The sequence below is a fragment of the Arachis hypogaea genome, chromosome 8 (genome assembly GCF_003086295.3).
Source record: "Arachis hypogaea cultivar Tifrunner chromosome 8, arahy.Tifrunner.gnm2.J5K5, whole genome shotgun sequence".
Taxonomy (NCBI): Eukaryota; Viridiplantae; Streptophyta; class Magnoliopsida; order Fabales; family Fabaceae; genus Arachis; species Arachis hypogaea.
Genome location: NC_092043.1, coordinates 38,500,501 through 38,644,679, shown reverse-complemented (window position 1 = coordinate 38,644,679; position 144,179 = coordinate 38,500,501). Strand labels below are relative to the sequence as shown.

The 144,179-nt window shown below is 30.9% G+C and overlaps 7 protein-coding genes and 1 long non-coding RNA gene across 10 annotated transcripts; 4 read left to right on the top strand and 4 right to left on the bottom strand.

The window, feature by feature from the left end:
• Positions 1-40,467: 40,467 nt before the first annotated feature.
• LOC112707362 (3',5'-bisphosphate nucleotidase AHL) lies at positions 40,468-43,671 on the bottom strand. Its single transcript, XM_025759068.3, has 3 exons — positions 43,148-43,671; positions 41,641-42,331; positions 40,468-41,060 (listed from the first exon to the last, which is right to left on the bottom strand). The coding sequence occupies exons 1-3, from the start codon at positions 43,299-43,301 to the stop codon at positions 40,757-40,759; spliced, it is 1,149 nt and encodes a 382-aa protein (XP_025614853.1). The 5' UTR covers positions 43,302-43,671; the 3' UTR covers positions 40,468-40,756.
• Positions 43,672-68,089: 24,418 nt separating this feature from the next.
• Positions 68,090-68,573, bottom strand: LOC112708433 (uncharacterized). Its single transcript, XR_003156333.3, has 2 exons — positions 68,392-68,573; positions 68,090-68,261 (listed from the first exon to the last, which is right to left on the bottom strand). It is a non-coding gene; the product is annotated as an uncharacterized lncRNA (long non-coding RNA).
• A 13,954-nt stretch (positions 68,574-82,527) lies between these two features.
• LOC112707361 (pentatricopeptide repeat-containing protein At3g62890) lies at positions 82,528-84,525 on the top strand. The gene has a single exon (XM_025759067.2). The coding sequence runs from the start codon at positions 82,528-82,530 to the stop codon at positions 84,523-84,525; it is 1,998 nt and encodes a 665-aa protein (XP_025614852.2).
• Positions 84,526-85,806: 1,281 nt separating this feature from the next.
• On the top strand, positions 85,807-87,983 carry LOC112707360 (uncharacterized). Its single transcript, XM_025759066.3, has one exon. It carries the CDS (start codon positions 86,212-86,214, stop codon positions 87,802-87,804), a length of 1,593 nt encoding a protein of 530 aa, XP_025614851.1. The 5' UTR covers positions 85,807-86,211; the 3' UTR covers positions 87,805-87,983.
• Positions 87,984-90,413: 2,430 nt separating this feature from the next.
• LOC112705354 (uncharacterized) lies at positions 90,414-92,430 on the bottom strand. The gene is made up of 2 exons (XM_025756188.2): positions 91,144-92,430; positions 90,414-90,482 (listed from the first exon to the last, which is right to left on the bottom strand). Exons 1-2 carry the CDS (start codon positions 92,428-92,430, stop codon positions 90,414-90,416), a joined length of 1,356 nt encoding a protein of 451 aa, XP_025611973.2.
• An 8,896-nt stretch (positions 92,431-101,326) lies between these two features.
• Positions 101,327-102,646, bottom strand: LOC112705353 (uncharacterized). The gene has a single exon (XM_025756187.1). The coding sequence runs from the start codon at positions 102,644-102,646 to the stop codon at positions 101,327-101,329; it is 1,320 nt and encodes a 439-aa protein (XP_025611972.1).
• A 5,185-nt stretch (positions 102,647-107,831) lies between these two features.
• Positions 107,832-108,531, top strand: LOC112707359 (uncharacterized). The gene has a single exon (XM_025759065.3). It carries the CDS (start codon positions 108,055-108,057, stop codon positions 108,259-108,261), a length of 207 nt encoding a protein of 68 aa, XP_025614850.1. The 5' UTR covers positions 107,832-108,054; the 3' UTR covers positions 108,262-108,531.
• Positions 108,532-136,389: 27,858 nt separating this feature from the next.
• Positions 136,390-139,835, top strand: LOC112707358 (receptor-like protein kinase THESEUS 1). 3 transcript variants are annotated; one of them, XM_072201270.1, is made up of 4 exons: positions 136,390-136,481; positions 136,636-136,704; positions 136,795-136,838; positions 137,016-139,835. In XM_072201270.1, the coding sequence occupies exon 4, from the start codon at positions 137,087-137,089 to the stop codon at positions 139,646-139,648; it is 2,562 nt and encodes an 853-aa protein (XP_072057371.1). In that variant the 5' UTR covers positions 136,390-136,481; positions 136,636-136,704; positions 136,795-136,838; positions 137,016-137,086; the 3' UTR covers positions 139,649-139,835. The 3 variants fall into 3 exon arrangements, with proteins under 3 accessions (XP_072057371.1, XP_072057372.1, XP_025614849.1); XM_072201271.1 differs by having other exon boundaries at positions 136,421-136,481; positions 137,684-139,835; XM_025759064.3 differs by lacking the exon at positions 136,390-136,481 and having other exon boundaries at positions 136,635-136,704.
• Positions 139,836-144,179: the final 4,344 nt, after the last annotated feature.

Genomic DNA, 144,179 nt, shown 5'->3' with positions numbered 1-144,179 from the left:
ATTATTATTGAGTGATAATATATAAACTTTTATATATTTTTTATGAAAAAACTATTTTATATTGTAAATACATTTATAAGAAACTAATGAATAAATTTATCATTACTTTTGATACTAATGAATGTTACTGAATATGCATTTGATGATGATGATTGTATGAGTATATCTACATACAATTTTATACCGTACATATACATGTATATAATCAACATTGAGACCACTTCTTAATGAAAGATATATTTAACTTGGAGTTAGAGAATACTCGATATAACAAAATGAAACGTACAAATAACAAAACATGAAACTAAACAAATCACAATAATATGCTTTTAATTTATGAGAATATGAGATTCTGTAGATCTCTTTTGGTTGGATTTGCAATTATGTATGTAGTGAGGATGGTTTAATAATACTTTTTTAAAAAATACCATATTAAAAATTAAATAGGTTTAATTTAATCTTAAAATTTAATTTAATTATAATATCTACTAATATTATTTTTCTAATAAATACTTGAAGAATTTAGTGAGTCATGCCGAAAAATGAATGGGACTATTATGCCTGATGAAAAAATGTTAGGATTGATCTGTGTATTAATTTTTTTGGAGACTAAAATATCCGTTTTTTAAATTCTTGGAGATTGATTTGAGTAATTACTCCGCTATAAAATAAACTAAAAACTGATATGTCAGAATAAAATCTTAAAGATGTTTTTTTATATATTAATTTTTTTTGGAATTAAAATGTCCATTTTTAGAATTTTTGAGAAACTAATTTAGATAATTACTCTAAAAAAAACACACAAGCTAATCTTTTTAAAGATGGATAAAAATGATGTATTATCTACTGATATAAATAAATTGAGTGATCTTCTTAATGTGGAGATGAAAAATCTAAAAGTTTTAAGTTTTATGCTAGAATTTTATGGGTACACAAATCTGACCCAACCCACAAATTTATAATTTTAAAATAATAAAAAAATGTTAAATATAAATCTGATTTTAAGATTTTTTATTTAAAAAAATAAAAAAATAAACACAAATCAACATTTTCATATTTTTTTAACTCAAATCTGAACTTCGGATTTTTTCTATTTGTTTTTTAAATTTTGTGATATACTCCTCGTCTCCATAATATAGCAAAATACTTACTCTTCTCCAATATTAAAAATAATTCACAAAAAATAAATTTAAAGAACAATTAAAAAAATCAATAATAAATAATCAACTAATATATTTTGGACATGTAAGTTTTAAATTATTTTTAATGTAAAAATTTTAAAATGTATAATTTTTTTTGAGAATTATTGATTAATTTTTATTCTTCTATACAAATCGTAAAAGTTACAAAATAGAATATATTTCTTTAATAAGTAAAAGAAAAACAATTGAAGTCAAAGCCTGAGTTTAGAGGTCTTTTGTTTATTTTAGTAGCTAGTATAGACTTTTTCCTGTGTATGCATGTAAACATTTGAAAAAGTAATAAAAAGCACCGTCAATACAAAATCAACAGAAGTGTTTGAAAATATATATATAGGCACAACTAATAATCAATAATTCAATAGGAAAAATGAGTAATTTCATAATTATTACAGAGAATATCATACAGTAGATGTGGGTAAAACACTAATACCTTGATTTCTAAATAAAAATGATGGGACGTTTCATAGACTGAGTTGTTAGATTTATTAAATGAAATAAAAAATGGTTTTTTTTCTTGTCTGAGACAATTATCTAGTTATGAATAACCATGTTATTATTAGAAGTGTTTATCTTGATCACAAATATCTCAAAACTTATATGATAGAGATAAAGATATAACTGGATTTATTTCTGGTAGGGGAAAAATATATCTATAATAAGCTAATACATACTATAAATATTTTACATAAATAACATTATATTAATATTAATGTCACTAAAAGTATATCTATAAAGTATAAACAATACTACTTGAATAATCATTTTGAACACAAATTCCACCACAATTATTTCGTTTTTAAAAAGATAAACCAACTAAATCTATACATCTTATTATTTTCTTAACGTTATACTCCTCAATATAATCAAATTAAATAAAATAAATAAATATTAAATAGATATTTAAAAGATTTTGACGTTCATAAAATAGTATTTATTAATTTTATTATTGACAAAATAATTTTTAAAAAATTTTAAAATTTGGTAAAATCATCCAACAGTAAAGAATGACATCACAGTGAATAAAAAGCGTTGATGTGGCCGTCAGAAAAAAGCTTCGATAATGACAGAAAACTCCAGCAACCTCCTTCTTTTTCTTCATCTTTGCTGCTTGTTCTTCTTCAACACGCCGCTGCCATGCCAGCTGAAGAAGAAGACCGTCATGGCACGTTGCTGCACTTCGTTACGTTCATCATGTTTGCCGCTTCTTTTTATTCAACATGCTGCTGCGTTCCCTTCTGCTAGACCGTCATGGCACGTTGCTGCATCCCCTTTCGCTATGGCAACATCTCGTCACGTTCTTGTATTCGCCACTTCCTCTTCTTTCAACACGCCATTGCGTCCCTTCCGCACCCCCTCCGCTGCGTTCTCTTTTGTCATGGCAAAGAAGAACACCGAAAACGTCGCGGAAATTGTCTGCCATCATTGGAGTTCTCTTCTGACGGCCATATCAGCATATCTTTTTATGATTGGGTGATTTCGTCAAATTTTAAAATTTTTTAAAAACTATTTTGTCAATAATAAAAATCAGATACTATTTTGTCAACACTAAAATTTTTCGAATACCAATTTAATATTTATTTCTAAATAAAAGATACCCCAATTTTATTTGATTATTGCTGGTGGTGCCAACACAATTCCGAGAATGTTTTATTTGGTCTTATCGTATAGGTAGGTAGCAGATTTTGAACAAGTTTGAAGCAAGCTAAGTGAAATGCTACCAATAATACAAATAAAATAAAAGAAAGAAAATCTCACGGTTCATAGAACCATTTCAAATTGTCAAAATACAGGACTCGGTTATTTTTCTTCCTCAATACTCTGCGTAGAGGAATGGGTATGTCCAACTTTGTGTACATCTTAGAAATTTTCAATAACTATTAAAGATATAGATTCATGAGATTCTTCTTTTTCAGAAATTAAAGAATATGACAACATACATTATATTATTCAACGAGTGAATTAATTAATGCAATAATATACTATCCACAAAAAATGTTCTTATCATACTTATATTCTCACAAAATCTTCTCATCCTTTTTTAATGGGTTTTTTTATTTGACCATTTAATTAGAAAGAGGAAAAAGTTTTTTTTTTCGGTAATAAATGTATTATTTGATATGTTTTTTATGTGATATTATAAGAAATTTATAAAAATAAAAATATACAAGCTTGATTCTTATGGTAACTAACTTAAATTAATCGAATATTAAATAAATAAATATTAAATTTTATTATATATAAAATAATTTATTAATGAACAATGAATTTTTAAATAGATTTAAATATATAATAGATTAATCTTGGACTATCGAAATTACTGTGAGAATTATAAAAAAAAAACCTTGATTCTTAGGATACGCATAAATGTTCCTCCCTGCTTGTTGTCGGTGATGAGTTTCTAATAATTTTGTCAAACACGTTAAGTTCAAAAATAGGAATTAACCCTTGCATGCAAGTGCACCATAATGTTTCTTGATGTTATTTCTTCTTTTTTTTTTAAAACTTCTTGATGTTATATTTATATACATATGGAGTTAATTAATATGAACGGCATAGTCTAAATAAATCCAATATTAACTTAGTCTTTAAGGTTTTTTAAATCCTCTAGAAGAAAGTAAAACATACATGACATTATTATGTGTACAAGCGCATATATATTTTAAGCTTTAAAAGTGATGATACTTACATATAACCTTCTTTGATTAAAAAAAAAAAATTATTACCTATTATCTAATCTTTAAGACAGTTTATCAACATATAGTACTTGTTTGAATGAGGTTCTAAAAAAATTTTCTTTTTTGAGTTATTTTTTTAAAAAAAATCTTTTAAAAAAATAAAAATAATTTTATATTTGAATATTTCATATAAAAATATTTTTTTATTTATTAATTATGTTTGAATATAACAATATAAAAATAATTTTTTGTTTATTTATTATATGAAAAATATTTTTTTTTAAAAAAATTTTAAAAAAAATATAAATTACAGTTTCTCAAAAAAATTTTTTAATGCTTTTATTTTTACTACTAAAAATTTGTCAAAAACACTAAAAAATAAAAAAATATTTTTAATAAAAAAAATATTTTTTTATCAAAATAATAACGCCTAAACAAACACATAATTCAACTAAGAATTGACTATTGTATAGTACCATAAGTGCTAGTACCATGTAGGAAAGGGTGTACATGATTAATTTGAAGATTTGGTATGAATTCGAACACTTTGAAAAATTAATTTACCGTAATTTTATTGGATTTAATTAAGGTTAGATAAGGATCTTAAAAATAGACTCAATCATTATTTAGAGTTAGATCTGGATCAAGACGAATTTGATTTTATTCGACTCAAGTATATTTTAAGAAGGCTAAAAAATGTATATATGTTTTAAATTGATTTTAATATTATATTATATTAATTATAAGTTTATTGTTGTATTTTTAATTAATCACACTTGATGAATTATAAAATAAATAAAAAAGTATAAAATTAAAATTTACAGACAAATTTAAATTTAAATATAGATATCAATTTCATATTAATAAATATATTTTTTAATAAATAAATATATCATAATTTTTTGACATACAATTTATCGACACCTAAATTTTACTGGTCTAGATTCAATTTTAATAACTCAAAAATAATGTAATTTTACTGAATTTAAAATTAAATAAAAATTTCAAAATTAAATTTGATCATTATTTAAAGTCGAGTCTAAATCAAGAAAAACTCGATTTTACTGACTATGTACACCCCTACATGCATGTATATATAATGAAAAAGTATAAAAAATTAATACATGTGCTGTACAATATGTATGTATATAATAGAATTAATTTATGTGATCAACTTTAAATATTTTAAATTAGATATTCGATTTAGTAGGATATGTTTATTATTCTTTGTATCTGAATAATTAGTTTAGATAGTATAAATATATTGCCAAATAAATAATTTATTATACATATTATAAAGATAGTTCATTGATTCCTGAGTAGAATTTGTATATAAAACAAAACAGGTGAAAGCGAAACACACTCTCACCAAATATTAGTAACCGCAAATCATGCACTTTAGAAACACTGAAACACCGACGACGGCACATTTTGGATGAGAAAAAAAAAATTCAATACATTCATTGGATTCTTGACCCCGCATCACACTCCCAAATAGCAAAGTAATTATTATTATGTACACCAAAAAAAAATTATTATTATTATTATTATTATTATTATTATTATTTACGATACTTTTTAATTTATTATAGATTTAAACTTTATTTAAGAGTTTATTGTTATTGGCCATTGAATTATTATATGTATAAAAAAAATTCGAACTTTTAATACTTATTTAAATAGACAAATAAATTAATTACTCGATCAATTCAAATTAATTATATTATTATTATTATTATTATTATTACACGAAAAGTTTAGCTTCTATAAAAAATCAAATGATGTTCAATGTGTTAGACTTAATATAATTTTTAATATACATTATGAATGTGTGTGGTTCAAGTATTACTTTGTTATAAAGATTCCATTCTCATGAGAATTAAAGATATCCAAGAAGAAGGTGGGAATTGAAATGATGGTAGTCTGATTCCCTTAAATCAAACTTGTTTAAAAATAACTTTTTAAACTTTGAACTAAACATGGAAATATGATATTTTCATCTTAAAATTTTTAAGAATTATTTATAATTCCTCCAACCACACACACCCTATAAAATTATTATTCACATGAAAGATTTTGAAATTTATGACTATTATAAATAAAATGAGAAGAGTTACTAATTTTGATCCATGATGATAATAATATTATAAAAAATTCACTTTATCTATTCTTTTGCCTTCTTAATTATTTCTTCAATTAAGTTGTTGATGGTGAATGAAAAAGAAAAACTTCATCGATAGAAAAAGAAGACTGAATTTTGATTTCTTTTTCATAAAAACCAACTTCCATCAAGTTGGTTACATTTCAAAATAATCATGTAACTTCTTTTATTTATTATTTTAATTAAATATTTTATTAAACTAATAAAATAAGATACATCACACACATGAGACATCATATAATAATATAATTTTTTACATTCTCCTACTTGGTTCATGTCTCGTTATTTCAATTGATGAATTAAGAAAATATTTATCATAATGCATATTTCTAAGCAATTACTTGCATAACTTAATTTATCATGATAAGAATAAAACTAACATGAGTCATAGCGGTTGTATGTCACCTAATCGACATAGTCCCTTCTATATACTACAAAGTTAGCCACATTTTAAATATGAGCCATAAATAAAAAGTATATACTATATAATATAATTAGTCCAACAATAATGTCTTCCTTGCAAAACAATACTTGATTATTCTAATTCTATTATGTATACAACAAATTGAAAATCAGATAATATATAAACATTAATTTATTTGAGCTCAAAATGTCAATATTCATACAACACAAACTTCATTAAACATACATTGACCCTTTAAACTCATAATACCATCATTTCAACATAACTAGTAAATATTTTGGGTGATAACCCTTTGGTCAAAGGATTAGCAACCATAATATTGGTGCTAATGTGCTCTATTGACACTCTTTGTTTTTGAACTTCTTTAACAGCAAAGTATTTCAATTCCATATGTTTAACACCTTTGAAATACTTGTCGTTTTTAGAAAAGAAAACTGCTGTAGAGTTATCACAATAAATTTTCAGCGGCCTAGTAATACTGTCAACAATTTCAAGTCTTGAAAAGAAGTTCTGCAACTACTTAGCCTAAATCATGGCCTCAAAGTACGCCACAAATTCAACTTCCATTGTAGAAGTAGCAATTATTGACTGCTTTGCACTCTTCCATGATATTGCTCCTCCAGCTAAGAGATACAAATAACCAAAAGTGAATTTTTTTTGTATCTACACAACCGACAAAATCTAAATCTGAATATCCAATCACTTCAAGGTGATTAGATCTCCTATAAGTAAGCATGTGTTCTTTTGTCCCTTGTAGATATCTTAAAACTTTCTTTGCAGCTTTTCATGATCCAATCATGGGTTACTTTGGTATCTATCAAGCATACCAACTGCAAAGCTGATATCTGACCATGTGCAAGTCTGAGCATACATCAAACTCCCAACAACATATGCATATGGAATTTCTTCCATATGTTTCTGTTCCAAATTATTCTTTGGATATTGCATGAGACTAAACTTGTCTCCTTTTTCAATTGGAATGGATGATGCTGAGTATTATGCCATTCTGAATCTCTCTAATATTTTATTAATATATGATTTCTGATATCTATCTCAGAATATTTCTATTCCAATCACATAACTTGCCTCACCCATATCTTTCATTTCAAAGTTATTAGAGAGATATTTTTTAGTCTCGTTTAATAGACCAAGATCATTAGATGCAAGTAAAATATCATTAACATATAGAACTAAAACAATGAATTTACTCCAACTGACCTTCAAGTATATACACCGATCAACGGTATTTTTCTTAAATCCAAAGGACAGAATGGTATCATTAAATTTGATAAACCATTGACGGAATGCTTGTTTAAGTCCATATAGTGATTTCTTAAGTTTACACACTATTTGTTCTTTTCCTTCAACCAAAAATTTTGTTGGTTAATCCATGTAAACATCTTCCTCTAAATTCCCATTAAAAAAGGTAATTTTTACATCTATTTGATGTAACTCTAAGTCATAATGAGCCACCAAAATTAAGATAATCTTTAAAGAGTCTTTTCTAGAAATTGGTGAAAAAATCTCTTTGTAATCAACACCATCATTTTGAGTAAAACTTTTGGCAACAAGACGAGCCTTGCAACGTTCAAGGTTGCCATGAGAGTCTCGCTTAGTCTTAAAGACCCATTTACACTCAATTTCCTTGCATCCTTTAGGTAATTCCACAAGGTTCCATACTTTATTTTGTTCTATTGATTTAAGCTTATCTTTCATGGCATCTAGCCATTTATCAGTATTATCATCATTAATGGCTTATGAGAAAGAAATTGGATCATTGGCAACACTCAAATCATTCTCTAACTCTTGTAAATACACCACATAATCATCAGAAATAACAAATCTTCTTTCTCTTTGAGACTTTCTTAATGTCATTTCTTGTGATTGTTCTATTATCAGCTCCTCATTAACCATGGGATTAACAAGTTCTTGTTCCTCTTGATTGTTATTTAGTCCAACAACAATAGGATCAATAATTTGTTGTTCCTGTTGATTGTGATTAGGCTCAAAATAGCATTTGAAATAACAACTCTAGAAGTAAAAGTACAAGTTGAAGGAACTTGAATTCTTACTTCTTTAATCTCCACATTTTGTGAAGCTGTACTCCCACTAGTCTCACCATTCTCAATGAATCGTGCATTTTCAGTTTCAATTATTCTTGTACTATGAATAGGACAATAAAATTTATACCCCTTTAATTTTTCTAGATAACCAATAAAATATTCACTGATTGTTCTTGCATTCAGTTTCTTTTCTTGCAAATTATAAACTCTTATTTCTGCTTGACATCTCCAAACATATAGATGTATTAAACTAGGTTTCCTCCCAATTCATAACTCAAAAAGAGTTTTAAGAACTGTTTTAATAGGAATCCTATTTAACAAATACATAGAAATTTTTAAAGCATACATCCACAATGATATAAGTAAAAATGCATTACTCATCATTGTCCTAACTATTTCTATTAAAGTATGATTTTGCTTTTCTGATACACCATTTTATTGAGGTATACCTGGCATAGTGTATTGAGCACATATACCACGTTTTTTTTAAAATTTAGCAAATAAACTTGGATTTTGCCCTCTTTCATCGTATCTTCCATAATATTCACCACCTCTATCAGATCTAACGATTTTTGCCTTTTTGTCTAACTATCTTTCTATTTCATTTATATAAATTTTTAAAGTATTAACTGCTTGAGATTTATCATAAAGTAGATAGACATAACTATAACGTGAATAATCATCAATAAAAGTGATAAAATATTTTTTATTGAAAGAGTTTACATTAAAAGGTCCACATATGTCAGCGTATAATTTTAAGAAGTTGGATACTTTCTGTGATTCCTTTTTTGTGTGTGTTTTGTTTACTTTTCTTTAATACAATCTATATAAATATTGAGATAAGTGAAATTCAAATTTGGAAGGATGTCATTTTTTATCAATCTGTCCATTCTTTCTTTGAAAATGTGACCTAAATATTTATCCCACAAGTAAGCAGAACGTTCATTTACTAAACTACATTTAGTGCTAACTTTATGATGCAAAGTCATAAGTGATTCAGCATATAAATCATCAAGATTAAATTTATATAAATTATCAGAAAGTATGTCAGATCCAATCATATAGTTGTGCTTAAACAAACTGAAACAACTATTAGCGAAATTAAAAGAGTATCCAGTAACATCAAGTTTAGATAAAAAAACTAAATTTCTATAAATACTTGGTAGATAAAAAGTATCTAGCAAATCTAAATAATGTTCAGTGTCGAGAATCAACCAATAAGTCCCAACAGCTTCTACTAGAGTTTTATCTTTATTTTTCATGTAGACAAACTTTTTATTTGGTCTTATGATTTTAGCTATAAAGAATCCCTGTATCGATTTAGAAACATGAGTCGTATCTCCAGAATCAATCCACCATGTATTACGAGAAACTTTAACTAAGTTTGATTCAATACATACATAAATATAATTAAATTTATTACTTTTCTTTTCAAACCAAGCATTTCTCTTTGGACAATCATTTTAGAAGTGTCCAGATTTCTTGTAGAAATGACACTTATCTTTCTTCTAAATTTTAGAAAAGGACTCAACAGTCTTTAATGGTCCCTTTTTCTTTTCCTTTCCATGCTTCTTTCCAATTTTCTTTCCAACTCCTTGATGTTCAGGTAATGGATGGAATGATTTTCTTGATTCTTAAGCTTGGTTTCCTCTTGAATTGACATACTATGCAACTCATGCACATTCCATTTATCCTTCATAGTATTATAGTTTATTTGGAAAGGACTATACTTAGACAGAAACGAGTTTAAAATAAATTGCACAAGAACATTTTCATACACTTCTATTTTCAATGACTTAAGTCTTGCTGCAATATTTGTCATTTCAATGATATGTTTATGCATGGTACGAGAACCAACAAATTTTATGGTGGTCAAAGTACCCATTAATATCTCAGCAAGAGACTTATCAGCAGTTTGGGAGCACTCTTCCACAAGTAGGACTGTCAAACGGATTAGTCCGACCCGTTAAGCTCGCGGGTTAAACGGGGTGGCTTATTTAAGCCCGTTTTATTCGCGGGTCAGAATTTTCTAATCCAGACCGTTTATGGTAAGTTCGATGGGTTAAACAGGTTAGCCCGTTTATCATTTTATTTTTAAAAAAATATTTTGACAAAAATACCACATTTAGGTCAAAAAAACATTAAAAAAATAATATTTTTTTAGTTGATGGGTTGGATTTTCTGGTTGGATCGAAAGAAATATTAGCTGAAAGTGCTACTTTTTTTAATATAAAAAAAAATAAACGGGCCACCCGTTTAGCCCGCGAGTTAGCCCGTTTAACCCGTCATTTTTTTCGGGTTAATCAGGCTCAACCCGTTTAGCCCGAAATTTAAACGGACTTAATTTTAGAGGCAAAACTCACCCATTTAAACGGGTAAACGGGCTGACCCGATGGGTTTAACCCATTTTGACGGCCCTATCCACAAGCTTCATAAATTATTTAGCATTATCAGACTTGGGAAGAGCTGACTTAATACTGTTTGCTATGCTCATCCACATAAATATAAGACTAAGTCTGTTTGACCTTTTCCAAGATTTATAATGAGCTTTTTTTTCATTGCTACTAAGAACATTAATAGCAGTAGGTTTCTGAATTTAAAGTGCCAAATCAAGATCCAAGACACCAAGGTGAAATTGGACTTGTTCAGATCAATCAGAAAAATTCAGCCCATTAAACATTAGAACAGACATAACATGCGAATGCAATGCAACAGAAAAAATTATTACAATTATCACATACTTAATATTAACACTTTGAGTTATAAGATAATATATCATTTAGATTCAAAGAGCATTTATAGAAACATTCAAAAATATATTTTTAATATTTTTTTTGAGTGATATATCAATATACAATAGCACAATAATGCTAATAAATTTAACTTTATTTAGTAAAAATACATGCACTAATTAAAAATATTTAATATCTTTAAATATTTAAATACTAATAACAGTACATATATATGCTAACAATTATGTATTAATTATAAGATTAACTAATCAATCTTTGGATAATTCTTAAATATCTCATAATAATAAACTTCAATTAACATATAAATAATTATCATTTAGCATTTTTTTTATATGTAATTAATACAAAATAATAAACAGAATTAACTAAAATTTTTAAATTTGATTGGTGATTAACAAATCTCAAAATTTTAGTACAAAATTTTTTTTACTGTTCCCAAAAACTAAGCAAATTAAAGGAATAGGATAATTTCATCACACAAGTAACACAGCACACGAGTAACACATGGCTTTTAATTCTTACAGTGTCAATATATGTTTTTAAAAACAAAATCAATTATTCCTAATTGTCAATTATGTATGCGAATAGGATAAACAATCATGATAGTTTAATATAATTTCACGAAACATTTAAGCCATGCTATAATCATTTAATTCATATAACATTCATCATATATATACTGCAAATATTGTAATACATTACAATATATATATATATATATATATATATATATATATATACCTTGTAAATTGTAATAAACAATCATGCATGGCAACATATAAACTAAAAATGTAGTTAATAAGTTTGCACAACTATAAATTTCATGTTATATAATTTTGCAGTAAAAATTTTATTTTCATGGATAATTATAAATTTCACAACCTAAAACTCTGATATCACATGTTAGACTTAATATAATTTTTAATATACATTATAAAATTATCATTCAAATGTATAAAAGATCTTAAAATTTATGACTATTACAAATAAAATGAGAAGAGTTACTAACTTTAATCCATGATAAAAATAATATTATAAAGAGTTCACTTTGTCTATTCCTTTGCTTTCTTAATTATTTCCTCAATTAAGTTATTAATGGTGAGTAATAAAGAAACTTCATAGATAAAAAGACAGGACTGAATTCTGATTTATTTTTTATAAAAACCAACTTTTATCAAATTAGTTACATTTTAAAATAATAATGTAATTTTTTGTATTTATTATTTTAATTAAATATTTTATTAAACCAATAAAATAAAATACATCACACATATAAGATATCATATAATAATATAATTTCTTACACAATGTATATTAAAAATAATTTATGTATATTTATACATATTAATTTACATACTTTTTAATTAAATAATCAGCTACTCAAATCTGTTATATATATAATAGAACCATCAATTATACAATCGACGAATAATATAATAAATATTTTATGAGATATTTAATATTATTTCTATCCACAATAATTATATTTGATAACTATTTTTTCTTTCTTTCAAATGATTAAGAAACATATATATGTACGTTTTAGTTAAGCATCTCATATTCAAATTTCGAGGGTGGAAAGAATTCTGCACAAAGACCTAAGGGAAAAGAAAATCATCTAAGATTAAATTATATATATATATATATATATATATATATATATATATATATATATATATATATATATATATATATATATAATAGCACTCGATTCCCGTTTTTCTAAAAGAAAAAAGAAAACCTTCATCATGTATGATAATTAATTGAGAACAGAAAAAATATATATTTATATATAAATTTATTTACATATTTCTATTAAAAGATTAAACTTTATCATCAGTACTATATATGAAACTTCATAAAAAAAATTTAAGATTTTAAGTATTAAGAAATGGTTAGGAAGATTGTTTAAAAACATTTATCATGCATCTTCCTACAAAATATTCTTTCTACCATCACACTCAGTTCCAATCTAATAACCCTTTCATATGCTGAATACTCATAATAAGCATCAATGTAGGCACGCACATCCTAAAACAATTGAGTTTAAAAATACTCAATTTCTTGTGATAACTAAAATCCCCTCTCTTATGAGTTTAATCCCCAAACATGCCACTGCCGTCGCCGGCATTAGGTCACCAACAACTGCGCTTCACTTTATATTATAAATAAATAAATAAATTAAATAATAGGAAATAGGGAGTATCGATCTAAGTAAATTATTATTATTGGTCCCTAAGATATGTCTGGCCTTAGTCCATGGTCCATGTACTTTACATGTCAACGCGCTTCTTACTTTAATTAATTGGTTAGTTAATTAAATCAAAACCTCTATCTACTAATTTAGTGGTCCATTGTCAATGAAATTTATTCACTCATTTAATAATTAATACCCATAGTATTTAAATATATACTCTAAATGGACACAATATTGAGGAATATTATGCATCAATAATTTTTATCAATACTAGTTCATATTTAGTCAATATTTTTTTATATTATTAGAATTTAAAAGTTACAATTTTATAGTTTAGAATTTAGTATTTAGTATTTAGAATATATTAAATGTCTATAAAAAAATAATAAATTTTGTTAATCACTATAAAGAAGAGTGTATTTTTCGATGCTAAAAATCGACGGTTATCTCTTCTGTCGATATTTTTCGACGGCTTGCTGTTGATATTATTAAAAAAATAATTAAAAATAAAATATTAAAATCGACAACAAAGTCGTCGATTTTTTTGGTAATCCATTAACCTTTCTCTTATTATCGACACATTGTCGACGGATTGTGAGGGGAAAATACTTTTATTTTAAAATCGACAAACGTAGTGTCTATTTTATTATTTAAAATATCGACACGTTTTGTCGTTGATAAATTTAAACGATCTTGATCACTTTTTAAAATTAAATGGATGGTACAGATTTAATGTATAAAACCGACGCCTAAGACGTCGTTTTTTTAAAATTAAAATCGACGGGTATGTTGTCGATTTTTATCAATAAAATAAATTCCCCCTCTCACTCCCCGCGTTTCCTTTATTTCCCCAAATTCACCATTTCAATTTTCACCAACCCTTATTTTACCCCTGAATATACCTCGCATACTTCAACCGTCCTTCTCTATCGCTGCTGCGCCGCCGTCGCTCTGTTGTCGCCGTCGCTCTGCTGCTGCCGTCGCACCCCTGCTGCCATCACTTCGTCTCTCCTCCAATGATCTCCACAAAGAATCAGGTTTTCCTTCTCTTTTTCTTTATCTCTTTATCAATTTCAAATATTAAATTCACTTCAACTTTTTCTCTGTCTCACGTTTTGGAATTTGTAAATAGAGGAGTTTCGGACATTGATTCCTAAAGGCTTTGAAGTAATTGGAGTGCTTGTTTACGGAGCCGGCGCTGACGTTCAAGTGACAGTTCATGCTGCTCGTAGACTAAGGAAGCTTCTATACGGTGAAGAGGAAGGGGATAATCGACCGGTGATCGGAGCAATCGCCGCCGCCGGTTCCGGCGAGCTGAAATTTTTTGAGCTGAATTTTTTTTTTAATTATATATTTTATACATAAATATATTATTTCATTATACCCGATTTAATTTTGGTTAAACTTTTAAATTTTTAAATCTTTTGTTCTATTTATTTGATCGCCGGTCTAATTTTCAAAACTTTGATTAGCCATAATATTAATTTAAAGTTTTTCACTATAATTATCTCATTATTATTATATTATATGTGTCTAACAAATATTTGCCTTTTAGAAACTTATCTTATAAATCACGAGTAAATTTTTATAATAGTCCATGAAATTTGTATAAATACTCGATGTATTTCCCAATCATCACCGGAGCGCTTATGTGGCATTAATTTGCCACGCCGGATGGGTCCAAAATATCGTCGTTTTGGTTTGGCGTCCCTGTGTGCAAAGAATAACGCCGTTTAGATGAAATTTAGCATGAAAAATAGTTTTGTCTTCAATACAAATACTTCACTCGTTTCTTCTTCTTCCACCATCTCACTTCATTTTTGTCTCTTCATCAATGACATTGCTGTAGGGTTTTGTTTGCTAGGTTGAAGCAGTTGAGAGAAGAAATAATTCGACTAAAGATCCTTTTAGTTATTCCCCTCGTCCACCGAAAGCACGAGGTTCTGAAATTGTGATCAGACTCAAGCTAACTTGGTTTCCAACAATTTTTTATTAGATAAATTAGTCTCAAATAAAAATTTTTAATTAAAAGCTAATGTAAATATCTATACAAAAATTATTAAGAACTGATCTGCTGGGTGTCAACAACGAACTACTTTAATTATTCTTTGTCATGGTGTTGTATTATTAGATTGCCGGCATTATCCAGTGTAAGTGTTTACTCGGTAATAGTTATAGTAGTTATTTAACACACACACAGACTATATATATATATATATATATATATATATATATATATATATATATATATATATATATATATATATATATATATAAAAGACAGCTAACCCGTTATGTCATCTTTCACATACTGGAGATATCGCAAAATTTGTTATTTTCGTTGGGCAAATTAAACCAATGGGTTAAATTTTGTCCACTTCTTGGCACTTATAGTATTTGAATTTTGAAAGCAATTTGTTTACTCACTTAAACTATTTTATGATTCTGTTGAGTTATTATATATGTATGATCATGAAAAACCATTCTCTCATAACACCTTGTTTTGTTTTGTTTAACGAGTTTGTAGTCAACCTTTTTAAAAATATTTATATAATACAATATAATAATATTTATTATGTGGAAAGTTTGATTCTTTGCACATTCTTCTCCAATATCGTCCGATAGGGCTTTTGGAATATCATTCAAACTAAGACTTTATTGTATAGAGACTTATTGGTTTAACATTTCCTTCATAAAGTAAAAGGTTATGATATATATATATATATATATATATATATATAATGTGTTAAACTGGCATACAATAATAATATTTATAAACAACCGGAATACATTATATGTTTATAAAGTAAAGAGAAAAGTGTATGTATATGTTAATGTTTATACTATATTTTTTATGGAATATCTTTTTTAGTTAACTTATGAAATTTTTAAAAAATTGTTTATAAAAAACATTATTAATTTATTAGTGATTGTATTATAAAGTTAACTACAAAATAAAAGTGTATAAAAAGAACATAATTTTTTTTTTATCGAAAATAGAGAACTTGAATCGGCAACTTCTTAGATGAATATGAAAAAATTATGCTATTTGAACTATTCTCATTTCATGAAAAATATAAAATTTTAGGCGAACTCTATACCCAAATAACTAGAGACTAATAAAAGATTAACTATAAAAAAAAAAGGGAAATTGATGGTGGGTATGAAAGGAATGAAGAGTGTGTTGAAGAAAGTGGAGAAACCGAGAAACTTGGGTGGATGCAAGGAAGTAATGAGGGAGGAAAACGCGGAAATGAGAGGAAAAACCATAAAAAGGGCGAATTGGAATTGCGCGTCCATTCAGGCGCGCAGAGGATGCCTATGGCCGGCACCAAAACGAGTATACTTGAATTTTTGTGCTATTTCACTCTATTCTCTTTTGCTTTATAATAATAGTCTATATGGAATTTATTTTGCTCCTATTTATAAGTAATAAAAATTTGGATAAAATATATTTTTTATTTCTAAAATTTATTAAAAAATTTTAAAATATTTTTAAATTTTATTTTATTTTAATTTTGTTTTAGAAATTTTCGATTTGTATTAAATATTTTTGACAATTAAATTCTAAAAAATTTATGACTAATTCAACACTAATACATTATAAATATGTTTAATTTGTTTAAATTAAAAGTTATTTTTGTGAATTTATTTTTGAATTGATCATAATTTTTTTGAAAAATTAGTCGTTAGCGGTAAATTGGATTCGAATAAAAAATTCTTAGAACAAAATTAAAATAAAATAAAACTTAAAAATATTTTTAAAATTTTTAATAAATTTCACAAACAAAAAATATACTTTATTCTAAAAATTTATATTCTAACTCGTCCATGTTCTTACTTGTTCTGTTTTTATTAATTTTTATTAATTATTAAAATTTAATAAATAAAATTACATTTTAAAATTTATATAACCATGATTATATACATAATATAAATTAAATAAAAAATTTAAAAATATGCAATATCAAATCATATTATTATTAATTTTTTTAAGTTTTATATATATATTAAATGTATTATATATTATATATTTATTATATTATATATATACTGGGACAGAAATTTTCTAAATCTAATTTTACCCCACCAAAAAATTATTTCGCATCGAATCAAATAATTATTTGTCTCGACTAAGGTAGAGAAAATTGAGATTTTACGTAAAATTAAAAAAATAAATTAAAAACATAAAATATAAAATTTTAATAAAATTTATATCATAAAATTATCATACTTAGTATAAATTTTATAAAATTAATAAATTCATTTAAAATTGTAATATTAAAAAATTTTAAAAGTTAAATCAAAATTAAAACTATTATGGTTCCGACTGAATAAGAAAGAACAGATACATGTAGAATTGAATCATTTTGTCACTCCTATTGCTACCCTCTCTCTCACCGACTCTTCTCTCCTTGCAACAAAGAACACTCACCCCCAGAAATTCAACTAAGGTTTGACAAAATTTTTATTTTTAAAAATAGTTTATAAATTAATTTATGTTAGTATAGTGATTAATTTATTAATAATTTAAATAAATATAAAAATTTAAATTTTATTTTGTATATATAATAATTTATTGGTCAATGATAAATTTTTAATAATTTAATTAGTTTAAATAAGTATTTTTATAATATTTATTATTAAAAAAATTTTACATCTAAATTTTACCAATTTAATGTAATAATAATATAGAATATTTTATATAATTATTTAATTAAATTTATTTTTTAAGATAACTATTATAATTTTATTTTTGACGTATTATATATAACATATTTTATATAGGTACATATTAGTATATTTATGGTTATGATATTTTAAAAAGTATTGTTAAATTTAAAATAATATTTTTAATTATTTTATAATACCTATTAAAAAATATTATAAACATATAAAAAATATGACTTTAATTTAAAAATATTTATATAGTCATTATAAATACCACAATTATCATTTAAAAAATAATATAATTAAATTACTGTATAAAATAATTTATACTGTTAATACATAAAAATTAAACTCAATTAAAAGTGATGAGTTTGAAAAACTCTAAATTAAATTGATGATGATCAAACATTATTAACAGCAAAATTATTAATTTATTTTTTATTAAAGTATGATTTTTTGCTGTGCAGATTCCTTAATGGGCTGAAAATAAGATTCTGATGCAAGCCCAATAATATTCAGCCTTGGTTTGATGCTAGAATGTATGATGAGTATGGCTGAATTATTTAATATGCTAAATTGGGCCAGATTAAGTTATTATTACTACAAGCCCAAAGAAAGCTTTCCTATTTGTTCAATGCTTGATCCAAAAATTTATCAGAAAAGCAAATGTTATTATTGGGCCAGAATTCAAATAGTATAATAAGCCCAATTTGTTTTGCATGCCTGGTCCGAAAGAAAAAAATGGAATTGGGACACAATGGTTAAAATAATGAAAAACCCAATTCATTGAATCTTGGTTACATGCTTCCAACGGACTTCACACTTTAACTTGCGAAGGAATTCAAATTTTATCAAGTAAAGTTAATGCAGTCCTTGGAAATATGAAAGAGAAAAGGTCAAAGTGATATGATGGCAATTAATGGTAGCTTACACGCTACTACACAAAGCATGGAGAAATATACCTAATTAATTTATCTATCATAACACTCATTGCTTTGCTTTTATTTTCTCTTTTTTCTCTCTCTATTTGCTTCTCTTCTTCTCGGTCATTACCCAGGAAACAATGGGAGCTAGGTTCAGCAACCAAAAGAAAGAAGAAGATGCATGCTTCAAGACCATCGAACTAATGATGGCAAGAAAACATAACAAAAGAAAAGTATGATGTGGCTGAGATTATCACCAAAAGTGGTAAGATTTGGTGAGGTAATCTCGGATCCTTCATACTCAAAAAGAAAGAAGGAGATTCGGCCAGTAAGGAGGAGATTCTTGGAGGCATGGCTTGTCTCTGATTCTGCTCAACCACCACAGGAAGTAGCTAGAGTGGCGAAGTGATGGAAGAGGCAGAGATTGGAGCAGATGAAGCCTTCATCATCATGAAGCATCAAGGGCAAGAAATCCATCTTGGAGAGCAAGCCAAGGATGGAGCGCTCGGATTGATGAAGAGTGATGACCAAGGAAGAACTAGAGGTATTTGCATGTTGGGTTTTGCATGAGTTACCTATTCTCTCTCTGTGGCCGAACCGGTTCTGTTTTGAAGGAAAGGAAGTTAAGCTTGGTTTTGTTTCAACTGTGAAGGCTTCTCTTCTCTATAAAAGGAGTGAACAGTCACGGTTTGATTTAAGGGAAGAAAGTGAGAGTGCAAGGCACAGAAGTCTCATAGCTACCTAAGCTTACAGATTTTCTTTTCCTTCAATGTATTCTGTTTAGTATTTTTCTGTTTAATTTTATCATGTCTTGAGTCTCATGAAAAAAGGCAAACAGTGAGGTTTGTATGAAAAAGCCATAGAGCGAAAAAAGGCAGAGAGTGCAAAATTAAAAGAAAAAGTCATAGATGTCTTAGAGTTCCTTTGTTCATCTATGTTGTGTTTCATGATTCTATGGGAATCTCCTTGTAAGTTGGATTAGCACTTTACTGTTTGTAATCTAGATGATTATAGTGAAATTCCATCATTGTTGTGATGGAGACTGGATGTAGGCTGCATTGCACTTAGCAGCTGAACCAGGATATATCTGGGTGTAATCTTCTTTCTCTACTACTCCATTTCTGTTTCTGCTGTACAGGAGCTAAAATAAAAAATATCTCGTGTCAAGTGACGAGACAAAAACAAAAAGTCTCGTGGCTAGGGACGAGACAAAAACAGAAAAGTCTCCTCAAAGACCAGAAAGTGTATTAAAAAAAAGGGGCTAAGATTCAACTCCCCTTCTCTTAGCCACTGAAACCATCAATTGGTATCAGAGCTTGGTCTCAAAGAGATCAAGCTTTGCAGCTTGGAGAAAAGATCCTCATGGCAGAAAGCAGTGGCTCAAATCTGGTATCGTACAATCTCACAGAAGGACAGTCAAGCAACAGACCGCCTCTTTTCAATGGGAAAAACTATACCTATTGGAAGGAGAGAATGAAGATCTTTGTGCAAGCAGTAGACTACAGGCTTTGGAAGATCATCATAGAAGGACCACAGTTTCCTACTAACACTAGCGCTGAAGGAGTAGTCACTCTTAAACTAGAAGCAAGCTGGACAGAGGAAGATAAGAAGAAAGTGGAGCTAAATGCCAAGGCCATAAATCTACTCAACTGTGCTATCAGCTTCGAGGAGTACCGACGGGTATCACGATGCACAACAACAAAGGAAATCTGGGATAAATTACAAATCACTCATGAAGGAACCACCATTGTAAAGAAGACTCGAATAGACATGTTAAATAGGGAGTATGAAATGTTTACAATGAAGGAAGGAGAATCCATTGATGAACTGTTCGAACGGTTCAACACCATCACTGTTGGCTTGGATGCTATGGGAGTAACACATTCTGATTCTGTGCTTGTGAGAAGAGTACTGAGATGTCTCACTAAAGAGTGGGAAACAAAAGCTTTAATTATTTCTGAGAGCAGTAATCTTGATTCTATGACACTTGATGATTTGAGAGGAAACCTTCTTGCTTTTGAAAACACTTATTTAAAAAAGGAGTCAAAAAAGAAAGGAATTGCATTTTTTTCTGTAACTAACCTTCTGGATGATGAATCCAGTGATAACTCATCTGAAAATGAATTTGTGTTGTTTGCCAAAAAATTCAGGAAAATGATGAAGTTCAAAGGCAAAGGCGGCAGCTCAAGGAAAATGAAGAAAGACCTTAGCAAAGTGACTTGTTTCAATTGCAAGGAAATAGGGCATTACAAATCTGATTGTCCCAAGTTAAAAAGGGAGGAGAAGAAAAAAGGAGGAAAGAAGAAGGGTCTGATGGCATCATGGGAAGACTTAGAAAATGACTCGGACAGTGATGAAGAATCTAAGACTAAGTCACAGCCTTGTCTCATGGCAAATCATGTAGATCAGGTATTTTTTCAAAACCCTGACACTGAAGACCTTCATCTTATGATAGATCACCTTTCTGAAAAAATAAGATGTTTTCTGACTGATAATCAAGATCTTGAACAACAAATTTTCATTCTTAAAGCTGAAAATGATTTTCTCAAAGAAAAGCTAAGGGAGGCCGAAACTGCCTGTGATCTTGTGAAAGAAAATAAGCAGTTGAAAGTTCAACTTAGAAGTTGTGAAAGTGATCACTCGGTAGTTGCATATGTAAACTGTTTTAAAGAAAATGAAGAGTTGCTGAAAAAGGTTAAAAATCTTGAAAATGACTTAGCTAAATTTACTCAAAGTTCTGAAAATCTAAATCAAATTTTGGCTAGTCAAAAACCACTCTTTGATAAAGCTGGTTTGGGATTTTATAAATCTGATAAGAAACATTCCTTTAAAGATAAAGCTTCTTCATCCAATGACACAAGGTTTCAAGATCCCACCTACTTTAACAAAACAGTAACTCCAAGGTTTTGTAGATTGTGTAACCGAAGTGGTCATTTTCCCGTCCAATGTTTCTTTGGTGAAAGAATGATTGGTGATAAAGTTTACAAGGTTGTTTTTTATTACAATGATTTGGGACATAAGAGATGGTTTACCGTGAAAGGATCCAAGAAAATTTGGATACCTAAGGTCACTTGAGCTTATTTTCTAGGTATGCCTAGCATCCAAAAGGAAGGAAAATATGTGGTATATGGACAGCGGATGCTCTAGGCATATGACCAGAAAGACAACCTTTTTCATAAAGCTTGATGAATATGATGGAGGACTTGTCACTTTCGGTGATGATGGAAAAGGAAAGATAGTGGCTGTTGAAAAAGTTGGTAAAAACTTTTCATCTTGTATAAATGATGTTCTTCTTGTCAATGGTTTGAAGCATAATTTACTTAGTGTAAGTCAATTGTGTGATTTAGGATTTGAAGTAATTTTTAGAAAATTTGTGTGCTTGGTTGTTTGTGAAAAAACTGGGGATATTCTTTTTGAAGCTAAGAGATGCAACAATGTGTATGGATTAACTCTTGAGGACTTGAAAGAACAAAATGTAATATGTTTTACATCTCTTGAATCTGGAAAATGGCTATGGCATAGAAAGTTGGATCATGCTAGCATGTACCAAATTTCTAAGCTAGTGAAGAAAAATCTGGTTAGAGGAATTCCTAAAATTAAATTTGATAAGGATCTTACTTGTGATGCTTGTCAATTAGGCAAACAAGTCAAATCCTCTTTTAAACCAAAAGATGGAATTTCAACCAAAAGGCCATTAGAGATGTTACACATTGATCTTTTTGGTCCAACTAGAACACAAAGTCTAGGAGGTAAACACTATGGTTTGGTAGTGGTAGATGATTACTCTAGATTTGATTGGGTACTTTTTCTTGCTCATAAAAATGATGCTTTCCATGCTTTCTCAACCATTTGCAAGAAAATTCAAAATGAAAAAGATTTAAAAGTAGCTCATTTGAGAAGTGATCACGGAAAAGAATTTGAAAACCAAGACTTTGAAAAATTCTGTGATGACTTTGGAATTTCTCATAATTTTTCATGCCCTAGAACACCTCAACAAAATGGGGTTGTTGAAAGAAGGAATAAAAGCCTTCAAGAAATGACTAGGGCTATGTTATGTGAGAATGAAGTTCCTAAATTTCTATGGGCTGAAGTTGTAAATACAGCATGTTATATTTTGAATAGAACAATAATTAGAAAAGTGTTGAAAAGAACTCCTTATGAGCTATGGAAAGGAACCCCTCCAAATCTTAAGTACTTTCATGTTTTTGGATGCAAATGTTTTGTGCTTAACAACAAAGAAAATCTTGGTAAGTTTGATCCAAAATCTTATGAAGGAATGTTTGTTGGATATTCCACCACTAGCAAAGCCTATAGAATTTACCTTAAAGAACATAGAACCATAGAGGAATCCATACATGTTACTTTTTGTGATTCTAACTTAATTCCCAATACTGTGATAGAGAGTGATTCAGATTGTGAAGGAGCTGGAACAAGCAAAGAAAATTCCAAGTCTGCCCAAATTGAAGAATCTGCCAGTCCAGAATTGTCTCGTCAGATTGGAGGAGACATTTTCATTTTGTCTCCTGAGCCAGCACGAGAAACTGAAACAGTGAGACCAACAGAAACTCATCAAAGCTCAACACCACAAAGGAAGCCTAGAGAATGGAAGTCTATGAGGGGTTATCCTCATGACTTCATAATCGGTGATCCCTCCCAAGGAATAACAACAAGATCCTCAACCAAAAGACAATCTGAACCAAGTAACTTTGCATTTTTGTCACAAATGGAGCCCAATAATGTGAAAGAAGCTCTTGAAGACCCATCATGGGTCAAGGCCATGGAAGAAGAGCTTGCTCAATTCGACAAGAATGAGGTTTGGACTTTAGTACCTCATCCGGATGGTAAGAAAGTTACGGGTACTAAGTGGGTGTTTAAAAATAAACTTGGTGAGGATGGACAAGTTGTTCGTAACAAGGCTAGATTAGTGGCCCAAGGTTACGATTAAGAAGAGGGAATAGATTTTGATGAGTCTTTTGCTCCGGTAGCTAGAATGGAAGCAATTAGGTTGCTTCTTGCCTATGCTGTCCACAAGGGTTTCAAAATGTTTCAAATGGATGTCAAATGTGCTTTCCTTAATGGCTTTATTGATAAAGAAGTGTATGTGGCCCAACCCCCTGATTTTGAACATAAAGATTTTCCAAATCATGTTTTCAAACTTTCAAAGGCTCTTTATGGCCTTAGGCAAGCTCCAAGAGCTTGGTATGAAAGGCTTAGTGCCTTCCTATTAGAAAATAAATTTCAAAGGGGTACCACGGACAAGACTTTATTTATTAAAGCATCTAATGATGATATTCTTCTAGTTCAAGTTTATGTGGATGACATTGTGTTTGGTTCGGCCAATGAGTCCTTGTGTGAAGAGTTTGGAAAACTCATGACTAGTGAGTTTGAGATGAGTTTAATGGGAGAGCTTACTTTCTTTCTTGGCCTCCAAATTAAACAAACTCCAAGTGGTACTTTTATTCACCAAGGAAAGTATGTAAAAGAACTTATCAAAAAGTTTGGCCTAGAAAATTCTAAACCAATGGGAACACCAATGCATCCAAACAATAAACTTGAAAAAGATGATGCTGGCAAAGATGTCGATGAAATACGGTATAGGGGAATGATTGGTTCACTAATGTATCTTACATCCTCTAGACCGGATATTGTTCAAAGTGTGGGTGTATGTTCAAGATTTCAATCTCACCCAAAAGAATCACATCTTTCGGCTGTTAAGCGTATCATTAGATACATTAAGGGAACATGTGATTATGGCTTATGGTATCCAAAATCTGATAATTTTTGTGCAGTAGGATTTTGTGTTGCAGATTATGCGGGAGATAGGGTGGATAGAAGGAGCACCTCCGGCATGTGTTGCTTCCTTGGAAGCTCACTTAACATGTGGTCAAGCAAAAAATAAGACACAGTGGCTCTATCCACAGCTTAAGCTGAATATATTTCTGCACCCGCTTGTTGTTCACAATTAATTTGGTTGAAAACTCAATTGGAATATTACAAATTAAAAATTAATAGTATACCCCTATTTTGTGACAATATGACTGCTATAAATATTTCTAAAAATCCTGTTTTACACTTAAGAACTAAGCACATTAAGATCAAATATCATTTTATTAGAGAACATGTGCAAAAGGGTACTATTGATATTCAATTTGTAAAATCTGAAGATCAACTTGCAGATATTTTTACAAAACCCCCTCTGTGAAGACAGATTCTGTTCTCTAAGAAAAAGCTTGGAAATGTTTGATTTAAGTTCTGTTGAATATCTGTGAAATTCTAACTCTGCTCGGTTTTATCTCGTAGGAATGGACGAGATAAATTTCAAACATGTTGGAGATGATGTAATTAAGGGGGAGGCTGCGCAGACTTTGTTTCTCATGGGCCCCACAAAATCTTGATTAACCCCACCTTGAATTTTTGATTGATCCCTCATTTTATGATGATCAAATCTTTTTGTTGTCATATCAAATCCTAGTGGAAGTGGTTATTGTCAAATCAAATCCCTCTCTCCATCTAATCCCTTGATTTTAGGAAACCACTTTTTCAAAACCCTCTGGTTAATAACCGCGCCCATAATGGTCATTAACTTCCTCCACTATCTCTCTCCAATCAGCATTTAATGCCTCTCTAACCTCCCTCCACTCACTACACTCTCGGGCATCACTTTATCTTCCAACCCCATTCTTTCCCTTCACTATGAAAAAGAAAACGGCACCTAGAAGAAGTGGCCGAACCTCTATTCCAAAAAGTCCTCCTTTTTCATCACGTCAAACTCACACCCATATCCATCTTCACTCTACATCCTCCTCAACTCATACACCACCCTCCAAAAAGACCGAAACTATGCGCCGGAAAGTTATTGTTCGAAAAACTTCAGGGAGAGAAAAGACAGAAAAGAACAAGCAACCGAGTGTTGAAGAAGATGAAGAGGAATCACACACCTCACCCCTCCATCACCACACAAAAAATCCACCCCACATGCATCTGGAAAAGGTTCTCAGAGGACGAAAAGTTTTGTGTTGCATGATACTAGAGAACCTGCCAATTTGGATTCACTAGAATTCAAAAACAAATTTCACAAAACTCACTCACATTTTGATCCCTCTCGGTTCTACTCTTGTGCTTTCTACGAATTCCACAAAGAGGTTTTGCTGAAACGTCATCTCTGCCCATCATACTTGGTAAATCTTGAAAATCTTGCCACCAAAGGGATCAACTTTTCTTCACTGTTCAATGCCCTGAAGTGGACTCCATTGGTTCACATTCAAAAATTTGTTTACCCGGGGTTGGTTCGGGAATTTTACGCAAACATGCGTTTGATTGATGGCTCAATTCATTCTTACGTCAAGCGTGTTTACATGACTCTCAATCCTCAAACCATAAGTGCTGCTCTTGGGTATGAGGATGAAGGACCAAAAGTTTACATGACTGATAAATGGGATGATCAGGTTGGAGTCACACAGCAAACTGTCTTGCAACACATATGTGCAAATCTTTCTGGATTAGATGGATTAATTCCAACACATTGAGCACTCGGTCCTGAGAACTCACTTCTGCACCGGATCATCACTCACATTCTCACTCCTCAAAGTGGGTCTCATCACAGAGTAACAGTTTCTGACTCCATTATTCTCTTTGCCCTTGTTACTTCTTCTCCAATTTCATTTGCTTATATTATGATACGTCATATGTGGGAAGCAGTTAAAAGTACAAAAAAGGCTAATCTTCCTTATGAAATGTTTCTCACATGTATCTTTGAGTATTTTAAGGTTGATTTATCTAATGAAACTGTTGAGAACAAAACTTCAATGATTAAAGGAGGAGGAGTTTCGGGTAAGAAAAATAAGCGCTCAATGCCCTCCGAGCCATCAATCAGCGATCCTGAGAGTCGACCCCCTGAACCTTCTAAAGTGACTGCATCAATCAGAGAAGTTCTTAATGAATTCCTTAACATGTCAAAGTTAATGGTTCAATCCCATAAGACTGCCCGGAAGTTAGCATATGAAAATGAAAAGGCCTGGAGGAAATGTCATGAAAGGGTGGGCTTCATGGTTCAAAGCTTTGAGGCTGAGATGGGGACAGAGGATAAAGAAGAAGATTCTGACTCAGAGTTCAATCTTTCTGATGATTGATGATTGCTTCTTTGTTTTCTTTGATATTGGCACTTTTAGGCTCAATTTGATACTCTGTTTTGTTAGGTTGGATACTGCTAGTACCATAACCTTGTGATACTTTGACATTTTTTTGGGTTATATTTGGTATGTTCTATTTCCTTTGTCAAGTTTTGTTTTGTAGGTGAACCCTTTGATGACAAAAGGGGGAGAATAAGGATAAAAAAAATTAAAACTGGAACAGGAAATTTGAGAACAGGGAACAGGGGATGAAATTTTCATCTTGTGAAAATTCATGATCACCTCTGTTGATTGATTGAGAATGCATTTGGATTATCTTGATTACTATCAATTTTTTATATTTATCTTGGTAAAATGTGTTTACTACTTACCTTGATAAAATGATTTTTGTTGGATTTATTTTTGGCAGTTCTCTTAATTCTTAATGGAAATAGTTGCTGTGTTTGGAAAGATTATATCTTGCTTGAAAAATATTTTTCCTACTATAACTATGATTGTTCTGATTTGTTGAAAAATATTTTTTAACCAATTTGAACAGCAAAAATTATTTCTGTTTGATTATGTTGTGTGCATTGAGCAGAAAATAAGTTTATGATGTCAAATAAGTTTTGATTATCAATTTAAACTGCTTATAGATCAAGCATTTAGCATCACATAATATGCTAAATAACATTGTTACTTGAAGCTTAACTTAAATGTTACAGGTTAGTGCTTCCCTTAGTAAAATAGCATACATCAAGGGGGAGCCATGTGATAATTTGAAAGAGAGAGAAATTCAATCTTCAAAGGGAGTACTCGTACTCAAATCTTTAAATTTCTTTCCATTTCAATTTTAATAATGTTTTTCATCAAGGGGGAGATTGATGAGTTTGGAAAACTCTAAATTAAATTGATGATGATCAAACATTATTAACAGCAAAATTATTAATTTATTCTTGATTAAAGTATGATTTTTTGCTGTGCAGATTCCTTAATGGGATGAAAATAAGATTCTGATGCAAGCCCAACAATATTCAGCCTTGGTTTGATGCTAGAATGTATGATGAGTATGGCTGAATTATTTAATGTGCTAAATTGGGCCAGATTAAGTTATTATTACTACAAGCCCAAACAAAGCTTTCCTATTTGTTCAATGCTTGATCCAAAAATTCATCAGGAAAGCAAATGTTATTATTGGGCCAGAATTCAAATAGTATAATAAGCCCAATTTGTTTTGCATGCTTGGTCCGAAAGAAAAAATGGAATTGGGACACAATGGTTAAAATAATGAAAAACCCAATTCATTGAATCTTGGTTGCATGCTTCCAACGGACTTCACACTTTAACTTGTGGAGGAATTCAAATTTTATCAAGTAAAGTTAATGCAGTCCTTGGAAATATGAAAGAGAAAAGGTCAAAGTGATATGATGGCAATTAATGGTAGCTTACACGCTACTACACAAAGCATGGAGAAATGCACCTAATTAATTTATCTATCATAACACTCATTGCTTTGCTTTTATTTTCTCTTTCTTCTCTCTCTATTTGCTTCTCTTCTTCTCGGTCATTACCCAGGAAACAATGGGAGCTAGGTTCAGCAACCAAAAGAAAGAAGAAGATGCATGCTTCAAGACCATCGAACTAATGATGGCAAGAAAACATAACAAAAGAAAAGTATGTTGTGGCTGAGATTATCACCAAAAGTGGTAAGATTTGGTGAGGTAATCTCGGATCCTTCATACTCAAAAAGAAAGAAGGAGATTCGGCCAGCAAGGAGGAGATTCTTGGAGGCATGGCTTGTCTCTGATTCTGCTCAACCACCACAGGAAGTAGCTAGAGTGGCGAAGTGATGGAAGAGGCAGAGATTGGAGCAGATGAAGCCTTCATCATCATGAAGCATCAAGGGCCAAAAATCCATCTTGGAGAGCAAGCCAAGGATGGAGCGCTCGGATTGATGAAGAGTGATGACCAAGGAAGAACTAGAGGTATTTGCATGTTGGGTTTTGCATGAGTTACATCTTCTCTCTCTGTGGCCGAACCGGTTCTGTTTTGAAGGAAAGGAAGTTAAGCTTGGTTTTGTTTCAACTGTGAAGGCTTCTCTTCTCTATAAAAGGAGTGAACAGTCACAGTTTGATTTAAGGGAAGAAAGTGAGAGTGCAAGGCACAGAAGTCTCATAGCTACCTAAGCTTACAGATTTTCTTCTCCTTCAATGTATTCTGTTTAGTATTTTTCTGTTTAATTTTATCATGTCTTGAGTCTCATGAAAAAAGGCAAACAGTGAGGTTTGTATGAAAAAGCCATAGAGCGAAAAAAGGCAGAGAGTGCAAAATTAAAAGAAAAAGCCATAGATGTCTTAGAGTTCCTTTGTTCATCTATGTTGTGTTTCATGATTCTATGGGAATCCCCTTGTAAGTTGGGTTAGCACTTTACTGTTTGTAATCTAGATGATTATAGTGAAATTCCATCATTGTTGTGATGGAGACTGGATGTAGGCTGCATTGCACTTAGCAGCTGAACCAGGATATATCTGGGTGTAATCTTCTTTCTCTACTACTCCATTTCTGTTTCTGCTGTACAGGAGCTAAAATAAAAAATATCTCGTGTCAAGTGACGAGACAAAAACAAAAAGTCTCGTGGCTAGGGACGAGACAAAAACAAAAAAGTCTCCTCAAAGACCAGAAAGTGTATTAAAAAAAAAGGGACTAAGATTCAACTCCCATTCTCTTAGCCACTGAAACCATAAAAAAGAATACAAAATTAAGTTAACATAACAATATATAATTTTACATTTAATTCTACACTTAATTAGGTTAACATGAGTTAGAGCGTAATAGACACTAGACACAATTTTTATATTGACAATTGACATCATATCAAACTTTCTCGAATTACTATTTTATCTTTCCATAATTGACAAATTAAACCCACTTAAAGAAATGACATTTCACCAAAATCAGAATCGTTATCCACAAACACTGTGAGTACTTGCAACAAATCCAAATAGTTATGCTTGTAATGACATCACCATATAAATCTATTCACCTAATTAGTTGTATTATTTGTTTAATCCTTCAATCATTTGCTGCTGCCTACTGACTATAATATATTTAGCACTAAGGTAGTTAGGGTGCACGTACGATCCAAAGGTATAAACTAAATTTTTGGGTAAAGTAGCTTTTAATCTTTTTCTCTCTAACATCTAGTAAATTAAACATTTGGTTTTAATTTTGTTCATAATATTTAAAAAAAATTATAATTTTATATTTTTTTATAAATTTAAAAATTATAATTTTATATTTTTTTATAAATTTTAATTTTTATCTTTTATAGATACTAATATTCCATGTTCTTAATGAATCGATGTATATTTCATTCATTTACTGGAGATCAAGTTCAACCAAAACTGGATGATGAGTTATATAAAAAAAGGAGCTTATTCAAACAATAACAGTACACCAATATTATTCTAGAATACTTGAAAAAATTTTATATTTAATTAATTAATTAAGTTGATTTTTACTTTTTAGTCATAATGAGAAATTTTTGGTACATAGCCATATGAAAGGTTTTCTTTGTTAGTCAGTCATACCGAATTTAGTTCCAAACACTAGTGTAGTCATTTCATGAACTAATGGAAGACGAATATTGTTAATATCTCATATCCCACTATAACTTTGTTCACAGAAATATTCCCACTATAAGTTATCGATAAATATACAAATACCAGTATTCTTGTTATTAATCACTTCTATATTTCTTTAAATAAAAAAGCCACAAAGAAATTTTTTTCTGTTTACTGTTGACTCTTGAGTTAGTTGAGTACAATTACTATATGATTTGAGTTTTGTGCATGTTGAATTCTCTGATTTGAAATCTGGAATCTAGATTAGATTATTATTCTTGTGACTATATTTAATTTCTGCATTAAAGATATTATCCCAATGCAAACTATAAAGTAAGCAATGGTTAGATTACTAATAATGTGCTTAGTTAGGAAAGCTCATTCTTATGTTGATAAATTGGTTAATCATATGGTCATGCATCACCTTCAATTTGGAGCAGTCTCTGTTTAATTTATCATTGATTAATTCCATGAGTATTATATTTTTGGACAGAATAAAATGCGTTTATTTTTGTGAACATGATAAGATAAAAGAATAAAAATAAGACACAAAAAATATAAATATAAAAAATAGTATTCTTATATTAGTAATAATTAATTAGAATAAATTATGAAAATTTAATATATTTATTTTTTTCTATAAAAAAATTAGAAATAAAAATATAATAATAAAAATTATAATTATGAAAGTTTGATAAAAAATAATGAAAGAAAAACAAAATAAATTATGTCTCTTATCAGTGTTTCTGTATTTTTTTTTTCAAGAATGATATAGAATATACTAATTCTTTGTCTCAGGCATCTTCCTTAAAAAAAAACATTTTATCCAACCCTCTCTAAATAAAAAATAAATTACTTTTTATAACATGTCTTATTATTATTAGATGAAATACATTGATTTATCATGATTAAATTATTAATCTAACTTAAATTTTCTTAACCTAATCAATTAACTACGGTATAACCTTTTTTATAAATTATAAAAATTACTAGAGAAGTTTTATTTTTATTTTTTGTTTCAAAAAGAAAGCAAGAGAGAAAATTTTGAAAATTTTAAATTTTTGGTGGCTTTTGAATTATTTTTTTTGTCTTTTGAGATTTTTTTTATTTTGTGATTGAATTTGATTAATAAATGTATAATTTGAAAAAAAAAATTAACCTTTTTAATCACTTTTATAATTTGTAAAATATTTAGGGTTAAGTACTTTTTTCATCCTTAAAGTTTGGGGTCAAAATCAAATTCGTCATCGACCTTTTTTCGTTATTAATATCATCTCCAACGTTACAAAACATTATAAAATCATACTTTTATCATTTTTTTTACTAAAATACCCTTAACCTCAATTTCTTTTTCATCTTCAGAAACCCTTCACAATTTCACCAAAGCCTCCCTGCATTTCCCTTTCCACAGCAACCACAGCTCGCTCTCTCACCACGCCACCCACCTCTGTCCCCTAGTCGCCATCGCCGTGTCGGAGAATATTGAGGAGCTCAGCATCAAGATCTTCGGTCTCACCTACCCCCCTCTCTCTCTCTCTCTTTTATTTTCTGAACTCGTCGCTGCCGCCAAGGTCTGTCAATTCCGTCGTGCTTGTTGTCGTCACTGAAGACTGCAGCCTCTGATGGTACAGTTTCAATAACGTCTCGAAGAAAGCCAAAACTCAGATTCTCTCTCTCTCTCTCTCTCTCTCTCTCTCTCTCTCTCTCTCTCTCTCTCTCTCTCTCTCTCTCTCTCTCTCTCTCTCTCTCTCTCCTTCCTTTTGTGTTTTGGTTCTCTCTGTTCTACTTTTTTGAAGGCACACGCATTAAGCATCAGATCCTGTTGCTTCTAAAAGGTCTTCGACAAGAGTAAAATCATCAACTTTAATGCTCCATGCTTGAGGAGAAGTGGATGTTGGGTATTCTAGGATTTGTTTTGAGGAGAAGTGCTCCATCAGCTTCTAGTGACTTTTGTGTTTTGTTGTTGCAAAGAAAAATATTGTGTTTTTGGTTTGTCTTGGTACAAAATACAGAAAAAATATTATATTTTGTGGTTTGTTGTTGTTGCAGTAACTCTGTATTTTGTTATTTCTTGAATTTTAGCCAAATTTCTATTCTATTTTTTCTTCCTTTTACTTGTTTCATGTATTTCAATTTTTTCTTCATTCTTTCTTCGGCATCATTTTCTTTGGATTTAATTTTTCTTTGTCTCTGTTGTTGTTATTGATTTTAGATAGAATTAAGGTTGTAATGATTTTGTTGCAATAAGAGAAGAAAGGGTCAAGACAATAGAGGTGTGATGGTTAGACTTGTGATTGTTGTTGTTGTTGGATTTTTTATTTATTTTATAATTGTTGTTGTTGCTGGATTGTTGATCTGGTTAGAGGTCAGTGACGAGGGAGAGCAGGAGACTAGGAGAAAGAGAAAGAGAAAGAGGCTCAATGATGATGAAGAATGGGGGTTGGGGGTTAGTGGTGACTGGTGAGGGAAAGTTTTTTTAAGGGCAAAATAGTCTAAAAAATATTGTTTATGGATAAAATGATGATTTTATAACATTTTGTAACATTGAGGATGATTTTAATAAAAAAAAAAAAGGTCGGAGACGATTTTAATTTTGACCCAAGATATTAGGGACAAAAAAAAATATTTAACCAAAAAATTTACATCATGATTAATTGATTATATTAACAAAACTTAAATTAGATTAAAAATTAAAGTTAACCATGATAAGTCAATTCATTTTATTTTATTTAATAATAAAAAATATATCATAAAAGATAATTTATTCTTTAATTTAGAGAGAATTAGATAGAATTCGCTAAAAAAACACTTCTTATAGTTCTATACAAAATTTATACCAAAAATAACCAACTTAATGACCAAAATAAGGAATTAATTAAGATATTTCTTTAAATGTTTGATATTTGTAAACTTGTAGTAGTGTAATTTTTTTTAATTAAATAGTTATTATTCATGAAAATTGAATCATATTGATTTTTTTATATATCTCTTTTATTTAATTTTATTTTAAGATATTTCTTCAAAATCTCTCTTTACACCCCAAATTATAGAAGTACCTCATCATGGATCATACTATACTTCTCGAAATGTGTTCATTATTTTATGAAAATTTACATGAAATAATTTATAAATCAATTAATATCATTTAACTCCTTTTTTATATTGATTTCTTACTCCCATTATTTATTTGGAGGGTTTAGGATAGTCAACGACAACGATCGTCAAAGTATGCATGTTCAAAGATGGTTGGTGCTGAGAGGTGAAGTTGTGATGGCATTAAAAATAATATTAGAAAAAAAAGAAATAATGCTGTAAATATAATGAATTTTATTTTCAAATAAATATTTACTGAAATTGGCTAAACATTAAAAGATATAGTTTTCTTGTTAAACTCTATTTATTTCAAAGCGCGCGTTCATTTATTAGAACAAATCTAAATTAATGAAACTTTGACATAATGGTGTGTATATTGTATAATTAAACTCTAGACAATTTTTTTTTTTTTTTTATTGAAGCACCACCGATCGTTTTCTCAATACCATTTTTGTCATTTTCTTCAAGATTTCTCTACTCCATCGAAGGCATGTTGGGAAAAAAAAATACATGACAGAGTATAACATAATGCACAAGCCAACATTATAGACCCACGTTGATCCACTAATTTGGGAGTTGGGACTATAAATGAGCACCGTTTTTTTGGTTTATTATATGTTAAGACAAATATTGGACCATATACACCATAATTATTCACATTTTCATTTTGATGATAAAGAAAAAAAATAATAAATAAAAAGATAAGAATTGAAATAAAAAAACCGAAATAAAAAATAAAAAATAAATAGAATAAATTAAAAAATTAAATATAAAAAGAATTATTTTATTTTATATCTAATTTTTTGATGTAATAAAAAAGAGATCGGACTTGCTCAATTTAATTTATCTATACTATAATTTAAAAATTAAATAAAATAAAATTATTCAATTTTTTATCTAATTTTTTTATATAATAAAAGAAAGATTCACTCAATTTTACTTGTTCATACTATAATTTTATTATGAAACTAATATTTTTCTATTATAACTACAATAATTTAAAAAATATTTATAATTTCATATAAAATTAAAATAAAAAACTCTAAATTCGCTAATATAAAATTTAATCTACTAACTAAATAAATAAAATTAAATTAAATATTTTAATATTTAAAAATATAAATTAATTATTATTAAATAAATAATATTTAAATTCTTTATGTTAGTTATGAATATTTAAAACAGGTATCATTTGATTTAAAGATTTCCCAAGCTTTAATTTGATAATGATTATATCATAGCCATAAACATGTAGGTTCTCTATAGGTTTGGCCTCACTTTTGCAAGAAGCATTGCAACGTGCAATAATTGCCATAATGGGATCGTATGGTCCCATACATTAATTTATTAATTATGCACTTCATTTCACTAGTGACTAGCTACACATGTTACGACAAAGGCTCACATCTACTACTAATATATGCTACTATTATTATTTATATTATTTTTTGTTATTTAAAAAAAATTAAGCTAGATGTATTACTAATTATTCTACTACCGTTAGATATATGTCCGAATATTATATGAATAGGAAAAAAAATGCTTTTTTAGTACTAGACTCCTATCTCATTTTTTTTCCATGTAATCTTTATTTAGTCAAATCAAATTTGTCAAATTTCTGGTGATAATATATAAGATCTAGATACCCGTGGTTATGTTAGATGAAAAAAAAAGTGTTAAAATGTATTTTTAAACTTTTAATTTTGAATGCTTAAAAATATATTTATAGATCACCTACTAAAATGGCTTTTTTATATCAATAGTAATTAAGAATCAAATTAATTTTAAGATTTCAATTCCCTAAAAAGTAGGTATTTGTTAATAAGAACATATAAAAGTAATTTATTTTTAACAAAAATGATGAAAATTTAAAATTTTCAATAATATTAAAGATATAAGCATTTTTCATTATTTTCTATATAAAATTATTTTATATTTTTAACAAAGTGTATATATGTTCTAAGAAGAAATTAAAACCCTTCTTATAAACTACTTATTCCTTAACAATTATGTGCGAACCATATTTTAATAAAGAGAGAATAGAAAAATGGTTTGTTCTTATTGTTTCCTTGTCACATTTTCCTTTTGTACTACATATATTGGAGATAGTACTCATCAACCAAGTGTTATTACTACACTGATACAAGTGCATGTTGAAGGAATCTTGCTACTTCACCAAGAATAATCAAAACCATTCTTTATCGCTTTTAAAAATTCCTTCCAATTGCTTTGGCCTTTCTTAGATTCAGCATTAATTCCGCCATAGACGAAGCTTTGTTTCCACAGCTTCATGTTGAATCAATTAGCAGCGAATCGTACTTATTATATTAATTAATTTATTCAAGCCTATGTCGGAACTCAAATCCAGCTATCTATATATTATGCCAATGACCAAAAGAAACGTGACAACTAACATGTAATAATACGTATTCTGTTTTCTTTTTTTTTTTCAAAAAAAAATTAAAAATATTGCTAGTTGAATATATATAAAAAGGAAAAGTATTGGAAGCCAGCAACTTTGCTAGATTCTGACCAGCATGTAACCAGTAAAGAAAAGAGCCATTGGATAAAATTTCACATCAATCTCACACTATTAAAATCATCCTTAATAGCTATTTGATGGCTACAAATCACAAAAATTATTGACTCTCTAGTATTTCTCGTATAAAAATGGTATTACAAGCAAGGTTGAGTTGCGGTGTGCACTGAATTAGAAGTGCATCGAAAATTGTATTTGAAGTTATTCTATATAAACATATCATATGCCATATGGTATGTATTTCTAGTTTACTTGTGGGTTGGAAACACTAGCTATATAATTTAGAGGAAGTATAGAAACCAATGAAATATTTGTACAGTAAAAATATAGGGATGTTCAATTCAGTATTAGAGATATAATTAGTATTGTATTATTTTTTTTTATCAGCTAAAATTTTTAGAATGAATGATATCATGAGCTCTCGCTCTAGTTCATTATTATATGTCATTATTTGTTTCAAACACATTTGGCTTCTGAATTGAAATATAATAATATAGTATACTCTGTTTCTTTATATATATGTTGAGATTTGAGAAAATAATATTTTTTTTTATATATGAGATGCTTAAATGATATTTTTTATTTATAAAATATATACTATTTTTATAAGATTAAAATAATTTGCACTTTAGTTTATTCGGTCAAAATATATCCTTTTAATAATCACTATAATTATTATATATAAATTTGTGATAATTATTAAATTAATTTAAATAATAATAATATATTTATTATTATTGTAATAGACTTTATTTATCCTTAATATTTTATCATTCGTCGTGAAATATATAAAAGTTTTTAAGTTAACTATTTTTGTAACAAGTTCGACAATTTTATATTATGTGATAAAATATTATATAAATAAATTCATTACATTAATAAATATATATTTTATATTATTATTTGAATCAGCCAAATAATTATCACTAATTTACATGCACATATAATCATAATGATTACGAAGGATATTTTGATCAAATGGATTGAAATATATGTTATTTTAATCTTAAAAAATAGATATTTATAAAAAAATATAAAAGTGTCATTTAAAATTTTCACAAAAGAATAATGTTATTTTCTTTTATATATCTAACTCTAGGATAAATTACAGATTTATCTAAATAATAATTATGTTAAGTATATATTAAAAATAAATTATTAAATTAATCAGTTAATAAAAAATATATATTAAAATATAAAATACACATTAAAAATAAGTTAATACTATATATGTATTTATATTTCATATAAATACTTAATGACTTATTCTTGTGTATGGTATTCATAATATTTTTGCTAAATAATATGATGAACTGGAGAAGTGGAATTAGAAGGAATAGTTAGTTAATATTATTTATGCTGAGTCAGCATTTGGCACCGGTAGTTAGTTTTCCGTTATCATCACTGTTTGATGCTATATATAGCATAACTGCAATAACTAATTCAACCCCTAACATTTCATTTTATCGGCAACAAACTCTATGTAAAACTTCCAAATTAAAAATCACATTATTAAGATGAGAGCGAGAATATCCACTATCAAAGTTATGATTATTATTTCTACAATAGTGTTTAGTGCCTCATTACAAAATACAATAATATTGAATGTATTGTTCTTAAATTCCAAAAGAGATCCATATATGTTTTTTAAAAAATAAATAGCAACTGAGTTGAATTTCATCAAACTTCAGAAAAAACAAGTGTAACTGGCCCTTAATTTATGAGTAAGGTTACGTATATACCAAAATCAGTCACTAAAATCAGGTATCAGTATAAAATATATGTTGGAATATAAATATATATTAAAAACAAATTAAATTATATATGTATTTATATACAAATACATTGATGACTGATTTTAGTAATTAATTTTAGTGTATAAATAATAATTTTATTAATTTATATATTAATTAATGTTGTCTTTGCTATCAACCGAAGAGTTGACTTGTCAAAATATAGAATTAATAAAATAATAGAACTCCGTGATTAGTTTGAATAAAAATATCTCCTAATTTGAGTAAATAATATACCGTACCAACTCATCCATTTTGAAATATAAAATAAAAACAAGAATGGACACTATAAATGAATAGGGAGATTTTTGACTGCATGGCACAATGATAATAAAGATGACAAGGATCCAAGTGTGTGGAATTTGGAATGGTTAATGGAAGCAGAACGATTAGTCAAAATCAAAGGGGGAATTGAAGCTGAGGATAAGAGTGTAAAACGTGCATGCATGATAACTCGTAGAGTCATAGACCATAGCTATATTTTATTAAAGCGACCCTATGTATATATTATTATTATTATATATATGCCTAAGCCAAAATAATAAATGGAGATATATATGAGTGTTGATTGGATGAGAATAATGTGGCCAAACCTATTGACTTGTGTTTCATACACACTCCAAATTTGAATGATTTAAAGTTTCTCATGCCTAAACCTTTTCCATAAACAATCCATTAGTGAGTTAATTAAGTAGACTTTTATTTTCCTCAACCTATGAGATTGAATCGATGTGCGACTTTGTCATCATGATATTTAGTGAACTAGCACCACAAACATTAAAACAACCCCATTTTTCTTTAAGTATGTGAACGTCCAAAAAATTCTTCAAAATGGCAATAGTCACTTTCGTGGATTGCTTGTTTATTTATTAGGGTAGGAATCTTTAGCCATATTATGATATTCATAAATTAGGTTTGGTTGGATATGTATCCACTTGATGATTTAATGAAGCTTTTCGGCCTAAGTTTTGGTCAGTGGCAAACTATATATGACTGCAGTCCCTAGTTTAATTTTATTAATTTAAATAATAATTTATAGTCTCCCTAAATTTGGTGTTCTTACACCCAAAAACAGCTATCATATATTATTTATTTGATTATTTCAATAGATTTAACTTTTAAGGCATATCTCATTGTATTTGATCAATACTTCAAGTAGTTGTTAGTCAATAAAATAATGTTTAAAAGCGTACGAGAAAATCAGTAAGAGATTCTGGATAATCATGCATTTTAATTGTATCAAAGTCTAAATTATCAACCAATAATGCTTGGTTAGTTTAAATTATTTATAATATTTAGAATGCTAAGTTTAAGTCTTGAAAGTAGAATATTTAGAATTGAGAAAATTTTACTCCTTATAGTACACTAAAGTGATAGTAAAGTTGAATGAATTTTAATCTTGTATTAGCTTACTATATAGGGATGGCAGCAGTACAATACTGTTAAATATATATAATATTTCTCAAGATATAATTCTTCAAAACTTTTTGTTTTTTCTTTCTAGAATATCATGGCTGTAGCTAATTTTTGTTTGTTGCAGTTATTCTCTCTTTTAAGAACCAACAACTAGTCACATAATGCTTTATAATTTCTATACTGACATTGATAAAGAAAAAGATTTTATCACTTTCAAAATTGATAATGCCATTCATCTTTTTTGTATGATTTTTTTTAATTATTCATCATTTACGTTCTATTCTTTTTTATAAAACTTTTTATTAAAGATAATTTGGAAATAACATACAGTAAAGGAGTGTGGCAAAATCACTCATGAAAAGAACTCTCCATTAATTTTTTTTTTTTTGGTCTTGAACTCTCCATTAAGTTGTTTTTGTCTTTTTTTTTTCAATTGTTTTTGGATATTCTTTTGTTTAATTTATTTATTTTGGGCATATGACATTCATTTATTTGTTTATTTTTCAACTTTGGGCGCAGCACTAATAAACCAAGATTCTTTTGGGCCTAAGGCCTGTTTCAATACCAAACAAAACTGAGTTTTTTGGGCCTTTGTAATGTTAATTAAAATAATAAAGAAACTTGAAAAAGAAAGGGATGACATTTGTGGCAATATGGCATTATGGCAATGGTTGGCTTCTTATGATAGAGTCTCATTATCCATCATTGAAAAAATAAAACTAAAAAGTACCATAGAGCTATTTTATAGCCATATAGGCATGTCCTTTTGACAGATCTTCACAATCCAGTTTGAAATTCATTTTACAACTACTACTGAAAATAAATATTTCATTCCAGTAAACAACACTAGTTATTATTGAATTTGTCCAAACATATCTTGTTCAAATAAATTCTCATTAGAAATATTATCTCCATCTCCTTTCACTATCTGATACCAAAATTCCCCTAAAGGTAATATTGCTTCCCACAATGTCATATGTATCCTTCCACTATCAGTTTATTTACTACAAAAAGATAGTAAGTAATTCCTGAATTACACATAATTTTGGAGAAAAATGAGAGATAATGTACCCTTTTGGCTCTACCAAAATTTTTGCAAGAGAAAAAGAGAAGCCTCACAGATTTGAGGAGTCCCAACTGGCATAAACAGCAGCAATCAATTTCTCATGCAATGTGATCCCGGAGCACGCGATTATGCCTCGGTCGAGGCATTCTAAGTACATTCCCTTCGAGAAGTCTAAAGGGCGTCCCCCGGCATCCGTTACCACACCACCGGCCTCTTCCACAATCACAACACCAGCAGCATGATCCCATATCTTCTCCTTGTACCCGGATCTTGCGAACTTCATGAATATCTCGGCATCTCCCCGTGCTATTGCTGCATATTTTACCATGCTGTGGACACGCAACGGCTGTTTTCTGCACCAGGTTTTGAAAGAAGAAAATGAGACATTCCTAAATATATACATCCTAGCATTTCTTCCATTACTTCAATTAGTACGGAGAATTTCGTAACTAAAGAAACACTTCCAAATCCAACAGTATTTTTTCTACATTAAACAACAAGTACAAGTGTAAAGGGACTACACATATATAATCACTAACAAGAATACAGACTAAATAACAACAATTTAACGAAATGACTAACTCAATATATACACTAAACTACTCTAATCATTAACTTACATATCAAATTGTTTGTGAACTCTTTACCCTGAATTCTGATCTAACTATCAAGAATTAAAAACTTTTCCGGCTCAAATAATTAATCTTCTTTCTAATAATATTCTACAATAGTTGATAACTAATTAATCCTAACATTTTCCTCTTTTAATGGCTTCTAACCTGCCTAATTTCAAAACCTTTAAACACCATCCCTATGTGCTAATGGATTCTCCATTAGTGCTTAAAAGGAGATATTTCCGGTCAATAAGAGTCATTGAAATAGGCTAAAGTGTTGGATATTTGATAGAAATAGACATAGTAGAAAAGTTTGTACCTAAGTCCCACACTGTGAGCAAGTCCAGCGGTGAAGGAATGGTTTGAGTTGGCCCTTTCCACTGGTTCACAAAGAGTTGCCAATGCCGGATCATCAACGGATGAAACGCGAATAAGTTGAGCATAATTTGGCCATTCTAGTACCTTATCTCTGGAAATTAATGGTTGCAACCATGCCTCACCACTGCCTTTCCTTGCATACAAGATACAACCTTTTTCGGATGTGTCACAAACCAGTGAAGATGATTCTGACATGGTTTCATGATGATGCTGGTAATTATAATTGAGCGATTCTGCCTTCAGCGGATAATTAGGACACCCAAGAACCCCAAGAAGAGCATTTCCATCTTCAATTAAGGCCAGAGCAACGGCATACTGATCCCCGCGTACAAATCCTAATGTGCCATCAACAGGGTCAAGTATCCAATGTCTTCCTCTAAGTCCTCCAGTTGAGTTGCAGCGCCTAATGGCCTCAAGAACTTCTGAATTCCCAAGAGTTGACTCTGGACTTTGAAGACCGTAGTTGGATGCTAAGGCCAAGGACTCGTTGACAGTGTTCACGACAGCTGCCAGCAGATTTGCTGAATCATCCTTCGATATAGTTTGTATATCTTCTTCGGCGACAATGGAAACATTTTCAACTCCAAAAGTTGATGAAAGTAACCAACTGACTGTTGCTTGTACACTAAAATCTTCTCATGCAGGGATATCAAATGAAATACACAGTTAGTTAAATTTGATCAATATTTGCACCAAAAACAAAATAAAATTTGGCCATTCACACAATAACCCTTTTAGAAGTTCACAACTCGCAACAACTGATTGGTTCAGTTGACACTCAAGGCATATATATACAAAATAAAAATGCGAAACCCCCTGGACATTGATCAAGCTGATTTCATATTTGATGAGCTAAGAAGAAACAAAGTATTGAGATTTCAAATTTTCCTGCACTGTAAAAATATGATTTCCATCTAGAAAATGAGCATTACAAAAGAAACAAACTCTACCAGAAAAAGGACATATCACCATTTCAAGTGAGTAACAAAGTCATATCCCCTGTCATAGACTCATACCTTGTTCTAGAGCAGAGATTCAACCACTAACTTTGAAATATACACATGTATGTAAATTTACAAAATGCGACTTTGGCTACTTCAAAGTACAGAGATGATTTACCATACAGTGATTCTAGTGTTTACAACTTACAAAATACTAAACAGCTGAGTTTCTCATCAATGATTGAGATTGAACCAAAATTGCCACTGCACTTTATTTACTATTCTAACAGAGTCAAAGTTTCATTCTTGCGACACAAATTGTGAAACCACACACATAGCGTTGATAACATAAACAATGTCATACAACCTCTAAACCGTTGATATTATACCAAGATTTGCAAATCCTATATTAAATTTGGAGCTGCATTATCTACTTTAACATTTCGAAAATCCCATCTAGCAATTACAAAATTCACAAAAGGGGGATTGTAATCTCCATTGAAATACCTGCAACAGTTACAGGGGAATCATCATCCTTGGAGAGAACGTGGTCACTGTCGTTAGAAAAGAGTTTCTCTTGCACCCTCCTGCATAGGGCGCATGCCACGTGGACCACTCTGACGGCCACCTCCAATTCCTTGGCGTAGCGGTCATTCTCCATTGAAAGCCGCAAACTTTTGAGAAACCCACCTTCAGAATCAGGTGAAACTCATTGGGAACGAAGTTTCCGAGCAAATGAGAAGGAAGGAAGTGAAAACAAGAAAATGGGGTTCGTGAAACATAATAAAGAGAGCAATGTTATGTCATGCAATTCAAGAAGTGAAGAATTGTTCGTGAGAAGCGTGAGTGAAGAGGAAAAGAATCAGAGATGAATGGATTCAATGGCGGAAGAGAAGAGAAGGAAAGGAACATCGGCATTGGTCTCCAATTCCATCACGGTCCTCCACTTTTTCTCCCATTCTTGGCGATGAGAGCTCCTCCACTGCCACATGAATCTGCCACGTCATTTTCACAATTTCACTTTTTTATTTATTTTATCTCTTTGCCAATTTTTTTAAACAAAAGTCTAGACGGGTTTGGCAACAACAGGATAATTTTTTTTTAGAAATTAAATTAATAAACGAGTTTAGTATATAAATACAGATATATAACTTTTAATTTGTTAAATTAAAACTAATGTGTTAATTATATAAATAATAATTTTTAAATATATAAATACGGATATAATTATTTGATCAATAAAAAATGATAACATGATACTTATGAATATATGATGGTTGAATTTAATATTTATTGTTTACTTTTAATAATCTATTTTTAAAAAATATTAATCCAAATTTGATTATTTATAATCAATATCACACTCTGTTTTATTAATATTTTTAGCTCTTCTGAATCAATATAATAATTTTTGTGACTAATACTACACCAATTTTTTATTATAAAATAAAAAAAACATTATTTTCCTAAAAAATTATCTCAACTTTAAATTTCGGAATACGTTTATTTTATTTTTTTGGAATTGAGGCAAATATTTTGTACCCCGACAAACTTTATTATAAAATTTGCCATATTTTCTGGTGAATTTGTAAAATATATAGAGTTCGTCATACCGAATAAACTTGATATTAAGTCCCCAAGTATAACAGAGCATAAAGGACCATTTGGGATTTTAAATTTTTATTTCACCTTTACCTTTCTCACTTTATTCACTCTCATCCTCTCTTCTGTGGTTAAAGTTATTTCTTTGAGCATTGTTAAAATTTTTGGTCTTTCCAGTTGATTCAAGTAATTATGTTGTTCTATTTTCTTTTTTTAATCGCTTTGTAGTTATGTTTTTCACATTTCACATTTCCGTTTCACATGTTAAATTTTTTTCGCTCTCTTCGTTGAAGTTATTGATTTTTTGAGTTTGTCAGCTTCAGATAATTTTGTTGTTATATATATCTTTTCTGTTTGATTTGTTGTTGTTTATTATTTGAATATGTTTGTTTATCAAGTTAGATTAAGTTATTAGTTATGTTAATTAGTTTGATAAGTCGACGATACACTTATTTTACATGATTATGTATGTGCTGTTAGTTTAAAATATGTAAAATGATGATGTGGTTATGAATAGATGTTAGGGAAGAGAAAATTTTATTTTGATTATTGTTTTGTTTAAACTAATTAGAATTAGTTTAGGTAATTTTGTTATACTGTTTTTCGTTTATTTTATTATTATCAAATATAGTCCGTAATATAATATAGTTAATCTTAAATTAAGTTATTTTATCTAAATTATGGTTTAGATTCATTTGATCTTTTTTGTTAGATTTACTTTGAATGTAGGTGATAAAAACTTAGTTAATTTGAAATAATTTAGTTAATTTAGGTAATTTAGTCAATGTGAAATAATTTAGGTAATTTGGTAAATTTAGTTTATTCATTTAATTTTAAATGAAGTTATTCTAATTTGTTTTGTTAAAGTTTTGTCATGGAGTCAGAATTGTTGGGCTACGACAATACCCTGTATAGATTGGATCATGTCGACCACATTGCATGCAGACATGACCGAATGGTACACTTTGTAACTCATGTCGTTTATATATTTGAAATTTGAGTTTGTGTTGTAACTTGTTGATTCTTTTTTGTTTTACTGATTTATTTTATTTGATAGGTGCCTCAGGTCTTACGTACCAAGAGGAATTTGTTGGGACATCCGTCCGAGTAGATTAGGCCACATCTCAGACGAGCAGAATTCGAGCATGGTGCTTACATGGTGGAGTGGGAGCATGACTGGCCGTTGGTCTCAACTCTGATGGAGAGATGGCGACTCGAGTCCCATACGTTTCACTTGCCATGTGGGGAGATTACCATCACACTGCATGATGTGGCGTACCAACTGGGACTCGTCATTGATTAAGATCTAGTCAGTGGATGCATGGGTGGGGTGGGAGTAGTTCTATCAAGGACGGCCCAATGAGGAGTTGTGTCAGCAATTATTGGAAGCCGTTCTAGACCTCGATGACAGATAGCCACAGACAAATTGGATTGTCAAGCTAAGCTGGTTTCTAGACACTGTGCACGGAGAGTTAGAGGAGCACCTGACTATGGAGCGCCTACTACGTTGTACTAGGGTTTATATCATGCAGCTGATTGAAGGCATGCTGTTTCCGAATACCTCTGACTCTAGGGTGCACATTAGATGGTTGCTTCTTTTGGAGGACTTGGATCGGTGTGGCAGGTTATCATGGGCTTAGCAGTGTTGGCCTGACTTTATCGCTAGATGTGCCGGGCCACGTATTACCGGCAGCAAAAAATCTGGGTGGATGCGGCAATTTATTACTTTCATGGACATACCACTGTTGAGGCCGGAGGGATATGTCATGCGCCGTTTTCCTTTTTTGAGAGGTATAAGTTTATTGTAGCATCTTTATCGTAAGTTACTTACATAGTTTTGTGGTGTCTTAACTATCGTGAGATTATAGGTGGGCAGGGTTACGGCCAGATAATGACATGGGCAAGAATAGGCTTTGTACTTATAGACGTCTCCTCAATGGACTAGGGGTCCTTAATGTAACTGATAATCGTAGTCATTATGAATTATGTAATTATTATATTCATGTGTTAATTAAATTTCAAACTTCTTTATCATAATTGTTTGTGTTTGTGAACAGGTTGACTGGACGCCATATGCTAACCCTGAGATCCAGCCTATCATTCCACCAGGGATCGCTGAGGCTGAAGCCTCTACTGTAGTTGTATGCCTTCTGCTGTGCTTTGCCATAGTTCAGTGGCATCAGGTGTGTCAATTTGGTGGTCTCCAGCACATACCGACCAGACTGTTGAACATTGATGTGATGCATGCCCATGATGGGAAGTTTGGCCAAAGCAAGTGGTATCCTGAATTCCTGGGAGGATGACATGAGTTGTGGGATGTTTGCAGAGACCACATGACCTGGTATTTTTTATGGGAGCACATAGAGCTTGTTGGTCTGAGCGACCAACGTTTACGGGCGGGTTAGTGCTAGATGACCTCCCGATTAACCACCCAGCAGGCCTCCACCAGCCAGAGGATGGTCGGCTTCCACAGGTGTGGCCTCAGGATAGGAGAAGGAGAGGGAGAGGGAGAGATAGGGGGAGAGGTAGACGAGGTAGAGGGAGAGGGAGGCGGGATGTTGTAGACGTCGGCCGCAATAGAGATTTTATGAGTCCACCTCCTGTTAGAAACGGTGTACAGATGCCCAAGGATGGCAGGCAAGTGGTTGGGGTGCTGTTAGGGACCGTCCTTGGAAACTTTTTTAGTCTTGGACCTCCAAAGACTTCACTTCTATCAAAGGCCGGATCCAGTCATCAAGGGCAGGTGGATGGGGCAGGGACCATCGGGCATACTGATTTGGAGTTTGAATTGCAGTTCATTCTGTCCGATTTTTGGGCCATTGGGCATCGCCGACTGTATCAGCGCAATTTGTGTGTCACCGTAGAAGTTCATCTCTTCCTCCTCCTCATCCTTATCAGGAATTTCTGTCGGTTCAGTATCAACATCTTTACCATCATCGGGATTGACTTGATAGGGATCCGTCATCGGGTCCCTAATCGCGGAACTCTTATGACTTCCAACATCAGGTTGCATCATGCCATCATTAGAATGTTCAGTATTTGATCCCTTCTGACTACCTTCAGGTGGCATATTTAGGTCAACCATCGTCTTTCTAATATTTTTTCTAATTGCGCCACTTAAAGGGTTATTATCAACAGTATCTGCAGATGATCCTTGCCCACCTAACTTAACTAGGTAAACAAATAATTCCAACAGATAGACATTTGTCCAATGGTTATGTCACACCCTTATAAGTCGTATGTTCTCATCATCATGTAGCTGATACCTATATAAAAAAACACAAAATATTTTCAATACCTCGACTATATTACCAAAAATAAAAAAAAGAAGAATCACAACATCGACAAATACCTTTGTAAAACAAAACATTATCTACTTCGGTCGAATATTGGTAGTAAATTTTCTTCACTCTTTACGTGTGTTGTTGTCCAATGGAGTGTAATATTAAATTCTTCAACGCTGTTGAACTGTTGATTTTGACTGTCATATATGTAATCACTGGTTGAGCGTACCTAAATATGATAGAATTTTTTTCATTATACAATATTTCACTATCATAATGAATGGATAACAACAGAATTTCAAACATTGTGAAGAGTTAATCAAGATGAGAAATATCAAAGAGAAGAATGAGCAACTTATATTGAGATTGTCTGGGTATTTATGGAGGGAGTAACTTGAAGCTTATCAAGGGTACAACAAACTTTATATATTTTATAGAATTCGTTGAGGGATGCGGACTGCGGCGAACCATAGTATCCCGGCGAACCATAATATCCCGGTGAATTTGACTCAAATTTCCAAAAAAAATATATTCCAAAATTTAAAGTTAGGATAATTTTTTTGGAGAAATTATATTTTTTATGTTACAGTAAAAAAAATTTACTAATTTTATCTTTATATCTATTTATATAGTTTTTTCCCGTAAAAGAAAGGTATAAATATCATTCTTCTCTAATTGCACCCATTTACTCTAAAATGTCTCGTCTAAACATCAATTATTAGTACAACTTTTTAAAAATGGGTTGCGGCAATAGACTTTTTAATTAAATAAACGAATATATTGTGACAAAATACATTGCAATGTTTCAAAAGTTAAGATGTTTTAGATAGCGAACACTCATATGCAGTTATTTTTATACGAAATTAATATTTAAAAATTATTAGATAATAATTTAGATTCAGTTTGGATAAATAATTTAATTAAGCTTTTTTCTAAAAAATAGTTTAAATAATAAATACCTATATTAAAAGTAGTTTATAAATAAGTTAATTTTGTATTTAGTTTTTTAGTCTTAAAAGTACTTATTTTTAAAAAAGAATGATAAATTTTTTTTATTAAAAGAAAAATATTTTTTTTAAATTTTTCCATAAGTATTTAAATAGCTTTTTAAAAAATTATAATTTGATTTTGAAATTTACACAAAATATTAATACTATAATTTTTTATAAGTTAAAAATAAAAAAATACTTTTAAATTTATCTAAACATACTCTTAATCAAATATATCAAATCATTTAACGATTTCATATAAAACAACAACACGTGAGTTTATATCATTCTAGATATGTTGCAAATTGCCAATAACTTGCAATGACGTCTGTAAGAAGTTTGTCATGAATTAGCTACACAATATTTGCAAGCTAATTTGTATGGTCTCCCACATTATTAAAGTCTCAAATCATGTTTATAAATAAGAGATATATTATATTCCTTATAAAGAGTGAATTATTACACTGAGTATAAATAAGAGATACATTATTAAGACAGTTTTAGATATTTATTTCTAGAAGTTTAGTTTTTAGAATTAAGTTAGTTGTCAAGATAAATCAATGATCCAAGATAATAAGTTCATCAGTTTATTACACTGAGTGAAGTTAAAATCCACCAAAATTGTTTAAAGAAAATGAAAATGAGACTCCTTAATTTTCCACACATATCAACACAATTTTAAATAATGGAAATGAACATATTTCACAGATAATATCTTTTTCCTTTTATTTATAACATTACAATAGTTGTTCAATGTGTACTATTCAAATCTTGCATGGCATAATTTAATGGGGGCATTTCATCAGCTATTTTAGTCTTCGACTTGCAACAAAATCTCAGACATGCTGTTCTCCAAATGCAGCACTCACAATGTACTGTAAAATAACAGATTTATTAGTTTCACCTTATATTGCTATTAGTGGTATTTGGATGTACATTAGTAAGAATAATAAATAAAAAAACTAGGTAATATGTTAGAAACTTACCGTCGATATTATTATTATTATCACGAGATTCACCATATTGGACGGCAAGATTTTTTGTTAATGTAGGCCTAGGAACCTTCACAAATATATTATTTGCATTTGTCGAAATAGCTAAGAATGCTATGCTTATGAAGAGGTATGGAAGAGAACAAACACCAAAGCTTCCTTTCTAACCATCTTTTCAATCCAATACAATTTTTCTTCAAGCCAACCTTTCGTATTTATAATGCTGGTCGTCTCATTTTTCAAATAAAAAAATGCTATGAGTGTTAAAAAAACCAATTAAAAAATCAACTAGTATGTATTTATATATAAATATATGCGTTATTTAATTTATGTTTAATGTATATTTTATATTTTAATATATATTTTATATTAATAATTAATTTTAATTTATAGTTGATTTTTTATGTATATCTAGCATGCATGCTTGTTTCATTAATACAATTTAATAATTTGTGGTGATTTAAATATTTTATAAAATAATAATATGAAATGCTTTAATGACATATTCGTACACTTTAAATATAGAGATAATTTTTCTTTTTCATATTAATATTTTATGAGAAATATAATTTATAAGGGACGACAATCCAATTCAACAATTATAGAACACAGAATTCAAACAATCATTTAGCACATCCACAATTATAGGAAACACAAAAATAAATATGTACAAATAAGTATGATGCATGTCTATTCCTATCGCATGCTATGAGCTCATGTGTCGGTTGCCTATCCACTCCAGACATTACCCGGGCACAAGTCCCAGATATTTCAGATGCATACAATGTGCATATAAGTTTTATGGCCAAGTCGCATACAGTGTAACTTTTAAATATATTTCAACATGCTTACATCTGAAAAATAGTTTTCAGTGTGTGGACGTCCCCACTATACGTTTGGCATTAAGGCCCAAACAATGTCGCATCTGTTCTCCTGTGGCAAACAGTCTTTTAAAACTTTTTCTTTATCTTTGCTCTCTGCTCTCCTGTGGCAGAGATCCCTTTAGTTAATACATTCTTTTCTTTTTCGCTCTTTGCTCTCCTATAGTAGAGATTCTTTAGATTCTTTTAATATTTTCTCTGTGCTATCCTATGGTAGAGGTTCTTTAATATTCTTCTTTCCTTTTTCTTTCTTTCCTATCATTCCACAATAGAAATTGTCTTCGCATTATTGCATCGCCTTTAATTTTCCTAAGTGTCTTATGGAAGAGTATAAAAAATTTTAATTTAGATTTGTCTTTCCAAAACTTTTAGAAATGTTCTCTGCTTACCCTTTTAGTATATCATAAATAAAATATATTTTTTAAATAAAATACTAATATATAATATATTTTTAAAATACATTGATAATAATCTTAATAAATTAATAACAATAATAATGATTTTTTTTATTATTCAAAACTTATTAATTTAAACTTTAAATAATTTTATTACTCAAAACTTATTAACTTAAGCTTTATTCTTAATCTTTTATAAATTATTCTATATCTTTGAGCTTTCTAAAATATTTGTATTATTACTTCAACATATTTTATAATTTATTAAAATATTCTTACATATAATATATTTACCAAAATAACCTTGCATCTTTTATAAAATACTCATTTTACTCCTGAACTTCTTAATTATTACCCAAAATATCCCAAAATGTATATAATTAAAAAACTAACTTCAATTTTTTATTAAATTACTATTTCAATCTCAAATATAAATTTTCTTTCCATGATTATAACTTTACGAAAGGACCGAATCCCATTCCCAAAATTCTTCAAGTTGTCTGCTTGATTTTTAAGTCCGTGTTTGAGCTTTACAGTTACCGACTTTTCATAACTTTTAATTTAATCTCTCAGCTATCATAACTCATCAATATTTTTTAGTATTTTTACATAAACCAACCCCAAAAATTACTCAAAACAGTTCGGTTCTGGGCTGAATCCACTAAGGTCAAACTATAATCTCAAAAATAACAATAATTCAACCAAATTCAACATAAAACTCAATCAAACTCAACAACAATCAATCAAACCAACATTCATACATTAAGAATACATTTAATTCACATTAAAATTACCAAACACTACCTCCGTACGAAATCAAAATTACAGAAATTCTGAAAAAGCTTTTTGATCAAATTGCTAAAGAAAAAAACGTCAGAAATCATCTGTGCCTTTTAGAATTCTAATTGGCCGAATTCAAAAAAAAGAGGAATTATGTCACTATCAATTTCTACTGGATAAAAATAACTCCAACGTATAGAAAAAAAAGATACGAACACTTTTATTAAATTAGATTTTTTTATCAAGAGTTACAGATCTCAAAAAATCAAACTCAAAAACTCGAAGGTGTCATGGTTTCTCTCATTCTCTCTCACGGCCATCTTCTTCTTTTTTTTTTTATTTCCTCTTGGTTCGGTTTCAAAGACCGAACGAAGGGTAATGATGATGATTAATATGATAAGAAATATGAAGGTGTCATGGTATTACATATATGTATATATATATATACATGCCACGTTTGCTTTCTTTCTTTACTATTTGGTTAATGGCCTTGGCCCAACTTCTTCCTTCCTTTCTTTCTTTTTTTTTTAACTTTAATAATAATAATAATAATAATAATAAATTTTTTTAAATATCTCATTATAATAAAAATTATTAAAAAAATCCTAATGAATTTTAAACTCAGTATCATAAAATTTAATTTTAATTACTTTTAAAAAAATATTTTTTTTAAATAAAATAATAAATCATGAATAACTCATTATTTATTTTTTTAAAATTCGGGTTGTTACATTATGCGTCTCTGTGTGGGTTGTCGAGACGCGCAGCTGCCATCGTGCTTCTCTCACTGGCGTCCAAGTTTCCCATCTCCTTGACATGAGATAGACTAATCAACAAAATACTTGTATTTGCTTATTTATGTCTATAGAAAAGACTTGAGGAGATTGAAGTACAGGATGAGTCTTCTAGAGTGTTGTCTCAAAATGATTCCATTGCTCAAATTTTCGAAAAAGAAAAACTGAGTAGAGTGCGTGGTGTGGGTTTCAGACCGACTCCTAGTCAACTCTTCTATTTGAATTCGCATCCGTCGAGCAATGGAGTCTAAGTAGAGGAAACCTAGAGGAAGCTGAATGAACTACGGGCAGAGTTGAAAGCCGAGAAGTTTAAAAGGAAGGTGATGAAGGATGAAGCAACAACAAAGAAGAAAAAGAGGAAGGCGATGGAAAGTGTTTTGATTTATCTATTTCAACGACAGGGTGAGGAGTTACCACCAGACATCGCTGCAGAGATAAGTTCAGTGGAATGATAGAGTGAAAAATAGTATTTTAGGATTGGAGATATTTTGGATTGAAGCAAACATTTTTTGAATTATTAGACTATGCAACTCTTTGCAAGAGATTTGTTTTTTTGATATTTTCATAAATATATTTTGTTTTGCAAATATTTTTTATTTTTACCACAAGTTTAAATTCTAAGGTTGAAAATAATAATTTTTAAAATAATTAAAAATCCAAAAAACAAGAAAAAAATAATTCTATAATATTTTAAAAAATTACGCAATTTTTAAAGGAAAACCTAAAATTTACATTTTTTTAAAATTTTTCTTAATTTTGCGATAGTTTTAAACCGGCGAAAAGTGTCTCAAATTTTGAGAAGTCTGTCCGGGATTGCGGCGTTTGTACAGACTGTCGGTAACTTTGCTCGAAACCCAAGTCCATATTGCGGCGGTTTTAAGATCGCTGCAAAATTGGCGCGTGAAAAAATTGAAGTACATAGCGGCGATTTTAAAACCGCCGGTAAACATGCCAAAAATTATAGCACTAGCATTTTGTGGCGGTTTTTTAATTGATTGTCGCGAAATATGAATTTAGCGGCAGTTATACCAACGGTTGCTAAAAACCACCGCCATACCTAATCCCCGTGCCTATAACTAAGATGGTCTAGTGAACTGACGGCCTTTATTTTGCTAAACTGCCGCTAATCATAAAAAACTGCCGGTAAATAACATCTCTCTTATAATATAGTATTTGAAAATAAAAGAGCAAAAAGGTCAAAAATAAAAAAGATAACTTATCCAAATAGAAATTAAGAATTAAATATGTCATATAAGCAACAATAGCTAATAATGCAACATATAAAACATATGGAGATTTATAGCGAAAGAATTCCATCATCACAAACACCAATACAAAAAGGAGACATTTTGTGGTGGTTTGCTACTTTATTCGCCATCTTATTCAACTAACCTTCTGCTCGTGATAAATGTTACAAACCGCTCCATCTCCATTCCAATTTCATACAAGTTGTGTGCTTCATGGATTTTCTTTTTTTTTTTCTTTTTCTTTTCAGTTGTTGTATTAAGGATAATTTTTTACTATATACTCTTTAAATAAAATAAAAAAACATAAAAAATATATATTGAAGGATAAGAAACGACACTTGATAAATAATTGAGAAAAAAATTAACAGAATTTTTTTTTCATGACGATGATTTAAAACAAAGTAAGAAATTGAAAATCTAAACAAAGGAGTCTATTTTTTTACAATTTAAGTAAAATATATTAGATAGTTGTAGTCATTTTATATATTTACCGTATGCGAACTATGCATTCATGTAAGTGAGCATTATTTCCCATATTTGTAAGTTTTATTTATATAAGTAATATGTGAGGACTTAATGATTCATAACTCCTTTATTTTGAAACATATTCTTTCAATAAAATAATCTAAAAGCTTTCACAACTAATATTAATTATACATTTCTCTAATATTTTGCTCTACTTACTAATAACTGTTACGGTGAGTAACCGGAGATTAATGGGTTGGACAAGTTTGGCTGGCCCAATCGTCTCAACAATGAAACGTCCAAGTGAGTTGGTGATCCAAGGCTCCCGTCCGACTTGTGTAAGGGAGAATGAGGGGTGGTACCTGCAAAGACACTCCGATGCCAAAGTCAGCAAAGGGGTAAAACAGGTCTAGAGAGTATTGGACTTCTTTGATACCTGAGAGGTGTCAATGTATTTATTGGTGTGAACCCATAACCACCGCTGAAGTAGTTCCACCTTTTAAGGTGGATAACCGTTCCTTTATCTTAGGGAGGTTGAGATATGGCTCCTGGAAGTGGGTAGAGAGATTTTAGGGGCAGTTACTCATTTGAATGAGTGATTATCTGCCAGTTAATCTTCGTCCCCGACTTCTTTAGGGTTAATCGTGATAAGAACCGACTTCGTGGGGAGGAGGTCGGTACAAGGCGAAGCTCAACCCTTTTGGGTTGGGCCTTTTGTTGAGACCTGGCCTTATCGTTGGGCCAGGGTATGAATAGTGCCCCTACTCGAGCCCAATTTCTTTTAAGATTTGGGTTCGAGTATTCTACTCGGGGTCGTAACCGACTTGTGAGGGAACCGACGTTATTTGTTTGCAACCGACGTGAATTTTCGTGACTTTTGATTTTCACAGTTACGTCTAATCAAACGTCGCGTCCGTTAGGGGTGTGCGTAGGTATTAATTACCTTGGTAACGGTGCATTCATTAATGACCGCTTCCATTTTTACCATTATGCCCCTAACGTGCTTATAAGTGCTTCCCTCTTCTTTCGTTGTTGCGTTTCTTCGATTTTTCAAACTTTTCCCTTTCATCTGTTCGTGGAACACTTTCGTATCTGTTCGTGGGATACTTTCGTTGAAGGCTTTCATCTTCCTCTACTCCATTTTAGGCAAAGGTTGGTTCTTTCTTCCCTTTTATTAAGTGCTTCTGTTTGCATGCCTTTTATTTTCTTTAGAGAGGGAGAAGATGACATCGTAGGTTTCTGTTAGATTTCATGCCCCCTTAGGAACTATTGTTTTTTATTCTTTTTTTCTTTTCCCTTTGTAGGTTTTCATCGTACCTTAGGGAAAAATGTCTTCTGTAGAAGTTCTTGCTCAGTGGGTTGATGTTACGATCTTGGGGGAGGAACCCTTGGTCGATGCCGAGTTCATCACCAACCTTCGCACTCATCACCATATTTGTACTTCTGAGGAGGATGAGCCGAAGTATGAATTGGTGGTCCCGGGTCTGGAAGACCGGGTTTGTTTTGGGAGGGATACTGAGGAGGTCCCTCATTTTTTCTACATGTATGAAAGCATGATTACCCGTTTGGGTGTTTTTCTTCCATTTTCTGATTTTGAAATAGCTGTTTTACGTCACTGCCGAGTTGCTCCTATCCAACTTCACCCCAATTCTTGGGGTTTTCTGAAAATTTACCAGTTTATCAGCGACGCCTTAGATTTTCCGACCTCTTTGAGGATTTTCTTCTATCTTTTCCACATGACCAAGCCCTTCAGTGGGCTAAATAACAAGCAGCAATGAGTGTCTTTCCGATCCATACAAGGTCGGAGAGTTTTCACCCTTTTTGATGAATCCTTCCATGACTTTAAAAATTATTTTTTCAAAGTTCAAGGTGTAGAGGGTCACCACCCCTTTTTCCTGGATGAAAATTATGTTCCTCGCTTTCCTCTGTATTGGTTGGAGGCCTCCCCCTGCGAGAAATATGGTTTGGATGACTTGGATGAGGTAGAGGCAGCCACTGTGGGGTTCCTCCGAGAAGTGTGGGGGAGGGCCCCATATCTGGATACCAAAAAATTTCTCCAGGGGTCGCTGGCCTTTGTCCAGGCACAATTAGGTAGCCTTTGTCTTTATGCTTTGTTTCCGACTTGTATCTTGTTTTTCTGACTTGTCTGGCTAATAATTGCTTTTTATAGAGATGGCAAAGAAGAATTCCAGTGAATCTTACCAGAGAGTCCAGGAGGCCAGGGCAAGATCTCGCGCCAGGGCCGGCGGTGCCAGGGTAACTAGCTCCTCTCTTCCTCCTCTTCCTCTTTGTTCTCAAAATTTGGGGACCCCTTCTCGACCTATTGTTATTTCCTCCTCGGCTTCTTCTCAGCCGCCCCCTCCTCCCCGACCTTCTCCTAAGCCAGAGAAGAAGAAGCGTAAGACTTTAGAGTCTTCTTCTTCTTTTGAAGGTGAGGCTAAGGTGGATGCTCCTGCATTTATCCGAAAACACATCTACCCCCATACCCGTATAGGTATGGATGATGTTTCTGTCCGGAACCACCTCACTATTCTGGCTCAGGAGAGTGTCAGGGTGGCGGCGGTGTGCACCAAGTTTCTTGATATTTTTGAGAAGACTCCTCTTAGCTCTCTAGGTTCAACCTCGAGGGTTGAAGAGTTGGAGAAAAGGCTTCTCATGTATCAGAAACATGAGAAGGAGTTGAAGGAGGAGGTCGCTAAATTGAGGGAGGAAAGGGATAATCTTCGGGAGAAGGGGAGCAAGTTACAAGCCCAATGCAATATGGAGGAGGGCTTGAGGAAGAAGGCGCAGGAGAGTTATTCGAGCTTGTTCAAGGATCTCGTGGAGGTGAGGAAGGACTTGTTGAATTCTCGGACTGCTTACGCCGAGTTGGAGGACTCTATTGCTGAGGGAGCCAATGAAGCTTGGAGGATTTTTAAGGAGCAGGTCGGAGTCCTTGCTCCTGATTTGGATCTCTCTCCTTTGGACCCTGACAAAATTGTCATTGATGGGGCCATTGTGTCTCCTCCCCGACCTGTATCTGTGTCCGAGTTGAAGACTCGGGGTCAGAGAATCATAGAGTCTCCTCCCCGTCCAGACAATGCTCCGAGTTCTTCCGAGACTCCTGAGACTTCTCTTCCAACTCCTGTGGGTGCCTCTCTCCCTGGTCCTGATGGCGCTCCGACTACTCTTCCTGATTCTGGTGGTGATCCGACTACTCCCGGTGGAAATGCTTAAAAAATTTGTTGGCTATATGGGGGCCCAGCCTGTGGGTCCCCTCTTTTTTAAACTCTTTTTTATATCTGTGGTAGTAATGGTACACTGACATTTCTCTTGGCCTTTTAAGGCCGTAAACAAAAAATATTTAAAAAATGCTTTTTTGGATAAGGGTTTAAGTTACCTTTTGTGTGCATGCTTTTCTGTTTTTTGATATTTTAGAAAATTTCTTTGACTTTTTTCTTGAAAAACCTTTTCTTTGGCTTGTCTGTCTTTATGAGCTTTTTTGCTTCAAGGACTTAGGACAGTCTTTTGGCCTTAGGTTTTTTTTATCTCTCTTTCTTCACTATTCCTTTATACTCAACTTTGTGGTTTATTGAACTTTTATGTCTTAGGTTATTTTTGCGATGCGTTTTTTCTTCTACTCGATTTTTCACTTTGACTTATGGGTCGAAGTGTTTTTCGAGCTTCTCTACTCGGGTTTTTATTTCGACTTATGAGGCGGAGTGTTTTCGAGTTTCGTACGATCAACTTTTATAACCTCTTTATACCGACTAGTACCTCATCGTTTCATCTTGACCACCATCTAGGTCGATTCATGGGATTTTCACGTTTTGTCGAGCTTAAGTCAGTGCGTTTCGTAAAAAGAAAATAAATGAGAAGGAATTTTTATAAGAGATATTTGAAAAAGATCTTTATTTATTTGGAAAGGTACTTTTACTGCTACTAAGGGCTTTTAGCAACTTATTCCCCTTAGGCTCTACTATGATGCCCGTTAAAAATCCTTCTTCAGAAAAAACCCTTTGTTTTTTGGGAAAAAATCGTGAAGTAGGGAAAAGAGTACATCAGGGAGTAGAGTTTGCTTTTAACTATAGTACATTTTCATGTTGCAAGCATGCCACGACCTTGGTAACTCGGTGCCGTTTAGGTCGGTCACCTTATAATAACCTTTTCCTAAGACCTCACTAACTTTGTATGGTCCCTTCCAATTAGCAGCGAGTTTTCCTTCCCCCGATTTATTGACTCCAATGTCGTTTCTGATCAAGACCAAGTCGTTTGGGGTGAAGCTTCTTCGAATGACTTTTTTGTTGTACCTGGTGGTCATCCTTTGTTTCAACGCTGCTTCTCTTATCTGGGCTTGCTCTCGGACTTCGGGGAGCAGTTCGAGCTCCTCTTTGTGCCCCTGTATGTTCCCGACCTCATCATGGAGAATCACCCTTGGACTTTGTTTGCTGATTTCTATTGGTATCATGGCTTCTACGCCGTAGACGAGTCGGAAGGGCGTTTCTCCAGTGGCAGATTGTGGCGTCGTTCGGTAAGCCCATAACACTTGTGGTAGCTCCTCAGCCCAGGCTCCTTTTGCATCTTGTAGTCTTTTCTTTAGTCCCACCAGTATGACTTTGTTAGCTACCTCGGCTTGTCCATTTGCTTGTGGATGTTCCACCGAGGTGAATTGGTGTTTAATCTTCATACTGGCCATCAAGCTTCTGAAGGTAGAGTCGGTGAACTGGGTTCCATTATCTGTGGTAATGGAATATGGTATCCCATACCTTGTGATGATATTTTTGTAGAGGAACCTCTGACTTCTCTGGGCTGTGATGGTGGCTAATGGCTCTGCTTCTATCTACTTTGTGAAGTAGTCTATTCCCACAATCAAGTATTTGACTTGTCCTGGGGCCTGGGAAAAAGGACCTAACAGATCCATCCCCCATTTTGCAAAGGGCCATGGAGAAGTTATGCTGATTAGCTCCTCGGGGAGAGCCATGTGGAAATTTGCGTGCATTTGGCATGGCCGGCACTTTTTCACAAATTCTATGGCATCTTTCTGCAAGGTCGGCCAGTAGAATCCAGCTCGGATTACTTTCTTGGCTAGTGACCTGGCTCCGAGATGGTTCCGCAGATCCCATTATGAACCTCCTCTAATACCTCAGTGGTCCTTGAGGTCGGTATGCACTTCAACAATGGTGTTGATATTCCTCTTTTATAAAGGATATTTTTCACCAGAGTGTAATGTTGTGCTTCTCTCCGGATTTTCTTAATCTCTTTTTCCTCTTTGGGGAGGATGTCGAATTTTAGGTATTCGACCAAGGGATTCATCCATCCGAGGTTTAGCCCAGTTACCTCTAGTACATCTCGTTTGTTCTCTTCTTTTACTACCGAGGGTTCTTGGAGAGTTTTCTGGATCAGGCTTCTGTTGTTCCCTCCCGGTTTGGTGCTTGCTAACTTGGAGAGGGCATCTGCTCTGCTATTGAGATCCCGAGTTATATGCTTAACTTCGGTTTCCACAAAGTGCCCTAAGTGTTCCAAGGTTCTTTCCAAGTACCTTTTCATGTTCGGGTCTTTAGCCTGATACGCTCCATTTATCTGGGAGGTCACCACTTGAGAGTCGCTGTATATCACCACTTTTGTTGCACCGACCTCTTCTGCCAGTTTCAACCCTGCAATCAGGGCTTCATACTCTGCTTGATTATTTGAAGCTAGGAATTCAAATTTGAGGGATACCTCTATTTGGGTTCCCCTTTCGTCGGCCAGTATTATGCCTGCACCGCTTCCTGTCTTGTTTGAGGATCCATCTACGTAAAGTTACCATGTAGTTGGCTTCTCTTGATCTCCCGCATATTCTGCTATGAAGTCGGTGAGGCATTGGGCTTTGATCGCTGTCCGAGTTTCATACTTTAAGTCAAACTCGTAGAGCTCTATTGCCCATTAAACCATTCTCCCTGCAACATCCGTCTTCTGGAGGATTTGCTTCATGGGCTGGTTCGTTCGGACTCTTATAGTATGTGCCTGAAAATAAGGCCGTAGCCTTCGTGAGGCTATTACTAAGGAGTAGGCAAACTTCTCTAGTTTGTGGTACCTTAGCTCGGGACCTTGCAGGACTTTGCTGATAAAGTAAACTGGATGTTGTCCGACCTCGTCCTCCCTTATCAGGGCTGATGCGATAGCTTTATCTGCTACTGATAGATATAGGACGAGATCTTCCCCGACTAGAGGTCGGGTCAGGATTGGCGGTTGGCTCAGGAATCTTTTGAACTCTTGGAACGCTTCTTCGCATTCTGGAGTCCATTCGAACTGGCATCCCTTTCTTAGTAAAGAAATAGTGGAAGGGATTTGAGTGCTGATCCTGCCAAGAACCTGGAGAGGGCTGCTAGTCGGCCATTCAATTGTTGGACCTCTCTTAGGCAAGTCGGGCTCTTCATTTCAAGGATGGCTTTACGCTTATCGGGATTTGCTTCGATCCCTCTCTGTGTTAGCATGAACCCTAGAAATTTTCCAGCCTCCACCGCGAAGGTACACTTTGCGGGATTTAGCCTCATCCCGTGCAACCTTATGGTGTCGAAGACTTGCGAGAAGTCTGTCAAGAGATCAGCTTCTTCCTTAGTTTTCACTAGCATGTCGTCTACGTAGACTTCTATTAAGCTCCCGACGTGGGGGCAAACACCTTGTTCATCAGCCTTTGGTATGTGGCCCCTGCATTTTTTAGTCCAAATGGCATGACCACGTAGCAGAAATTTGCTCGGGGCGTGATGAACGATGTTTTCTCTTGGTCTGGCTCATACATAAGGATTTGGTTATATCCCGAGTAGGCATCCATGAACGACAAGTATTGATACCCCGAGCTAGAGTCTACTAGGGCGTCAATACTTGGAAGTGGATAAGGATCCTTAGGACATGCTTTATTTAAGTCGGTGTAGTCGACACACATTCTCCATTTGCCATTTTGCTTCTTGACTAGCACTACATTTGCTAGCCATGTTGGATATTTGACTTCTCTGATGAAGCCGGCTTCTAGGAGTGCCTGTACTTGCTCTTCCACCGCTAGAGCTCGTTCAGGGCCAAGCTTGCGCCTTTTCTGTTGTACAGGTCGGGATCCTGGATACACCGAGAGCTTGTGGGACATAAGCTCGGGATCTATCCCAGGCATGTCGGAGGCTTTCCAAGCAAAGAGGTCAGAGTTGTCCCTTAGGAGTTCAGTCAACCCTTGCTTCAGGGTTTCCCCTAGGTTGGCTCCTATGTTGGTATTTTTTTCTTCCTCTTTGCCGACCTGTATTTCCTCGGTTTTTCCTCCTGGCTGTGGTCGCAACTCTTCTTTGGCCCTTGCTCCACCGAGTTCTATGGTGTTGACTTCTTTGCCTTTTCCCCTTAGGTTCAGGCTTTCATTGTAGCACTTTCTTACCAATTTCTGGTCCCCACGCACCGTCGCTATCCCCGCTGATGTCGGGAATTTCATGCAGAGATGCGGGGTAGATACCACTGCTCCTAGTCGGTTTAGGGTAGCTCTTTCGATTAGGGCATTATACGCTGACCCCACGTTGATGACTATGAAGCCTATGTTCAGAGTTTTGGATTTTTCTCCTTTTCTAAAAGTAGTGTGGAGGGGTAGGAAACCCAGTGATTTTATTGGCGTATCACCTAGCCCATACAAGGTGTCGGGGTAGGCTTTCAGCTCCCTTTCGTCAAGCTCTAGTTTATCAAACGCAGGCTTGAAAAGGATGTCTGCTGAACTTCCTTGGTCCACCAGAGTTCTGTGGAGATGGGCGTTGGCTAGGATCATGGTTATTACCACCGGATCATCGTGTCAGGGGATTATTCATTGCCCATCTTCCTTTGTGAATGAGATGGTAGGAAGATCGGGTGATTCACTTTCGACCTGGTAGATTCGCTTGTATGGTGGTGGATCTCTTCTGTTCGCATCATCTTGCTTTCTCTTTCCATGATTGTCCGACCTTTTCATGAGATATCTATCAAGTCGGCCTTCTCTGGCCAGCTTTTCTATCACATTCTTGAGGTCGTAACAGTCGTTTGTTGAGTGACCATATATTTTATGGTACTCGCAGTAGTCGCTGCGACTCCCCCCTTTTTTATTCTTGATGGGTCTGGGAGGCGGCAGCCTTTCAGTATTGCAAATTTCTCTGTATACGTCCACTATGAAAACCTTTAGAGGAGTATAAGAGTGATATTTCCTGGGTCTGTCGAGACCGAGGTCTTCTTTCTTCTTTGGCTCCCTCTCCCTGTCTTTTATCGAGGGGAGGTGCCCAGGTTGCCAGCTTGACTCTCTCAGTCTGGCATTTTCCTCCATGTTGATGTACTTCTCAGCTCTTTCTTGTACATCACTCAAAGAGGTGGGGTGTCTTTTTGATATGGACTGTGAGAAGGGTCCTTCTCTAAGCCCATTTACTAGCCCCATAATGACTGCCTCGGTGGGCAGGTCTTGAATCTCTAAGCATGCTTTGTTGAATATTTCCATATAATCCCGTAGAGGTTCTCCGACCTCCTGTTTTATCCCCAGGAGGCTCGGTGCATGCTTTACCTTGTCTTTCTGAATGGAGAATCTCATTAGGAATTTTCTCGAGAGGTCTTCAAAGCTGGTGACCGACCTTGGAGGGAGGCTATCGAACCACTTCATTGCTGCTTTCGATAAGGTGGTCGGGAAAGCTTTGCAGCGTGTTGCATCAGAAGCATCAGCCAGATACATCCAACTTTTAAAGTTGCTTAAATGATGCTTTGGATCTATGGTTCCATCATAGAGGTCCATGTCGGGGCTTTTAAAGTTTCTTGGAACTTTTGCCCTCATTATGTCCTCACTAAAGGGGTCCTCCCCTCCTGGGGGTGACTCTTCTCGGTCGCTGTGGGAGTTCCGACTTTTGAGGGAGAATTCTAACTTTAAGAGTTTTTCTTCTAACTCTTTTCGTTGTTCCATCTCCTCTCTTAAGTGCTTTTCTATTTCCCTTTGTCGCTCCCGCTCCTGTTCCAGTTGTTCCAAGCGACCTTGGTGGCCATGAAATAGCCCCATTAGTTCGGTTGCACTTCCGATTCACGCCCCTCGGAGGAGTTCATCTTCGGATTTTTAAATCCGGAGGTGCCTTCCCTATGTTGGTCGTTGGTTCCCTGGTGAAAGGTTAGGTCTGCGTCATTGTTTCTGATATCTAGATTCTCTTGTTCAGAATCTGATGCCACATGACCATCTTCCTGTGACATGTCCACCATTACTGGTTGATCTCTCGAGTCCCCGGCAACGGCGCCAATGTTACGGTGGGTAACCGGAGATTAATGGGTTGGACAAGTTTGGCTGGCCCAATCGTCTCAACAATGAAACGTCCAAGTGAGTTGGTGATCCAAAGCTCCCGTCCGACTTGTGTAAGGGAGAATGAGGGGTGGTACCTGCAAAGACACTCCGATGCCAAAGTCAGCAAAGGGGTAAAACAGGTCTAGAGAGTATTGGGCTTCTTTGATACCTGAAAGGTGTCAGTGTATTTATAGGGTTGAACCCATAACCACCGCTGAAGTAGTTCCACCTTTTAAGGTGGATAACCGTTCCTTTATCTTAGGGAGGTTGAGATATGGCTCCTGGAAGTGGGTAGATAGATTTTAGGGGCAGTTACTCATTTGAATGAGTGATTATCTGCCAGCTAATCTTCGTCTCCGACTTCTTTAGGGTTAATCGTGATAAGAACCGACTTCGTGGGGAGGAGGTCGGTACAAGGCGAAGCTCAACCCTTTTGGATTAGGCCTTTTGTTGAGACCTGGGCCTTATCGTTGGGTCAGGGTATGAACAATAACGTAACCATTAAACAATTTAATTATTTTGTTACTTTTCGAATAATATATGTTATAAAATATTGATTTGAGTAGTAAAAATAATAATATTTTATTAAAAAATAGTAAAAGCGATTTCTCTAATTATTGAGATAAATTTAATAAATTGGAAATAAAAATATACTATGTTCAAATCACTGTAGAAATATTTTGAAAATTATATCGATCGTACCTTTAATATTCTAAATGTGTCACCGAGATATATTATTTTAGAATTTCTTTTAAATTCCTCAGAAAAGCAAAAAAGAAAATTAGTCAATAAATCATATCTAACATTAATTGTACATTTTTATAGTTTCGAGATATATTCATTGAATCAAACATGTAATTCTCTTTAAATGCCCAAATCAAAGTCTTATCTTGGTAGAACTTATTGACATGATATCTGCATAGTTGGTAGAAATTAATATTTTGAACCATATTGCATGCACCTTAAAGAATATGAACTTATCGTTAGAATTTGGTTGAATTAGTCCCATATTATTTAGGATAACAAATGGAGTGGGTGGTCTAGACTATAAATATGAGGCTAAGTTCTCCATATTTTTTGTACCAGTCGGAAACACTTAAAGCTTGTATCTGACTTTTTTTTTTCTCTATACCTTTTGATTAGAGAGTGTTGTGAGATGTAGTTAAATATTTGCTTTGAGAGTGTGGGTATACTGTGGTGCTGATGTTAGAGAGAAAGAAGTCTATGTGTTGTAACAATTTTCACATAGTGATATTCTCTAGTTGTCATTTGGCAACGGCCGTGGTTTTTTCTCCAGTAATTGGAGTTTTCACGTTAAATTCTTGTGTTGTGATTGTGTCTATTTTATTTCTCTGTGAAAGGTATTTTCTCAAGGAAGAATGGTGTATTATTCCCAACAAGTGGTATCAGAGCTTCGGTTCGGTGGTATTTATTCTTAGTATGCTCTGTAGTTGCAGCCTAGTTTGACCTTCCACATCAGAAAAATAATTTTGTCCTGTAGCTTGAGGTTGATCTTTGGTTGCTGTTGTTGTTGCTGGAAGGCAGTGTTACACTGTGAGAGTGCAGCTTGGAAAGGTTCTGGCTAAGGAAAGACCTGGTATTTAAGTGTGTCCATTGTGACCCACCTCTCTTTCCTGGGGACCCTTCCTAGTGTACGGTCTACAGTTGAGTTATACTATTCCAGTATACGGTTGCAACAATGTCAGGATATTCAAGTGTTGTGAAGCTTGAAATAGAAAAATATGATGGAAGAATCAATTTTGCCTTGTGGCAAATACAAGTCAAGGATGTGTTGATACAATCAGGTTTGCACAAGGCGTTAAAGGAGAATATATCTGGTATGAAGGATGAAGAATGGGAGGAACTAGATTTGAGAGCTGCAAGTGCTATTCGCCTGTATTTGGCTAAGAATGTTCTTACAAATGTGCAAGGAATGAAAACAGCCAAGGAACTTTGGGATAAACTCGAAGGGTTGTATTAGGTAAAGGGCATCTCAAATCGGTTGTTATTGAAGGAGCAGTTCCATAATCTACGCATGGATCACAATGTGAAAATCTCCGACCATCTTAGTGCTATCAATGGTATTGTCTCTGAATTAGAGGCAACTGGATGAAAATTGATGATGTAGATAAGGCACTAAGGCTCATATTGTCTCTCCCTTCTTCCTATGAGTATATCAAACCTGTTTTAATGTATGGAAAGAAAAATCTGAATTTTGAAGAAGTTGCCAGTAAACTCATTGCTGAAGAAAGAAGAATGAAAAATGAGGGTAGCACTTCATCAGATTTGGCGCTTGTAGCTAGAGGTGACAATTATGGAAAAGAAAATCGTGGAAGGAGTGTAACATGCTGGAAATGTGGAAAGCCTGGGCATGTAAAAAGAAATTGTCCAGGTAATGCGGTTTCAGAAAAAGGCTCTCAATCTGATACTTGCAATATTGCTCTCTCTATGAGAGAAGATGATGTTCTCTAGAAGACAAGAAGTATCATCATGGTATTACTGCATTGCCATGGATAAGGATAAGTTGTGGCAATCGGGTCCACAATTGCAAACTGGCATTGATTGGCGTTGAGATGCAAGGTGTGTGGCGGAGTTATGTCGATGGCTGAAGAACTTCCAGAAAAAGCCAATTTGGAAGTTGCACCATGAATTTTCAGTAAGGTTTCGATCTGTACCAAAGCGAAATGCTTGGAGTGGTCTAATTCCAAGTGAGTATACTTTTATGGTGGAGTATGATAGTTCTCTGAACTATGATTGTCGGTATAGACAATGGCACCAAAGAATTGTCGGTGTTGATTATGGAAGCTGAAGATGTGTGACTATTTCAATCAAGGTGGAGATTGCTAGAATTTGGTTAAATTAGTCCCACATTGCTTAGGATAGCAAATGGAGTGGGTGGCCTAAGCTATAAATATGAGGCTAAGTTCTCCATATTTATTGCACCAGTCGGAAACACTTAAAGCTTGTATCTGACTTTGCTTTTCCTCTATACCTTTTGATTAGAGAGTGTTGTGAGGTGTAGTTAAATATTTGCTTTGAGAGTGTGGGTGTACTGGGGTGCCGGTGTTAGAGAGAAAGAAGTCTATGTGTTGTAACAATTTTCACATAGTGATATTCTCTGGTTGTCATTTGGCAACGGCCGTGGTTTTTTCTCCAGTAATTGGAGTTTTCACGTTAAATTCTTGTGTTGTGATTGTGTCTATTTTATTTCTCTATAAAATATATTTTCTCAAGGGAGAATGGTGTATTATTCCCAATACTTATCCCTAAAAAAGGGGCTGATTAATTTGGTTATGGAAGTGGTGGGTGTGTTGTCCTAGGTTATGGGATGAGGAGGAGCTAGACCAATATGTGGGACAGCTTTTTTGGTCAGAGTTGTTGATGAGAAATCGGACCTAACGATTTCCTCTTTCAGCTTTCTCTGAGCAAATCGGAGGGTCCGTTTTGCATGGAGAGGAGACAAGAAAATCGAACCCTGCGACTTGTACATGCGGATAGTTTATTTTTATAATCATTGAAGGTAATCGCATGGTCCGTTTTGTTTGTTAAGGAAAACTTGGTCCGCATAGTTACTACAAGTCCCTCGGTCCGATTTGCTTATAACAAGTCCCTCGATCCGATTTGCTTATAACAAGTCCCTGGATCCGATTTATTTGTGATCTGACACCATACGCATGTAAAGCTCTTCTCCCTTCCATAACGCCGTCCAGCACCAACAACCCCTTCATAACTAAATTAATTTCCGTAAAAAAGGTATATGTACTTAAATTATCACAAAATCAAATATATTAATTCTTATAAAGTTATAGTACACAAAGATATGATATTTGAATAAATTTAATTATAACTTAAATACAAATCTTTTCAGACATAGAAAGATTAATTAGCAGTAAGGACGGCTAGTAAAGGTTAATTAAAAAGAGAGATTAAATATGTTAAAATTATTAATAAAGACCATAATAAATTTATTTAAAGAAAAAGGCTATATTATTTTCATTAAGTGACAATGTTATTCTTCAACGTCATATTTTTTTTATCTACCATTTTTCACCTGCCCAAAATTAAAGTTCTTAAAATATCCAATTTCACTAACCTGTATATTGACTATCCCATTATATTTGTATAATCCATGAACCCAATTTCATTTATCCTATCATCAAGAATCGGATGAACTTTTCCAACTTATTTACATTCATGATATTGATAACATAGGCTGTTGGCTAGAATCTCCTCGTTGCAACTTTAATTAATACCCAAAAAGCTAAGATAGATTTTGTAGGAATCAGATGGCGTGGTCGCCCATAAAAAAAAATAAAAATAAAAAAAATAAAAATAAAAATAAAAACCTTAACTTAAGGAGAAAGGGAAAGGATAACACCGTTACGAATAATATTGTCGTTTTACAATTTTCTTTGTTGGTCCTTATTCTTAAATAAATTTTATTAGGTCTAATAATTTTAATTTAATTAGTCTTTTTTATTAATTAATGTGTGCCAAAGGTCCTTTAGGATATTTTTTTTCTAAAATCAATTAGGATTCAAGGTCAAATGAAAAAATCAAATTGAATACCAACAATTATTATATAGTTAAAGGAATAAAAATATGGTTGTATTTAACGAAATTCTGATTTTTATCCTAAAATGCTCAACTTTGATAAAAAAAACTAAATATATTATTATTATTATTATTACTATTATTATTATTATTATTGTATGAAATACTCAGACAAGAAAAATTAAAAAATTAAACAAAAGACTCTTCGACAATATCATCACAGATTATTGATCTGACACCAATAAACTTTATTACAGTTCTCATCAATTGCAATATCTCACTTCATCAGCCACTACTTTAGAGTCCAATTAGCAACACAAATCCACACAACGACGGGGGACATGTTCACTCCATACGCAGCATGGACAATGGTTCACTGTAAAATATCGAAACACGACATTTTTTTGTTTCACCTTATTATATTGATATTTACGGCATTTAATATATACACTAGTAAGAATAATGATGATAACTAAAAAAATCAGGATAATATGTTTGAAACTTACCTTCGATATTATAATTCTCACGAGATTCATCATATTTGAACATATGCTTATTTGTTAGTACAGGCCTAGGAACCTTCACAAATATATTATCTCCATTTGTTGAAATAACTAAGAATGCTATACTTATGAAGACGTATGAGAAGAGAACAAAAGCCAGTGTTTCTTTTCTAACCATCTTTAATTTTCAATCCAATACAATTTTTGTTCTGGCTAACCTTTGGAGTATTTATAATGGTGAAAATTTAGGTACACTTAATAAATTTTATATGAAGTTGATAATTGAGACTCATTAAATAATTTTATTGTTTAATTAAATTATCATCTAACTTTTAATTATTAAATTTATATAAAATTAATTGCATATGAATTTCTACCATTTATAATATTATAGGTATCTTAATACAACTTTGATTTGTGGTATATTCAAATATTTTATGACACTTATGGAATGCTTTAATAACATACATGAATGTTATAAACTTTAAATACGGAGATTTTTTATTTTAATAAATAATTTAAATATTTTATTTACGGATATAGATAATTTACTTAATATACTAAAATTAGATTTTTTCCCAACTACTAAAGGTGACGTGTCGATTTCTTATGCTTCCGTTTTTCCTCCAAAACGAATAAATTTTTTTTCTATTCTAAATTATTTTATTGTAATTATATTATAATTAATACTGAATGAATAATATATAATTATACTAATTTAGCAATATATCTTCATTATAATTATATCAAATCAATATTTAATACACTATTAAACTACTTATCAATTATCAATTAAAAATACTTTTAATAATTTTAATGATATTAATAATATCAATAATAGTAATAATAATAATAAAAAATCTTTGTTATCCAATTCACGTATATCAAATAATTTTTTTAAATTATTTTATAAAAAATATCTTTAATATAATTATATTATAATTAATATTTAATGAATAATATATAATTATACTAATTTAGAAACATATTTTCATTATAATTGTATCAAATCAAAATTTAATGTATTATTAAAAAATTACCTTAATAATAGGTAATTTACATATTTATTTTTGTTTTACTAAAGTCTATATATAGTGTTTTCCTGTGGTACATGAATCTAAATTTGAGAGTCAATTCATAATTTTATATTTAGTATTTTTTTTTACTACTTCATAGAATAAGAATGTATTCTTCATTTTTTATTGAAATTGATCCTTTTAAGGTACAATTTACAATTTTTTATAATATTTTTTATATACTCATTCTATTATATTATTCTTTTGATAATTTTTTATTTGTTGTTACTCTAAGTTATTCTTATCGTCTAATGTTCCAGTTCGATTGTCTTTTGCCACAATCATTTACAATGTATCACATCCATGAAATACCTCATCGAGTTGTCTTCACTGATTCGGGTTTCAACTACATGGATGTAAGCGTTCAAAGAAGAGGCAATAGTCTCTACTTTACCGAAGGATGGCTGAATCTACTCACCTATTATGACCAACCCAATGGAATGTGGTTAAAGTTAGATTTCTTAGGAGGAGCTCGATTTTTGATAGAGGAATTGCATCCACGGAACTTTATAATTACGTTAATCATATAATTTTATATACAAACATTGATACAGTGTTGTTTCATGTATATATTTTGCAGGTATCAAAGGATAGCATTGACTTGTTATTCAGTAGGTTTAAATTATTTATTGTTTATTACAAAACTTTCTGCATTAGGATTCTCTATTAATTTGTTCTTCATTTTGAGCTAATTTTGATATTTTCTTACTTCACAGTAAACCAACATATAAGACTTTGTTGGTAGATTTAAGTATTATTAGATTATTTATGGTCATATCGAATATATATGCCTGATTTATTGAAAAAAGTAGATTAAATAACTATTTTATAGTTAATACAATTAACACTATATTAAGAAAAGAAAAATAACGCTAACAAGTTATTTTTTTATTAATTAAATTATTATAATTAAAATGCAATTTAACATCACAACTTAAAATTATAATTTCAATCTTATCACGTGCACGGCATGGGTGATTAAACTTGTAATATACTAAAACTGAGTTTTTCCCCAACTAATGAAGGTGAGGTGTCAATCTCTCGTGACTCCGTTCTCCCTCCAAAATGAACTTTTCTATTCTCTATTCTAAATTATTTTATAAAAAATATCTTTATTATAATTATATTATAATGAATGTTTAATGAATAATACATAATTATACTAATTTAGAAACATATCTTTATTATAATTATATCAAATCAATATTTAATGCATTATTAAACTACTTATCAATTATCAATTAAAAATACTTTTAATCATTTTAATAATAATAATAATAATAATAATAATAATAATAATAATAATAATAATAATAATAATAATGATAATTACCCGTGATATCATTTATTGAAAAAAATATAACATAAAAAATATCATTTATTTAAAATATCATTTATTGTATATAATTCATAAAAAAATATGTTTCACTTTTATTATTAATTAGAAGATAACTTATTTATATTTTGATTAATTTTATTTATTTATTTATTTATTTATTTATTTATTATTATTATTATTATTATTATTATTATTATTATAGAAAGATAAATTAATAACCATATTATTATTTATCAATATATTAATATTGATAATGATTACATAAAAAATATTTAATATTTAATATTTTTATATTATTTATTTTTTATATATTTTAATATATTTATAAATATTTTTTATTATTTTTATATGCTATATGTTTACCTCTATTATTTTAAAATTTCTGGATCGGTCACTACTTTTGAACGTATTTCTTAATTTATTTTTTATAATTCATTGAATACAATTTATTACAGTAAATTAATTATATCAATTAACTGATTTGATTAGATATTTAAATATAACACGATTTATTATAATTCATATCAATCAAATAATTGTAATTTATTATATCAATTATTTTAATTTAGTAATTTATAAGGTACATTATAACATAGATGATTTGTTACTTATAATGATTAAATACAATAAATACAGATTAATTTAGTTAAAAAAAGTTATTGTCTCATATGTTTTCCTATTTATTTTTTAATTTATGAAATCCAATCAATTATAATAAATTAATTATATCAACTAATTAATTTAATCAATTATTTCCTAATTTATTTTTTTGAATTCAATAAATCAAATAAAATCAATTATACTAATTATTTGTATCAACTAACTGATTTGATTAATTCTTAAAAATATTTTTATTTATTTTATTTTATTTATTTAAATACATGAATTATAACTGATTAGTTATTTAATTTTATTACGATAAATATCAAATTCTATTCCGAATATAAAAATATAAAATTTTATTCCTTCTATTTTTATTTTATCACTATAAAAGACTATATAAACTAGAAGAAAATATCATTCATTTACCAATTATTCTTTCATTAGGTCTTTTACAACAATTCTTTTTCTTCCTATGAGGCGTCGAAAGAAGTCAAATATCGTGGACACAAACCACCACACAATCTTCAACTCCCATGCTCATCATTCAGAACAATATATGATATGTTATTCATGAAGCATTTATAGACCATGGTGTTATCATGTATGCATAAATAAAAAAATCAATAATTAAGCTTTAGTCATTTACCTGTTTGTGTGGTATATTATAGTGTGAAATTACTTTCAATTTGTGTTGTGCAATGATATTATGGTTTAATTTAAGCTTTTGTTTTAAAACTGTGTTATGATTTTATCTCGTCATTTTCTCTTAGATATCAAGTTAATGTATTTTTTATTTATTATTATTGAAACGGATGTGATATAAAATTTGAAAAAAAAAATAAAACTCTCACACTTAATTTATTTTATTGTAGTCTTTTATCTCTTCTATTTCTTTTTATTTTCTTCTTATTCATTTTATTTTTTTTAAATATCATATAATTTATTATAATTTATACCAATTAATTAATTATAATTCATTATATCAGTTAGTTTAATTCATTAATTTATAATATACATGATAAAATAGATTATTTGTTACTTATACGTTTATTCTTTTAAAATCTAAATCTGAATAATTATATTTTTAGTTTTAGTTGTGAACAAAATATTATTAATAATAAATGATAATTAACCACTCATATTTTTAATCAAAGTGTTTGGATAATTTTTATATTTATTAATATTAATTGTTGATTATTTTTCGTTAATAAATTGTATTATAATTTTGTGTTAGTTCATAATTGATTAATGATTAATATTCATGAAACTATGTTATTCTAAATTTTATATTTTACAAATATTTTATTTAAATATATTTTAAATATAAAAATGTATTATTTTTAATAATATCATACTTTTACTTTTTTATTATTCTAAATAAATATTTTATCAAATACTAATTAAAGTCATCCTTCCATTTGCTTTTACTAATTTATTATCTAACTATTATATAAAATTAAAATCATATTAATAAATTTAATATTAAAGTTCATTTGGCTTTTTATTTAGAGTATTTTTCAATTTTTGTAGTCTAATCAACCAAAACTATTAAATTATAAATAGTCACTTCTATCTTATTTTATATTATTAACTAATTAAAATTACTAAAATTTAATAATACAATTTTCTTTCATATTTTGATATTTAGTTCAATACATCTAAGTTATATAATAATCATTTTAATTTTTATATTTTATAATGCAATACTACATACATTAATAGTAAAATAACATAGTAAATTTTCATGTTTTAATATTAAATATAAAATTAATACGTACAAAAATTTTTAAGCTTTTAAATCAATACGAATCATTGTAAATAATACTTATTTATGGCATATCAAAGAAATACAGAATCTTAAGTTTAGCATATAAAAATTTAGGAACATGTTATATGTATAAATGTAATTGTATAGTATTATTTTTTTTAATGGTGTAGACCAACAACTCTAATTTTATTTTACGGTCAAATTTAAAAAAAAAAGTTGTAATTATAAAGGTAGTCAGAAAAAAACAACAAAATTAATAAAAAAATAGTTAACTTATATTATTCTATTAATTTATTTAATATATTAAATTATTTTTATTTATATTAAGATTAATTTTAAATATTTTAAAATAAAAGGTATAATTAATTATAATTTGCATCTTAAATTATGTTGAGTACATGATATTCTATTGTGCTGCTAAAAGTAAAAATGAGATAACAAATATAATTTTATCTCTTAATTCTGTATATTTATTTATATTTAATACTTTTTCACGATTAATTTTATACGATGTTGGTATATTAAATAAAAATACCTGTTATAATAAAAAAAAATAAAATTTCAATCAATAATTTTATATTTTTTACTTTTTTTTTCAATTTTATTTTAGATTTTAATTTATTACTAAAAAGTAGTGAAATTCTATTGATATTGAAATAAAGTTGCAAAAAGGTCCATAGGGTAGAATAAATAAAATAATGTGATACCCACATTACAACATCCAAATAAAACAACCTAAGATCTAAAATATTTATCTTTCTCTTTCTCGCCGTCTATTATATTATCGATTCTATTATATAAAAATCAATTTTTTACATTTAATGATAGAGTCAATCGTAGCAGGTTTCTGAGAGTGTTTCTTAATTATTTTGTTTAACTCATTAAATACAATTCATTATGATGCATTAATTATATCAACTAATTTATTTGATTAGATATTTAAGTATCACACAATTTTAAATTATGTAAATTGATTTGATTTTTATGATATATAAATTTAAGGAATAAATTAAAATAATATAACTTATTACTTATTTAATTTGAGTACAACAAATACAAAATTAATTTAGTCAAAAGTTTATTATTTTCTAATCTTCTATACATAAAAATGACAAAATAAAATTGTAAAAATAATCTTTTTATCGTTTTTGCTATTTTAATTTTATTTTCTTTGCTTTTTTTTACGTGTAATTTTATTTTACATTAAATTTGTGTCTTTAATAACAAAACATACTCATATTAATTCTCATATAATAATATATTTTTCTCCTATGTTAATTAAAGAATTTCAATAATTATCAACTACATCTAATAGAATGACTGAGAAGTGAGAACTACGACAAGTTAAATCCATATTCAAAATGCTAAAACGAAGGAAAGAAAACAGTTGATATATGATTAGAGAAAAATATATAATAACGATAAATATACTAAAACTATATTTTTCCTCTAACTAATAAAAGTAAGATGTCAATTTCTCATGAATTCATTTTTTCTCTAAAATGAAATCACTATTTTCTCTTCTAAATTTATTTTAAAAAAATATCTTTATTATAATTATATTACAATTAACATTTAACGAATAATGCATGATTATACTAATTTAGAAAAATATCTTTATTATAATTATATAAAATCAATATTTAATACATTATCAACTAATAAAAGTGAAGTGTCAATTCCTCATTAATTCATTTTCCTTCCAAAATGAAAGCACTATTCTCTCTTCTAAATTTATTTTAGAAAAATATCTTTATTATAATTATATTACAATATTACAACTATATTACAAGTAGCATTTAATGAATAATGCATAATTATAGTAATTTAGAAAAATAAAATAAAGTTCAGTAATTTATCTTTCGACTGCACACGTATGTAGAATAACTTTTAAGAAGGAGTCATGTATAGTAAATACGGTCGATGACTGTAAAACTGTATACTAACATTGATATAATATTATTTCAGGTATATGTTTTGCGGGTATCAAAGAAAAGTGTTGAGTTATTTTTTAGTGGGTTTAAATTATTTATTGTTTATTAGAGAATTTTGTGTATTAGAATTTTCTAATAATTTATTATTTATTTTGAGTTGATTTTGATATGTTCTTACTTGACAGTAAAATAATATATAAAAAATTGTTGGTGGGTCTAAATACTACTAGGTTATTTATGGTCACATTGAGTATATATGTTTGATTTATTGAAAAAAGCAAATTACTAAAACTAATTAATAACTATTTTAGAGTTAATACATTTAATACTAGATTAAGAAAAAATAAACAATACATAATATGTTACATTTTTATTAATCAAATTATTATAATTTAAATTAATCTTAACAAAAGAATTTAAAATTATAATTCAATCTTATCACGTACATGCATGGCACGGGCTATTACACTTGTTTATAACATATTTATTGATTTTTATTTTTTTACATATCTCATTTACAGTGTAAACGAATTAATATTGCTTATATCTATTTTTACGGTGTAAACGAGATATGTATATTTTGTTTTTAAAAAACTCTCTCTTTCTATTCTTTTTCTATTTTATTTAAAATGAGATATAAATATTTGTAAGTATAAAAATATAGTTTTTATTAACATAAAAATATAATATCTTAAAATAATAAAAAAGTGTTAATAATTTGATATATTTTATTATTATTTAGATTTAATTAATTTATATACCAGAATTATTTTTAATAAATAAATTATATCTCAATTAAAAATTTGAAGTATAATTTGAATTGATTTAATGTGAATCCTAATGAAAAATTGTCCGTGGATAAAAATTGATGAGTGAAAGAAGCAATAGTGTTAATAGTGGTACTTAAGAAAAAGATAACTATGTTAATAGTAGGCAGTTTAATATTATCAGTTATGTGCTTTTTCACTCATTTCAATGGTTGAAGGAGTAAACGTGTTAATAGTGTTAATAGTAAAAAGTTTAAATTTAAATTAGTTTAGTGTAAATCCAAATTTTTAACTAACCTATACGCTCATTAATCTAAACTAACAGTCTAACGTCACTGTTATTTGAAATTATCTAATTCAATACAAACAAACATAAAGAAGTTATTAATTTAAAATTCAAATGAGCGAGTTTCTACAAGAATAATGTACTAATTTTAAATGGATAATTTTAAATTATGTGATACATCTATTAATTAATTAATTAAAATTGTATATCTCCAATGTTATTCTGAAATCGCTCATCTTTTCTGTTATTTAAAATCGTGAATCTTTTCTATTATTTGAAACGAAATATTTTTAAGAGTTTGGTCCAATTTAAATTATTAATGTTTTTTATTTTCAAAAATTATTTTTTTATATTTATAAATACACGTATCATATTTATACTGTAAACGAGATAATTAGGAATGTATCTGGTTTACCGTGTAAACAAGATACATTCATAATTATCTCACTGTAAACGAGATAAATCAATGTGATGTAAATTGATAAATATACTATAAATTATATATCTCGGTAACAGTCCTGCTACACATCCATATAATTTTCCATCCAAGTTCATCTAGGTTGGCCCAACACCAAAAAAACCTAATCCCATTAAATGAGTGTATATTACACGCGTCCAAACCCCCAAAAATATTTAACATTCATTCACGCTTCATTATGAAAAAACGTTCATTTTTCAATCTTGAAACTGTTACTGGAGAACTTCGAATCTCTCTCAAAATCTCTCAAAGCTCGATCATTTTTCTTGCGGAAACTCCTTATACTTAGGAATCGCGAGAAGATCTCAAAAGAAAGAACAAAAAAATAAATGAAAACAGCAACAGAGACTGCGAAAGGTATGATAAAAACTACTGTTCATTTAAAATCTCGCAATCACGCGTTTCTCCTAGTTGCATTTTAGGTTTACCAGATTGAGTTGCTTTGTTTAGTAGATCGACTTATTCTGAATCAATTTTTTTTGCGTAATGAGGGCATAAGAATGGAAATGTATTCTTATTTTCATTCAGTTTAGTGGAGTTAGTCATTTTGATTCACTTTATTGTTAGTGAGTTCAGTTGAGTCCTTTTGCATGCAAAAATGCTTTTTGTTGTTGATTGAATGTTATTCACAACATGAATGGTGTTCTGTTTAGTGGGCTTAGTGATTTTCATTCACTTGGTTGTTAGTATATTCAGTTGAGTCCTTTTGGATGTAGAAATATTTTTCTTGATGATTGAATATTTATCATGTTTTATTCAGAACATGAATAGTGTTCAGTTCAGTGGAGTTGGACATTTTCATTCATTTAATTGTTAAATGTTTAGTTGAGTCCTTTTGTACGAAGAAATATTTTTCTTGATGATTGAATGTTTATCATATTTTTATTCAGAGCATGAATGGCGTTCAGTTTAGTGCAGTTGGCCATTTTGATTCACTTGATTGTTAATGTGTTCTGTAGAGTTCTTTTTCATGTAGAAATGTTTATCTTGTTGATTGAATGTTTATCATATTTTATTCAAATCATGAATAGGGTTCGGTTCAGTAGAGCTAATGATTTTGATTCACCTGATTGTTATGTGTTCAGTTGAGTTCTTTTGTATGCAGAAATATTTTTCTAGCTGTTTGAATGTTTATCACGTTTTATTCAGAACATCAAGGGATTTTGGTTCAGTGGGGTTGGTCATTTTGATTCACCTAATTGTTATGTGTTCAGTTAAGTTCTTTTGTATGTAGAAATATTTTTCTAGCTGTTTGAATATTTATCACGTTTTATTCAGAACATCAAGAGAGTTTGGATCAGTGGGGTTGGTTATTTTGATTCACTTTATTAAAATATGCATGCTTGTGCTTGTCGGTATATTAAGTGAAGTATTGACCAAATTTTTTTGTCCTTACAACAAAAATAAAGAAGACAATGGTCACAAAGAAGGAGAAGCCGCGCTATAACGTAAGCATGCATACACATTAAATATAACGTAAGCATACATACATACACATTAAATCAGTATCAGTATCAGTATCATTATATACCTAAACTCCACAAATAAATTGAGATTAGAATGGAGTCACATGAGAGCTCTATTAGGGTTTCACTCAAAGAACATGATCTAGTGCAACGAAGTACTAAAAAAGTCAAAACACGAGAGATTAATCTTAACCAATTGGGGGATAGTATGGGTCTCACAACTGGAATTGATTCTACTAACTCGACAAGGCCAAAAGTCTCGTATAGAGACTGCTTGCTGGTGACACCAAGCATTATGGAAGAAGACCCAAGCCCACACTCTGTGAACTCTAATGATAGCAAAACAAATTCGGAGGATCGTTGGTATATGGACGAGGAAAACCTCCAAAAGGAAGAAAAATATTTTGATCCATGTCTTGAGATCAAGGTGACGAAGGAAGAATTCGATGATTGGTGTAAGCCGTGGCATGCCTCACTCATTATCAAAGTACTAGGGAAGCGAGTGAATCTCGGTTTCATGGAGCAACTCCTTGGAAGGGACTGGGTAATGAAAGGTAAGATTAATGTTATTGATAAAGATCGTGACTATTTCTTGGTTCATTTTTCAGAGGAGGAGGACTATTCCTTTACGCTCACAAGAGGATCGTGGATGATAGCTGGGCATTATTTGATTGTGAAAAAGTGGAGACCTTTCTTTTTGGAATCAGAAAGAGCAGATAAGAAGATTCGGTGTCGATTTGGATCCCGAATTTACCTATGGAACTCTATAACCCTCGATTTCTGTGGAAAGTTGGATCAACTTTAGGAACGATGCTGAAGATTGATAAAGCAACATCCATCTACTCTCGTGAAAGATTCACGAGAATTTTTGTAGAAATTGATCTTACGAAGAAATTAATCCCTCGTATCTCTGTGCTGGGTAGTACCTTGAGTGTTGAATATGAAGGCCTTCATCTTATCTGTTTCACATGTGGACTCTATAGCCAACAATTAGAAGATTGTAGTAAGAACTTCTCTGATGATAATAGCCACCGTGCGGAAGAATATTCAAGTGAAGGGGATAATTCAGGCGAGAAAAATGAAATGATGATAATGGAAGAAAATAATATGGAAAGTCCGGTTACGGTGCAGGGATCACAGCATAATCAAAAGCCACTAAATTTTGGATTGTGGATGATGATGAGGCGCCAAATAAGGAAAAAAATAGAAACATTAATTATGGGATAGAAATTTGTTGTCAACGAAAAATAATCTCTTACGATTAGGGAAGGTGGGAATCCTAAGATGGTGCAATTAAGTGAGACAGGATCACGATATAATGTCCTGTATGAAGATGGTAAAATTGATGAGCAAGATAACACTATACACGTTGAAGACAATCAAGAGGCCATGTAATGTGGACTAGTGAATCCTAGTTTTCCAAAGGAAAGTGGGCCAAAACCCCAGGTGGATCAAAAAAACTTAAGGCTTGTATCGGGAAAAAACCCACAAATTGCAAAAAAGAAGTAGACCGCTCTTAATGGGCCAGGAGCTCTCAACAAAATCAAAAGACCAGAGTGAAAGATGCTACAAGAAAGGTGAAAGTCCCAAAAAGTTCATCCAAAATATCCTATCCCCAACGATCAGCCTCGAGAAATAGTGAAACCATGGCTATGGAGGCCGAGATGCTCGCAAATATGAGGATGTTACAGCAAGAACAAAGGGAATCCTTTGAGGCTTTGAAAATTATGAAAAATATTATAGAGGAGCATGTGGTGTGAATGATGGGTTTTCATCCCAAATCCCGAAGAGCATCCTAAAAGAAGGGGCGTGGAGAAGTCAGGGGAGCCCTATGCGAAAGGAGAAGCCGCCGGATGGCAATTCAGCACCTATTGGTAATACTGCCAGCATTTCGTCGAGACATGGAGATAATGATATGGTGGACATGCCGATGCCGGCTGCTGGGGTTTGTCCCCAAAATTGATTTTGGGTATGTATCTACCTTTCCTTTTCTCATTTGTGGTCATGATGAATCTTATTGCTTGGAATTGTAGAGGAGCGGGGGATAAAACGTTTCTGGCACTTATTAAAGATATTAAAAGAGAATATAGTGCTAGTTTTTGTATTTTGTTGGAAACACACATTAGTGGTAATCGTGGAAGAACTATTTGTGAGAAATTAAATTAGGCTTTGATAATTTTTTTATTGAGGATGCTAGAGGTTTCTCTAGTGGTATATGGTGCCTGTGGAATAATTCTGTTTGGACTGTGGATATTATTTCTCATAGCTCTCAGATGGTGCACATGGAGGTGAGGCAGGGCAGTTAACACCCTGGCTCCTTTCGGCTATATATGGTAGCCCACAAAGAGCGAGTAGAAGAAATCTTTTGATGATTGTACCTTTCTTTATATCGGGTTTGAAGAAGTATCACCGTCTTTTGATGATTGTACTTTTCTTTAAGGTCTTTCCATAGATCTGTAGGATCTTTTAATGTGAAATATTCATTTTTCAATCCTTCGTCAAGATGACGACGAAGAAAAATTATGACTTTGGCTTTATCCTTCTGAGATGCATTATTTTCAGCCTTAATGGTATCTTCAAGATCTATTAAATCTAGTATCAATGATAAATAATTGTTTCTAGATATATCAATTGCATTAAATTCAAGATGAGAGAGCTTCGATATAATGAAAATTTGTTACCTGGAGTCTTCCTAAATTTTGATTAAAGTCTCGTGTTGATAACGTGTTGTAAAATAAATAAATAAGGAAGAGAAAATAGATATAAAATAAAGAAACATAAATAGATAGTTTTAGTATTAATATTATGTTCACCAATATAATTACTTAATATAATAGAGATAATTCATATATTTAAAAATTTATGTAGCAACATAAAAGAGAGAAAGTGAAATATTAGTAATGTATAGAAAGAAAAGAGTATTATTGTTGTGTATAAAGAGAGAAAGGAAAGTATTTGTTATTGATTGTGTGTTACTAACGGAGGCTTAACCTCCTATCTATACACATACAAAAGGTATATTTTCAATGTTATTAAATTTATTCTCTCTTGAAAATTGACATCCACTTATTTAACCTTATCACAACAATATTTTTTTTAAAAAAATCGTAATTAAATCAAACACAGCACCATTGTTATCAAACCGACTCGATCCGACCGGTTCGATCAGAGACTCGGTCATCCGATCACCTAGCCGGGCCAAGCCACTCGTTGAATCGGCTATGCATTAGACCCAGTGGAACTTCGTTCGACCCAACGGGTTTACGTAAACTTGATAACCCGGCCGGTTAATTTAAATCGGTCCGGGTCATTTTTTTTTAAATGAAAACGGCGTCGTTTAGCTTTCAGTTGCCCACTCCCCTTTGGCCCTTTCAACGAAACCCTAATGGGTATCGCCCCTCCCCATTGCACCTAATATGAGAATCCGATTCTAGTGGAACCCCCCAGCCAACCTCGTCTCTCTGCTCCTTTGTCGTCGGCACTCGTAGTTCCTTACCGTCGCCCTCACCTCGTCACTCCATCGTCTCTCCCCTCATCTCGTTACTCTGTCGTCTCTCTACTCACCTCGTTACTCTCAGTCTCTCACGGTCACAGCCTCACCTCGTCGCTCTCTCAGTCTTTCACCTTGTCGTCGTCGCGGTTCCTTGCTCCTGCCTTGCATTCACTTCGTCGGCGGCAAAAAGTTCACAGAAGACCGAACTAATCAAGCTATGCATCTGCTCCCTCAGGTTAGTCGGGTGGTGGTCGTCGTCTTCTTGTGCCGCGGTCCAGGAACCAGTTAACTAGGTGAGCTCCCTTCAAGTTTTCAACCCTGGTCTTTCACTAGAATTGTTGTTGAATACTGAACCTGGTGGTTGCTGTTGTAATTGAATTTTAGAGTTGTTGAAGCTGAGCATATTTTAGTTAGTATTGTTATTGAGTCTGGTGGTTATTACTATTGTACTTGATTTTTTAGAGTTGTTATTGAATCTGGTGGTTATTACTTTAGTTAGAATTTTCTTGAACTTGAATCTGGTGACTGCTGATGTTAGCATTTAATTTTTTAGAGTTATTGTTTGTTGCTGGTTGTTGTGTTGTTTTAGAGCTATTGTTATTTGTTGTTGGTTTTTTTTAGAGTTGCTGTTTGTTGAATCATCAGTGAACTTTGGTGGAATGATAGTGGTTACTATGTTGCTTAAAAATTGACTTAAGTAAATCTTTTGTTGCTGAAAATATTTTTTATTTTTTTTATTAATTGCTATTACGAATTATTTTTTATATTGATTTAAATTGAGAATATATTTTGTACTAAAGATTAGTTTATCGTTTTTTTAGATTATTAGTTATATTTAAAATTTGATATTAAATTATTAATGTTTGTAAAAACTTACATTCTAAGACATTATTTTAATTTTATTTATATAATTTTATATTTTTTTAATTATGAGCGGATTAATCCAAAGAATCAATAACCAATCGAGTAAACCAATAATCCATTATGACCGAATTGATTACCCGTTCCATTCTAATACAGCACTGGCTTCAATTGAGAGAAAGAAAGAGATGATGTTCTGCTCCACCCTCCCATCCACGCCTTCCCACCACCACCAGAAAGTACTTGACCCACCGCCGTCCACCGTCAATGCCACTAACTTCAACACCGTACTCGAACTCAAACAAGTACACGCATTTCTCGTCAAAACCCAAAGCCATCACTCTCTCCCTCTCACTCGCGTCGCTCTCATCTGCGCCCTCACCAACCATTTCTCTTACGCTCACAAAATCCTCCGCCTCTCACCAAACTCCCAAGAACTCGTTCCATGGAACTTCTGCCTCAAACATTTCGCCGAAGGAGAGTCCCCTCACGACGCCATCACTCTCTTCCGTCGCCTCCGCCAAATGGGTACCCCAATCCCTGACCACTTCACGTGTTCCTTCGTTCTCAAAGCCTGTACTCGTGTTTCCGACATTCAAACTGGGAGAATCATTCATGGCTTCGTGGTGAAGCTTGGGTTAACAGCTAATTTGGTTTTGCAAAATATGATTGTGCATTTGTATGCAGTTTGCGGGGAGATGAGTGATGCGCGCCTTGTGTTCGATAAAATGCCTCAGCGAGATGTTGTTACTTGGAACATAATGATAAGTCAGTTGGTTAAGGCGGGTGACTTCCGTGGTGCTTATGGTTTGTTTTGTCTGATGCCAGAGAGGAATGTGAAGACTTGGACGTCCATGATTTCGGGGTTTGTCCGGTGTGGGAAGTCGGAGGAAGCTGTAGGGTTGTTCTTGGAGATGGAGAGGGAACGTTTGAGGCCAAATGAGGTGACCGTGGTGGCAGTTTTAGCGGCTTGTGCTGATTTGGGTGACTTGGAGCTTGGCAGGAGTGTTCACCAGTTCGCAGATCGGAGTGGGTTTCATGGGAATGTACATGTTTGTAACACACTGATTGATATGTATGTGAAGTGCGGATGCTTGGAAGAGGGTTACAGAGTTTTTGAAGCCATGAGAGATCGAAGAACTGTTGTATCGTGGTCGAGCATGATAGCAGGGTTTGCCATGCACGGTTATGGAGAGAAGGCTCTAGAATTGTATGATGAGATGATTGAATCAAGTGTGGAGCCAAATCATGTGACATTCATTGGGCTCCTCCATTCTTGTAGCCACATGGGATTGGTCGAAAAGGGTCGAGAGTTTTTTGCCACCATGACCAGAGCATATGGAATAGTGCCTAGGATTGAGCATTATGGTTGCTTGGTTGATCTCCTGAGTCGCGCAGGGCTATTGAAAGAGGCTCATGAGGTTATCATAAACATGCCTATATCGCCAAATGGGGTCATTTGGGGGGCTCTGCTTGGTGGTTGCAGGCTTCATAAGAACATCGAATTGGCTGAGGAAGCTATGAAACATATCTCGGAATTGGATCCACTTAATGATGGATACTACATTGTTCTCTCGAATGCTTATGCAGAGGTGGGAAAATGGGAAGAAGTAACGAAAATCAGGAAGTTGATGAAGAACAGAGGGGTGAAGAAAACGCCTGGATGCAGTTCAATCACAATAGATGGAACAGTTCATGAGTTTGTAGCAGGGGACGAGTCTCATCCTGAATGTGATGAGGTATTTGAGATGTGGGAAAAACTATTAGTGAAGATGAAGGAAAAAGGGTATGTGCCAAATACTTCAGTTGTGCTTCTTGATGTGGAAGATAAAGAAAAGGAGAAGTTCCTCTTTCGCCATAGTGAAAAACTGGCACTTGTGTATGGGTTGATGAACACAAAACCTGGAATGCCTATTAGGATTATCAAGAATCTTCGTATGTGTGAGGATTGTCATGCTGCTTTTAAAATACTATCTGCCATTGAAAAGAAAGAAATTGTGGTGCGTGATCGGAGTAGGTTTCATTGTTTCAAAAATGGTGATTGTACATGCAAGGATTATTGGTAGTTATTTTATGCGTTTGCTGACAAGTAAATATAAGCTTTTAATGACAAGAACTTTTCGCTCATGATAAGGATAATTCAGCAGAATTGAAGGTAATGAGTGTGATCATGTGAAACAATATAAAGTAAATAAAAGAAAGGATCTGACGAGATAACTGGTACTCAGTTAAATGCTGATAATTATTGCTAATTATCATTGCTCTAACGCCTCTGATTGTGGACTACTGTTCATGATTCCAAAAGGAGAAATCAATATGGGAAGAACAAATGGGCTTGGTTGAAAATCTTGTTGACTATACACGTATCATGTTTTAGATGTTTGATGTAACAACTAAAGCTTCTGCTCTCTGTCGTTATGGAGTAGAGCCTTGGCAATTTGAAATATGTAACAATAATTAAAATATTAACATACCTAAGTAGAGAGTTAACTTGTAAAATTTGGTAGTGTGTTGGCTTGAAATGTTGAACGTTAATCATTATCAAAGTTATTACAAAGATTTCAGTATGCTAATTTTCGAATGAAGCCTCTAAACCATTTCCAAAGCCAATCCAATTTGAAGATGTTGCATCACAGTTGAGAATGATCTTGGAGAATTAATTTCTACACAAAATAAAAATAAAAATAAAAACATATGAATTTTAGTATCACTAAATGATTTACCGGAAGTTGTTCTTTTAAAAAATGTATTATTACTAATTCTTATTCTTGAAGGCTTTGCGCCGTATATCCTTTGGTCCATTATTATCTTCAAATTCTGATGAAATCAAAATTGTTATATTATTTTCTTTTAAGATGTAAATGGACGAATTAAAGTTAAAATTATTTATGCATATATCAGTTGTCTAAATGGGCAAAAATATGATATCTTTTTCTAAGGCTCTTTTCATTAATTATTGACATAAACTATATATCCTTTTTGAAACACAATTACAACTCTTACAAATAAAACATCTTTCTATTTTTAATATATTCTTTTATATAACCGTCTCTTTTAAGTATGAAGTGTAGTTACGTATAGATTTTTTTTTTTTATTTCTTTGGTTCGTAGATCTGAATAAAAAAAACTCTACTAGAGATATAATGAAGAATCTTAATAATGTGTATAATAAATTTTAAATTTCGTCTAATACAAAAAAAAAATTCAAATAATTATTTTAAAAAATTAACTATCTTAATCCTAATTTGACAATTACAAAATTTCTTTTACTCTGATTTATAAAGATGATAAGATACTCTCTCAGCCTCTGATTAAATTCTCAACTTAACTGTATTACAGCTTAAGTGAAGTCTGGTAGTGCCGCTAATAACTACAGACATAGATTAAAACAATGGAATAAAGATTTAGAGATGTGCATTGGAGTTTTCTGTTTTGTCTCATGAACTGATCTCTGTTCTATGTTAATTTAAAAATCTTATTAACATTTACATAAGCTCTTTAGTTTATACTTTGTCAAATATTTTATTCACCTAATTTACCCTCGTCTAGCTTATGCAGAATGAGCAGGTTTGCGAGAACTATTGATGCCGAGGGCGTTGCCATTCTAAAGCGCCGCCAATAACTCAACCAGGGAGCTGCTCTCAGTTATCATGATCACTTCCCAATTTCAAAAGTCATCGGAGAAGTTTCTGTCACCTTGAAGTGTAATATTCAGTTAAATTGCTCAGTGGCAGTGCGTGCCATCCCTCTTCATGGCCTTCATCAAACAAAGGGTTAGCTTATACAGCTCTCTTTCCCCACTCTCACTCTGCACTTTCAAACTCTATTCTTCTTCTTCCGAAGCTTTGATTTCAAAAGCTCATGACACAAACGAAACCACAGAAACTGCCCAAACCACTAACCTGTCACCCCAAGAGACCCTTATAGCAGAAAAATTTCACTCTCTCATTAAAGACCACTACCGCAAAAACCCTAATCCCAACGCCACCCCATCCACCCCCAATCTCACCATTCCCGATCTCAACATCAGTTTTTCCAAAATCTCCGCCACAGAAACTGTTTCCCCCGCCGTCGCCCGCAAGGTTATCGAGAAATGCGGGGGTGTCCGCCATGGCATCCCCTTGCTCCAGTCTCTCGCGTTCTTCAACTGGGCCACCTCCCTCGAGGGCTTCCCTTCATCCCCTGAGCCGTACAACGAGATGATCGACCTTGCCGGAAAGCTGAGGCATTTCGATTTGGCATGGCATTTGATCAATTTGATGAAAGTTCGCGGAGTCAAAATAACCATTGACACGTTTTCTGTCCTTGTCCGACGATACGTGAGGGCCGGATTGGCTGCGGAGGCGGTTCACGCCTTTAATCGCATGGAAGACTTTGGTTGCTTCCCTGATATTGTTGCATTTTCAATTGTGATTAGTAGCTTATGCAGGAAGAGAAGAGCAATTGAAGCTCAATCATTTTTTGATAGTCTTAAGGATAGGTTTGAGCCTGATGTTATAGTGTACACTAGTTTAGTTCATGGTTGGTGCAGGGCTGGGAATATAGCGAAAGCCGAGGAGGTTTTCAGGGATATGAAACTGGCTGGAATCAAGCCTAACACATACACTTACAGCATTGTGATCGACTCACTGTGCCGGTGTGGTCAGATTTCTCGTGCTCATGATGTTTTCTCAGAGATGATTGATGCCGGCTGTGATCCTAATGCGGTTACTTTCAACAGTCTCATGCGAGTTCATGTGAAGGCTGGAAGGACTGAAAAGGTCTTGCAAGTTTACAATCAGATGAAGAGGATGGATTGTCCTGCTGATACGATTACTTATAATTTCCTAATTGAGAGTCATTGCAGGGATGAGAATCTTGAAGAAGCTGTGAAGGTTCTCAACTCAATGGTTAAGAAAGGGGTTTTTCCTAACGCGTCAAGTTTCAATTCAATTTTTGGATGCATAGCTCAGTTACATGATGTTAATGCTGCTCATAGGATGTATGCTAGAATGAAGGAGCTGAAGTGCCAGGCTAATACATTAACTTACAATATATTGATGAGAATGTTCGCGGACTCAAAATCAATTGATATGGTTTTGAAATTGAAGAAGGAGATGGATGAGAATCAAGTTGAGCCCAATGTGAATACTTATCGAATTTTGATTTCAATGTATTGTGAAAAGGGGCACTGGAACAATGGCTACAAGTTTATGAAGGAGATGGTTGAAGAAAAAGGACTAAAACCTAATCAATCTGTTTATGAAATGGTTCTAGAGCTGTTGAGGAAAGCAGGGCAGCTTAAACTGCACGAGGATTTGGTGGAAAAGATGGTTGCCATGGGATTTGTCTCTCGCCCTTTGTAGAAGTAGCTTCACTTGTCACATCTTAGTTTATATTAAACTATAAACTACTTGTATTACCTGCTTAACTCATAGTTTAGTTGGTTAAGAAAATAGTTGGAGAGTTCTTTATTTTATTTTATTTTTGTGAACTTGTTAAATTCATAGGCATCATCTATAATTTCTTTTATTTATGGCCGAAATTTTGTAGTACTTGAATAACTTGGTGGAAACGTTGTTTGAAGCTAGGCATTTAGCATATAAGGCCGTGGTTGTTTATAGAGATGGAACATTAAGACAGGAACATTAAGACACAAAATCGTATTTGACAGATGAGACATGGATTAAAATCGTATTTGATAGATGAAACTTGGATAGATATATTGTATCTAGTGATACTAAATTAATGTATTTTGTGTTTATTCTGACAGAAAAGATACAGAGATACTAATAGATAATATAATTTATTTTTTTATTATTCTTATAAAATTTTTATTATTATATTTTTTTCAATTTTTTTAAATAAAAAAATTAAATTTTTATAATTTGTTCTATTTTATTACAAAACAAAATATAAAAACACTAAATTTTGTATCTTTGTGTTTTATGTCTTGTTGTTAGTGTAGATAGTATACTCAGTTAAGCACTTACTTTGTAAGATGTCCTATTAAATATCTGTTTTGCTTAGCAAAAGCTTTGTTGTGCTATTTACGTTTCCCTTATTTTCGCTGACTATTAATAAGTTTGCAGTTTGCTTAATTTTTGGTGTTATTTTTGTTTTAAAAAATAAGAGAGAGATTGAGTTATTCCTCCAATCCCAACCTATAGTGTGCTAAAATGAGTGAAATACCAAGAATGTGAACTAATTCCAAAAATAGGTCTCCACACATTTTTCTTATTCTGATAAGTTGGATTCATCTATTGGGTACATTCGACATCCGTTGTCCATAAGGCAGGCCATAGGATAGTAAATGACGCTCTTAAATGTTGATCATATTTGGTTTCAATTTATAAATTAAACTAGTGTAAAATTCGTGCTACACGCAGGTTAAATATTGATCTATTGTAAAAATGTGTTGAATATGTCTATTTACACTAATAATTGTTATTTTTAATTTGAAAAACTACTCTTGTTAAAAATTTATTGTACAATATATAAGATTGTTACATCATCTCCTTTTCAGAAGCCAAATAATTTTGTCGATATAAATAGATTCTACTTAAATGTAAAAACTATTATGTTTATTTGTTTAAATATAGTTACACAAACAATGAATACTAACTAAGTGACATTTAGTTATAATAATTAAACCCTTAGGTAACGTTTGTTTTCGGAGACAGGATACAGAGATATGAACAGCACATTTTTAAAAAATGTTTGAAAGCAGAGACATGAACACTGAACACATTGTCTCTGAGTCAGTTTTTTATAATTTTGTATCCACTCTTTTACGAAGGACAATGACGGACACGGGATTTAGAAGAGGGACACGGACTTTTTTTATGATTTTTTTCTCCATAGATATTTTTTATTATTCCACTGTTATCCCTTCTTATTTTTTCTAATTTAAAAAAATTAATTTTTTAAAAAAAATCAATTTTTAGATATAAAAAAATTGGTTTTCTAAATAAAAAATAAATTTTTATGTGCAAAAGCTAATTTTTTTATGTAAAAGTGGATTTTTTTTAAAATTGATTTTTTATTTAAAATTAATTTAACTTATTAACTTAAACGAAATTTTTTTTTAATCGAACTCAAATTTATTTTTTTGTTAATATTAACCATATGTATTCCTACATATTAATAATAAATTTAAAAATAAAATAATTATATTTTAAATTTTATTTTAATATAAAAATTATTATATAACTTTTTTATTAAAATTTTTTGTCTCTTCAAATATTTTTTTCAAGTTCTACTCTCATTTTTTATTAAATTAATTTGTATTTGATGTAAAAAATTTGAAATCACATGGCTATTTTAGTCATTTCATATAATATTTTAATCTTGTTCATGTGTATCCAAACATAATACTGGACATTACATTAGTGTCTTGTACATCGTATCCAAACACAATACATAAACAATAATTTTTAATGTCTCCGTCCTATTGTCTCTGTCTCAGTGTCATGTTTTGTTCTGTCTTTCAAAACAAACGCTACTTTAGTGTATGATTAATCACATATCGCATATTTAATCTACTTTGTTATAATTTATTTATAAAATTATATGTATATTTAACCCAAGTCTATGGCTAACCATAAATTAAGTATTTAATCTGTAAATAATTTTTTAAAATAATCTTTTAAGTGTTTTTTCAATAAAAAATTTTGCAAATTATTTTCATTCGCCCTAATTAAAAATGCATTCAACAAAGAAAAAAATAATTACTATAATAAAACATAATTTATGAGCAAAAATAATAACAAACAATTCAAAGATTTAATATTAAGAGTCTATTTCTCCATCAAATACTATCACATTCATACCATGAAGTTTGTCACTTATTTGAATAAACATAATTACGAAACGAAAATATTAGATAGAAATATGCAATCATAAATACAGACTTGGTATTATCTGCATTTTGTTGTATATTATTATTCTTCAAGACAAATTTTTGCTCGTTGTTTCATTGAAAATCTATTATTATTTTTCTTGGTAATATGATTTGCAAAACCACATTTGACACATCCACAACCTGAAGTCATAAATTATGGCATTGAGATTACAAAAGAGAAGCTAAAATTACAGAACACTGCCGTAATGCTATTTGCCCTTCTAGTTCCTCTTATATTGCAACCAGTGGCGGAACCAGAAATTTCATAAGAGGGGGGCCAATTAAATATAAAATATAACAAAAAATTAACAAAATATGATTTGTAGCATATATATCAAAAAAGTAATTATATTATATAAAAGTCAATGTTCAACTACATACTTTAAGATTTTGATATTTTTAAACTTGCTCGATGATGCTTCATGGAACTAAAATCATCAATTATCATCTCTGAAGTGAATTTTGAAGCAATTTCCTTTTCAATATATACAATCATACAATCTGCTAAAAATTCATCTTCCATCTTGTTTCGAAGCCTTGTTTTAATAATCTTCATAGCTGAAAAGGCTCGTTCAGTTGTTGCTGTTGTCACAGGAAGAGTCAAAACAAGACGAATTAATCTATCAATTAAAGGATATATATTTGATTTTCCTGTCTCTGTCAATTTTTGACACAATTCAGCAAGAGTAGACAAATTCTGAAAATCTGGAGCTTTAACCACATCAAGTTCATAATGTTGTAACTCATAATCCAATTGAATCTTTTCTTGCTCAGAAAAATCTAAAGAATAGAAATTCTTTACAAGATTGCATATGTTGCAAACACTGAATAACTTGAAAGCATCTTTAGGATCTAGAGATGTACTCAGTATGAGGAGCTCGGTTGCTTGCTCACTAAATCTACTATTTAGCTCTTTCAATTGAAAATCTATCACGCTAGTAAAAATGTCAACACGATAGTGGTGTTCAACAGTGACAACATCCTTTTTACGACGAGACCGAATTATGTCACTAAAAGAAGCACCCATATCAGGTATCTGAATAGCATGATCATTGCAGAAAGAACTAACTTTCTCCAAAAGTGCTCCCCAACTACTATCTCTTAACTGTTGAATCAATGACTTTGTACTAGAAACCAGATGCATAGCATTCAAAATGTCTTGAGATTTTTGTTGCAATGCTTGACAAAGTTTATCAGTGATTCCCATGATTTCTTTCATCATATGCAAAATGAAAACAAAATCAAATGATAATAAAGATTTAAGAGCATAAGTAGCATCACCACGTTGAGAATATGTAGATCCATTAGTAGCCAAATCTTCCAGAACTGAAGTTGTTGCTCCAAACATACGTAAAAGGCTACAAATTGAGTTGAAGTGAGAGCTCCACCTGGTATCTCCTGATCTTTTTAATGTGCCAATTTGATTTGCTCCTCTTCCTGTTTCAATTTGATTAGTTGCAACTAAATGGGAAATTTCAGTTGCATAAGCAGATCGTAATTCATCATTGCGTTTGCAAGAAGAGCACACAACATTGATAATATTACTCAAACTTTGGAAAAAAGCATGAACATCAACAACTTCTTTAGCCGCAGCAACAAGAGCTAGCTGTAATTGATGAGCAAAGCAATGAACATAATATGCATAAGGACATTCTTGAATAATTAAAGCTTGTAACCCTTTCCACTCTCCACGCATATTACTAGCTCCGTCATACCCTTGACCTCGAACATTTTGAATGTTGAGATTGTGATGAGATAATGCAGAACAAATCTCTTGTTTTAGAGTAGCAGAAGTAGTATCTTTGACATGAACAACATCTATTAGCCTTTCTTTGACAAATCCATGCTTATCAACAAATCTAACAACAAGTGCCATTTGTTCTCTTCTAGATTCATCTCTAGCTTCATCAACAATCAAACAAAACTTTGCATTACCAATCTCATTGCGAATTTCATTTTGCACCTTTCTAGCAAAAACATGTAGAATTTCCTTTTGAATAGAAGGTGATGTGTATATTGCATTTTGAGGAGCATTATCCAAAACAACTGCATCCACTTCTTTATTGTAAGAAGCTAATAATTTTAACATTTCAAGAAAATTTCCTCGATTCTGAGACTCATGACTCTCGTCATGTCCCCTAAAAGCACAAGCTTGAAACGTTAACCATTTGACAGTATCAATAGAGGCTTTAAGACGCAATCTATTGCTTAAAACTTGTTGTGAGCTTTACTTAGCCAATACTTTGTCAATGTGACATAATTGATTAAGCAAATCTTTACAAGACTTAACAGCAATATTATGAGGAGAATTAAGAGATTTACCCACATGAGATAAAAATGCACAATCCTTTCCATTATTCACTTTTTTCCAATTGCGAAATCCTCCTGATGTGAATGGACTTGATTTTCTAGAAAATAAATAGCATGGAAGACAAAATGCAGCATCCACTTCTGGCGAATATTCTAGCCAAGAAAAACTCTTAAACCAATGAGCTTTGAAACGACGAGGATGACTTTCTAGACCAGAAAGAGGGTACTCATCCATAATAAATTGATATGGTCCAAACTTTATGTATGCTCTACGGATTTCATCTTGTTGATTGATAGGATAATTCCAAATTTGCGGACGCTTTCCGGGATCACGCATCAATGTATCAATATTAACTTGATCTATTTCAGTCCTTGCTATTTTGGAAGCAGGGGGTTGAATATCTTGCTCAACAAGTTGTGTCACAGGTTGTTCAATAATATTTTGAACATTACTCAAAGAATCTGAAGCTGAATTTTGTTCATCATATATTCTCTCTTTTCTCTTGAAAAATGAGTGAATTGTTTTCATCTTTGACATTTTTAACTTAACTTGAACTATCTAACAAAAAAAAAACAAAAATAATTGCATATATATTATTTTCTTAAAAAAAATATTAAACCTATTGAGCAATAACAAATAATTTTAGAAACACAAATATATAATAACCAAAAATAAAGTTATTGATTTACCTGATTATTTTTTGTTCCAAGTCTCACAAAAAAATAATTCTATTGAGTTTTGTCCTCACTTCAATCTTTGAACACTGTCCATTATAAAAAAAATAAATTAATTATTTTAAATAAATAATGTAAATAATACTTGACATTGTCATTAACTTAAAAAAAATTGAAATATACCTCTTTGAATCTTTGTTGTGCATTCAATGGTTAATATTTTGTTGTTCACTTCTCTTCAATGGTTTTTCTTCGTATGTCTTGTTTTGGTATGGAAAGAAAATTAGAATGAGAAGAGTAGAAGACCAAAAGTTTGGGAATCACTAAAAGAGAGAGAAAAGTGGCGCTATGCCTATGATAGTTTGAAACAAATATTTGAAAAATGTACTAGGGTTACTTTAATTAATAGTATGGGCTTGGGCTAGTATAATAGAACTATTTTTATTAATTATTAGAATGGGCTATTTGTTAACAAGAGCAACAATAATTCAAATATCTAATACATAATGCAGTTTTTAGTTTTTTTAATTTATAAAATTTTGTAAGTTATATTTTTTTTAATATTATATATAAAAAAATTTAATATTATTAATTATTACTATTTACTATTTTTTTTTAAAAAATTTGGGGGGGACCATGGCCACCTTAGGTCCCCCCGTGGATCCGCCACTGATTGCAACCACAATTTTTCAACACTTTGACTCAAAATTCACATATATTCTCTGATGAAAAAAATCAAGCATTATTCATCTATTATGAGGGCAATAAAAGTAAAAGAATTAGGTGAAATTGTTTTCTATTCATCCCAAATTGCACTTTTTAAGTATATATAGTTGATAATGAAAGTTTAAATGCATAATTGAAAAATACTACAACTCGAGACATCTAAGGGGGCAATTAAAATCAAACTAAGGATGACTCATTAAGAAAAGAAAACAGGTAAACAAATTGATATTTTTGTTTTGAAGAGTTAAGATGCAAGATCTCTTTATATAACAACCTCTGGATCTAAAATTTTGAATATACCATATCAAAATGAAATTTCATTTGATAGTCTATATATTTGTCTTTTAAATTTATATATACAATAATGGTCATAAATTATGTATATAATTAAATAAGAATGGTCATAACTCATAACCATACCTACATGAAAAAATGGTCATAATTTACATATATAATTAAATAAGATTCTTCTCTGGAATTTAAATAAAAGTAGTTTAGTTTTCAATTTTTATGTTTACAAAAATGGTTGATTAGTATTCAATTTTCATACCTTTAATTCACGCAATGCACCAAATATTTGAATTGTGATGAGATAATTTGACCAATAGATAAATCTTGGCTTGCTTTCATATCATCACAAAATTATGAACTTTAAAAATAACTCAAAATTTTGATAACCTTATGTTATATTGCACTGAGTTGTTATTAATTAGAATAATTAGTAAGCTAACATTTTTTTCAAAGGAACCATAGAGACAACCCTAATAAAAAAAGATTGCCTTCAACCTATTTTTTCTAAAATCAAATACATAAAAACACATAATTAGTCTCCATCTCAAAATATTATTCTTATCAAAGTAGTTTAAAAATTACATAACAGTCACATTTACATGTGCTATAAAAAATCACGCCATAGAAATGAGAAAAGACACTTATACATACTCTTGATTTTATTAGTAACCAACAGGTAAAATGCTGAAAACGAATCGAATTAACAAAAGAAACATTAATAGAATGCTGATATGTGAACCTTCAAGCCCCGTGGATGCATACAAAAGCATTACTTTTTTGCATAGAAATTTTTCATGGGAAAGCAAATGAATCCTATTAAGCAGTGCAATATCCGACTAGCAATAGCTCTTAAAAGAAACCAATCACTAATTGCAAAGTTTATATCTTCTCCACAGTTGAAACCTATAATTTAAATTAAGATATGCAACATTAATTTTTCATATATTAACTGATTGAGTGAAAAAGGTAGCGGGCTTAATATTCTTGAAAATGAAAGTGTATGGAAATAAGCAAATCTAACCATGACTGAATCCAACATGATATGTCCTAGGAAGGTTATCACAAACTCTCCTGACATTTTTAACAGCCTTGTAAACGGGGACTTTATATTCTAGCACACTATTTGGTGAAAATAGTGTTATTTTTCCCAAAAAAAATAAAAGGGCTCCATCTTTTCCATAAGTTGATAAAATATCATTAGTATATACATATATATTCTCTCAAGTATATTATTATCAAAATATAAAAATGCTTACAAAAAATGGTAATTTGGTAAATCATTTTTAAAATAATAATATACTAATATTTCAGTTAAAAAAATCAAATTTTATAAAAATACTTGCAATGATATAAGAAAAAAGAAAAAATTCCAACTCAACGGCACCTCCAACCATCCCCAACCTTAGCTCCTTCACCGCATTTCACATAGCTTCACTCAGACATTCACTCTCACCTCTCTCACTCATCGCATCGTCATCGCCGGTCATCACTCATCACTCTCCTCGTCAGATCCTCTGCCTTGTCCCTGCGACGTCTGTGTTTGCTCGCTTCTTCTTTCTCCGCGCCTGTGCCTCCTCTATCTGTGCCGTTTCGGTCGCCTTGGCTCTGTCGTGCCTCACCTGTCGCTGCCTCCGCCTCGTGCCTCGTCTGGATCTGCTTCCTCCGTTGTCATCGTGTTGGCTCCTCTGCAGGCTCTGCTCTGCGTCTGCCGAAGCTCTGCTCTCTCAGGCGCCGAGGAAGAAGAGGCGAGCAAACACTGACGTCGCGAGGACGAGGCAAAGGATTCAGTGAGGAAAGTGACGAGTGATGACCGGCGATAACGGTGCGATAAGTGAGAGAGGTGAGAGTGAGTGTCTAAGTGAAGCTCTGTGAAGTGCCGCGAGGGATCTGAGGTTGGGGATGGTTGGGGGTGCCGTTGAGTTAGGGTTTTTACTTTTTTTTTAACTTTTTTCTTATATCATTGTGTAAGTACTTTTATAAAATTTGACTTTTTTTGACTGAGATATTAGTTTATTACTATTTTAAAAATTATTTATCAAATTACTATTTTTTGTAAGCATTTTTATATTAACACCAAATTTTTAAGTCAATACATATAACATAATATTATGCATTACTCTAAAGTCTTATGCATTCTAAACATAAAATATTAATTTATAGTCTTATAATGACTAATAATACAAAATATTAAGATTTACAATACTTAAATTTCATATATAAAATAGTCGTCATCCATCACTAATAACACAATATTAATTGTGTATGATGACCAGACTGTCGGGTCGGATCCGGGTGACCCGAGTTATGCCCTGGTCCCGATCTCACTCATTTCGTAGATTTAATTTCTTTTTCCCGGGTCAATTCCGGGTCACTTCAAACTCATGTCTTCATGATCCAAAATTCTTTGAATCTGGACCGACTCTTTGGACCGGACCGAACTGTACACATCCCTAGATAAAATCAAAATTGTTACATTATTTTCTTTTAAGATGTAAATGGACGAATTAAAGTTACAATTATTTATACATATATCAGTTGTCTAAATGGGCAAAACATGATATCATTTTTTAATTTCTAAGGCTCCTTTCATTAATTATTGACATAAATTATATATCCTTCCTGAAACTCAATTACAACTCTTACAAATAAAATATTTATATTGTGCAGTTTTCCTACACATAATAATCTGGTTGAAAAAATTATTCATGTGAATGAAATATATGTTTGTCATCATAATAATTGTCATGTCGTTTTCCTGTTGTAAATATGGGTGCAGACTTAATTAAGATAGCATAGTCATAACTCATAACTCATAAGTGATAGCTATGGCATATTCTTAAACTTAACAACTAAGGAGAGTTCTAACTTCTTACTTTGAATTGATATACGTCGCTTCACCTTGAAAAGCACATTGCCCATCCCACATCATGAATAATGGTCCTATTGCTATCTATTTTTTCCATCATTGAATTTAATTTGATAATGCACCTTGCCAATGCAATTTGAACACAGAAGCCTTAGCATGTGAACAAGATTTATTGTGTATTGTAATATATACTAAACTTAATATATTCCTAGCTAGCCATTTAGAATAAATAACAGCAAAGAAGACTAAATCTGCTCCATAGAACACCGAATACATACACACACGATTACAATTTGTGTCTAAAGATATTAAGCCTGAGAGCCTATCTTTGGTATTAATCCTTCCTAGAAGTATACGCACCAACTGAATAATTCAATTTTGAGTGGGGAATAAGTCATTTACATATTATGCCTAAACTTGTTGATGAGGCTCACAGGGGATTCGTTAGGGGGGTAGCTACAGAAAGATTTATGAGAGACCGTTGACAAGTGTAAGACAGTACATTGGTTCAGGAGAAAGGAAAAAAAAAGGGAAGAAAATCAGCCACTATTATTGACGAAGTGTATGTTAGGATCTTATTGAAGATGCTTAATTTTTCCCTCCAAGTTATGACCTTAATTTAAATAATCAAAATAATTCCTTAAATTTCACTTTTGATTCAAATTGATTTTCTAAATTTAATTTTCATTAAGTTAAATTGTTCTTCTGAATTTTCTAATGTTAATTAAGTTCATCTTTATCCAATTTTTTTTGTCTATACTCATACTTTCACTTTATACTCGTTTTTATTTATATTGTTGAAAAATTTGGAAATTAATTTAACTCAAAGTTAAAATGTTTAACCAATTTTTTTTATTACGAGAAATGTTAGAATACTAACAGAATTTATTATTTTTTATTAATAGTTAATTATTAATATTTAAAATTATAAGTTAAAAGTATGTCGTTGAATTATTAGATTAAAAAAATTGGATTAATGACTAAAAATGATAGTAAAAAATAATAAATTTTGGTAAGGCTAAAACAAAGTAGCTCTCCTTATTTATCATGTCTTTCAAGGGGAGGGGTTTAAGGAGCTACTATAGGTTCGAGCCCTTGAGCATTTCTCCCCTTTTTTTGTTGTCATTACATAACTCGCACACTCGTTTACTCACTTACATTATTAGGAGTATTTATGAATCAAATTTGATCTGCATATCTGAAAGATTATAAGATCTGATTCGCACACTAATAGGATAATATTTTAAATAAGTATCCACATATCTACGAGTCTACAAAAAACAAATAAATAAATAAATATTCTTTTTATATTTTATTTCAGCTAATAATTATTATATATATATAGAGTATTATTTTATTTTTATTATTTAAAAAAATATGTTTAATAATATTCTAGAAATAAATATATTTAAAAGAATAATGGAAAAAAATGACTCTATTTATATTTTTTAAATAAAAATAAGTTTTTTTAAATATTTTTATATTTTGCGGATATATTCGATATCCGATCTAATCCAAAAATCGGATCCAAACAAAAAAAAACACAGATATTGAATCCGATTCGATGATTTTAGTGCGGATCAAATCGAAATTTTGACCATATTCGATTTGAGTAATTTGATCCGCATTCACCCTTATACAATATGAGATTATTAAACCTCTTCTCAGTCTTAACTAGAATTTCAACTTAATACAACTTTTTAAGAGACAGGTAAGTCTACCATCTCATTCAAGTCAAAGTTACTTAATTACTTTAAATATAGAGATTTTTTACTCCAAATAAACAAGTTAGTTTACAAAATAAAAAATAACCATCTGTATCCAGGACAGACCTAGAGGGGGTGAGTAGTGATTTCGGTGCTCCTAAAATTTTAAGAAACTATACTTATATATGAGATATGTGTTTAAAAAATAATAAAAAAAATATTATGTAATTTAATAGTTTTATATGTATTATTTTTTACTATATGATGGATTTATGTCTTAATTGTTTAATTCACTAATATTTTTACTTAACTAATTTAATATCATACCTTCAAATCTTTGTATCTTTTAAATTAGTTTTTATATAATAATCTCTATATTTATTTTTAAAAAAATCATTTATTTTTTTAATATTAATATATTTAACATTTATATTATTATATTAATAATAACTTACGTAATTATATTTTGGTAATCATATTATTTACTTTAGATATTATTTTCTTGTAAAAAATACTCATTTTTCTTTTAAATTTTTGTTGTTAAAAAAAATTTATAAAGATATCTTATATCTTGTATTCTTTAAGGGTACTATGTCTTTCAAATAATTAATAATTTATAATTTATTTTTAAATTTTTTAAAATTTTTGAAAGAATTAATTTTAATTAATAAGATATGTGATAATTTTTAACTAAACACGTTATAAATTATTAGTATTTTATAATTTTATAATGTACTATTAATATTGTTATATTTCTTTTATGTTAATTATCATATTAAAAATAAAATTGTAAAAAAATATAATTATATATATATTGATAAATCTTTTAAAAAAGGGCAATATACCTAATTAAATAAATTATGTGAATTGTTTACCTGAATACACAAAACAGAAATCTCTTACGTGCATGTGCAATTTCAATTTTATGTAAACCGTGGGAGCTAACCACGGTTTCTATTTTGTACGTAAACCGTTGGAGGGTACAAGGTTTTATGTTGGGAAAAGGTTGGGCATAATCCGTGGCGACCTACCACGGATTATGAAGGAAAAAGTTTAGGCATAAACCGTGGTTGCTTTTCACGGTTTATGAAGAGAAGGACTTAAACAAAAACCTCTATTGGTTCTCACGGTTTACATGCAAAGTAGTATAAATACATAATCCGTTGATGGTCATGGCGGATCATTTGTGCTGAAACAAAAATTAAAAGAACAAGGGGGTTGAGAGAGTTTTAGGGAGAGCTTTGGAAGGTTTTGGTGAGATTTGAGTGGTGGAGAGCCATGGAGGACAAAACTCGTTTGTATCGACTAAATAGCGTTGCTTACGTAGCTGGATTCATCGACGAAGAGGTTAGTTATTATTATTATTATTAATATTGTTATTATTATTATTATTTATATTACTATTATTATTATTATTATTATTATTATATTATTATTATTATTATTATTATTATTAATATTGTTATTATTATTATTATTTATATTACTATTATTATTATTATTATTATTATTATATTATTATTATTATTATTATTATTATTATTACTTTTATTTTTAATTTGTTATTATGACTTCATAGTAGCAGTAGTAGTTGTATCATTATTAGTATTATTATATTTGTTGCTATTATGATAATGGTAGTTATTATTATTACTTTTATTTTGTACTAGAATTGGGAAGTGTTAGCATTATAATTATTGTTATTGTTAGTAGAATTATTTCTGTTGGTATTGTTGTTATCCCTATTATTTTGTTGTTGTTTTTAGTATTTATTAGAGGAAATAGAAAACCAAAGTCGGTATCTAATAATTTTTTTTATACTATGTTATTAGTATTGGTCGTATGTTGAGGGATTTTGTTACCGACATTTTGCAGTAGGGTTATTAGCGGCGTTAGAAGACAGCAGAATATGCCTTTACACGATCGAATTATACCGTATCTAAAGACCGCGGGCTTGTATCATTTGGCTAGGCTGAACAGTCACTGGTTCTGGGTTGATGAGCCTCTACTTAGCACATTTATTGAGCGGTGGCGTCCTGAGACCCACACCTTCCATATGCCCTTTGGGACTACACTATCACATTGCAAGATGTGGCATATCAGCTGGGTTTGCCGATCGATGGAGAGCCCGTTAGTGGGTGCCTGACTGAGTTTGAGAATCTGATGAAAAACGGAAGACCGGCATGAGTGTGGTTTCGTGAGTTGTTTGGTCACAATTACTACGTGCAATCAGGTTCAAACCGAAGTGAATCCATTAAACATCTAAAATATAGGGTCTTAAGCAGATGAATCTAGTACACTAAACAAGGGAACGACATTCATTAATAAGATAACTAACCTTACATTACTCAAATTAAGACTTCCTAAAAATAACTTAAGCAACAACGACGACCCAATAAACGTCACGACATCTAAGCATCCCCTCTAGCAGTATGTCTTCGCTGGTCACAGTTCTTCCGCGTATGCCCAGGCTGACAGCAGAGCCCACAGCACTTCGGCTGGTTCGCAACCGACTGATCCATACTACCACGGATCCTGGTTGCGTTCAGACGACCTTCCCTCGCACGCCGCATGTTAGGATCAGGAATGATAGTTGGCCCAGCATATGGGGGCCAGAGGCCTTCTGGGATAGGCGGAAGAAAATTCTGCTTGTAAATGTTGAACACCTCACTCATACGATACACCTCGTGAACATATGACGCCCAATTCAGGCGCGAATAGGCGCAACATGCAATGGCGTGACAACATGGATAATGAAGAGCCTGAAAGTGGCCACAGTCGCAAGTGTGATCCTTAAGAAAAACTCTGTAGCTCCCCAACAAAAAGTTTCCGGTCAGTGTTGTCTCAGCCACCGTGTACTCCGATTGGTGCCTATCGTATAAAGTTACGGTGAAGCACCTTGAGTCTCTTATGTTCCAATCAATAGCCTTGACCAACGCCTGACAAAATTCATGTCCAGATCCGAGTTGTGCCTCTTCTGTCTGACCGCAGAACACGAATAGCTCAGCAAGCCTCTCGTAAGTAGACTTAACCAACGATGTGACCGGGAGGTTGCGAGTTCCCTTTAACACGGAGTTCACACATTCACTAATGTTGGTTGTCATGTGTCCGAATCGTCTATCACCATCCTCGTGTTGGGTCCATTTGTCGTATTTCATCCGGTTGGCCCAGTCACACATTGCTGGATTCTCAGTCTGCATGATATCAAACCAGTAATAAAATTCTGCTTCTGTTTTTGCGTAGGCAGCATTGACCAACGTCCTCCTAGCATCTTTTCCTTTGAAGGTAAGGGCAAAATTCGCAGCCACATGACGAATACAGTATGCTCGAAAAGCACGTGGAGGCAGCCATTCAGTCTCAGGGGCCTCAAGTGCAGCCTTGATGCCATTATGCCTGTCAGAGATAACAAGGAGACCCTCCTGTGGCGTCACATGCGATCGTAGGTTGGACAAGAAGAATGTCCATGACTCTGCATTTTCTCTCTCCACAAGGGCGAAGGCTATCGGGAGGATGTTCGAGTTCCCATCCTGCGCTATCGCCAGTAGAAGCGTGCCTCCGTACTTGCCATACAAGTGGGTACCATCAATACTCAAGAGGGGCTTGCAATGCCGGAATGCCTTGATGCAAGGTGAAAATGTCCAGAAAAGTCGATGAAAGTACACGGTTAACTCATCGACCTCACCCCCAAGTCGAACAAGAGAGGTCTTCAAGACAGTAACTGTCCCAGGCATGGTCTACTGTACCCCTAGCATCCAACGTGGCAACTCCGCGTACAACTCTTTCCAATCTCTATAGATCTGTGCCACTGCCTTCTGTTTGGCCATCCAAACCTTCCTGTAACTAGGCCTGAAACCGTAATCGGCTTCTGTAGCTTGTTGCAAGACCTTTATGGTAACCACAGCATCTGCCCTAACCAAGGGAAGAATCCTCGCACAGATAACGTAGTAATCCAGCTGACGGTGATCGCTGGAAATGGAGGTTTCCAAGCAAATGTGTGGCCAGTTGTACCTCCTAACCTCCCAAGTTCCCTTTCGTGCACACAGCGCTATGCGAATCAACCAAGTACAACCCTTTCTGAACTCCTTACATTTTCCATGATACTTCAGATGGTCTGATTCGATGACTCTGTACTGAATACCTCAACGGATGTTGTAGTCTTTCACACTCAAAACAACCTCATCTTTATTCTGGAATGATTGCTCAATCTGAAATTCTGTAGAAGAGCCCCCAACTGTAGGACCATCGTCTGCCTGTTGACCCAAAGCCTCCAAGTTAAGAGTGGAGAAGTGTGGAGGGTACTGCTAAGTGTCAGAACTTGAATGCTCATGCTCTGTATGTGGATTGGCACCTGTGTCATCATCGCTGTCCCCAACGATATCTACAAGCTCATGGTCAGAGTCATCGTCACACATTGCATTCTCTACTTGATCAGGTTCTCCAAAGCCTTGCACATCATGGATCAAGCCACCACCGGTGCCCACCACATATGCCTGCCCATAGACCCTTGGATTCTCCAAAGGTACAGAACCAACAACCTCCGTTCGATCTAAATTAGCCGTGAATGAGGGGGATCCGACCAGCGGAATAGATGGTCTTACCACAGGTATCGAACTAGACGCACCTCTCGCGGCAGTCAAGCAATGAACTGGAGCTGATGCCCCAGAACTATCGACACCAACCTCCAACTTCATGAACAATTCGTGTACTCTGACCTCCGGAAAACTCCTAACACAATGAAACAGAACCCTAGTATCTTCATCAACCGCTAGCACAAAGGTATCATACTTAACACCGGTCGAGACAACTGCAATGGGAATATTGTAGAATAGCTTCTTCACCCACTTGCTACCAAATACCCCAAACTTTTGCAAGATGCTGTTCTTCAAATCTGACAAAGTGCTTGATGAACTGATGAAAACACTCAGTGGTTCTCTGTCAGTGAACTTCACACCATATTTTTTGCTTCTTTGGATTTTTCCAGAGCAATGCACTAAGACAAGAGTACTCTCTTCCTCACTTGTCATTGTGACAGTAATCTCTTCACCAGCTTGAATCTTACTCACATATATATAGATTTTCTCTCCTCATAAACCGTTGCAGCTAACAAAGGTTTATGTCCACTCAAACTTCTTCATAAACCATTGCTGCTTACCATGTTTTATGTGCATCTTCCTACCTTAATAAACCGTGGTAGCTTGCCACGGTTTATGACAAATTCCATTCACAAGTAAACCGTGCCTAGTAGCAACAGTTTATGTATTACATTGAAACCGTAGTTGACTCCCATGGTTTAATAAAGATGAAATTGCACATACACGTAACAGGTTTCTATTTTGTGTATATAGGTAAATGATTCACTCATTTTATTTAATTAGGTAGATTGGCCTTTAAAAAACTAACTCTAATAACTATATGTTAATTATCTTTATGGAAAAAAATTATCATATTAAAATATCTGGATCCATTCCTCTCTATACCCATAAACTTTGTGAACGTTAACAAAAGTATCTATTAAACAAGAAAACTAACGTTATACCTATGAAAGATAGGTTTCTTATGACAAAAATATTCGAATCCTAATTTTTTGTTGACTCTTTGATAAAACTTTCAAATTATCCACGCCCTTTATCTTCAACCTCAACTCCATCTCCATTTCTTCTTTCTAAAATCCCAAACTTTCATGCCCCTTCCTTTCTCTCTTCCAACCTTCTTTCCAAACTCCCAGCCACTGCTATCATCGTCTCCATTCTATATTTTTCATATACCATACACTGCCACCGCATCTAGATCCTCCATCATTTGTTGTCGCTACAACCACCTCGGCCTTTAATTTTTCACTTTTCTTGCCTCAGCCATTATCCACGTTTGTATCAACTTCATCCACCATTCCTCGCCCCCTGGTTCTCCTTCCTCCACCACTCGTCGCAGCTGCCATAACCACTTTGTCTCCTTCATCACTCGTAGTAATAATTTCTGCATATTCCATTATTTCATTTGTCGTTGTCGACTTTCTCGCCATCCACTTTTAATTTGTTTCTATTATTAAATCTATTGTTAAAATCTATGTTGAGTGGTGATGGTGGTTGTTGTTGGTGGTGGTGGTGAGTTGTAGGAATGGGAGGGTTTTCGGAGGGGGTGGCGGTGAATAAAAAAGGTGATAACAAAAGTGTGATGTGTGATGAGAGTTGAGTGAAGGTGATAGGTTGAGTTTTAGATGGGGCAAAAGAGTTCATGGTATTTCGATGATTATGAGAAGGGGAAAACTATATGATAGTAGCCGAATGGCTGGTGTAAGATCCGATGTGGGGGTTCGAAGGGATAGTATTGGGCAGTAGACCAATAATGAGTATGAAGGGTGATAATCGTGATAGTGGCGATGACAGGTGGTTGATGGAACGAGAAAGTAGTGATAATAATTATGAGAAATTTATGTTAAAAGTTTGAAATTTTAGAAAGAAGGAACAATAATGAAATTGAGATTAAAGATAAAAAGTGAAAGTAATTTAAAAATTTTATTAAAAAGTCAACAAAAATTTAAAGTCTAAGTACTTTTGTCATACAAAACTCATTTTTTATGGATATAGCGTTAATTTTTTTTATTTAATGAATATTTTTATTAACGTTCAATCTATCAAAATATTGTTCTCATTATTTTTTATATTTTAATATTTTTAACAACTTTATTAATGATCTTAATTCAAATATATCAAGTTGCAATTCATTATCTCGAGTTTTAATTCAATAACTTGTTAAACGGGTCAAATAATGGATCGAAGTTAATATTTTAATCTAACAATTAGTCTTTTTCTTTATTTTTAATTAAAATTATTTATTTAAATAAAAAATAAATAGATTAACTTTTCTTAAATATTCGTATTTATATGATATATAATTGATTCAGACATTTAACATACTCAAATAGATCAAACCAAATATTTACGCCCTAAAAGTAAAAACATAAAAAAAGAACAAAATATTTTTTTTATACCGAATGATAGAAAATTCAAATTTGCAACCTGTTAGGTGATTATAGAAAGAATATACTATTTAAATTGTAACTTCTTGGGCACAAAACAAAACACTTAACTGACAGATAAAAATTGAAAAAAATATTTTGATTATTAACCGTTTGCTTTTATTGTACTACTACATACATTCTCATCAGTATTGATTGATGTCTTGGCTATAAGTTCATGGAAGCATATATTACATGGGACATATGTGTGTACCCTTGAACTAATCGTGTGAGTGAGTCATGTGGCTTTGATTCAATTGGAACAAAAGTACAAACATGCACTACTAGTACTACTACTGTTCATGAGAAAGAAGGAAATATATATCTCTATAAAAAAGGGAGTGTGAAATTGCAAAGTCATAGTTGAACCTTTTGCCCTAATTAATTTCACCTGTCATACTTATTTCATGGCGCGTCCATATCTCACTGCTTATTAGTGCTGGTGAGTTTTCACTTTTCACAAGGAAACCCGTACTGTATTGTATTAAATGGAAATTTATTTGGATTCTTCATCTAAATGGTATTTCGTAACAAACCAAACTTCAACTATCACAGTAAAATTAAATTCAATAATCGGCAAAAGGTGCTATGCTTTAAATACTTTGCTACCTACTCGGCTACTCCTTTTATATTTTTTCTTTTTTAATTAAAAAAAATCACCGTCTCTTCCCTTTAATAATTATATTTTTTCCTTCAAGATAAATGTAGGTACAGCTAGCATCCTAGTGATTTTAATATCTTGTATTCTTGTTACATTTTACTCTTATTTTACATATCTACTTCCTCTAATTTAACACAGTCATTAACACAGTCCTAACTGTGTAAGTACACATGGCAAAGAGATCAAAAGCAATCACCATGATTGAAACCAAGAAGTCCCCCGTTGAGCTTCTCTTTGACAAGTGTCTTTCGTTTGAGGGGAAGATAATTTATAAAATTCCTACGCTTTAGAATTAGGAGCTTCTAGATCACGAAAACATATAAATCCAATTCAGGAACAAACAAAAAAAACCAATAAACCATCAACAAACAAATAAATTCAATTATTTACAATTTTTTTAAATTATTTTTTATTTCTTTTTTTTCTTCTAAATATTATAATTTCATCTCTCTACCCTTAGCGAATAGCCACTAGTCACTATTGCGCTTATCCGTCACCTACTATTATTATGATTTATGAGCAACTATACCAAATATATACTAATAAAATTAATTATTAGTATAAAATATATATTAAAATATAAATATATATTAAAAATAATTAAATAATATATATTTATAAATATCTGTAACAAATTTTAATATATAAATAATATTTTTTTATTATTAATTATCTTAAATTTTAAAGATTAAATTATAATCTTTAAAATTTAAATTTTAGATTCTAAATTAATTTTAGTTTGTTTTATTTTACTTAAAAATTCTAATACTTTTATTGTTTTTAGTTTTAAATACTTTTATATTCAATTATTGACAGAAAAGTGTTGCCTTCGGAAAAAAATACTTTTCTTCACATTAGCCACATATATATATATACAGAAAAGTGTTGCCTTTCACATTAGCCATATATATATATATATAGGTAAATTTTGTGGTGCCTATAATTTTGGTGTCGAAATTGTCGAACTTACCTTTTATGGTAAGTTTTAAAAATTAAAAATTTATTTATTTTTATATTTTTAATTTAAATATTTATTTTTATCTTTTTTTAGTAAGTTAGGCATAGAGAGAGAGAGAGAGAGAGAGAGAGAGATATATTTTTAATTTAAATATTTATTTTTATCTTTTTTTAGTAAGTTAGGCATAGAGAGAGAGAGAGAGAGAGAGAGAGAGAGAGAGAGAGAGAGAGAGAGAGAGAGAGAGAGAGAGAGAGTATATAAATATCTTGTACGTTTGTATTGTTGTATGAGTATACATGTACGAATTTGATTCCATATGAAATTGAGGTGAAGCAATGCATGCCCCCACTATAAATTGAAGAAGAGTAGAAGACAATGGCATTTTGGGGGACCTCTAACCACAAGACAAATAAAAGTAAAAGAATATATTTGGGAGTTAAGCAAAGGGAATCATCATCATCACAATAATCTTGTTACCCAGGTAGTTGGTTCAGAGTAGTAATAAATGGTGTGCTTTTGTTTTCTGGTGGATCAGAGGAGGAAAGTGCGGCGGAGCAAGCCGGTGGCAGGGTCGTGCTCACGGTGCGGCCGCGGTGCTAGCGTGGCTGATATCATCACACAAACCAGGTTTTGTTATGTTCCCTTTTACTGCAAATCTTGGAAGGCTATTATGTGCACCTTTTGTGGTGCCATTCTCAAATCTTATGCATGATTCATTCAACCCAACCATATAATTAAATCCCTTCTCTCCACCTTCACCACATGCATGTTTTCCAATTTTATTGGATTAGTTGATTTCCTTATGATTTTGCCTACTTAATTAGCTTAAACATATTTGGATTAGTTTTTTTCTTTCAATTTTTAGGTTTAATTTCTTCTTGTTATATATATACACTGATGGAGTTGTAAGTGGATAAGTATATATTAAAGAAGATAATGAATGTTCACTTCTTCTATTCTATTATTATTAGTTTCTCCTCTACATATGTTTCTAAGTTTCTTTAATATCCTCTAATCTGAAAATTTGATAGGTATATCAAGCAATGAAAATAATACAGTGTGATTTTATTTTCACTATTTTTTACAGTTGGATCTAATATAAGAAACTATAAGGTATCACTTTATTTAATTAATATTATTATCGCCACAATAAATCCATTGAATATTAAAGGCGATGTTGATCATGGGACTAAATCAAGCATTAATGATTTCCCCATTTTTAATCCACTTCTGTATGTATGTGGGAAAATAGAAAATATGAACGTCGGTGAAATATATGTACAATGATTGTTTTGTGAGAGAGAAATTTTGAAACAAGATAGTAATTAAGGGACAGAATTATTTATATTAAGTGGGGTTATTATTTTGATAAAAAAAATTTGTTTTTAATGAAAAAAGATTTTTTTTTTATATATTTTTAGCGTGTTTGACAAATTTTTATTAGTAAAAATAAAAGCACTAGAAAAATTAAAAAAATATATTTTTTTTGAAAAGCTGTAATTTTTTTTCTTAAAAAAAGATGTTTTTCATGTAATAAATAAACAAAAAAGTATTTTTTATATTGTTATATCTAAATATAATTAATAGATAAAAGATCTTTTTACATGAAATATCTAAACATAAAATTACTTTTACTTTTACATAAAATCTTCTAAAAAAAGATAAATCGAAAAAAATCTTTTTTTTAAAAACTCAACCAAATAAATCCTTAATATATTTTAAAAAAATGAGGATATCAACATTAAAAATGAATATAATTTTTTATTATGATTTTGTCATAAAAAATATTTAAAATTTTATTTTCTATCTGAAGCATTTTATTGTCAAATAATTTAATTTCATATATGAATTTGATAGGTAGGGTCATCTACCTACTCATCATCCAATGTTTCATGAGAATTTAAATCTTCATCATGAAAAAGAATGAAATGCGCGTGCAACTACATTTCCTTATAAAACCCAATGGAAATCCCAAGTTTCGTTTAAATTGCAATGTACTCACTTGTCATTTCTAGAAATAGTGTGATGAGAAGAGGTGTTGCCCTGTCACTTTTATTTGGTTCATCCAAGTCGCTTTCAATGCTTCTTCAATTAGCATTATTTTCCACCTAAAAAATTAATACACTTTTATATTATCACGATTTACTTTAATTTACCCCGTAAAGTAATATTTTAGTTTTTAATGTTTAGATTAATTTTAGTTTAATTTTTAGTATTTTAAATATTTTATTTTAATTTAAAAAAAGTTAGTTAAGTTTAATATTGTTCCATAATTAAATTTAATATGAATAATTAGTATAATATAACGTTTGATTTTAGTATTGGATAAAGTTGATTTATTAATAATTATTAATATAAAAATTTTTCGTTAATTGTTTAAGTTAAATTTAACGATAAAATTTAAAATTTTTAAAATTAAAATAAATATTTAAAACATTAAGAATTAAAATACTTTATTCTATTTTATATTTAACCATCTCTATTAACACTAGTTGAGACGCGTGCTACTGTATATTGTTAGATTAATCATCTACAAATTTATTAATTAGTTAGGAATGAGAACACACAATGTGAACATTTTCTATTGTCTCATATATTGTTACACTTGTTTAGTTGCCGTCACCATTGATGTCTCCAAAAGAACCATTTATGAACTCCCAACTGTAATTCCACACATGTGGCAAAGCATATTCGGTATCTAAAATCGTTACTTGTGGATTCTATTTTTAGTGTTTTTTTTTAAATAACATATTTTTATTCTTAAAATTGAATAATTTTATATTAAATAAATACTTTTTTGTCAATAACAAAAAAAAATAAAAAATAAAAAATTAAATTTTATTTCAAATTTTATATATATTTTTAAATGATTATTCGAATATATACTTTTTGCAAAATTTCAAATCAAATACACAAGTAATTTGATAAATAAAAAAAGTATTTGTGACTTTTAAAAAATAGTATTTTTATTATTTTTGTCTATTTTAAATATTTTAAAATATTTTTATTATTAATAAATTTTAAATATTTTTATTAATAATTTAATAAATTGTGAGTATTTTAATTATTTATTTTTAATTTTATACTAATTAAGTGTAATTTGCAAATGACCGAAGATCAATCGCATATATGTGCTTTTCACTCGCGAAAAGTGAAACTTTAGAATAAATAGACATTTTGGCAAAATGAATTTTATATTTATTTTTAATTAAATAAATTTTCAAATATTTGTTTCGTTTGATAAAATTGTCTAATTATTTAAAGTAATGAGTTAAATAGAACCGATATTTAAAGTTTATTTTATCTAAAACAAATATAAATGTTTATTTTGTTGAAATTAAAATCCTTTAAATGTCAAAATAACTATTTATTGAAAACTTTAATAAAAAATTAAAAATTAATAAAATTTATTATTTTTAATTATTAATTTAATTTTTTTATTTTTGTAATTTAATAATATATTTTTAATCTATATTTTTTAAGTATTATTAATTAATTACTAATAAAAAATAATAAATTTTGTTAACCTTCTAATATTTCTCATCTTAATAATAACTTCAACATAAAACCTACAACAAGTCTAACTCTCCACCTTTATTTCATGTAATTAGGTATCCATCATAATTTATCATTTAATCACTTATTATCTATTGTAATAATTATTTTTTAAATCATCTCTCATGTATTTAAAATTTAAAATTATATCTCCTTAAAATTAGAGTATTTAAATTTAAATTTAAATCTAATAAAGTAAAAATAATAAACCAAAATTAAAGTCTAATTAAATTAAAATTAAAATAATACTATCAAAATTAATTTTTTTCGATTTTAAGATTGGCATATATATGATTTTTTTGTTCTAATTAACAAGAATAATAAACATAATTATTTTTAGATGAGTTTCGGACGTATTAAAAAATTATTTAGTATGCAATTTTGTAATTTTAGATGTGTTATACATATTGAATGTGTTAAAAAATTATTTATTTTAAGAAAATTATAAACACAAATTTAAATGAATTTTGAATGTGTACTAAAAATATTTTGTATGTTATCTTATTATTTTAGATGTGTTATAAACATATGTAAAATAATAAAAAAAAAATACCACAAAAATAATCATACGAGAAAAAGAAAAAAATAATGTTTAAACACAAGTATATGAATCTAAAATATACTTACATACGAAAGAGAAGTAAAAAAGATGTGATATTATTTAATTGATAAGTTAATTTTATTATTTATTATTTTAGATTTATTGTAAGCACATTCAAATTACTACATCAAATCTTTATAATACATCTAAAACAATATAATTATTACACAAAATGAATTATGAACATGCACATTCGAAATTAAAGTCACATCTTAAAAAATACATATAATTAAACTAGATTTATTGGAATAAAATGAAGTTAGAAAATAATTTGTTCTTCTTTAATTTTAAGAAAACTTATCCCTCTTGATATCAAAGTCTTGGTCGCCTTCACTCGTTCACTCATTGCAGCTTAAACGTCGCTGCCTCTAATCCGGTCTTCGTCGCCGCTGCAACAGCATCTTCGACGGTCTTCGTTGCAGCTCTTCCGCCAACATCCTCGTTTGCTGCTCAATGATGATGATGAACAAGAAAGCTATTCCTCCGCCGGTCTTTAACCTTGATCTGTAGTAATTATTTATTTGTACCACAAATCATGAAGTTTTGTTTAATTACTTTTGTTTGGTTTTTTATTAATTTACTCTTTTATGACTCAGTTAATTTCAAGTTTACATGCGAAAGAGAGTTGAAAACTTTGATAAACAGTGCAGGTTAATTATTTAAATTATTTTAAAATAAAAAACAACTTTTTCTGTTTTTTGAAGTTCTCTCACTGAAATAGTTATAATAGTAATTTAAATTAAACAAAATTGATAAGGGTTCCTAAAAAACATAATTAATTAGTTGATTAAAAAATTAATATAATAAAATAGAGTAACGATGTATATTCAAATTTTTTTATGAAAAATCTAACTAAGTTAAATAATAAAATTTAAAATAATATTAATTAATAACTAATTTAAAAAATATTTAAAGATTAAATTATTATTAGATAAATAGCATTTTCATTCCTAATCATACAAAAAATAAAAAAATAAAATTATTAAAAAAAAGAATATTATTATTTTATTATTATATTTATAATTATAATTATAATATATTTAATTTAATATATTTTTATATTATTTATATATTATTATTTAATAAATATTTTATATTTAAAATATTATTTATTTATTTATTTTAACTAATTTTTAATTTTATTTTTATTGTTATACTATGTTAATTTTTTAAAATTATTTAAAATTTAATATTAAAATTTATTATATATATTTAATTTTTTTAATTTATAAAATTATAAATTTAATCTAATTTAAATTATTTAAAATTATATCAGATTAGATTAAATTTTTGTTAAAAAAATTATTTAATTTAAAGTTTATTTCAAATAAAATTAATATTCAAATCGAATAAATTTTTAATTCAAAATGGATGCCGAACTACAAACGATACATCCCAAAGCAAATGAAAACTAAAGGATCCGAAACACGTGGCAGTATCCAATAAGCTAAGCAAACTTTCATCACTATTCTGAATTGTGTATAATTCATCTATGGAACTTGGAATTCTTCCTCCAACCCGCTGACTAGTTCGACCTTAACCAATTTTCCACACTATAAAATAAACTTCACAAAACGAAAAAGCCAAAACCAAAGAAATATTTTTATTAATTTACGGAAATACTTAAATTAGGTACACGGTGCGCTTCTGTTTGATGGAGTACCACTGTCTCTAATTAGATCGCCGGTTCTGATGATATGTGTACTACTGTACCGTATAAACACAAGAGAAATTTATTAATAGAGTCACTATCTTAAAGTCATTATATATCTAAGTCTACTAATTAATGAGCCATGTATTTTTGAAAATATGCAATAATATGATATATGTGAATTAAAAAAGTAGGTACACTTGAAATTTTTTATTTAAATTAAATAATTATATAATTTATCGATACATAAATTATAAAATAATTACTTAAATAAATAGCATACCATCTTTCGAATATTGTGAGGCAAATATGTATATAGACGTGATCCGTCACCTTATAACTCAGTCTTTATTATGCATTATGAGTTATAATTCGGCGTTAACTATTATTCATTCTTTTGCTTGTAACTGACACCTTCATTACCGACTTAATGACCATCATTTCTATCTTAATGACCAAACGGTCATAACATCAATTCTATTCATCAATTTTATGCCTATAAAAAGAACATTCTATATCTAATTTCAATAATACATTCTATATTCATAGAATTATTATATACCTCTTAAACACTTACTGACTTGAGCGTCGGAGTGTCTTTTGCAGGTACCCACCCCTTGTTCTCTCCTTACCGACGTATAACTCATCCCGACAAAAAGCTTAAAGACATTCATCGACGGACGAGCTATACACCGGCCAAACTCAGCAAGAACAAGACGTATTTAGAACATCAAAATTTTAAAATATGATATATATCCAGAATGTAGTCGAATTATGTTACGGACAGAAGAACGATATTAAACATCCAAAATACATTTAAAAATTTATACAAATCACAATATTCAAAATATGATCAAAATAAAAATTAGAATCGTACACTCAAAATATAATTTGACTCTTTCTTTAAATAACAAAATTTCTGTATTATCGCATTATATTTTTTAATAAAATACTGAAACAAACAAATATTCCACATTTTCTGACCCTCTCCTTTTAAAAATATTGTTAGTTCTCACTAGTTAATGTTATTAGTACTACAAAAATGTGAACGAATAAAAAAACGATTTATAGATCATATTAATTTTATAAATATTCATTTTTTTAAAACAAATATTATATAATAATATATACTAAAATATCTTTGTCATTAATATATTTTTTGGATTAATTTGATAAAAAAGACTAAAATATATTTTTTAGTTTTTTCACAAAAATATTTAATTTTTATTAAAATATAAAAATACTATTTTTTATTTTTAAAGGGATAAAATATTTTTTTTAAGATTAATTTATTTGATTATAGTATAAATTAGAAATTTAATTTTAAAATTATTTAAAGTAACCTTTTTAGTTAATTCTAAGACTGAAATATTCTAAATTAATTTCAGAAAGACTAAAATAATTTTTTTGGATTAATTTTGTTTACTTGTATTATAAATAAATTTGAATTTAATAATAAAAAGACTAACATATGCCTTTTAAGATTGAGGACTTGAGGTGTTAATATTTTTAAAAATAATTTAATAATATATTAGTTAAATTAAATAAATATATTGGATATACAAAAAACATACTAATCTAAAATTACTCCTTCTAAAATACGGTCACATGGACCATGGACCAATGGACTTGCTCTTAGATTTCTTTTTTCCATTTCTCTTATATTTTTGTCGGATAACAGAATGTGGGTCTCTTAGCTTTTGTTCGCTATTTTATGTAAGTTTTTTTCCTTTGTTTTATTTTCATAATTCTCTACAGGGAAATGAAAAATTAAAATAAAATAAAAATTAAATCAGTACTTCTTCGGCTTATCACTTATTTTTTTACTAAAATGGGGCCTGAGTCCAAAGTAGAACAGCGAATTTCATAAATAGTCTGGACTTAGTGGATTATAGGTTAGCCCAATACGCCGAAAATATTCTGTAATTTTCGTTAGCCCAGTCATAGCCTCATAGGCCTTAGACCATAATAACGAATTAATATTCAATTTAGTCCTTTAAAATAATATTGGCCTTGTCATGTATCCAGAAATAGATTGGAAGAAAAGAGAGAGAAACACTATAAGACCTGATCTAGTGAGTAGTGACATCTATATAATTTGCTTTTGTTTTTTGGGATGTAACCGAAGTTTAAATTGGGAGACTGAATATTATATTTGATAATTAGAAAAGAAACTAAAATTTTAATTTCGAAACTCAAAATTTTAATCTTTTTAATATTTTTAAAAAGTATAAACATAGAGACTAAAATTTTTATAATATTTTTTTAAAAAATACTTTTATTTAATTTTTTAAAATTTAAATTTATCTTTTAATTTTTATATTTATCTTAAAACAATATAATATTAATATATAATTTAATTTAATATATTTTATTCCAAACATAATATAAAAATCTTAATTCAATTTTTCTCTCAATTTTTATTTCTGAATTTTTATCTTTTAATTTCAATCTTTCTTTAAAATACACTCTATATGACTTATTATAACAAATCTAAAAGAAAATGTGTAATGTGAGTGAATGTTTATACGAAAATCTATGCTGGAATTGCCCGTAAATAATGCAGCTGAGCATATGTCGTAATCTATATAAACGAGAAAAGAAAGATAATGACGTTGTTATTTTTATGTTAATTGAAAATCAGTGTTATGATTAGTAAGTAGCATGGAGGGTGTGACGTTAAGCACATGGTGCCTGAGCATGACAGTGATTCTGACCCGCTGCGGCCGTCAGCCCGTCACACTTTCCTTTCTAGTTTCTACTACTCTTTTGTCTTCTCTCTTTGAAGGCCATTGATATTGATAATTGATTTAACAATTGTTTAAATCAAAATATAGGATAATTCACGCCCATAAACTATTTTAGCTTCAAAATGATATATAGTAATAGGACTCGAACTAATATCTAAATAAATATAAAAAAATTATATCATATAAATTATAACATGTTAACGTTATATATAGAAGTAGAAATGAGTCAAATTAGGTCAAACTTTACTTTTAACGGATTAGATCGATTAGGTCTATAATAAAGTATATTTGTCTAATCTGATCTGTAGCCTTGTATAAATTTTTTAATAAGTACTAAATCTGACGTATTGTTAAATCTGGTCTGACCTAAAATCTGTCAATAGACTTTTTTTTTTAATAAATAATTAAATTTAAAATATAACTTAGAATTGTTTTATTTGATTGATTTTTGATATTCTAACATAAAAAATTAAAGATATTAACAAAATAAAAACACACACATATATTAAAAAGACAAATAGCTTAATGGATAAAAATATTTTAATATTATAAAAGATTTAAGTTCAAATCCTTCTAATTGTATTTTTATTAGACAGGCTCACCAGACTATTTTAAAAGTCCTAGACCTGACTTTTTAAAGAATATAAACTTTTTAATAGTTTGAGTCTGGACTAATTTTTATGAGGCCAGGTCAGATTGCAGGCCACCTAACTTTTTATACCCCTAATTATACATAATAAATTGAATGAATTGGATTACATCAATTCATATTTAATGTAAATCGATACTAATTTACTAAACTTCTTTAGAATTTACTACTTCACAATACATATACATTAAATTGAATCAATTGGATTCAATTTACACTTACATTATATTAAAAATTTTCATTGACACCTTTCTTCACACTCATAGCAAGTATAATATTGACAGTTTGAGATATTAATATTATATTATTTTATTTTTTGAGTTCAATTAAAAAAGTAGTAATTTATAGTAAATACCACTCAATTTTTTTATTATATTGTTATTATAAAGTTAAATATTAAACTTTAAATTCTGATTTCTAATTTAAATTCCAAACTTAATTTCTAAAATTAGAGAATTAAAAATAATTTTACAATACATTTTTATTATTATTTTTAATTGTTATATTTATTTATCAGTCTAATTTTTTTAGTCAAATAATCTAATAATATATTTTAAATTCATATTTTTAAATATTACTAATTAATTAATAACAAAAAATTAAATAATAAATTTTACTTACCTTATAGTATTTTTCAATGTATGTAAACTACTAAAAAATAAAAAAATTATTAAATATTTTTAATTAATGAATACTCATTAAAAGATTTCATTAATTTTTTTAATTTACTAGTACTCATTAAAAGATTTAAGTAATGAATCTTCATTAAATTTTTTTAATTAACCAGTGTTTATATATAATCTGCTTGCTTAGAAGATTTAAGAATAAAAATTTTGGATTGTCTTTCAATTTATTTTATCTTTTAATACATACATTAAAAAATACTAAAAGATAAATAAAATTTATTATTTTTTTATTATTAATTAGCTAACAATATTTAAAAGTATAAATTTAAAATATATAATTAAATTATTAAATTAAAAAAATTAGATTGATAGATAAAAGTATCGATTAAAAAATAATTAGAAATTTGATTTTCAAATTACTTTTTAATTCTCTAATTTTAGAAATTGAGTTTAAAGTTTAAATTAAAATTCAAAATTTAAATTAGAAATCTAAAATTTAAAGTTTAATATTTGAACTTCAATATAATTAAAAAATTGATTGGTACTTACTAAAAATTATTAAATTTTTAATTGAACTCAAAAAATAAAAAAATAAAAAAAGTAACATTAATATATCAAACTGTCAATATTATACTTATTACAACTAGAGTGAAGAAGGGTGTCTATGAAAATTTTTAACATAGGAAAATGAAATTTAATAGTGTTGTTTAACATTACATAATATAAGTGTAAATCGAATCAAGCTGATTTGATATTAGCAATAATAAATTGAATCAAAATTGATTCAATTTACTAAGTAAGCTACGTATTTAATAAATTGAATCTAGTTGTTATATCGATTTACATTGAATACGAATTGTTCATATACTAAATCAAATCCAATTTATTCGATTTATTATGTATGTATCATCTTAAATCGACGTCAATTGATTTGATTTATATCAAGGAAGTATAAATCAAAGTCAATTATTTTGATTTACATAGAATCATTTAGGATATATATGTAAGAAAAATTAAAATAGGACATTAATATAATTTTGGAGTTGGAATAATTTATGTGTGAGAATTATCCTATAAATATATGTCATTTAATCTCAATATTTGTTAATTGTATATAAATTTGCATATTATATTAAAGAGTATAGTTATCAAAATTGAAGCGTTAATTGATCCAATTATATTACTAGATTACTGAGTTAATAATTTAATTGGTAAATTATTGGTCGAATGGTTTGATCCGATAAAATAATTTAGATAAATAATATATAGAATTATAATACAATTATATTAAATAATAAAAGTAAATATAATTTTTTTTATGACTCAAGAAACACAATATTATTATTTAAGAATAAAAAATTATTTTATATTATTTAAAAAATTATATAAACTTAATTGCTTTAATAATTAATATAACCTAGGCATTAATAATTATTATTTTGAGGATTACTTGAAACTAGGTTGCTTTGGACTTAGACATGAGGTCCAAACGCCTTTAGGTGATTTTCCAACGTCTCTTGTTGTTATGGTACCATCGTCCGACATCTTGGTGATAGTGGGGGATGGCACCTGGAAGGGACTCTGATGCTTAGATTAGCATGAGTTTTAAATAGATTTTTAGTAGATTAGGTTCGAAGTATACCTGAAGCTGTCAGGGTATTTATAAGTGTAGACATAGAGTCAATAACTACCTTTTGAGTAGTCACACTTTTGGTGGTGAGTTAGTTACTCTCTTTAGGTAGAGAGGTTGTTGAGATTTCCTTTTCAGACGAGTATGAGAGATTGTAGGAGTTAATTACTCATTCGGGCAAGTAGGGCTAGGATAGTGTTATCACGCCGACCTCTATAGAAGTCGGGTAGGTGTCGATCCAGCTAATATATGTTGATTGGACTTTATTTATTTTGAGCGATGTGAACAGTTCTCCTGCTTGAGATTGAACTTCATTAGATCGGACTCAAGCATTTAAAGGTCGAGCTAGATTTCTTATGGTGTTGATCCATGACGTTGGGTAAGCCGCCCTTCATGGGGTTAGGTCAGATATTTGACGTGCTCACGAATTTAAAATGTTGCATCTTTTCATAATCATTTGCATGTTCCATCCAGTTACTTTGGTAGCCGTGTGCGTCATTAAAAGGGAGTGACTTTATAGTTTTACCCCTAAAATCTTATATAAACTTGACTCCTTTTTCTCTTTCTTTTTTTTGCTTCTTCTTCTGGGATTTCGCTTCGTTCTCTCTCAAGGATTTTCATTTCCCTCACCGTGACCCTATTTTCTATTCAATATTTCTCTGTCTTAAAATTCTACTTCTAATCTTCGTTTGTTCTTGCTCGAGGATTTCGGACATTCGTGTTTTACTGTCACGTGCATTCTTTCATTCGATCTTTCATTAAGGTTAGTCTTTCCTTCTTCGTTTCATTTTCTGCAATCATGCTTCTTGCTGGATAATATATTTGTGCTTCTGATGCTATTATTTTTTATATTTGTGTAAAAAAATAGTTTCTTGGTAATGGTTGTTGGTGTTTTCTTGCAGTAATTTTTCAGATTGTTCTGTAGTAGTAGTATACTTTATTAGTTTACTTTCTTTGAAAGTCATTCCTCTATTATAAATTTGTGTTGAATGGGGGGTTTGATTTGTGCCCCCAAATAGTGCCATTTTTGTTTCTAAAAACAGTGCCATTTCAAGTTCTAGTAGGATAGATTGATTGACATGTCCGCGAGATGAGTTAAGAATTTTGGAGTTATTTTCATTTTGTTGAAGATGATCCGACCTTTTGCGAGCTGTTTGAATGTTTGTATTGCTATGCCCGTTGTTTCGGGTTGTAGTGACGATTTTCTTTTGCTATTTTATAGCTATAGCTTTCTATGTCTCGTTCAGTAATACTCAGCATGTCTTCTAAGATTTTGTCCGACTTAAACTGGGTAGATATTACTATTTTTTTCGCTGTCCCTGTAGTCGATAATAAGTATGTTAAAACTTTTCGTAGATAATATAGGTTACTTAAAGAATGAGAGGATGAGGGTAAGTATGAGATAATAGCTCTTGAACGAGAGGACAGGATTTGTTCTTCCCGACTTGAGAAATCGGAGCGTCATTTCATGAATATGTACGAGTGCTTGTTTACTAAGCTGGGGGTGAGTCTTCTTTTTTCCGATTTTGAATCAGAAATTCTTTATCTTTGCGAAGTTGCCCCTTCTCAACTTTATTCAAATTCTTGGAGTTTTATGAAAATTTATCTATTAATAAGTCTAGAGCTTGATCTTCTTTTATCTTCCAAGGTCTTCTTTTACCTCTTTTAACTCACCAAGCCATTTAGTTCCAAAAAACATGGCTGGATTTTTTTTTTTTGAGCTATTCGGGGAAGGAAAGTTTCCTCCATTTTTTACGATTCTTTTCATAATTTCAAAAATTATTTTTTCAAGATTCGATGTGTAGAAGGTGTCCGACCTTTCTTTCTGAATGAAAAAAATGAATATGTTTCTAGTCTATACTGGGAGCAGTTCTCTAATATATCAAATACAATATTGAAAATTTAGATGAGGCAGAGGAGTGTGTAATAATCCTATTCCAAAATTGTTAGGACCGAACTCCTAATCTTGACACCAAAAATTTTTTTATGAGAAAGCCAGGCTATGTTCATACTAAGCTAGGTAGTACTCCTCTGCATTTTGTAAATATCTTCTTGTTGATGTTTATTATGTTTATATAACCTAGACTTTATATTTGGTTTTGCAGAAAGGATGACTAGTGGGTCAGACACTTTGAAAAGTGTGCATCAGGCCAAGAAGAATGTTGCTACTCGAGCTATCCAATTAAAAGAGGTCGGCAAGTCGAGTGACCTCTCTTTTTCTTCCAACTCAGACTCGGGTTCCTCTCAGTCGGCTAAGGTTCTTCTTGACCCTTCTCCTCCTCCTCTTACTCCTTTTTTCGGGTCTAATATTTAGACTACCTCTTCTGTGCCTCCTTTTTCTAAGCTTATTTCCAAAAAATGTAAGATTTCTGAGTCTGGCAGTGTGTATGACCAAGGTTTTAATGCTGTGGACTTCTGTGAAGAACATATCCTTCCTCATATCTTTATAAGTATGGATGATGTCTCCATAAAAAAATCTTCAAATGTTGGCCCAAGGCAAAATTTGAACGGCTAGTGTTTGCTCTACTTTGCTAAAACAACTCGAAGAGACTCCCCTTGGTGTTACTCAATGAGTCTTGATCGACCTTCGAGTTGAGGTGTCATCTTTGCGGGAGGCCAAGCAAGAGTTGGAGAAGGAGAAGAAAGTTCTTTTCGTTGATCTTTCAAAATTTTGAGAGAGAGAGAAACAATCTGAGGCTACCTGTGTCATGATAGAGGGTCTGAAGATGAAGGCTGAGGAAAGCTATACCTTTGTGCTTCAAAGAAATTGAATTTGAAGGATGAGATTGCCATATTAAAGGAAGAGAATGTGAACCTGGAGGAGTTGGTGGCCCGAGGTATGGACGAAATGATCGAGAATCTAAAAGCTCAGTTTTAGGTTCTGGCTCCCGAGGTGGACCTCTCTCCTATCAACCCCGACAAGGTTGTGGTTGATGGGAGGATTGTCCTTCCTGTATATGATGACCTTCCTTCTAAAGATCCGAAGACATCAAGCGCCCGAGCTAAGGAAACCTCTCATAGCTTCCCAACTCAAATGGATGAAGACCCTCTTTCTTCTTCAAACCCTATTGTCGAGACTTTCCCTGTGACCCAAGTTGAAGGGACGACCAATGTGACCATTGATGAATAGGATCCTTCTTAGTTTATTTTCACAAACTCTTTGATATTCCATGGCCCGGCTTGTGGGTCTTTAAACAATTTATATTTTTAATAGTTGTAGTTGGATATTTTGCATTTGTTTGGACCTTAAATTTTGTCCACAATTCATTTTGTGGCGGTTCTTAAAATATCTTCTGAACATTTTTGCATGAATTGTTTGAGTTGTTCTAACTACTTTTAGCTTTCTATAGTAAAAAACTTTAACAAGTTATTAATGACTCTCTTTTTAACCCGATTTAGTCGAGTTTTTCTAAGACGTCAGACAAGCTGTTCGGCCTATGGATGTCGAACATTTATTTGGATAATTATTTTTTAATAATCCTTTGTGAGTTTGAGATTATTTGTTCCCTTAGTCGGGAAATTCTATTAATTAGGTGCCAACTTTAAGTAGTCTGTTTTATCAAGTTACTTTTGCAATTTGTTTTAGATCCGCCTCCTTTATTCACTTACTTTTAAGTAGCTTTAATGAGGTTAGGTCACGATCTGTGCATATAACTTCTTACATTAATTTGGAACTCATTGCTTCATCTTACCGATTATCTAGGTTGGGTAATGATTTTGGCGCTTTTTCGAGCTTAAATTAGTGTGTGTGGTAGAATAATCAATGGAATAAAGTATGAATTATCATTAATGAAAATGATTTACAAGTGCTATTTGCTACTAAAAGTTTTTTGTGTCTAACTCCTAGTCCTTGTTATGATGCCTCGTTAAAATCTCCTTCAGAAAAATTCTTTTCAGGGAAAAAAAACTATGAAGTCGGAAAAAAGAGTATATCAGAGAACAAGGTTTGCTTTCTAATTGTAGTACCTTTTACATTACATGCATGCCACGATCTCGGGAGTTCGTTCCCTTGTAAGTCAGACACTTTGTAGTAACCCTTTTCCAAGAATTAATTGATCTTGTAAAGTCCTTTCCAGTTTGTAGCCAACTTTCCTTTGCCCGACTTTTGCACATCAATGTCATTCCTGATCAATATGAGGTCGTTCATGGCAAAGTTTCTTCTGATGAATTTCTTATTCTAGCTTTTGGTCATTCTTTGTTTCAATGCTTCCTCTCTTATCCGAGCTTGATCTCAAATTTTTGGAAGAATATTGAGTTCTTCCATTTGAACTCAGATGTTTCCTACTTTATTTAGAATCTTACCCTTAAACTTTCTTCATTAACCTCTATAGAAATCATGGCTTCTATGCCTTAAGCAAGTCGGAATAGGGATTCCCCAGTTGTTAACTGGGAAGTTATCTGATATGCTCACAAGACTTGGAAAAGCTTTTCGATCATGCTCCATTTGCATCTTGTAGTCTTTAGTTGAACCTGGACTGTATGAATTTATTCATAGCTTATTCTTGTCCATTCGCTTGAGGGTACTCTACCAATGTGAACTAATGCTTAATCTTGAGGCTTGCCACTAAGCTTCTGAAGGTTAAGTCGGTATACTGGCTACCATTGTCTATAGTGATGGAATATGGAACTCCAAACTGGATAACAATGTTCTTGGATAACAATAGTTGCCAAAGATTCTACTTCAATCCACTTAGTAAAATAATTAATCATGACTATGAGGTATTTCACCTGTCCGGGTGCTTGAGGAAACGGTCTGAGTACATCCAAACTTTATTTTGCAAATGGCCATTGTTAGGTGATGCTGATAAGTTCTTTTGATGGTGTCACATGGAAATTCACATGTTTTTTACAGGGCTGACATTTCTTAACAAAGTCGGCTGCTTCCATTTGTAAGGTTGGCCAGTAGAAACCCGCTCTCAATACCTTCTTAGCTAGTGTGACCTAGCTCCCAAGTGATTTTCACAAATGCCACTATGGACTTCCTCTGTCGACAAAATCGGAATGCACTTCAGTAAGGGTGTGGAGATTCCTCTTCTATAGAGTACATTGTAGACCAAAGTATAGTTCTATGCGTCCTTTATGAGTCTCCTCGCCTCTTTTTCCTTTTCAGGGAAGACATTGAATTTGAAGTATTCAATGATGGGAGTCATCACCCCAAATTCATATTTGTGACTGTCAGCATGTTCGATTTGTCGACTTCTTTAGTCACTGATGGGGTGTGGAGAGTTTTTTGAATTAGACTTTTATTATTGTCCTCTGACTTGGTGTTGACCAATTTGAAGAGGGCATTAGCTCGACTGTTCAACTCTCAAGTTATGTGCATGACCTCTACTTCCTAAAATCGAGTTAACTATTCTAGTATTTCTTCTATGTACTTATTTATATTAGGATATTTGGCTTGGTAAGTCCCATTTACTTGAGAAGTTATTACCTAAAAGTCGCTAAACACTATGAGCCAGTTTGGCTAAACTTCTTAAATAAGTTCTTTTGAAAAAAGAGCTTAAAATATAAGGACTTTTATTAATAACAACTTTTAAATAAGTTATTTTGTGTTTGAAAAGTTATTATAGAAGTCCTTGTTTTAAAGTTGTGCATTAAATAGGAGTGATAAAATAGCTTTTGAAAATAGAAAAAGTCATATTTTTTAACTTCTTCAAAAGCTCTTAAATAACTTTTTGAAAAGTTAAAAGTTTACCTAAAAAATTGTACCAAACACCATTAATGTAACTTTTTATAAGTCAAAAGTTGAAAAAAGTAGCTTTTTGGTGTTTTCCAAATGGACCCTATGAGTTTTGCTACCCCGACTTTTTTAGCGAGCCTGAAGCCATCAGGCATGGCTTCATATTCTGCTTGATTGTTGGGGGCTGAAAATTCAAATTTTAGCGAGAGCTTTATCCGAGTTCCTTCTTTATTCTCAAGAATAATTCTTATTCCACTTCCAACTTTATTTGACAATCTATCTATATAGATGCCAGTAGGGGTGACAAACGGGTCGAAATCTGCCAGGCCGGCCCCCATAACCCACAAAAAAAAAGGCGGACTACGCTAAAAATTTAAAACTGCCAAATTTAAAAAGCCAGCCTAACTCACAGCACCTAATCCGTGGGATTTGGTGGAGCGAGGCGGGCTTCCCCAGCGGGCCAGGTATTTTTTTGTCAGGGCCATTTTTTTACAAATTTTTATGATATTATTGATTTACAAAAGGATGAAAATGATGATTGAAGATGTTCTTAGTTATATTTTGAATTATGTTTTATGTTTAATTGGTTATAAACTTGAATATATTTAATGACATGTTTTGGACAATGTTTATTTTGCTTTGGACAATGTTGATTTTATTATTTTGTTTCAATTGGTTTATGATTATGACATATTTATAATTATAAAGACTTTAAGATTTGTAAATTTAGAAATTATAATTTTTTTATATCTTTAGAAATTATAAATTTATTGAAATGGTTGTGAAATTATATATATTGTTTAATATTTAATAGTTTATAAAAAAAAAGAGATTTGGTGAGCTTAGCGCACCAATCTGTCAGCCTGTCGTTAGGTGAGATGGGGCGGGATAGGAATTTAGGACCGCCTCACTAGGCCAGGGGACCAACCAACCAAATAGCGGGCTTTTGGTAGGGCGGAGTGGGCTTCTTTGTTTGCCACCCCTAGATGTTAGGCTGTAGAGTCCCATTGAACTCCTGTGTACTCTACCAAAAATTTCGCCAGATATTATGATTTGATTGTTGTACGAGTTTTGTATTTGAGGTCTAAGTCAGACAATTGCATAACCTATTGTAACATCTAGCCGGTATTCATGGGTTAGTTAGTTAGTTCTAATTTTTATGATATGAGCTTGGAAATAAGGTCGGAGTCTTCTGGAGGCGAGGATGAAGGCATAAGAGAACTTCTCTATTTTTTGATAGTTTAGTTATGCCTTTGTAAGGCCTTGCTGGTGAAGTAGACACGTCGTTGTTCATTCATGTCTTTTCGGACGAGAGCAGAGGTTATGACCTTGCTTGCTACTGCTAAGTATAGTATGAGTTTCTCTTCTTTTTTAGGTCGGGTAAAAATCGGTGGTTGGCTCAAGAAATTTTTGAAGTCTTGAAAAGCTCGCTCATTCCTGAGTCCACTCGAATTGGCATCCCTTCTTAAGTATTGAAAATAAAGGTAAAGATTTTAGAGCCGACTCTGCTAGAAATTTGGATAAGGCTTCCAACCTACCGTTTGGTTGGTGAAGTTCCTTCAGCCAAGTTGAAATTTTCATCTCAAGTATTGCTTTGCACTTATTCGGGTTGGCTTCAATATCCCTTTAGATAAGCATAAATCCTAAGAACTTCCCAACTTCTACCGTAAAAGTGCACTTTGAGAGATTTAGTCTCATCCAGTGCTGCCTTATCATATTAAACCTATACAGCACATACACTTCCTGATTTGCCGTGTCCACGTGTCGGACACATTTTGGACATGACACTTATCGATACTCGTCCGACACGCATGTCTTCTGTGTCCAAACCGTGTCTTAGTAAAAAATAAAAAATATTTTTCAGGACACACTTTGATAAACCTAAATACCATCACGTGTCAATATGTCCAACCTTATTATTAACATATATTTTTGAAACAAATTTAAAAATAATATATATAATTAATTATTAAAATAAAATATATTTTAAATATTTTATATAATTAAAAAAAACATTAAAAATAATGAAAAATAATTATATTTTAATATTAATAAAATACCAAAATATCATTACAATTTATCTAAAAAAGCCATGTCTCCGTGTCTTATAAGAATTTTAAATTATCGTGTCCGTGTGTCCCGTGTCCATGTCAATGTCCATGCATCATAGTATTAAACACTTCTGCTATGTCAGACAATAGACTAGCTTCTTCTTTTGTAACATCCCTTCCAGCAAAATGCCTTGCTTAAGTTAGGGTATTTCTACTAGAAAAGGTAACGTAATATTCTTTCTAGTAGAAATATCCTGACTTAAGCAAGGTATTTTGCTGGAAGGGATGTTACATCTTTTGTCTTGATAAGCATATTATACACGTAGACTTCCATCAACTTTTTGAGGTGTGATGAAAGCATCTTGTTCATTAGTCGTTGATATGTGGCTCCAGCATTCTTTAATTCGAAAGGCATTATCACGTAACAATAATTTGCTCTAGGAGTAATGAAAGAAGTCTTTTATCGGAATTTGGTTGTATCTCGAATATCGTCCATAAAAGACAAGTATTTGTAGCATGAAGCCAAATCTACCAGAGTGTTAATGCTGGGAAGACGGTAAGGATCCTTAGGACAAGCTTTATTGAGGTTAGTGTAGTCGAACACATTCTCCACTTCCTGTTTTGTTTCTTTCGAGCACTACATTGGCTAGCCATAACGGGTATTTCACTTCCCTTATGAACCCGGCTTCTAACAATGCTTGAACCTGTTCTTCAATGACTTGCATCCTTTTGGGTATGAGCTTTCATCATTTCTATTGGACAAGTCGTGAGCCTGGGTAAACGACAAGTTTGTGACTCATGAGGTGGGGATGTATTCCAGGCATGTCACAGACCTTCCACGTGAAGAGGTCGAAATTTTTTCATAGGAGCTTGACGAGATCTGCTTTTAACTATTTATCCAAGTTAGCCCTTATTTTTGTTATTTTTCTACTTGATCTCTGATATGAACCTCCTTAGCCTTTCCATCAGGTTGTGGTCTCAATTCATCTCGAATTCGGACACTGACGAGTTTGACGGTATTGACTTCTTTCCTTTTTGTGCACTCACATAGGTTCATGCTTTCATTGTAGTACATTTTTCCAATTTCTGGTCTTCACTCATAATGGCTATTCTCCCAGAGGTCTAAAATTTCATACAAAGGTGAGAGATAGAGACTACCGTAGCAAGTCGTTTAGAGTTGTCTGACCTATCAAAGCATTGTAGGCCGATGCTACGTCAACCACTATCTAGTCTATACTCAAAGTTTTTGACTTTGTACCTTTACCAAAAGTGGTGTATAATAGAATGAAGTCTGGGAGTTGGATTGGTATGTCTCCCAACCCAAAAAGAGTGTCTGGATATACATTTAGTTCCTTTTTTTCTAACCCAATTTGTCAAAAGCAGGTTTAAATAGGATGTCGGCTGAACTTCCTTGATCCACCAGAGTTTTATAGAGGTTTGCATTGACAAGTATCATTGTGATCACGATGGGATTGTGGTGCCCTGATGTCCCTTGGACATCTTCTTTTGTGAAGGTATAGCAGGAAAGTCGGGGGCTTCAACTTGCTCCCCGACTTGATAGACTTTTTTCAAATGCCTCTTCTTGGAGGATTAAGTTATTCCGCCTCTTGTGAATCCTCTAACAATCATGTGAACGTGTCTTTCAGGAGTTCGTGGTGGTTTATCTCGTCGACTCTTATCTTCTTTTTCTCTTTTCCTTTTCCCTTGATCATCTTATCTTTCTGTCAAGTATCTTTCCAACCAACCTTCTCTGGCAAATTTTTCTATCACATTTTTTAATTCGTAGCAATCATTGGTGGAATATCTGTATATCTTGTGGTATTCACAATATTCTGTATGATTTTTACCTTTTTTGTTTTTGATGGGCCGAGGAGGTGGAAGTTTCTCTATGTGACAGATCTCCCTGTAAATGTCAACAAGAAAAACTTGTAGTAGAGGGGTGTAGTTGTGATACCTTCGAGACTTATTCGAGTTGTATTCATCTTTTTTCTTTGCTTCTTTCTCTTTATCCCAAGCTTGGTAGTGAGAGTTTTGTCGCGAGGCGGGATCTCTTAGTCGGGCATTTTCTTCTATGTTGACGTACTTTTTCGCTTGTTCTTGCACCTCGTACAAGGAGATCAGGTGCCTTTTCGATGTGGACTGGGAGAATGAGCCTTCTTTGAGGCTATTAACTAGCTCCATTATGACTGCTTCTATAGGCAAAATTTGGATTTCTAAGCAGACTTTATTGAATCTTTTCATGTAAGCTAGTTTCTCCGACCTCTTTCAAACCTGGGTGGTAGACTGTCAAACCACTTCATTACTGTCTTGGTTAACATCGTCGAAAAAGCTTTGCATCAGCTAAGTACATTCGGCTTTTAAAGTTACTTAGATGGTGTCTCAGATCGGTTGTTCCATCATAGAGCTCTATGTCTAGGCTTTTAAAGTTCCTGGGAACCTTAACCCGCATGATCTTTTCTGTGAATGAATCTTCACTTCCAAAGGGGGTTTCTTTTCGATCCACATGGCTTCTCCGAGCTAAAAAATCGGTCTCTAGTTTCTCGAGTTTTTCTTCCAGATCCCTTCGTCATCGTATTTCCCTTTTTAGAGCTCGTTTAAATTCCCGCTGTCGCTCTAATTTCATCTCGAGTCGTTCCAATCATCCATGGTGTCCGTGTACCAAACTCATAAGTTCTGCCGGATTTTGGTTTACCATGTCCTCAAGTGGATAAATTTTTTAGTTTATCCTTCAGAGTTGAGTTTCAAAAAGTTCCCCCATTAAATTCATCCGCTCTATCTTGCCATGAAGGTATCACTATTGCACAATCGTTATTGTGATGTTTTGGCTATGACTCGTATATCATATGTCCATCTTCAGGACGATCATCCGTCATGGTTTGGTGTAGACTTCCAGGTCCCCGGTAACAAAACCAATGTTCCGAAGATTACCTAAAATTAAACTGTGTTGATTTGGACTTGGACATGAGGTCCAATCACCTTTGGATGATTTGTCTGACATCTCTTGCTGCTATGGTGCCACCGTCCGGCGTCTTGGTGATGGTGGAGGTGGTATCTGCAAGGGACTCAGATGCTTAAGTTAGCATGGGTTTTAGACAGATTTTTAGTAGATTGGGTTCGAAGTATACTTGAGGGTGTCAGGGTATTTATAAGTGTAGATGTAGACTCAATAACTACCTTTTGAGTAGTTTTATTTTTGGTGGTAGGTTGATTACTCCCTTTGAATAAGAATGTTGTTGAGACCTTCTTTTTAAATGAGTAGGAGATATTGTAGGAATTAGTTGTTAATTCGGACAAGTAGGACTAGAACAGCGTCGTCGCGCCTGACCTCATAGAGGTTGGATAGGTGTCGATCCAGCTAATATATATTGATTGGACTTTACTTATTTTGAACCTAACTTAAATAGTGGGCTAAGGTATAAACAATTATATATATTTCTATAATATAATTATTAGCCTTTAAGAAATAATGAATATAACTTGAAAATGTGCTTGTCATCTAATATATATTTAATTATGTTTATCATATTTTTAAATCTTTTTTAAGAGATTTATTTTTTTGTGTCTTATAGAATTAATTTTTAAATAATATTATTTTTAACTATTTTGATAATTCACCCGTTGTAAATAATCATATTAATAAATATATAGTCATTAGTTATTACTTAAATGGTCATGTATATAATAAGAAATGGATTTATTATGTTGTGTTTGTTTATAAGCGCATGATACTAAGACATTGATATAGAGATATAAATTTGTGTTTAGTAAATGAGACATTGATAAAAGTATTATATCTTAAAATATTGAATTAGTATATTTTATGTTATTTTTATTAAGAAGAACATAAAGATACTTAGTGGAGACATAACTTATTATTATTATTATTATTACTTTTAAATTTTTATAATTATATTTTTTATTATTTTATTTTTTTTAAAATTTTTGTGTAAAAGAAAAATAAAAATAAAATAGATATTTTATTATTTATTTTATTTTATATTCAATTTATCATTTTGTGTCTTATTCTAAGAGTCACGTTTTATCATGTTCTCAAAATTAAACATAATTTTAAATAACAATATAAAGTAGTATAAATAGTTAGATAAACCATAATAAACTGTTATTTATATTATAACTTCGAAAATAAGTGTAGAAATTAACTTCTAATTAATTGATATTAACAAATTTTTATTATAAAATTATTTTTTAAACTAATATAAATTGAATATGAAAATCAACTTTTTAATGTTAGAATTTAAGATTTATAATTAGAATTTAAAATTTAAAAATTGATTAATATAGTTAAAAAAGTTAACTCTTTAATCGAAATCTAGGTTCTATTTCTGAAAACAAAATTTAGGAGTACTTTATTAGGTTTTTTATTTAAGCTGATTAGGTATAAAAAAGATGAAAAATTATGAGTATTTGAATTTTAAAGAGGACAATAACTAGTAAAAAAAGTGGATAATTGAATATAATCAGTCATCCCATCACATAGTCATGGAAAGAATGAGATGGTCCATTTAAATTTATTTTATTTATAGACTATAATTTTTAATTCGGATCATTTATGGTTAGTCTAATGAGTTAAATGGATTGATTCGTTTATTATTTTATTTTTTAAATATTAATAAAAAATATTATTTTTAAATTAAAAATTTTAAATAATTTTTTTTAGTTAATGAATTGAGTTTTCGGATCGAATAAAAAAATTGACAAAAAGTATTACTTTTATAAAAAATTATTAAAAAAGCAAACAGATTACTCGTATAGTGTTAGTCTATTTTAACTTGTTAATTTTTTTTAAGTTAATCGGATTTAACTCATTATATCTAAAATTTAATAAATTTAATTTTTAAAATAAAGTTTAAATAAGTAAATGGGCTGTTCGATGAATTTAATCTATTTTAACAAGCCAACAGGAGGAGGACAGTTGAGTTGACTATTGTGGGGGTTGGTTGAGACTTTAGAAGCAAGTGGTTGAAGAATGAATGAATTTGCCTTTTAAGAACTTAGTTATTAAAACAACCGAAGAAAAAGGGAAAAGGGATATAGAGAATCAATGCCTTTATTTGCGGCCTCAAATTCTAAGTCTAGGTCAACTTTCAAGTGTTCCTGTCCATTCTGTGCACATAGCCACATATTGCGTTGGTTGGGATCACGTACAAATTTCTATTACAAATTCAAAATCAACTTCAAATTTAAAATGTTTTTAATTTAACTTTAATAGATTATTCACGTAATAAATCTTTTGTATGTTATGTAACTAATTAGTTGTGGAAAGTGCAGGTTCGACATTTATTTTTTATAGTTAAATTTTTAAAATATTATTCATTTCTCTTTTTTAAATTAACAAAAATATTGAAAATAATACAGGAATTTTTATAAAAAATTAAAAAATTAATAAAATTTATTATTTTTAATAAATATTTTTAGTTATTAGTCTAATTTCTTTAATCTATCAATATAATAATAATATATTTTTTGTTCATATTTTTAAATATAATTATTGGACAAAAATAATAAATTCTATTAATTCTCTAGTATTCTTTCTTTTTATAGCTAGTATGTAATTTTTGGGAAAAATATAAATTTTTAAATACAAAAATTGTTAAATAAGAAATACAAACATTTTGTAAGAGATGAAGAAAAAATGCATTACAAAGAAAAAGGAAAAGAGAAATAAAAAAAAAGAAGAAAAAGACAAAAAAAAAAGAAAAACACATACAATAGCAAGAAGTAAGAAGAGGTCTGAGAGGGGGAAAAGGAAAAAGGAAAAAAAGTGTAGAACATGGGAAAGAAAAGGAAAAAAAAAGGAATTTGATTGAAAAATGATTTGTTTAAGAACTACTATTTAATTATATATTGATAATTATTATAAATGAAATCATTAACCATTAAATTATGAGCTTGGACAATACTTCATTATATATGAAAAAGTTAAGTTGGATATATAAATGTTTTTTCTCACTAAAAATGTTCGGGACCAACAAATTCCTGTAAATTATTTTTTAAAATATGTTTCTCTTTTTTGTATTTAGAAAATAAAAAGATACTTATTTTCTAAAAAGAAAAAGGAGAGTTTATTTATACAAGCATAATTGAACAAAAATTGAGTACAGTAACAGTACAATTCATTAAAGAGAAAAAGAAGTTAACGAAAATAAAAGATAAAGACACCACAAGACAAACACGTTAAGTCTTAATAATCATTAGAAACTATATATATATATATATGAAATGATGATTATGACACCAAATAACACTAAGAAACTCTTAATTGTTGCTTTCGGTGCTTTCGTCGATGATGTAACGTTTATTCATCAACATTAATAAGAAAAGCAAAGCAGGAATATCCATTTACATAGAACAAAATAAAAAAAATCATTAAGATGAAACTTTCGTAATTACTATTCAACATTAAATTACAAAATAAAAATAAAAGTTGAATGCGGGTGCTTATTATTACAGTAGTTACCACGTTTAAAAAGTATAGTTAAATTAAGTTATATTATTTAATTATTCGTAATACTTCTTAATTTGAAAAATATATAACATCAATTTTTTAACTATATTTTTAAATATTATCAATATTAATAATATTAACCATGACAACATTCACTAAAATAAAATAATTAATTTGTATCCAAACACACAAAAATATGGCAGCAGTAGCATATCCAATGAATAGATTAAAGTCATGAGGTTGAGAAATTTTATTCGGAAAGAGATATATTATATGATTTAGATTGGAATAATTATTATCATATAGAAATTAAATGTGAGAATTGAGAAGCGACAGAAGGTGAGTGATAATGGATATGAGGATGCTGATATGAAAGATCGACTCCATGTGCTCCAACGCGTCTACTACTTAAAAATGTGTCATGCCAATTTCGCCAAACTCATTTTTCTTTTATTTAATATTTATACACAGAAATAAAAATAGTAATAAATTAATACAATGTTCCGCCGTGATTAATTATTTATGAATAATGTAATCCACTGATATATACAATGTTGGATCCCACTAGGAGACAATGACCTATTTATACAAGGTATACAATAGATTATTGAGTTATAAAATGAACATTCTTCATACTATTTAGAATAATTATCTGAGTACTAGGGATAATAAACATCTTCCAAAAAATTTAAACTGATTTTGAGATTCACCAAAAATCAAACTCTTGACCTTTTAGATCTAGCGCTCTAATACCATGTCATGATACAACTCATTCCAAAAATTTCAGTTGATGAAAAAAGATAACACTAATAATTATATCTCTAATACTCTATAAACCTCTATTCTACACGTTGTACAAATATTCAATTGGTTACTCATACTTTTCCCACAATTATATATTTGTATGCAAAATCACTCCTAGGATTATACACCACATTATTACTAAAAGTTCTGAAATCCTATTACAACAATAAGGATAGATCATTGTAGACAATATATAATATATATGTTTGTGATAATGGGTATCAATTCTCCTTTTACAAATCATAGAAACTGCATGATAGTAACAAGTGGGCTCAATGCTCCCAAGAAAGGTATTTATCTTAATGATTTTATTACCTCATTCGAACTTTGATTAGAAAATTACACCAAAATGTCCCTCTTCAAATTAGTTAATGGATTTCTTTCATGTCGTATTAAGGTAAATTCATGATAAAATTAAAGAAAAATTTAATATCAAGTGATTAGTATTTTTTTATAATTTATTTTGTACACTAAACAATTCTCTATTTTTTTCCAACTTAAGTCAGGATGTGTAATAAAAAACTTTGACTTAATCTCGTATACTAAGTTTTCGAGATGTGTATAAATTTTAGCTTTTTCATAATTACCGAGATGTATATAAATTTTAGCTTTTTCATAATTACCGAGATGTAATTTTTTATTTAAATTATAAATTGTCTCAAAATTAAATATAAATTTAATTATTTTGTTGATTTTTATAGTTTTGCTAATTTGTAATTAAGTTTTTATAATTTTTTCTTTTAATTAGGTTTTATATTATTTTTAATTTTGTATTTAAATTTTTTTTAATGTAAAAAATATTAGAATTAACTAAATATTTTTCTACAAAAATATCCACAATTAAGAATCTAATTAGATCTTTGATCATATATTTTTTAAGAAAAATATTCTATTAATTTTAATAATTTTGACATAAAAAAATCTACTTATAAAATTTAAAATAATAGAAACCTAATTAAAAAAATAATATATATAAATTTAATTATAAATTTAATAAAATTATAAGAACTAATCGAATAATTAAATCTTAAATATATTAGTAAATAGAATATTATTTTATTTTTATATAAAAGAAACCAATCTTTTACCCTTAAAAGAGGGCCTTTTGGCGACGGTGAAAAGCAAAAGTGTTGCGAAAGAAAGTGTGACGTAGTTTTGGTTTGTCTCAAGTCCAAGTTGGGGAATGAAGGCAATGAAGCCGCGTTAAAGTGGGACCCACGTATCGTTGAACCCAGCGCAGCAACCATTCCCTTCGAAGCCATGTTCTTTTGTTTTCTCTCTGTTCCCCTTCTTAACTCAATACCCCATAACCATACTATTTATATAATCTTAGTCTAATACTCTTGCTTCCAATACATTATATTCTTAACCTTTTCTTATTTGAAGCTATAAGATTCGATAAAAAGGAGGTGGAAAATAGAGTAAAACTACTCATTTAATTCTTTAATGTCTGAAACATTAAAAATTCTTTTTCTTTTTCCAAAGGTATCTTAATATTATTGTCATATTAATTCTTCGAATTTTTCTTTTTAACATAGTTTAAAAGGATTCTCATTAATAGGTGTTTTTTTCTTCTTCTTCTTCATCCTGTCTCAAATAATACAGAATTTAGAGTTATTGATGACTGATAATTTAATTCTTATTTCTTAAGAATTAGAATACTGATATTTTAATCTCTAAAAATAAGGTGATAGTATTTGAAATATTTACTTTGTTTATTTCTTTTAAGATTAAATGGTCATCATACCTAGTAATTATTAAATTCAAGATTTTAATGGAGTAGGTTAATTTATTCATCTATTTAAATAAATATTAAGAGTTTAAAATTTTAATTTATATATACAATAATTTATTAATTAAATAATAAATTTTTAAATATAATTTAGATTTGTAGTACATTAATCTTTGACTCGTTAAGTTAAAAAATATCGTAAACAAAATATATAGAAAGATTAGTTAATTTGAATAAATGAAAAATAATTATAAAACAAATAAAAAATAAGATAAAATATATATTAAGATATTATAATAAGTTTTATGTATTATTATATAAAGTTAATTTTGAGATACTATTAATATAAATAATTTTATATGAATATCTAATTATATAACGTCATATTATTAAAAATAATTATTTTTATTAATAGTATGAATAAACATAAAAAAATGACAGTATACAAAATAATTATTTTTATTAACAGTATGAATAAACATAAAAAAATGACAGTATACAAAATTAATGTATCAAAATTAAATTTTTATTATATTTTTTTGTTGTTTTTTTTTTTAATGAGATATCAAATGAGCGGCTGTATATCACAAAGCACAACCAATTCTAAGATAATTGTAGACCACATCCCCAGAACTTCCATTTTTATATTCCTTTTCAATTTTTTTAACATTATAACATTGGTGTCAAAGATTCTGAAATTTTGAAAACCACACCACCAAATCTTCAAGAAACAGCTGGTTCATTTCTTTTCTTTTCTTTTTTCTCTTCTAAATGGAAGTTAGTAGAATAATAACTAAGATTAAAACTTTGAAGTTCCATGAACCTTTTTTCCAAGTCATAATTTTTCTTTCTTTGTTGAGTTTTTGTGGGGTCCCCATTTTTGTTCTGTAGATGACAGCCTAATCAACAGCCTGGAAAAGGGTGTGTGTGCAGCCACCACACTAAAAAGCTTTCAACTTGGTTGATGATTCAGACTTGAAGCATTTTCATTTTTCACTAATGCCATTCACGTAATCAACCTTAATCCCACTCTCATTTATTCTCTTTCAGAACTTGCTCAATTTTTGCCATACACATTTTCCCTCGAAGACAAGGTATGCATATCAAGACAACTCTTTTTTCTGTTTCTGTTTATTTCTCACTCTACTTACGTAAGAGAATTCTAGCAACTAGATTTTGACATCACCTGTTCTGTATTTGTGTCTTGTAAGAAATGTTTGGTTTTTGTTTTGTTTTGTGCATTGAATTTGATAGATCCGAGGTTGGTGCAGGTTTTTGTGTGTGTGTGCATTTGCTCACAACCTGTTTGATTATATGGGACTAGTGTGAAAACAAGGCTACAATGTTGATGATGAAACTTGTTCTCAAGTGGGTTTCTTCTGTTTTTGTTGTTTTGCTTCTGTTCTTGTTGAATGGAGCATTTTCAGCAACATCTTCTTCATCATACACTCCTCCTGATAACTATCTCATTGCTTGTGGTTCCTCAAAAAACATCACCTTCCAAGGCCGCACCTTTGTTCCTGATTCACAGCATTCTTCACTAGTGTTCAAAACTGGGGATTCTCTTGTTTCTGCTAGTTCCAATTCTAGTACTGCACCATCCCCAATTTACCAATCAGCTAGGATCTTCACTGATACAGCTACATATAGGTTTGAGATTGCGCAACAGGGTCGGCACTGGGTCCGGCTTTATTTTTCGCCTGTCCGGAACTCCGGTCACGATTTGAATTCTGCTTCTGTGACAGTTGTTACTGATAATTTTGTTCTCTTGAGCAATTTCACATTTAGGAGCTACAATGGTTCTTATATGTTTAGGGAATATGCTATCAATGTTACCTCTGATACCTTGACTATGACCTTTATCCCTTCTAATGGTTCAATTGCCTTTGTCAATGCAATTGAAGTTGTGTCTATGCCTGATGATTTGTTTGTTGATCAGGCATTGGCCCTTAACCCCTCGGCCCCATTCAGCGGCCTCTCTGAACTCGCTTTCGAAACAGTTTACCGGGTGAACATAGGAGGTCCCTTGATTACTGCCCAAAATGACACCCTTGGAAGGACTTGGGAGAATGATCTGAAGTACCTCCATGTGAACAGCTCGGTCACTAATGTGTCGGTTGATCCTTCTATCATCAAGTATCCGGCAGGCGTGACGCCTCAGACGGCTCCAAATTGGGTCTATGCCACAGCTGAAGCAATGGGGGATCCAAATGTGCCCAATTCCAATTTCAACATTACTTGGGTCTTCCCTGTGGATCCAAGTTTCTCGTATTTTATCCGGGCACATTTTTGTGATATTATGAGTACTTCATTGAACACTTTAGTGTTCAATATGTTCATAAACTCTGACATAGCTATTGGAAGCCTTGATCTCTCATCCATAACCAACGACTTGGATGTGCCTTACTTTAAGGACTTCGTCTCCAATGCTTCGGACTCTAACACTTTAACAGTAAGTGTTGGTCCTGATACCATGGCAGATCTCACTAATGCTACTATGAATGGATTGGAGATAATGAAAATCAGCAATGCATTGAGGAGTTTGGATGGGCTTTCTTCAGTTGAGAGTCTCCTTCCTAGTTCACAATCAAAGAAGAACAAGATAGGAATAATAGTTGGTTGTGCTGTTGGAGCTTTAGCTGCCATAATATTTGTTGGATTATGTTGTTATTTCTGCTTGGTACAACGCAAATCAAAGGATACTCAACAAGGTGGTCATCCATGGCTGCCTTTGCCCTTGCATGGAAACTCTCAGACCATGACAAAAATGTCAACACTGTCGCAAAAGAGCGGAACTGCAAGTTGCATATCTTTGGCTTCCTCAAATCTTGGACGCTTCTTCACTTTCCAAGAAATTCTAGACGCAACCAACAAATTTGATGAGAAGTTGCTTCTTGGTGTTGGTGGTTTTGGTAGAGTTTACAAGGGAACTCTTGATGATGGAACCAATGTAGCTGTTAAGAGAGGCAATCCTAGATCTGAACAAGGTATTGCTGAATTCCGAACAGAAATCGAAATGTTATCCAAGCTTCGCCACCGTCATCTTGTGTCTCTCATTGGTTATTGCGATGAGAGGTCAGAAATGATTCTTGTCTATGAATACATGGCTAATGGACCCCTCAGGAGTCACTTGTATGGAACTGACCTGCCACCTCTGTCCTGGAAGCAGCGGCTCGAAATCTGCATTGGTGCAGCAAGAGGCCTCCATTACCTCCACACAGGTGCATCTCAAAGCATAATTCATAGGGATGTAAAGACAACAAACATCCTCTTGGATGATAACTTCGTCGCCAAGGTTGCTGATTTCGGCCTCTCCAAAACTGGTCCTGCTCTTGATCAAACTCATGTGAGCACTGCTGTCAAGGGCAGTTTCGGTTATCTTGATCCCGAATACTTCAGGAGACAACAGCTTACAGAGAAATCAGATGTCTATTCTTTTGGAGTAGTTCTAATGGAAGTGTTATGCACAAGGCCGGCTTTGAACCCTGTCCTTCCAAGGGAGCAGGTTAATATAGCTGAATGGGCAATGACTTGGCAGAAAAAGGGTATGCTTGATCAAATCATGGATCAAAATCTAGTTGGAAAAGTCAACCCTGCTTCTCTTAAGAAGTTTGGGGAGACTGCTGAGAAATGCTTGGCTGAGTATGGTGTGGATAGGCCATCCATGGGAGATGTCTTGTGGAACCTTGAATATGCTTTGCAACTCCAGGAGACCTCGTCGGCACTTTCGGAGCCGGAAGATAATAGCACGAACCACATTACCGGAATCCAGTTGACTCGTCTTGAGCAATTCGACAACAGTGTGAGTATGATGGATGGGGGCATTTCTGGCACCGATGATGATGCTGAAGATGCTGCGACAAGTGCAGTGTTCTCCCAATTGGTAAATCCTCGTGGAAGATGAGTTCTTTCTTGTGTACCATTTGTTCAAGCCTTGGACTAAATTGAAAGTCCTGATTGATGAATGAAAGTTGTTTCTCATTTCATTATTGTTTTTGTAATTTTTTTTCCTTTTTGCTCATAACATAAAGTTACCATGTAATATAGTATAGTTGTTCAGTTCTACAATAAAAGTTAGATTTGGTGAACCATCTTACATGCAATGTACTTTACAAAATTCTAGGTACCATGTACTCCACAAAAATCACTTTTTTTTTCCTGAACCGTTTCCAATTTTATCATTCCATGATATCCATAAATCAATTTGATGTTTAAAGCTCACTATCAACATATTTTGAAAATGACAATAAGTAAAATGGATGAAAAATATTGATAGATAGAACTCATATTATCAACTTGCTAAACTACCTTAAAGAATCACCTCCTTTTTTTTTTTTGGTTTACTCAAACGGTCCCCCAACCCGACAGGTTAAGGACTAATCCGTCGCGGATCAGGGTTCGAACTCCCGACATTTACTTAAGCGGACGAGTGAGCTGATCACTCGACCAACCCAAATTGGTTAAAGAATCACCTCTTAATTTCCTCTAAATGCCAACTTATTTCTTACCATCCCTGCGAATGCAAATCAATAGAGTAGATCTCAATTGTATGTTTCTTCTCTAAAGGGCTGTGACTAATTGGGAGTGGATTTTCTTAGAAAAAAACAATTCAATTATTTGGTAAATTATGATTTTTAATTATTGAATATTTTTTCTCATTTATTATTATTTTTTATCTTACTTAAAAAGTGTAAAGTGAGAGATCACATTTTGCCAAATAATTAAAAAAAAAATTAAAAAGATCTATTCTCCTAACTAATTGTTACCATGCCTCATCTTCATGTAACCAATTTTTTTTTTGGATATTTTTGGATACACAATAAAATTGTTCATCCAATTCAATTCAAATTAAAAACCAATTAAAATCCCACTAATTTAGATTTAATTGGATTTTATTTTTACCAAATCACATGAATTAGATCGAATTTCGAATTTATTTTCTAAAACCAATCAAATCCAATCTAAACAACACAATGTAATATAATAATATTATTTTATTATTACGTTTAAAATTCTGTTTATAATATAATCAATTTTGTTTTATATTTTTATCATATTTATGTAATTTTATTATTTAGTGAACATTTTATGAATTTAAAATGAGATTTATTTATTTATTTTAATCAATCTATAATTTTATTTCTATTATTATGTTATTGTTGGTTTTTCAAGATACTATTAAGACTTGTTATGTCATTATTGATTATTTAAGATTTGATGTTAAGATTTGTTTTATATATATATATATATATATATATATATATATATATATATATATATATATATTTAAATTTATAGAATTGCAAATTCAATCCAATTCAAACTGATCCAAACTGTTTAAAATTGGATTGGGTTATCTAAAAAAATAATCCAATCCAAACCACTCTATAAGTAAAATTAATGTTTGGATCGGGTAAATTTTTTATAACAAACACATCAAATTCACACCACAAATACCTCTACTAATTGCCTAGGTAGCGTTTGTTTTCGGAGACAAGACACAGAGACATGGACAGCACATCTTAAAAAGTGTTTGAAAGCAGAGACATGGACACTGAACACATTGTCTCCGAGACAGTTTTGTATACTTTTGTATCCACTCTTTTACGAAGGACAATGATGGACACGAGATTTAGAAGAAGGACACTGATTTTTTTTTATGAATTTTTTTTTTGTCCATAGATATTTTTATTATTCCACTGTTACCCCTTCTAATTTTTCCTAATTTGCGTTTTTCTTTGCCTTCTTCTCCATGCTCTTTCTCCATCTCTATGTTCTCCTTCTTTTTTTTAGTTACTCTTTTCTTTTTATAGAATTTTTTATTGGGTTGGATAATACATTCATTCTTATCGTTCTTACTTCAATATCATTTTAACCTTGTATTATATTATTTGATTTGTAATAAAAATAATAACAAAAATAATTAGTCTTGAACTTTTTGAAAGATAAATATTATCAAAGGTAAAATTAATCTTTTAAAATACTAAAAAATAATTTATAAGTTGTAATTAATTTTATATAATTTAAAAAAAATCAATTTTTTAAAAGAAAAATCAATGTTTAGATAAAAAAATTAATTTTCTAAATAAAAATAGATTTTTATGTTAAAAAACTAATTTTTTTATGTAAAAATGGATTCTTTTCTTAAAATTGGTTTTTTATTTAAAATTAATTTAGCTTATTAACCTAAATGAAATTTTTTATTAATCAAACTCAGATTTATTTTTTTTTGTTAATATTAACCATATGTATCCCTACATATTAATAATAAATTTAAAAAATAAAATAATTATATTTATAAATTTTATTTTAATATAAATATTATTATATAGTTTTTTATTAAAATTTTTGGCCCTTCAAACATTTTTTTAAGTTCTACTCTCATTCTCTATTAAATTAGTTTGTACTTAATGCAGAAAATTTAGAATCACATTGCTATTTTAATCATTTCATATAATATTTTTGTCTTGTCCATGTGTATCCAAATATAATACTGGACATTAGTGTCTTGTACATCGTATCCAAACACAATACACAAAGAATAATTTTTAATGTCTCTGTCTTATTGTCTCTGTCTCAGTGTTATGTTCTGTCTTTAAAAACAAACGCTACCCTAGTGATGGTTTTCTGCACAGACGTTTGTTCATAAAAAAATGTGTGTATATATACTACTCTTTTTTTCACGTTTTGTTCAGCACACAATTTTTTGTTGAAGAGTACAAAAACTTTTTGAGATAACACAAATTTTTAAAGTATAGCACAAAAAAAATTGCACATAACACAAATTTATCGATATAGCATATAAATTTTTGCACATAGCACACAAACTTTTGCTACGAATATACTTTGTTAGTTGGGTGAGTTAATGTTCTAGTTATATAGTCTTCCAAAAATTTTTATATTATACATCAAAATTTCTATGCTGTGCACCAAAATTTTGGTACTGTACAGCAAAATTTATGTGTTGTGTGTATTTTATTTGTATAGCGTACAAATTTTTACATATAGCACATAAATATTTGTATATAGCACACAATTTTTTGCATATAGTACACAAATTTTTACTATGAATTTATTTTGTTAGTTAAGTGAGTTAATGTTTCGGATATGTAGTTCTTTAAAAATTTTTATGCTTGCACATCAAAATTTATGTGTTGCACGTATTTCATTGGTATAGTATATAGGGATAGCAATACCACCCGAATCCGCGGGTACCCACCTCGTACCAGGGCGGGTTTTAGCTGGGCGGATTCTTGGAAGGGGCGGGTCGGGATCAGGTTTAGGTAATATCCGCCCGGCCGCTCCTATCCGCTTCGCTATATATATAATATATATAATTTTAATATATAATATGTATAATATATGTAAAACAATTAGTAAATGATTAATAATATTGTATCATATTTAAATTTTTACTTTAATTTATGTTATGTATGTGATGATGGTTATATAAATTTTGAAATTTAATTTTATTTATTGGATTTTAATAATTATCGGGGCGGGTCGGGGCGGGGCGGGTACCCCACAGGGACGGGTTAGGATTCAACATTTTACTACCCGCGGGTAGAAGTGGGACAGCTTCTATACGGGTTATTGTACGGCGGGGCGGGGTCGGGTAGAGCAAAAATCCGCCCCGTTACCACCCCTAATAGTATACAGATTTTTACATATAGCATACAAATTTTTGTTGTAAATATATTTTGTTAGTTGAGTAAGTCAATATTCTGGGTATGTAATCTTCGAAAAATCTATGTGTTGTACATCAAAATTTGTGTGCTATACACCAAGATTTTTGTGTTGTACATCAAAATTTATGTGTTATATATATTTTATTGGTACAGTATACAATGTTTTACACATAGCATACAAATTTTTGCTACGAATATATTTTGTTATTTAGGTGTTATGCGTATTTCATTGGTTAGGAGAAAAAGATGATGAAAATGACGAGAACAATGAAAATGATAATAAAAGAAGATGAGGAAAAAAAAAAGAGAAGAAGAAGAAGACAGCGATGACGACAACAATAATAGCAGCAACGATAACAACGACGTTGAAGAAAGAAAGAAATACGTAAAAAAAAAAGAAAATGACAATGACAATAATGATAACAAATGAAGAAGTAGCGGCAACGACAATAACGACAACAGTAACAATGACAATAATATTGAAAAAAGAAATGCACAAAAAAAAGATGATAATAATAACGATAACATAAGAAGAATTTTTCTTAAGTTCAAAATATGTTTAAATGTTTAGTATTTTTCTAAACAAAATTAACCAAAAACAATTGATTTTTTTATTAACTTCTTTAATTATAACACACACATATATTGTTTTTCTTCTCATGCTCCTCAGTTTTTTACCCTGATAAATAATAATAATTGAATAAGATACGTATTAATTGCATTAATAGCATTGATAGAAAGTACATT

What these genes read in the sequence shown, in the direction of transcription:
- LOC112707362 (XM_025759068.3), bottom strand. Translation starts at nt 43,301, where the DNA reads ATGGAGAATGACCGCTACGCCAAGGAATTGGAGGTGGCCGTCAGAGTG. An exon ending in TTCCCCTGTAACTGTTGCAG is followed by an intron (nt 42,332 to 43,147) that starts GTATTTCAATGG and finishes CTGCATGAGAAG; the next exon opens with ATTTTAGTGTACAAGCAACA. An exon ending in GCTCACAGTGTGGGACTTAG is followed by an intron (nt 41,061 to 41,640) that starts GTACAAACTTTT and finishes AACCTGGTGCAG; the next exon opens with AAAACAGCCGTTGCGTGTCC.
- LOC112707361 (XM_025759067.2), top strand. Translation starts at nt 82,528, where the DNA reads ATGAGCGGATTAATCCAAAGAATCAATAACCAATCGAGTAAACCAATA.
- LOC112707360 (XM_025759066.3), top strand. Translation starts at nt 86,212, where the DNA reads ATGGCCTTCATCAAACAAAGGGTTAGCTTATACAGCTCTCTTTCCCCA.
- LOC112705354 (XM_025756188.2), bottom strand. Translation starts at nt 92,430, where the DNA reads ATGTTAAAATTATTAGCTTCTTACAATAAAGAAGTGGATGCAGTTGTT. An exon ending in TTTGCAACATATGCAATCTT is followed by an intron (nt 90,483 to 91,143) that starts GTAAAGAATTTC and finishes TTATGACTTCAG; the next exon opens with GTTGTGGATGTGTCAAATGT.
- LOC112705353 (XM_025756187.1), bottom strand. Translation starts at nt 102,646, where the DNA reads ATGCCTGGGACAGTTACTGTCTTGAAGACCTCTCTTGTTCGACTTGGG.
- LOC112707359 (XM_025759065.3), top strand. Translation starts at nt 108,055, where the DNA reads ATGGTGTGCTTTTGTTTTCTGGTGGATCAGAGGAGGAAAGTGCGGCGG.
- LOC112707358 (XM_072201270.1), top strand. Translation starts at nt 137,087, where the DNA reads ATGTTGATGATGAAACTTGTTCTCAAGTGGGTTTCTTCTGTTTTTGTT.